At 43.3% G+C, this 144,179-nt stretch overlaps 4 protein-coding genes across 8 annotated transcripts; all 4 read right to left on the reverse strand.

Annotated features, from left to right (window-relative positions):
* Window positions 1-1,926: 1,926 nt before the first annotated feature.
* Window positions 1,927-9,611, reverse strand: LOC115191934 (integumentary mucin C.1-like). 4 transcript variants are annotated; one of them, XR_003877794.1, is made up of 8 exons: window positions 9,555-9,611; window positions 9,183-9,328; window positions 6,941-9,075; window positions 6,779-6,843; window positions 6,408-6,553; window positions 3,180-6,300; window positions 3,018-3,082; window positions 2,726-2,792 (listed from the first exon to the last, which is right to left on the reverse strand). XR_003877794.1 is itself a non-coding variant. In XM_029749980.1 (4 exons), the coding sequence occupies exons 1-4, from the start codon at window positions 3,687-3,689 to the stop codon at window positions 2,319-2,321; spliced, it is 942 nt and encodes a 313-aa protein (XP_029605840.1). In that variant the 5' UTR covers window positions 3,690-4,863; the 3' UTR covers window positions 1,927-2,318. The 4 variants fall into 4 exon arrangements, 1 of the variants encoding a protein (XP_029605840.1); XR_003877795.1 differs by lacking the exons at window positions 9,183-9,328; window positions 9,555-9,611 and having other exon boundaries at window positions 6,941-9,107; XM_029749980.1 differs by lacking the exons at window positions 6,408-6,553; window positions 6,779-6,843; window positions 6,941-9,075; window positions 9,183-9,328; window positions 9,555-9,611 and adding an exon at window positions 1,927-2,539 and having other exon boundaries at window positions 2,647-2,792; window positions 3,180-4,863.
* Window positions 9,253-19,095, reverse strand: LOC115191933 (mucin-2-like). 2 transcript variants are annotated; one of them, XM_029749978.1, is made up of 7 exons: window positions 18,734-19,095; window positions 17,757-17,820; window positions 13,155-17,671; window positions 12,993-13,057; window positions 12,622-12,767; window positions 9,717-12,514; window positions 9,253-9,619 (listed from the first exon to the last, which is right to left on the reverse strand). In XM_029749978.1, the coding sequence occupies exons 2-7, from the start codon at window positions 17,794-17,796 to the stop codon at window positions 9,551-9,553; spliced, it is 7,635 nt and encodes a 2,544-aa protein (XP_029605838.1). In that variant the 5' UTR covers window positions 17,797-17,820; window positions 18,734-19,095; the 3' UTR covers window positions 9,253-9,550. The 2 variants fall into 2 exon arrangements, with proteins under 2 accessions (XP_029605838.1, XP_029605839.1); XM_029749979.1 differs by lacking the exons at window positions 9,253-9,619; window positions 9,717-12,514 and having other exon boundaries at window positions 12,549-12,767.
* Window positions 19,096-20,351: 1,256 nt separating this feature from the next.
* LOC115191607 (cell wall protein DAN4-like) lies at window positions 20,352-65,332 on the reverse strand. The gene is made up of 3 exons (XM_029749394.1): window positions 64,785-65,332; window positions 64,439-64,619; window positions 20,352-20,699 (listed from the first exon to the last, which is right to left on the reverse strand). The coding sequence occupies exons 1-3, from the start codon at window positions 65,174-65,176 to the stop codon at window positions 20,352-20,354; spliced, it is 921 nt and encodes a 306-aa protein (XP_029605254.1). The 5' UTR covers window positions 65,177-65,332.
* Window positions 65,333-67,972: 2,640 nt separating this feature from the next.
* Window positions 67,973-80,551, reverse strand: LOC115191936 (mucin-5AC-like). The gene is made up of 3 exons (XM_029749982.1): window positions 80,436-80,551; window positions 80,000-80,085; window positions 67,973-70,193 (listed from the first exon to the last, which is right to left on the reverse strand). Exons 2-3 carry the CDS (start codon window positions 80,049-80,051, stop codon window positions 68,503-68,505), a joined length of 1,743 nt encoding a protein of 580 aa, XP_029605842.1. The 5' UTR covers window positions 80,052-80,085; window positions 80,436-80,551; the 3' UTR covers window positions 67,973-68,502.
* Window positions 80,552-144,179: the final 63,628 nt, after the last annotated feature.

Genomic DNA, 144,179 nt, shown 5'->3' on the forward strand with positions numbered 1-144,179 from the left:
GTATCAATTTACAGCTCATAAAAAGAGGATAGGCCTAAACTACATTTTTATCTATATTAATATATTGTTAATTGTGGTGGCTTAGTATCTTTTTTTTAGCTCCTAAAGTTGCTTAGTAACTATAGTCTCAAATTTCAACTCTATCGTTCAGCATACATACATCTATTTCTTAACCCAATATACGCTGAGTATACAAAACATTAAGAACTCTCTTTCCATGACACAGACTGACCAGGTGAAAGCTATGATACCTTATTGATGTTACTTGATAAATCCACTTCAATCAGTGTAGATGAAGGGGAGGAGACACGTTAAATAAGGATATTTAAGCCTTGAGACATAATGTTTGGTACACTCAGTGTATATATATATTCACACTCCATCTTTATCAGGATATGCGAGACAATCTGTTGTCACCACAATGAGAAACTAGGAACCAGCAAGAAAACATTTGGAGATAAGATACATTTTTTAATGTAGAAAAAAATAAAACAATCTATTAAACATTGCCTTGTGCGCTGTAGTTCCCTCTTACTAATGAATGAATTACATTTACCAAGTCCTGTACCAAATCAATCAAGTCTGCAAATAATTATATTTAGGCATTGTATTTTTACTGGATGAGTTGAGGTTGAAAGTCCCTTCATTGTTATTTTTCTGAGGTTGATACCTTCTACGAAGAGCCTGAAGTTAAATGACATATAAATTAACAACATACTCTCGGAACACCATTCAGTTAGCATAGCATAGCATTTTTAAAGTGTGTTGACAACAGATTTCACATCACAAACACCCAGTAACATATTACAGCCAGTCTAATATTTTAATGAATTTCGACTTTGGCGGATGAATCAGAATTAGTTGGGTAACATAGATAATTAAGATGTTTTATTAGCATAATATGCTTATGTGAGATCCTTGTCATTAGAATGTATCCTTTGGACTCTGGTGTCTTTCAGTTGCACTTTTCCCTTAGCTGGGGCTCAGTCACTTGGAGCCCAGAGAGGGGAGAGGTCAGACTTGTCTTTGACATATCTCTGTTGCTATGCAGAATATCAGACAGAGAGGAGGACAAAATGGAACATTGTCTTCATATGTGAATGTGTCTTTACCTATTCTTAAACCATGAAAAGAGATGGCGTGATTAATGGGGAACCAATTATTTGTCTCCACAATGGCTGTGCGCAAGTTACTCCCCTCAGTGAGCTTGTCCAGAAGTGGGATCAAGAGGGGGTTTACTTGAGATGGGAGTATCTAGAGTTGACAATTGATATATGCCGTTGAATGAGATGGTGTTTTTGTACTATGAAGTACCAGGAACGAGATTAGAACCTTGTCATTAGGGACCAAACTGAACGATAATTTATAGCGAATGTTATCTGGCTAAGGGATACTCCTTTCTAAAGTATATGGTCCCTTTGTGAACTGTTCCTAAGATCTGTTGTTCGTCATGTACGTTGAGAGGGGTGGATCTTGGGTATAAAAGATCTTTGTACTTTTGAGTAATCACTTTTTCAATGGTTCATTAGCGATAGCACATCATTGAAAGTCAAGTGCTTTTGCAAAAGCATCTTAATTATTAAAGATGTAGTTTTAAGTATAACTCTGACTTGTGTGTGAAGTTTGTAACTCTCCTCATTTGGTAATGCAGAAATTAGCCACCACACGACCTATGAAATATACCTTCAGATATTCATGAACTTAGAAAAACCTTTCTGCGATTACTGTCCAAACTTATCATAACCATTGTCTATGTTTTTGTTGTAAACAAATGTCCTGGTCGGCTTGAAATTGATCTTCTGATATTCATATAATCTAATTCCTATCATCGAAATAAAGTGGTATTTATGTTGTATGTGAACAAGGCATAACAGATGCAGTTGGCACACAATAATAATTATTGAAATGTAATTTAAGGGAAGTGAATGTCTTTTCAGGTAATTGATTGCATTTAATTTAATTTCTTCATTAATCCGGTACAGAAAATGAAACCAGCACTTTCTTCATTCAAAGTATGAGTAATACTGAATTACAAAACAGTATAAATACACCCTTCAGTTACAATAAATATTAGTGCAGTAGGTAGAAGGAATAACTAACAATATTCTTAGAATCTTGTTGATAATTGGTAGAACAGCTGTCTTTTTTTACATTATCCTAAAGCTGTTCAATATTCTCATGTTCTCCATAGCAATTAATCTTTACCCTGTACATGTTTGGATAATAAATAATAGTAAATACTATGCAGTTCTAATAATAAATATGATTAGATTGTCTGGTAAGTTTCCCTGTCACAGTGGTGATCAGTTATATCAGTATTAGTCAAGCAGTTGTGACAACATAACAAGACAGATGAGTAGACTTGTCTTGAAGCTTATTCCACTGGAGGCGGCAGCATTGTTTATTGTTGATTCAACAACAGATGTTGTTGAAGCAGCTGTGTTTGTTGTAAGACCAGCTGTTGTTGTGGGGGTGGCTGTGGTTGTTGTTGTGGTTGTGGTAGTTGCGGCAACTGTGGTGGCTGCGGAAGTTGTAGTTCCTGTAACCACAGAAGTTATCTCATAAAAATGTACCCAATATAGAGTGCCATGAGTCAATGTTGAGAGTGAAGACAATGACAAGGTCAGCAGTGATGGCTTAACTTACTTGCAGTAATGGAGGTTGTATCAATGTTGAGGAAGGTGTTCCCGTGAGACAGAGAGTCAGTCAATCCCTGCTCCACACTCGTTACATTGGGAACCACTGTCTGGTTCTTGAAAATAAGGGTCATGTTGACAATAATTGACCCACTCCTGTAAACAAAGAAATATATAAAGTTTTAGTTTTCATTTTGAGGTCAGATCTTAAACTGTTGTTTCTAAGAAAGTATTAAGAAAGCAAGACAATGTATAATAATTACTTGTATTTGTTTTCTTAATATATTATTCAAACTTATATCACCATCACTGTTATTTTGAGATAATTCTATTTGAATGGAGTCGTTCATAGACTTACAGTAAACAAGTATTGTTACTTACGTGAACTGAATAATCCTACACCTTACGTATGATAAAGGGTAAATTATTTTGTAACCATGATTCACCTGTAAAAAAAGAAACAAATTAGTATCAATAATTTCAACAGTGAAGTCAGTGACACAATGTTAGTGACACTATGTTGTTAAAAGATGAGCTGATTACCTCTGTGGTAACATTTTCTGCCAGTTCCTGATATGCTGTTGTGGAAGAATCAGTGTAGTCACTTTGGAATGTACGGAACATTCTGAATCCTAATCCCATTGACCCCTCATTCGCTGTCGGTGCTGCTGTTGACTTAGTTGTGGTAGCGGTGGCTGTGGTGGTTGTGGGAACAATTTTGGTTGTTGTTGGTACAGTGGTGTTTGTGGCAGCAGCTGTGGTTGTCGTCGCAGAAGCTGTGGTTGTAGTTGAAGCAGTTGTGGTATTCGTGCCAGCAGCAGTGGTGGTGGTGGCAGCTGTTGCTGTAGTAGCTCTGGCTGTTGTAGAAGCAGCTGTGTCTGTTGTGGGAGCAACTGTGGTAGTCGTGTTGCCAGCTGTGGATGTGGTGGGGGCATTTGTGGTTGTAGTTGGAGCAGCTGTTGTTGTAGGGGCAGCTGCTGTGGTTGTAGTGGAAGCAGCTGTGGTTGTAGTGGAAGCAGCTGTGGTTGTAGTTGGAGAAGCAGTTGTTGTCATGGCAGCAGCTGTGGTTGTTGTGGGAACAGCTGTGGTTGTAGTTTGAGCAGCTGTCGTTGTTGTGGCAGCAGCTGTGGTTGTGTTTGCGTCTGTTGTGGTTGTAGTTGGAGCAACTGTGGTTTTTGTGGGGGCATTTTTGGTTGTAGATAGAGCAGCTGTGGTTGTGGTGGCAGCTGCTGTGGTTGTAGGTGAAGCAGCTCTGGTTGTAGAGGAAGCAGCTGTGGTTGTTGTGGCAGAAGCTGTGGTTGTGTTTATGTCTGTTGTGGTTGTAGTTGGAGCAACTGTGGTTGTTGTGGGGGCATTTTTGGTTGTAGATGGAGCAGCTGTGGTTGTGGTGGCAACTGCTGTGGTTGTCGTGGGAGCAGGTATAGTTGTTGTGGCAGCAACTGTGATTGTAGAGGAAGCAGCTGTGGTTGTTGTGGCAGCAGCTGTGGATGTTATAGGAGCAGCTGTGATTATTGCAACGAAAACTGTGGTTGTAGTTGGAGCATCTGTAGTTTTTGTGGCAGAAGCTGTGGTTGTTGTTTTGTCTGCTGTGATTGTAGTTGGAGATGCTGTGGTTGTCGTGGCAGCAACTATGGTTGTTGTGGCAGCTGCTGTGGTTGTGTTGGCTGCTGCGTTGGTTGCAGTTGGAGCAGCTGTGGTAGTAGTGGCAGCAGGTATGGTTGTTGTGGGAACAAATGTGGTTGTAGTTGGAGAAGCTGTGGTTGTCGTGTGAGCAGGTATGGTTTTTGTGGAAGCAGTTGTGGGTGTAGAGGAACCAGTAGCGGTTGTAGTTGGTGAAGCTGTGCTTGTTGCAACGCCAGCTGTGGTTGTATTAGGAGAATCTGTATTTTTTGTCGCAGACGCTGTTGTCGTTGTGGCGATATTTATGATTATAGGTGAAGCAGCTGTGGTTGTAGTGGCAGCAGCTGTGGTTATCGTGGGAACAGCTGTGGTTGTAGTTTGAGTAGCTGTCGTTGTATTTGTAGAAGCTGTGGATGTCGTGGGAGCAGGTATGGTTATTGTTGCAGCAGTTGTGGTTGTAGTTGGATAAGTTGTTGTTGTGGCAGTAGCTGTGTTTGTAGTTAGAGAAACTGCGGTTGTTGTGGTGGCAGCTGTAGTTGTGGGGGCAGCTGTTGTGGTTGAAGTGGCAACAGCTGTGGTTGTAGAGGAAGCAGCTGTAGTTGTTAAAGCTGTGGATGTTGCAACACCAACTGTGCTTGTAGTTGGAGCATCTGTAGTTTTTGTGGCAGAAGCTGTTGTTGTTGTGCCGATAATTGTGGTTGTAGTTGATGCAGCTGTGGTTGTGGGGCAGCTGCTGTGGTTGTCGTGGGAACAGCTGTGGTTGTAGTTTGGGAAGCTGTTTTTGTCGTAGCAGCAGCTGTGGATGTCGTAGGAGCAGCTGTGGTTTTTGTAACGCCAGCTTTGGTTGTAGTTGGAGCACCTGTGTTTGTTGTTGCAGCAACTGTGGTTGTGGTGCCTGTTGTAGCAGTTGCAGGTGTCGTTGTCATGGCAGGAGCTGTGGTGTTCATCATGGACGTAGTTGAGTTTGTAGTTGGAGCAGCTGTGGTTGTTGAATGTGCAACTGTGGTAATTGTGATGCCTGCTGTGGTGACCATGCCAGCAGCTGTGGTTGTGGTGGCAGCAACTGTGGTTGTTGTGGGAACAGCTGTGGTTGTAGTTTGAGCAGCTGTCATTGTTGTAGCAGCAGCTGTGATTGTGTTTCCATCTATTGTGTTTATTGTTGGATCAACTGTGGTTGTTGTGGGGGCATTTTTGGGTGTAGATGGAGCAGCTGTTGTTGCCGGAGCAGCTTCTGTGGATGTCGTGGCAGCAGTTGTGGTTGTCATGGGAACACCTTTGGTTGTTGTTGGAGAAGCTGTGCTTGTCGTGGCAGCAGGTATAGTTGTTCTGGCAGCAGCTGATGTTGAAGAGGAAGCAAGTGTGGTTGCAGTTGGAGCAGCTGTGTTTGTTGAATGAGCAACTGTGGTAGTTGTGATACCTGCTGTGGTGACCGTGGTGGCACCTGTGGTTGTGGTGGCAGCACCTGTGGTTGTTTTGGGAGAAACTGTGGATGTTGTGACTCTATTTGTGGTTGTAGTTGGAGCACCTGTGGTTGTTGTTGCAGCAACTGTGGTTGTGTTGGCTGCTGCTGCAGTTGCAGGTGTCGTTGTCATGGCAGGAGCTGTGGTGGTCATCATGGACATTGTTGAGGTTGTAGTTGGAGCAGCTGTGGTTGTTGAATGAGCAACTGTGTTACTTGTGATGCCTGCTGTGGTGACCGTGGTGGCACCTGTGGTTGTGGTGGCAGCACCTGTGGTTGTTGTGGGAGACACTATGGTTGTTGTGACTCCATTTGTTGTTGTAGTTGGAGCATCTGTGGTTGTTGTGGCAGCAGCTCCGGTTGTTGTGGGAGAAACTGTGGATGTGCTGACTATATTTGTGGTTGTAATTGGAGAATCTGTGGTTGTCAGATTGTTTATTGTTGATTCAACAACAGATTTTGTTGAAGCAGCTGTGTTTGTTGTAGGACCAGCTGTTGTTGTTGTTGTTGTTGTGGGGGTGGCTGTGGTTGTTGTGGTGGTTGTGGTAGTTGCGGCAACTGTGGTGGCTGCGGAAGTTGTAGTTCCTGTAACCACAGAAGTTATCTCGTAAAAATGTACCCAATATAGAGTGCCATGAGTCAATGTTGAGAGTGACGACAATGACAAGGTCAGCAGTGATGGCTTAACTTACTTGCAGTAATGGAGGTTGTATCAATGTTGAGGAAGGTGTTCCCGTGAGACAGAGAGTCAGTCAATCCCTGCTCCACACTCGTTACATTGGGAACCACTGTCTGGTTCTTGAAAATAAGTGTCATGTTGACAATAATTGACCCACTCCTGTAAACAAAGAAATATATAAAGATTTAGTTTTCATTTTGAGGTCAGATCTTAAACTGTTGTTTCTAAGAAAGTATTAAGAAAGCAAGACAATGCATAATAATTACTTGTATTTGTTTTCTTAATATATTATTCAAACTTATATCACCATCACTGTTATTTTGAGATATTTCTATTTGAATGGAGACATTCATAGACTTACAGAAAACAAGTATTGTTACTTACGTGAACTGAATGATCCTACACCTTACGAATGATAAAGGGTACATTCTTTTGTAACCATGATTCACCTGTAAAAAAAGAAACAAATTTGTATCAATAATTTCAACAGTGAAGTCAGTGACACAATGTTAGTGACACAATGTTGTTAAAAGATGAGCTGATTACCTCTGTGGTAACATTTTCTGCCAGTTCCTGATATGCTGTTGTGGAAGAATCAGTGTAGTCACTTTGGAATGTACGGAACATTCTGAATCCTAATCCCATTGACCCCTCATTCGCTGTCGGTGCTGCTGTTGACTTAGTTGTGGTAGCGGTGGCTGTGGTGGTTGTGGGAACAATTTTGGTTGTTGTTGGTACAGTGGTGTTTGTGGCAGCAGCTGTGGTTGTCGTCGCAGAAGCTGTGGTTGTAGTTGAAGCAGTTGTGGTATTCGTGCCAGCAGCAGTGGTGGTGGTGGCAGCTGTTGCTGTAGTAGCTCTGGCTGTTGTAGAAGCAGCTGTGTCTGTTGTGGGAGCAACTGTGGTAGTCGTGTTGCCAGCTGTGGATGTGGTGGGGGCATTTGTGGTTGTAGTTGGAGCTGTGGTTGTTGTAGGGGCAGCTGCTGTGGTTGTAGTGGAAGCAGCTGTGGTAGTTGAATTAGCAACTGTGGTAGTTGTGATGCCTGCTGTGGTGACCGTTGCGGCACCTGTGGTTGTGGTGGCAGCACCTGTGGATGTTGTGGGAGACACTGTGGTTGTTGTGACTCCATTTGTGGTTGTAGTTGGAGCATCGGTGGTTTTTGTGGGAGAAACTTTGGCTGTTGTGACTCCATTTGTCGTTGGATCATTGGTGGTTGTCATGGCAGCAGCTGTGGTTGTAGTAGGAGCAGTAGTGGATGCGGTGGCAGCTAATGTGATTGTGGTGGTTGCTGCTGTTGTCGTAGTCGAAGCAGCTGCGGTTGTGGTTGCAACAGTAGCTGTGGTTGTAGTTGGAGCATCTGTGGTTGTTGTGGCAGCAGCTGCGGTTGTTGTGGGAGAAACTGTGGATGTTGTGACTCTATTTGTGGTTGTAGTTGGAGCACCTGTGGTTGTTGTTGCAGCAACTGTGGTTGTGGTGGCTGCTGCTGCAGTTGCAGGTGTCGTTGTCATGGCAGGAGCTGTGGTGGTCATCATGGACGTAGTTGAGGTTGTCGTTGGAGCAGCTGTGGTTGTTGAATGAGCAACTGTGGTAGTTGTGATGCCTGCTGTGGTGACCGTTGCGGCACCTGTGTTTGTGGTGGCAGCACCTGTGGTTGTTATGGGAGAAACTGTGGTTGTTGTGACTCCATTTGTGGTTGCAGTTGGAGCATCTGTGGTTGTTGTGGGAGAAACTGTGGCTGTTGTGACTCCATTTGTGGTTGGAGCATCTGTGGTTGTCATGGCAGCAGCTGTGGTTGTGGTGGCAGCACCTGTGGTTGTTGTGGGAGAAACTATGGTTGTTGTGACTCCATTTGTTGTTGTAGTTGGAGCATCTGTGGTTGTTGTGGCAGCAGTTGTGGTTGTTGTGGGAGAAACTGTGGATGTTGTGACTCTATTTGTCATTGTAATTGGAGCATCTGTGGTTGTCATGGCAGCAGCTGTGGTTGTAGTAGGATCAGCAGTGGTTGTGCTAGCAGCTGCTGTGATTGTGGTGGTTGCTGCTGTTGTTGTAGTCAATGCAGCTGTGGTTGTTGTGACCGGAATTGTGGTAGTCATCATGCCATCTGTAGTGGTCGTGGGGGCAGCTGTGGTTGTGGTTGCAGCAGTAGCTGTGGTTGTAGTTGGAGAACCTGTGGTTGTTGTTGCAGCGACTGTGGTTGTGGTGGCTGCTGCAGCAGTTGCAGGTGTCGTTGTCATGGCAGGAGCTGTGGTGGTCATCATGGACATTGTTGAGGTTGTAGTTGGAGCAGCTGTGGTTTTTGAATGAGCAACTGTGTTACTTGTGATGCCTGCTGTGGTGACCGTGGTGGCACCTGTGGTTGTGGTGGCTGCACCTGTGGTTGTTATGGGAGACACTATGGTTGTTTTGACTCCATTTGTTGTTGTAGTTGGAGCATCTGTGGTTGTTGTGGCAGCAGCTCTGGTTGTTGTGGGAGAAACTGTGGATGTGCTGACTATATTTGTGGTTGTAATTGGAGCATCTGTGGTTGTCAGATTGTTTATTGTTGATTCAACAACATATTTTGTTGAATCAGCTGTGTTTGTTGTAGGACCAGCTGTTGTTGTTGTTGTTGTGGGGGTGGCTGTGGTTGTTGTGGTGGTTGTGGTAGTTGCGGCAACTGTGGTGGCTGCGGAAGTTGTAGTTCCTGTAACCACAGAAGTTATCTCATAAAAATGTACCCAATATAGAGTGCCATGAGTCAATGTTGAGAGTGACGAAAATGACAAGGTCAGCAGTGATGGCTTAACTTACTTGCAGTAATGGAGGTTGTATCAATGTTGAGGAAGGTGTTCCCGTGAGATAGAGAGTCAGTCAATCCCTGCTCCACACTCGTTACATTGGGAACCACTGTCTGGTTCTTGAAAATAAGGGTCATGTTGACAATAATTGACCCACTCCTGTAAACAAAGAAATATATAAAGATTTAGTTTTCATTTTGAGGTCAGATCTTAAACTGTTGTTTCTAAGAAAGTATTAAGAAAGCAAGACAGTGTATAATAATTACTTGTATTTGTTTTCTTAATATATTATTTAAACTTATATCACCATCACTGTTATTTTGAGATAATTCTATTTTAAATGGAGACATTCATAGACTTACAGTAAACAAGTATTGTTACTTACGTGAACTGAATAATCCTACACCTTACGTATGATAAAGGGTAAATTATTTTGTAACCATGATTCACCTGTAAAAAAAGAAACAAATTAGTATCAATAATTTCAACAGTGAAGTCAGTGACACAATGTTAGTGACACTTTGTTGTTAAAAGATGAGCTGATTACCTCTGTGGTAACATTTTCTGCCAGTTCCTGATATGCTGTTGTGGAAGAATCAGTGTAGTCACTTTGGAATGTACGGAACATTCTGAATCCTAATCCCATTGACCCCTCATTCGCTGTCGGTGCTGCTGTTGACTTAGTTGTGGTAGCGGTGGCTGTGGTGGTTGTGGGAACAATTTTGGTTGTTGTTGGTACAGTGGTGTTTGTGGCAACAGCTGTGGTTGTCGTCGCAGAAGCTGTGGTTGTAGTTGAAGAAGTTGTGGTATTCGTGCCAGCAGCAGTGGTGGTGGTGGCAGCTGTTGCTGTAGTAGCTCTGGCTGTTGTAGAAGCAGCTGTGTCTGTTGTGGGAGCAACTGTGGTAGTCGTGTTGCCAGCTGTGGATGTGGTGGGGGCATTTGTTGTTGTAGGGGCAGCTGCTGTGGTTGTAGTGGAAGCAGCTGTGGTAGTTGAATTAGCAACTGTTGTAGTTGTGATGCCTGCTGTGGTGACCGTTGCGGCACCTGTGGTTGTGGTGGCAGCACCTGTGGATGTTGTGGGAGACACTGTGGTTGTTGTGACTCCATTTGTGGTTGTAGTTGGAGCATCGGTGGTTTTTGTGGGAGAAAGTTTGGCTGTTGTGACTCCATTTGTGGTTGGAGCATCGTTGGTTGTCATGGCAGCAGCTGTGGTTGTAGTAGGAGCAGTAGTGGTTGCGGTGGCAGCTAATGTGATTGTGGTGGTTCCTGCTGTTGTCGTAGTCGAAGCAGCTGCGGTTGTGGTTGCAACAGTAGCTGTGGTTGTAGTTGGAGCATCTGTGGTTGTTGTGGCAGCAGCTGCGGTTGTTGTGGGAGAAACTGTGGATGTTGTGACTCTATTTGTGGTTGTAGTTGGAGCACCTGTGGTTGTTGTTGCAGCAACTGTGGTTGTGGTGGCTGCTGCTGCAGTTGCAGGTGTCGTTGTCATGGCAGGAGCTGTGGTGGTCATCATGGACGTAGTTGAGGTTGTCGTTGGAGCAGCTGTGGTTGTTGAATGAGCAACTGTGGTAGTTGTGATGCCTGCTGTGGTGACCGTTGCGGCACCTGTGTTTGTGGTGGCAGCACCTGTGGTTGTTACGGGAGAAACTGTGGTTGTTGTGACTCCATTTGTGGTTGTAGTTGGAGCATCTGTGGTTGTTGTGGGAGAAACTGTGGCTGTTGTGACTCCATTTGTGGTTGGAGCATCTGTGGTTGTCATGGCAGCATCTGTGGTTGTTGTGGCAGCAGCTCCGGTTGTTGTGGGAGAAATTGTGGATGTGCTGACTATATTTGTCATTGTAATTGGAGCATCTGTGGTTGTCATGGCAGCAGCTGTGGTTGTAGTAGGATCAGCAGTGGTTGTGCCAGCAGCTGCTGTGATTGTGGTGGTTGCTGCTGTTGTCGTAGTCGAAGCAGCTGCGGTTGTGGTTGCAACAGTAGCTGTGGTTGTAGTTGGAGCATCTGTGGTTGTTGTGGCAGCAGCTGCGGTTGTTGTGGCAGCAGCTGCGGTTGTTGTGGGAGAAACTGTGGATGTTGTGACTCTATTTGTGGTTGTAGTTGGAGCACTTGTGGTTGTTGTTGCAGCAACTGTGGTTGTGGTGGCTGCTGCTGTAGTTGCAGGTGTCGTTGTCATGGCAGGAGCTGTGGTGGTCATCATGGACGTAGTTGAGGTTGTCGTTGGAGCAGCTGTGGTTGTTGAATGAGCAACTGTGGTAGTTGTGATGCCTGCTGTGGTGACCGTTGCGGCACCTGTGTTTGTGGTGGCAGCACCTGTGGTTGTTATGGGAGAAACTGTGGTTGTTGTGACTCCATTTGTGGTTGTAGTTGGAGCATCTGTGGTTGTTGTGGGAGAAACTGTGGCTGTTGTGACTCCATTTGTGGTTGGAGCATCTGTGGTTGTCATGGCAGCAGCTGTGGTTGTGGTGGCAGCACCTGTGGTTGTTGTGGGAGAAACTATGGTTGTTGTGACTCCATTTGTTGTTGTAGTTGGAGCATCTGTGGTTGTTGTGGCAGCAGTTGTGGTTGTTGTGGGAGAAACTGTGGATGTTGTGACTCTATTTGTCATTGTAATTGGAGCATCTGTGGTTGTCATGGCAGCAGCTGTGGTTGTAGTAGGATCAGCAGTGGTTGTGCTAGCGGCTGCTGTGATTGTGGTGGTTGCTGCTGTTGTTGTAGTCGATGCAGCTGTGGTTGTTGTGACTGGAATTGTGGTAGTCATCATGCCATCTGTAGTGGTCGTGGGGGCAGCTGTGGTTGTGGTTGCAGCAGTAGCTGTGGTTGTAGTTGGAGAACCTGTGGTTGTTGTTGCAGTGACTGTGGTTGTGGTGGCTGCTGCAGCAGTTGCAGGTGTCGTTGTCATGGCAGGAGCTGTGGTGGTCATCATGGACATTGTTGAGGTTGTAGTTGGAGCAGCTGTGGTTGTTGAATGAGCAACTGTGTTACTTGTGATGCCTGCTGTGTTGACCGTGGTGGCACCTGTGGTTGTGGTAGCAGCACCTGTGGTTGTTGTGGGAGACACTATGGTTGTTGTGACTCCATTTGTTGTTGTAGTTGGAGCATCTGTGGTTGTTGTGGCAGCAGCTCCGGTTGTTGTGGGAGAAACTGTGGATGTGCTGACTATATTTGTGGTTGTAATTGGAGCATCTGTGGTTGTCAGATTGTTTATTGTTGATTCAACAACAGATTTTGTTGAAGCAGCTGTGTTTGTTGTAGGACCAGCTGTTGTTGTTGTTGTTGTGGGGGTGGCTGTGGTTGTTGTGGTGGTTGTGGTAGTTGCGGCAACTGTGGTGGCTGCGGAAGTTGTAGTTCCTATAACCACAGAAGTTATCTCATAAAAATGTACCCAATATAGAGTGCCATGAGTCAATGTTGAGAGTGACGACAATGACAAGGTCAGCAGTGATGGCTTAACTTACTTGCAGTAATGGAGGTTGTATCAATGTTGAGGAAGGTGTTCCCGTGAGACAGAGAGTCAGTCAATCCCTGCTCCACACTCGTTACATTGGGAACCACTGTCTGGTTCTTGAAAATAAGGGTCATGTTGACAATAATTGACCCACTCCTGTAAACAAAGAAATATATAAAGATTTAGTTTTCATTTTGAGGTCAGATCTTAAACTGTTGTTTCTAAGAAAGTATTAAGAAAGCAAGACAATGTATAATAATTACTTGTATTTGTTTTCTTAATATATTATTCAAACTTATATCACCATCACTGTTATTTTGAGATATTTCTATTTGAATGGAGACATTCATAGACTTACAGAAAACAAGTATTGTTACTTACGTGAACTGAATAATCCTACACCTTACGAATGATAAAGGGTAAATTATTTTGTAACCATGATTCACCTGTAAAAAAAGAAACAAATTTGTATCAATAATTTCAACAGTGAAGTCAGTGACACAATGTTAGTGACACAATGTTGTTAAAAGATGAGCTGATTACCTCTGTGGTAACATTTTCTGCCAGTTCCTGATATGCTGTTGTGGAAGAGTCAGTGTAGTCACTTTGGAATGTACGGAACATTCTGAATCCTAATCCCATTGACCCCTCATTCGCTGTCGGTGCTGCTGTTGACTTAGTTGTGGTAGCGGTGGCTGTGGTGGTTGTGGGAACAATTTTGGTTGTTGTTGGTACAGTGGTGTTTGTGGCAGCAGCTGGGGTTGTCGTCGCAGAAGCTGTGGTTGTAGTTGAAGAAGTTGTGGTATTCGTGCCAGCAGCAGTGGTGGTGGTGGCAGCTGTTGCTGTAGTAGCTCTGGCTGTTGTAGAAGCAGCTGTGTCTGTTGTGGGAGCAACTGTGGTAGTCGTGTTGCCAGCTGTGGATGTGGTGGGGGCATTTGTTGTTGTAGGGGCAGCTGCTGTGGTTGTAGTGGAAGCAGCTGTGGTAGTTGAATTAGCAACTGTTGTAGTTGTGATGCCTGCTGTGGTCACCGTTGCGGCACCTGTGGTTGTGGTGGCAGCACCTGTGGATGTTGTGGGAGACACTGTGGTTGTTGTGACTCCATTTGTGGTTGTAGTTGGAGCATCGGTGGTTTTTGTGGGAGAAAGTTTAGCTGTTGTGACTCCATTTGTGGTTGGAGCATCGGTGGTTGTCATGGCAGCAGCTGTGGTTGTAGTAGGAGCAGTAGTGGTTGCGGTGGCAGCTAATGTGATTGTGGTGGTTGCTGCTGTTGTCGTAGTCGAAGCAGCTGCGGTTGTGGTTGCAACAGTAGCTGTGGTTGTAGTTGGAGCATCTGTGGTTGTTGTGGCAGCAGCTGCGGTTGTTGTGGGAGAAACTGTGGATGTTGTGACTCTATTTGTGGTTGTAGTTGGAGCACCTGTGGTTGTTGTTGCAGCAACTGTGGTTGTGGTGGCTGCTGCTGCAGTTGCAGGTGTCGTTGTCATGGCAGGAGCTGTGGTGGTCATCATGGACGTAGTTGAGGTTGTCGTTGGAGCAGCTGTGGTTGTTGAATGAGCAACTGTGGTAGTTGTGATGCCTGCTGTGGTGACCGTTGCGGCACCTGTGTTTGTGGTGGCAGCACCTGTGGTTGTTATGGGAGAAACTGTGGTTGTTGTGACTCCATTTGTGGTTGTAGTTGGAGCATCTGTGGTTGTTGTGGGAGAAACTGTGGCTGTTGTGACTCCATTTGTGGTTGGAGCATCTGTGGTTGTCATGGCAGCATCTGTGGTTGTTGTGGCAGCAGCTCCGGTTGTTGTGGGAGAAATTGTGGATGTGCTGACTATATTTGTCATTGTAATTGGAGCATCTGTGGTTGTCATGGCAGCAGCTGTGGTTGTAGTAGGATCAGCAGTGGTTGTGCCAGCAGCTGCTGTGATTGTGGTGGTTGCTGCTGTTGTTGTAGTCAATGCAGCTGTGGTTGTTGTGACCGGAATTGTGGTAGTCATCATGCCATCTGTAGTGGTCGTGGGGGCAGCTGTGGTTGTGGTTGCAGCAGTAGCAGTGGTTGTAGTTGGAGAACCTGTGGTTGTTGTTGCAGCGACTGTGGTTGTGGTGGCTGCTGCAGCAGTTGCAGGTGTCGTTGTCATGGCAGGAGCTGTGGTGGTCATCATGGACATTGTTGAGGTTGTAGTTGGAGCAGCTGTGGTTGTTGAATGAGCAACTGTGTTACTTGTGATGCCTGCTGTGGTGACCGTGGTGGCACCTGTGGTTGTGGTGGCAGCACCTGTGGTTGTTGTGGGAGACACTATGGTTGTTGTGACTCCATTTGTTGTTGTAGTTGGAGCATCTGTGGTTGTTGTGGCAGCAGCTCCGGTTGTTGTGGGAGAAACTGTGGATGTGCTGACTATATTTGTTGTTGTAATTGGAGCATCTGTGGTTGTCATGGCAGCAGCTGTGGTTGTAGTAGGATCAGCAGTGGTTGTGCTAGCGGCTGCTGTGATTGTGGTGGTTGCTGCTGTTGTTGTAGTCGAAGCATCTGTGGTTGTTGTGGCATCAGCTCCGGTTGTTGTGGGAGAAACTGTGGATGTGCTGACTATATTTGTGGTTGTAATTAGAGGACCTGTGGTTGTCATGGCAGCAGCTGTGGTTGTAGATGGAGCAGCAGAGGTTGTGCTGGCGGCTGCTGTGATTGTGGTGGTTGCTGCTGTTGTTGTAGTCGAAGCAGCTGTGGTTGTTGTGACTGGAATTGTGGTAGTCATCATGCCATCTGTAGTGGTCGTGGGGGCAGCTGTGGTTGTGGTTTCAGCGGTAGCTGTGGTTGTAGTTGGAGCACCTGTGGTTGTTGTTGCAGCGACTGTTTTTGTGGTGGCTGCTGCAGCAGTTGCAGGTGTTGTTGTCATGGCAGGAGCTGTGGTGGTCATCATGGACGTAGCTGAGGTTGTAGTTGGAGCAGCTGTGGTTGTTGAATGAGCAACTGTGCTAGTTGTGATGCCTGCTGTCGTGACCGTGGCGGCACCTGTGGTTGTGGTGGCAGCACCTGTGGTTGTTGTGGGAGAAACTATGGTTGTTGTGACTCCATTTGTTTTTGTAGTTGGAGCATCTGTGGTTGTTGTGGCAGCAGCTGTGGTTGTTGTGGGAGAAACTGTGGATGTTGTGACTCTATTTGTCGCTGTAATTGGAGCATCTGTGGTTGTCATGGCAGCAGCTGTGGTTGTAGTAGGATCAGCAGTGGTTGTGCTAGCGGCTGCTGTGATTGTGGTGGTTGCTGCTGTTGTTGTAGTCGAAGGAGCTGTGGTTGTTGTGACCAGAATTGTGGTAGTCATCATGCCATCTGTAGTGGTCATGGGGGCAGCTGTGGTTGTAGTTGCAGCAGTAGCTGGGGTTGTAGTTGGAGCACCTGTGGTTGTTGTTGCAGCGGCTGTGGTTGTGGTGGCTGCTGCAGCAGTTGCAGGTGTCGTTGTCATGGCAGGAGCTGTGGTGGTCATCATGGACGTAGTTGAGGTTGTAGTTGGAGCAGCTGTGGTTGTTGAATGAGCAACTGTGGTAGATGTGATGCCTGCTGTGGTGACCGTGGCGGCACCTGTGGTTGTGGTGGCAGCACCTGTGGTTGTTGTGGGAGAAACTATGGTTGTTGTGACTCCATTTGTTGTTGTAGTTGGAGCATCTGTGGTTGTTGTGGCAGCAGCTGTGGTTGTTGTGGGAGAAACTGTGGATGTTGTGACTCTATTTGTCGTTGTAATTGGAGCATCTGTGGTTGTCATGGCAGCAGCTGTGGTTGTAGTAGGATCAGCAGTGGTTGTGCTAGCGGCTGCTGTGATTGTGGTGGTTGCTGCTGTTGTTGTAGTCGAAGGAGCTGTGGTTGTTGTGACCGGAATTGTTTTAGTCATCATGCCATCTGTAGTGGTCATGGGGGCAGCTGTGGTTGTAGTTGCAGCAGTAGCTGGGGTTGTAGTTGGAGCACCTGTGGTTGTGGTGGCTGCTGTAGCAGTTACAGGTGTCGTTGTCATGGCAGGAGCTGTGGTGGTCATCATGGATGTAGTTGAGGTTGTAGTTGGAGCAGCTGTGGTTGTTGAATGAGCAACTGTGTTAGTTGTGATGCCTGCTGTGGTGACCGTGGCGGCACCTGTGGTTGTGGTGGCAGCACCTGTGGTTGTTGTGGGAGACACTATGGTTGTTGTGACTCCATTTGTTTTTGTAGTTGGAGCATCTGTTGTTGTTGTGTCATCAACTCCGGTTGTTGTGGGAGAAACTGTGGATGTGCTGACTATATTTGTTGTTGTAATTGGAGCATCTGTGGTTGTCATGGCAGCAGCTGTGGTTGTAGATGGAGCAGCAGTGGTTGTGCTGGCGGCTGCTGTGATTAGGATGGTTGCTGTTGTTGTAGTCGAAGCAGCTGTTGTTGTGACTGGAATTGTGGTAGTCGTCATGCCAGCTGTGGTGGTCGTGGGGGCAGCTGTGGTTGTGGTTGCAGCAGTAGTTGTGGTTGTAGTTGGAGCACCTGTAGTTGTTGTTGCAGCAACTGTGGTTGTGGTGGCTGCTGTAGCAGTTACAGGTGTCGTTGTCATGGCAGGAGCTGTGGTGGTCATCATGGACGTAGTTGAGGTTGTAGTTGGAGCAGCTGTGGTTGTTGAATGAGCAACTGTGGTAGATGTGATGCCTGCTGTGGTGACTGTGGCGGCACCTGTGGTTGTGGTGGCGGCACCTGTGGTTGTTGTGGGAGAAACTGTGGTTGTTGTGACTCCATTTGTAGTTGGAGCATCTGTGATTGTTGTGGCAGCAGCTGTGGTTGTTGTGGGAGAAACTGTGGATGTTGTGACTCCATTTGTGGTTATAGTTGGAGCATCTGTGGTTGTCATGACATCAGCTGTGGTTGTAGTAGGAGCAGTAGTGGTTTTGGAGGCGGCTGCTGTGATTGTGGTGGTTGCTGCTGTCGTACTCGAAGCAGCTGTGGTTGTTGCGACAGGAATTGTGGTTGTCGTCATGCCATCTGTGGTGGTCGTGGGGGCAGCTGTGGTTGTGGTTGCAGCAGTAGCTGTGGTTGTTGGGGGGGCATTAGTTGTTGGGCTTTGGGCATTCCCTGATGCTGTTGCAAATTAAAAAGCATAGATTTAGAATACCTTTAGATTTTCGAAATGATCTACAATTTAAAGACTAGAGAATGAACTTACCAATAATCAGAAGATGGACTATGAGAATTTTTCTGTTCATCTTTGAAACTGTTTTCTTTTTAGTCTGTAGTCACAGAGAGATGGGCACACATGATTAATGTAAAGGTAAAAGACAAATAATTATCAACAGAATGATATTGACCAATGTAATATAGACTGTAATATTGTGGAAAGAGATCACTAATGGTAAATGCAGTATTTGTGTCTGTTTTTGTACAGTAAGTCTTGTTTGTGATGGTTTTAATCAAGTGATCCACAACTTCTTTTTCTTGATATTTAATATTTTATTCATTCACATCTGTCTTTTTTACTTTTATTTATTATTTTAGCCATGATTTATTTATCCAGGAAGTCCTGTTAAGGTCAGAAGGCATATTTTATGATTTAGACCTGGCTAAGAGGTCAGCTGAATAAAAACACATAGACACGGTACAGTGCATGTGTTAGTGTATAATCCGTAAATGTATAGATTTACCACCAAATCTGTAGATTTACAAATGAGATTGGAATCCTTAGATTTAGTGTTTTTACACATTTACCGTAACACATACAAAGCTGAGCAAAAACATGAATATGACTGACTATAATTACCCACGATCAATCATAAAAGACATGTAGTCATTAAGAATTGAAACATTTGCACACCTCCTGCAGCAAGTCTGAAACTATAGCCTTGAATTCCTCTATCAGCACAAAGCACTCTAGGTTAAACAAGATTATTCTTGGACCAAGGGGTCAGGAATTCTGAACTGACCCTTGGTTACTGGAATAAGAATTTCACTAGAGATTATTTGAGATGATGAAATCCATGGCTGGACGAGGTCAAGGAACAGCGGTATAGAGGAAGTTTAGGAGTTATAGCCTTATCAGTTAACATACACAAATGTTTCTTCCAGAAGTTCACATTTAAAATGCACAGAAGTCTGATCATAATAAAAAATATGATATGTAACACAATATTTGAAAACCACACTTACCAAAAAAATGTAATTGTGATGTTGTAGCTGAAATCCTCAGTGTTCAGTAACAGTGTTCCTCCAAACTATACTAAGCTCCTGCATTGCTACAGCCTTTATAGTTTAAAGCACGACCTTGATGACATCATTATGATGAATGAGATGTAAAGGAAAATGTGTGCTTACGTTACCTTGTAGAAAAAGGTGTGCTGAGGTGAGTCTTATTCATCTTTTGAAGAAGAATAAAGAGGCCTCCCCCACATTATGACTGAATTCCTAATCTAGCAGTACATGGAGACACACATACCAGGGGTGCAATCATTTGTACAAACAGTTGCAAAATGTTCTGTTTTACAACTACAACTATTGTTTCTATTGGACAGATTCAGATAGGTCCCTCCCTGTACTCAATTCCTTGAGGCTGACAATTCCCCCGTTTTTCCGTAGCATTCATACTCACCAGACATGTCACCCATTCAGCATGTTTTGGATGCTCTGGATTGACGTGTACAACAGCATGTTCCAGTTTCCGCCAATATCCAGCAACTTCGCACAGCCATTGGAAAGGAGTGGGACAACATTCCACAGGCCACAATCAACAGCCTGATCAACTCTATGTGAAGGAGATGTGTTGCACTGCATGAGGCAAATGGTGGTCACATTCGATGCTGGCTGGTTTTCTGATCCATGCCCCTACTACTGACCAACAGATGCATATCTGTATTCCCAGTCATGTGAAATCTATTGATTAGGGCCTCATTTCAATTCATTTCAGTGGATTGATTTCCTTGAACTGTCACTCAGAAAAATCTTTGAAATTGTTGCATGTTGCGTATATATTTGTATTTATATTTTTGTTCAGTGTACATTATAAATCAATACAGAAAATAAATAGAAACTACTTAATGGATTTTCCTTAAATTATTTAAAGTACTAAAAGCATTGTTGTGTAATACTGAACTAAAGTACGTAATTCCACAAAATACAATGTTGAGTTATAATACATATAAAATAAATACATAAGTTATTGCTGTGACTATAAGGATAATCACTTATGGGTTAAGGGGACAGAGTAGCAGCAGCTGTTTTAGAAGATCCTACAGCTATTTCATGTTCTCTATAGGAATCTTTACTCTCTTCAAACTAAATATTATTTTATGATATAGTTAAGCATTAAGGCCTGAGGAGGTGTGGTATACGACCAAAGTGTACCATGGCTAAGGGCTGTTCTTAGGCACGCGGAGTCCCTGGATACAGCCCTTAGCCATGGTATATTGGCCCTTTACCACAAACCACAGAGGTGCCTTATTGCTATTATAAACTGGTTAACAATGTAATTAGACCAGTAAAATGTTTTTTTTGTTGTTGTCAGAAACATGGTATACGGTCTGATATACTACAGCTTTTAGCCAATCAGCATTCAGGGTTCGAATCAAACGGTTTATAAGAAATTATGTATAGGATTTGGTTTGTGTATGTTGAGGTATGATGTCAAGATGATGATTAGTCTACCAGTATGAGTAAAGCAAATATGACATCACAGCCAGGCAGATTGTGAGAAGACTTGTCTTCCACTGGAGGCAGCAGCTGTGGTTGTTGTTGCAGTAACAATGGATGTTGTGGTGGCATCTGGTTTTTATTAGGAGCAGCTATGGTTGTCGTAGCAGCAGCTGTGGTTGCAGTTGGAGCAGCTGTAGTTGTGGTGGTGGCTCCTGCTGTGGTTGTAGTTGGAGCAGCTGTTGTTCTCGTGGCAGCAGCTGTCGGGTTTGTAGTGGCAGCTGTGGTTGTAGTTGGAGTAGCTGTGGTTGTTGTGGCGGCTACTTTGGTTGTAGTTGAAGCTGCTTTGGTTGTGGTGGCGGCAGCTGTGGTTGTAGTTGGAACAGCTGTGGTTGTTATGGCAGCTGTAGTTGCGGTGGCAGCAGCTGTAGTTGTGGTGGCAGGAGCTGTAGTTGTGGTGGCAGCAGCTGTAGTTGTGGTGGAAGCAGCTCTGGTTGTTGTGGCAGCAGCTGTGGTTGTTGTGGCAGCAGCTGTGGTTGTTGTGGCAGCAGCTGTGGTTGTGGCTGCAGCTGTGGTTGTATTTGGTTCAGCTGTGGTTGTTGTAGCAGGGACTGTGGTTGTGGTGGCAGCAGCTGTGGTTGCTGTGGAGGCATTGGTTGTTGTGCTTTGGGAATTCCCTGATGCTGTTGTAAATTAAAGCATTGATTTTAGAGTATATTTTTGCAATTTCAAATGATTTGCAATTTAAAGAGTAGGGGATCAGTTTACAATAATAAGAAGAAGGACTGTGATAATTGTTGCATTCAACTTCAAACCATGTTCGTATTATTCTAATATCACAGAGTAAGGGTGAAGCCATTACAGTTGAAGTCGAAAAGTTAACATACACTTAGGTTGGAGTCTGTGGATGTATTTCAAGGCCTACCTTCAAACTCAGTGCCTCTTTGCTTGACATCATGGGAAAATCTAAAGAAATCAGCCAAGACATCAGAAAAATAATTGTAGACCTCCACAAGTCTGGTTCATCCTTCGGAGCAATTTCCAAACGCCTGTAGTTACCACATTCATTTGTACAACCAATAGTACACAAGTACAAACACCATGGGAACACGTCATACGCCTCAGGAAGGAGATGCGTTCTGTCTATTAGAGATTAACGTACTTTGGTGCGAAAAGTGCAAATCAATCCCAGAACAACAGCAAAGGACCTTGTGAAGATGCTGGAGGAAACAGGTACAAAAGTATCTATATCCACAGTAGAATGAGTCCTATATCGACATAACCTGAAAGGCTGCACAGCAAGGAAGAAGCCACTGCTCCAAAACCGCCATAAAAAAAGCCAGACTACAGTTCGCAACTGCACATGGGGACAAGGATCGTACTTTTTGGAGAAATGTCCTCTGGTCTGACGAAACAAAAATAAAACTGTTTGGCCATAATGACCATCGTTATGCTTGGAGGAGAAAGGGGGAAGCTTGCAAGCCAAAGAACACCATCCCAACCGTGAAACACGGGGGTGTCAGCATCATGTTGTGGGGGTGCTTTGCTGCAGGAGGGACTGGTGCACTTCACAAAATAGATGGCATCATGAGGGAGGAAAATTATGTGGGTATATTGAAGCAACATCTCAAGACATCAGTCAGGAAGTTAAAGCTTGGTCGCAAATGTGTCACGCCCTGACCTTAGACATTTATTTTCCTCGAGTTTGGTTAGGTCAGGATGTGATGTGGGGTTTTTCTATTTCTTTGTTTTGGCTGAGTGTGGTTTCCAATCAGAGGCAGCTGTCCATCGTTGTCTCTGATTGGGAACCATACTTAGGCAGCCCTTTTTCCCTCCTTGAGTTGTGGGATCTTGTTTTTGTGTAGCTGCCTTTGAGCAGCCCCAGAGCGTTACGTTTCTTTCTGTTTTACCTGTTTATTGTTTTGTTCGGTTTTTCTTCAATAAAGTATGTGGAATTACCGGCGCGCTGCGCCTTGGCTGATCTATGACAGGGAGTTTGAGGACAGTGAACGTTACAGAAGATCCCACCACAAGAAAGCCAAGCAGCGTGCGCTTACTGGGAGGACGAGCTGGACCGGGGAGAACCAACATCAAGGGAAGCACGAGAGGCATCCCCCCCCAAAAAATTGGGGGGTCACACGGGGAGTTTGGCAGAGTCAGGGTGGAGATCTGAGCCAACACCCCGTGCTTACCGTGGGGGCATGCGCCATGTTATGCGGTGATGCGCACTGTGTTGCCAATGCGCACTCACAGGCCGGTGCGATCTGTGCCTGCGCCCTGCAGTTGTCGAGCTGGGTTGAGCATCCAGCAAAGACGGGTTGTGCCAGCCATACGCTCCAGACGTCCAGTGCACCTGCACAGCCCAGTTCGTCTGCACAGCCCAGTTCGTCCTGTTCCAGCGCTCTGCCTTTGCCAGGCTAAAGTAAACATCCAGCCAGGATGGATTGTGCCAGCCCTAAGCTCCAGACCTCCAGTACGCCTCCCTGGCCCAGTACACCCTGTGCCAGCTCTGCGCACCCGGTCTCCAGTGCATCTCCCCAGTCCGGTGAGACCTGTTCCAGCTCCACGAAAGAAGCCTCCAGTGATGATCTATGGTCCGAAGCCTCCAGTGATGATCCATGGCATGAAGCCTCCAGTGATGATCCATGGCCCGGAGCCTGTAGTGATGATCCATGGCACGAAGCCTCCAGTGATAATCCATGGCACGGAGCCTCCAGTGATGATCCATGGCCCGGAGCCTGTAACGATGATCCATGGCCCGGAGCCTGTAGGGATGATCCATGGCACGAAGCCTCCAGTGATAATCCATGGCCCGGAGCCTCCAGTGATAATCCATGGCACGAAGCCTCCAGTGATGATCCATGGCCCGGAGCCTCCAGTGATGATCCATGGCATGAAGCCTCCAGCGATGATCCATGGCACGAAGCCTCCAGTGATAATCCATGGTCCGGAGCCTCCAGTAATAATCCATGGCCCAGAGCTTGTAGGGATGATCCATGGCCCGGAGCCTGTAGGGATGATCCATGGCACGAAGCCTCCAGTGATAATCCATGGCCCGGAGCCTTCAATAAAGTATGTGGAATTACCGACACGCTGCACCTTGGCTGATCTATGACAGGGAGTTTGAGGACAGTGAACGTGACAAAATGGGTCTTCCAAATGTACAATGACCCCAAGCATACTTCCAAAGTTGTGGCAAAATGGCTTAGGGGGCAGTATTTTCACGGCCGGATGAAAAACGTACCCAAATTAAACTGCCTGCTACTCGGACCCAGGAGGTAGGATATGCATATTATTAGTAGATTTGAATAGAAAACACTCTGAAGTTTCTAAAACTGTTTGAATGATGTCTGTGAGTATAACAGAACTCATATGGCAGGCAAAAACCTGAGAAAAATCCAAACAGGAAGTGGGAAATCTGAGGTTGTAGTTTTTTCAAGTAATTGCAGTATAGTGACTTAGGGTTCATTTTGCACTTCCTAAAGCTTCCACTAGATGTCAACAGTCTTTAGCACCTTGTTTGAGGATTCTATGGTGAATTTGAAGGGAATAACAGCCCAAGGAAGTAGGTGTCCCATTATAAAGCATGGGTTCAGTCACGCGCAGAGACTTGGGAGCGAGCTGAGTTCATATTCATTCCTAAAGAGAATGGATAGGTCCGGTTGTAATTTTATTGAATATATATGTTAAAAACAACATAAAGATTGATTCTATACATCATTTGACATGTTTCTACAAACCGTAGTATAACTTTTTGACTTTCGTCTGGACTTAGTAAGCACACACGTTGTGGATTTGGATAGTGAACCTAACGCTTGAACAAAATGGATGTATTTGGACATAAAGATAAACTTTATCGAACATTTATTGTGGAGCTGGGATACCTGGGAGTGCATTCTGATGAAGATAATCAAAGGTAAGTGAATATTTATAATGTAATTTCTTAGTTTTATTGACTCCAAGATGGCGGGTTTCTGTTTGCTTGTTGTTGGTGTCTTCTGGGCTGTACTCAGATTACTGCAAATTGTGCTTTCGCTGTGAACCTTTTTTGAAATCTGACAAAGCGGTTGCATTTAGGAGAAGTGTATCTATAAAGCCTTTTTGAAATTGGAAAATATGGTTAGATTAAGGAGAATCTTATCTTTAAAATGGTGTATAATACTTGTATGTGTGAGAAATTTTTATTATGAGATTTCTGCTGTTTTGAATTTGGCGTTCTGATTTTTCACTGGCTGTTGTCAAATCGATCCCGCTAACGGGATCCACCTGTTAAGGGGTCACTAAGAGGTTTAAGGACAACAAAGTCAAGGCATTGGAGTGGCCATCACAAAGCCCTGATCTCAAACCAATAGAACATTTGTGGGCAGAACTGAAAAAGCTTGTGCAAGCAAGGAGGCCTACAAATCTGACTCAGTTACACCAGCTCTGTCAGGAGGAATTCACCCAACTTATTGTGGGAAGCCTGTGGAAAGCTACCTGAAACGTTTGACCCAAGTTAAACAATTTAAAGGAAATGCTACCAAACACTAATTGAGTGTATGTAAACTTCTGACCCACTGGGAATGTGATGAAAGGAATAAAAGCTGAAATAAATAATTCTCTCTACTATTATTCTGACATTTCACATTCTTAAAATAGTGGTGATCCTAACTGCCCGAAGACAGGGAATTCTTACTAGGATTAAATGTCAGGAATTGTGAAAAACTAAGTTTAAATGTATTTGGCTAAGGTGTATGTAAACTTCCGACTTCAACTGTATATAGGACAACATGATTCATAAGGTAAAAGATAAATAATAACAAACAGAATGACCATGACAAATTAAATATAGGAGATCACTAGAGTAACTGCCCATCACTTGGTTTTTTCTAGTATTGCATAAAGTTTGGGATCTACGATTTTCACTTTTCAAACAAAGTCATCCACAACTGCTTTGTCCTGGTTAAAATATGATTTGTTACACAATAAATTAAAAACACACTTACACCCCCCACCAAAAATGGGTTACGATTGTATGATTTTCAGTTTACTCCTTAAAAGTGCTGACAGTTCAGCAATGCTCTTCAATTGAGATGCTGTAGAAGAAACCATTTTAGCAGCTGAGTACATTCTTCCAACGGTGTACCTCCACACTTCTCCTAAAATCCTGGAATGCTACAGCTTTTATAGTTTAACGAACACCCTTGATGACATCATTAATGACAAAGGCTGAGATGTAAAGGAAACGTTGGTTTTGAGTAGAGGGCGTGCTCAGGTGTGTCCTATACTCCCCATTTGCTGAAAATAGGATAACGACTCTCTCCAAATTAAGGCTGAAGTCGTTCCTTGATGCACTTTATGTATCAATTATAATTGATTGTAATGCATAATGTAATGTTATACATGACTGTGATTAATAATTGTTATTTTGTCAGATATCCCAAGGAAATTGAACCGGTTTAAGGATTATGCATGTAATTTTAAGAGTTCATTCCCCAAGAGTGCCAAGCATGCTCTCCCATAGGATGCCATAGAGGTAAGTCTACATCCGAATTCTCTCCCAGCAGTGCATCTTAAAACTTCGGAATCGCTATTATAAGCAGTAACAGTAAACAGTAACAGTGACATAAGTATGATGAAGGATGAGATGTAAAGGAAAAATAGATTTGGTCTATCTGGATGAAAACTATTAGGTGTGGACATCATACTGTTAGTCATGTGCAGGTAAAATAATGGAAACATTGAGTAAATAAGGGATACAGAGTATTTTGGAAGCAGGTGCTTCCACACAGATGTGGTTACTGAGTTAATTAAGTAATTAATATCCCATCATGCTTATTGGTCATGTATAAAAATGCGGAGCATGCCTTATTTTGTCTACCATGGCTATCCCCCCATAGGATGACAATGCCCCATCCACAGGGCATGAGTGGTCACTGAATGTTTTGATGAGCATGAAAACGATGTATGCCATGGCCGTTTCAGTCACCAGATTTCAACCCAATTGAACACTTATTGGAGACTTTGGAGCAGTGCCTAAAACAGCATTTTCCACCACCTTATCAAGAGCTGAAATTACAAACAAAACTGGTCAGAAGTATTTGTAAACATATGATTGCAACATAAATGGGCATTGTGCTGCCCCGCCTTCTGAGCTCCCTGTCACAATTGTATCTCTGCCGAACACACCTGACACACCCACATAACTGAAACAGCACATTCACTCCCAACATTAACAATGTCTAAACCCTGTGAAATCAGCAATGAACGTGAATATGCTATTATTGGGAGTTATTCGTGTGTGTCAGGTGTGTTTGAGAGATACAATTGTGAGAATTGTGACAGGGAACTCACCAGGTGGGGCAACACCAAGCCCATTTATGTGGCAATTTTATTTTATGAATACTTCTAACCAGTTTTGTTTGTCTTTTCAGCTCTTGGATAGTTGCAAAGGAATGCAGAATGATTTGATTGTACCAAAACTATTTATGGAATATTGTGCGAGTACACAGTGCAGTATTGTATGTTCAGAACTTGCTTTGAGAACAAACATGCTGTATGTCATCTAACAATATTCAAATCAAATCAAAGTTTATTGGTTGCGTACACAGTTTTTAGATGTTATATTGGGTGCAGCGAAATGCTTATTTTACTAGCTTCTAACAATGCAGTACACAAAGTACTATAAATAAATAAATGTCGTCACAAATCCAACTAACAATCCAAATAGCACTGTAGCAGTAATCCAAATGCAATCTATACGTATGTACACCGGATGAATATTCACTAGATATACACTGCTCAAAAAAATAAGGGAACACTTAAACAACACAATGTAACTCCAAGTCAATCACACTTCTGTGAAATCAAACTGTCCACTTTGGAAGCAACACTGATTGACAATACATTTCACATGCTGTTGTGCAAATGGAATAGACAACAGGTGGAAATTATAGGCAATTAGCAAGACACCCCCAATAAAGGAGTGGTTCTGCAGGTGGTGACCACAGACCACTTCTCAGTTCCTATGCTTCCTGGCTGATGTTTTGGTCACTTTTGAATGATGGCGGTGCTTTCACTCTAGTGGTAGCATGAGACGGAGTCTACAACCCACACAAGCGGCTCAGGTAGTGCAGCTCATCCAGGATGGCACATCAATGTGAGCTGTGGCAAGAAGGTTTGCTGTGTCTGTCAGCGTAGTGTCCAGAGCATGGAGGCGCTACCAGGAGACAGGCCAGTGCATCAGGCGACGTGGAGGAGGCGGTAGGAGGGCAACAACCCAGCAGCAGGACCGCTACCTCCGCCTTTGTGCAAGGAGGAGCAGGAGAAGCACTGCCAGAGCCCTGCAAAATGACCTCCAGCAGGCCACAAATGTGCATGTGTCTGCTTAAACGGTCAGAAACAGACTCCATGAGGGTGGTATGAGGGCCCGACGTCCACAGGTGGGGTTTGTGCTTACAGCCCAACACCGTGCAGGACGTTTGGCATTTGCCAGAGAACACCAAGATTGGCAAATTCACCACTGGCGCCCTGTGCTCTTCACAGATGAAAGCAGGTTCACACTGAGCACGTGACAGACGTGACAGAGTCTGGAGACGCCGTGGAGAACGTTCTGCTGCCTGCAACATCCTCCAGCATGACCGGTTTGGCGGTGGGTCAGACATGGTGTGGGGTGGCATTTCTTTGCGGGGCTGCACAGCCCTCCATGTGCTCGCCAGAAGTAGCCTGACTGCCATTAGGTACCGAGATGAGATCCTCAGACCCCTTGTGAGACCATATGCTGGTGCGGTTGGCCCTGGGTTCCTCCTAATGCAAGACAATACTAGACCTCATGTGGCTGGAGTGTGTCAGCAGTTCCTGCAAGAGGAAGGCATTGATGCTATGGACTGGCCCGCCCATTCCCCAGACCTGAATCCAATTGAGCACATCTGGGACATCATGTCTCGCTCCATCCACCAACGCCACGTTGCACCACAGACTGTCCAGGAGTTGGCGGATGCTTTAGTCCAGGTCTGGGAGGAGATCCCTCAGGAGACCATCTGCCACCTCATCAGGAGCATGCCCAGGTGTTGTAGGGAGGTCATACAGGCACGTGGAGGCCACACACACTACTGAGCCTCATTTTGACTTGTTTTAAGGACATTACATCAAAGTTGGATCAGCCTGTAGTGTGGTTTTCCACTTTAATTTTGAGTGTGACTCCAAATCCAGACCTCCATGGGTTGATAAATTGGATTTCCATTGATTATTTTTGTGTGATTTTGTTGTCAGCACATTCAACTATGTAAAGAAAAAAGTATTTAATAAGATTATTTCATTCATTCAGATCTAGGTTGCGTTATTTTAGTGTTCCCTTTATTTTTTTGAGCAGTGTAGTATGAATGATATGCAGCAGTAGATGTATTAGAGTGAGTTTTGTCAAGTCCACTATATGAATAAATATGTGATGTGTATAAACAGTGTACCTAAAATGCAATGTAGTAGTAGAAATATTAGCATGAATAATCTCAAGAATATCGTATTTACAATCCACTGTAAAAACTTCTGTATATGTATGTATATGTACAGTTGAAGTCGGACGTTTACATGCACCTTAGCCAAATACATTTAAACTCAGTGTTTCACAATTCCTGACATTTAATCCTAGTAAAAATTCTCTGTCTTAGGTCAGTTAGGATCACCACTTTATTTTAAGAAAGTGAAATGTCAGAATAATAGTAGAGAGAATTATTTATTTCAGCTTGTATTTCTTTTATCACATTCCCAGTGGTTCAGAAGTTTACATACACTCAATTAGTATTTGGTAGCATTGCCTTTAAATTGTTTAACTTCAACTTCAAACGATTCAGGTAGCCTTCCACAAGCTTCCCACAATAAGTTGGGTGAATTTTGGCCCATCCCTTTTTCAGTTCTGCCCACAAATTTTCTATAGGATTGAGGTCAGGGCTTTGTGATGGCTACTCCAATACCTTGACTTTGTTGTCCTTAAGCCATTTTGCCACAACTTTGGAAATATGCTTGGGTCATTGTCCATTTGGAAGACTCATTTGAGACCAAGTTTAAACTTCCTGACTGATGTCTTGAGATGTTTTTTCAGTGTGGGTGCAATAATTGAATAACATGGATTTCTACATTTATTTTGCGACGCTCGCACACGCGACGTGTCCGGTCTGGTCAGCATGTTAGTATGTAGGCTTTTTCCAGTCCTGCTCTTATCGACTTAAATCATTTTGGAAGATCCTAATGTGCAGCTTAGTGATATAGCCAGGTGTTGGAGCAGGGCTGAAACCAATGCTTGCACAGTAGCTCTCCAGGAGGATGGCTGGCTACCACTGAGCTCAATTTTTCTATCCTTGGCTCCATGTGACCTCTTCTCATCCTCAAAACCAACTACAGAATAATGAATTAGGAGAGGAACATTGGGTCTTATTATCAAAAGGGATTTGAGAAGAAGGCGAGGAATCAATAACAAATATTTTGAGAAAGAACCCTGGTTCACTAGGGTCTGTGTCTTTTGTGCTTTTTGCTAGATAATTGAGGGCATTCTCCAAAGCAAAGCTGGAGGGGAAGGATCATGAACGAGTATGCTCGCACAAAAAGCTTGACTGTCTGCAGCAGACGCGACATGATCAAGATATTGGTTGCAAATATGACAAAGGATCATAGGTAAACCATGACATTTTTAAAGCCTATTGCCTATCTAATAATTAGTAAGAACAAGTCTCCCCCGACATGTGAAGGAGGCATAACGCAAGAGGAATAGTTTCCTTGTTCCCGTACCTGGCCGACCCCAAAAGCAAGACTGACTATGTGAGTACGAAATAAATCTGGTCCTGATTCCCTTCCTACCACTTCCCCTTAGCCCTAACCCTTTGATGTTTGCAGATTTGAAGGGTGTGGATAGATGTAGGCATTGTTCTTTCACTCTATGGATCTGCACACATTGATATTGTTATAGGGGAGGTGGTGTACGTGGTGTAAGACTATTTATGAAATGGTTTTACTGTTTTAAAGGCACAATCTGCCGATAGTGCATCTGCATCTGCCACTGCAACATCACTAGATGTTTAAATGATAAACACAGCATTTTTCGAATCACTTTTCAAGTTGCAAAGCTGTCTAACATAGCACTGCTGTTGTTTACATGCTCCCCTTTGGTCACTTGCAATTGAAGATGACATCAATCAGGCTTTGTGTATGTGAAGGTGACTGAGGAGCATTAAACATTACACAGTCCCTGCAACTGTTAAACCTTTCTTCCAGATTCTAACATCAACCGGTGACAAAAATTTCATTCAGGTGAATAAAATGTTTGTTTATCTAGGCCCACTATTACAATGCATTCTTCTCGTCATCCATCTTCTGCCTCCCTCCGCTCAAGGCCGCAACAAGCCAGGAAAGATGTCAGCAAGACACGCAGTGGAACATCTTGTGAGGTTCATAAAGGTCAGGCTACAATTCAACAAAAATGTGTTATATACAAATTGTGTCACTTTATCCTGATCCCCCCCCACCCCCTTTCCTTTCCCCTTCACCCCTCTCTCCCTCAAGTGTACAAACACTTACCCCAGCAAAGAGCACAATCATCAACTTTACTGCTATAATTCCTATTACTAGCTAAACTACTTCAGTATAATACTGTAATAAATATTAGAATCACTACTGTCTGGCCTGGGAGACTTATGGTAGATGTTGTTAGAATTAATAGTAGTTGTTCTAATGATACATTATTGTCTTAAAGGCAGGGACCAGCATCTTGATGGCATCACCGGAGGTCAACAGCCCTATATTCTTGCCGTGGGGACCCAGAGAACGAGCATTTACACTAACTTCATGGCGACTGACAAACATGTGGTACCTTGTAAGGCATCTGGCTCACTGGGCTGTTTCGATTAGGTTTTCAAAGCTCACTTTGTCTTTGGTACCTCATGCAGTCAGGGTCTGGCAAACATGTCCACCTTTCTACAAACAACCATCTACGACATTGACGTTGATACAACTAAGATGAATCCCATGGTAGCAGAGCTGACGGACAGAATGTTGCATTAAACAAATCTGTTTGAGACACAGAAATGTTTTTTTTTGTTTGCAAATGCTGCGAGGCAAATGCCAATATCCTTGTAAAACATCTAAAGTTAATCCACAGTCTTTCTTAGGGGAAATCTCTGCATTTAAGTGTGGTCAGGTTGGTTGTTCACATGTATTTGGCACTTTTTCTGGATTTTGAAAGCATCTTAACAAGGCACATGATGAGCATAACAAAGCAGTTTCTGATAATGATGGTGGAGGCCCCTCTACCGCTGCTAACAGCTCTGTAACAAAGCTCACATTGTGATTCAGCTCTGTATAATAAGAGTATTGTGGAAAATTGTGCCGCAACAATAGCTCAACTCAAAGCAGCAGGAGTTGGTGAAACAACAGTGAACACTTTAGTCAGTTCCAATGAAGAGGCAGTTGATGATATCCACAGTCAAACAAAAAAATCTGTGAAGAAGTGTAACAATGATATTGGTGTAAAATAGATGTGTTTTGGGCAAATTGAAAATCCTTTCAGTTACTTGAATTCTGAAACCAAAAGGTTGAAGTATTTCTCAGAGAAATGGGGAACTGTAGATCCAGTTGAATATGTTCTTTTTCACAAGATTTGACATGCAACGCAATAGAACCCAAAAGGACCGGCGCCCGGAGATGAGAAGCAGATAAAGGGGAGTTGAACATTTAATGCGGAACAGACCGGTAACAAGACATGAACATCGTCAGCAGCAGGGAACAGAGCGGTGGAACTGGCAAATATACTGGAGGTAATAAACAGGTGATTGAGTCCAGGTGAGTCCAATAATTGCTGATGCGCGTGACGGAGGGAAGGCAGGTGTGCGTACTGGTGGTGGCAGGAGTCTGGCGCCTTCGAGCTCCAGGGAGCGGGAGCAGGCGTGACAGAACCAGGTTATTGTTACAGATAAATTAATGTACATACCCATTTTGCAGACGCTATTTACAAAAATGCACACATAAATGAAATTTTGCAGGCTATGGATGGTCCCACTTCATGACAGGCGTGATTGATCTTTGAAAATCATGCTCTACTCTCAAAAGAGAAGCATGCAATAAAATTTCAGCTCTACTATGATGACATTGAAACCTCTAATCCTCTTGGATAGAAGCATGGCATACACAAATTGGGTGCCATTTACTTTACTTTAAGAGATGTCTCTCAAAGTGCTGCTCAATATTCACCTGGTTTCTCTATTTCATGCTCAAGATATAAAAACCTATGAGTTTTACTCACTGCTTGACCCAATTGTATGAGATGTAATCATTTTGGAAAGGGATGGAATTAAGTTTCCCTTGTATGACCACCAAATTCATGGAACTATTGTCCAAGTAACAGGTGGTACTCGTGGTTTATTTTTATATTTTTTATATTTTAGTGCAAGATATTGCTGCCGTTTTCTGTCTTGCTGAGAAAGACGACTTTCAGACAGAGATAGTATTGAACTAAAGAGATGCATGTGGGTGTCAAAAAGTCTTGCATGTTAAATTCATGTGATAATTTTTGAGTTGGTATCATGCATGACATCTTGTAGGGTGTTGGGCAATATGAGGTGAAATTGCTACTACAATTCTTGCAAAATGAACATTTAACTTCAACAGAAATTGACATGAGAATTCAGAGCTTCAGCTATGGTTTTATGGAAGGAAACAACAGACCCCTTGCAGTGAAGTTACTTGAGGGTTCCAAAGATTTGGGCTTAAATGCCATTCATTCTTGGTGTCTACCACGCAATCTACCACTTATCTTTGGTGATTTGATGTCTTCAAATGATCAACATTGGCATTTGCTGCTTTTGTTGCTTCAAATAGTCAACATTATATTTTCTCCAGAGTTATCAGCTGGTATTACAGTCTATTTGAAGCACGTGATTGCAGAACACCACCGATTGTTTAAGCATTTGTTTCCTGGAAAAAGGTTGTTACCAAAGCATAATTTTATGGTGCATTATGCACAATGTATTTAGAAAATCAAGGCCAATTCTCCATAGCTGGTGTATGCGCTATGAATCAAAGCATGTACATTTTTTAAAAACAAGCGAAAAACTCTAAAAACATAACTAAACCATTTGCCAAGAAACATCAAAGTGAAATGGCAACTTGCAAACATTTGACCTAGATAGATTGGATATTGGTCCAGGGAAAATGGTCTCCTTGAATGTAACAGAAGGAGCTCACTAAGGTTTTGAGTGTAAAAGTACGTAATGTATGCCGTTCAGATTTGGTTGCTCTTTTGCACACCAGTATTTCTACTTGCACATCGTCAACTGCAAATCACTCCAGTGTTAATTTGCTAAATTGTAATTACCTCGCTACTATGGCCTATTTATTGCCTTACCTCCTCACGCCATTTGCACACACTGTATGTAGACTTATTATTTTTTTAAATGTTCTATTGTGTTATTGACTGTACACTTGTTTATTCCATGTGTAACTCTGTGTTGTTGTTTGTGTCGCACTGCCTTGCTTTATCTTGGCCAGGTCGCAGTTGTAAATTAGAACTTGTTCTCAACTGGCCTACCTGGTTAAATAAAGGTGAAATAAAAATTAAAAAATACACAAATTTGGTTGTTTGTCTTAAAGTTCATCGTGAGATTCCAATATTTCACAAAATCAAGTCTATTCTTGTAAAAGATGACATAATTTTTCATGTATTTAAAGTTGTACGGTTAAGAAAGGGACCCCATGTTGATGATGTTTAAGATCTTTTGTATCGCAAAGCATTCAACATGTCATATGGAGGTGATGATTCAAGTTTGTTTGTGGTCCCGTACTGCTTCATGTGATATTATTTCCATGCTTTTACACACTATAAGAACAATTATGAAATTGCCCATGTTGGGGGTGTTGTTTTCAATTCAAACTGTCCTTAATGCTTTATTTTATTTTAAAGATTGTACACCATGCAAGTACAGTTTGGGCTGTTTTTGGCATCTCATGTAATAAAAAAATCATGTTATGCAATATTTTGTGTTGACTGATTTATGCTAGTAATATACTTGTTCTGTGTTTACCCTGATTAGAGTCAATTTGTTTAGTACTATGAGTCAGAGTAAATTTACAATGACACTGGTACGAGTAAACATTACTCTCAATAATTAACTCTAGAATAATGAACAACACTGCAGAGAGTAAAAAATATGACAGTTATTTTAAATGAACACAGTATAGAGTGAAACGCAATGACGCACAGTTAAATCTCAACACTAAAATGAGCAAATACAAGTCTGAAAAAATAACTCTGATGCCAGAGTACGTTCTACTCTTTTTTTGACTGGGAATAAATGTTATCTTTGGCAGAGTTACATTTTCTTCAAATAGCGTTAAATTCACTCTGTCATTTTTACTGTGTGACTTGTTGGAAAGGTGGCATCCTACGACAGTGCCACAATGAAAGTCACTGAGTTCTTCAGTAAAGCCATTCTAATGTCAATGTTTGTCTATGGAGTGTGGCTATGGAGGAATCCTGTGTGCTCGATTTTATAAACCTGTCAGCAACGAGTATTGCTGAAATAGTAGAATCCTCTAATTTGAAGGGGTGTCCACATACTTGCGCACTGCAAAAAGGAAACAGAATCAATAAAGCATATTTTCTGGTACTGTCCATCAGTGGCTCGGGTCCATGAATTATTGTTATGTCCTAACATCACGGTTCAGATGGACCGGCAAACTGTATTGTTAGGGGATCTGAAAAAGTATATATTTTATTCTACTTTTTTTTTCTTCCAGGAAAGGCATATTGAGACCTAGGTCTCTTTTTCAAATGTGTCCTGCACAATACAACACAAATACATTATACACAAAATATACATATATATGCATATTAAAATACAAAAATACAGTCAAGGGAAGCACAAGTAAGACATCACAAATCACAAATAAAAACAGCTACATTCATCCACAAATAAGTCCCCAATCAATACTCTAAACTGCCCGAACGCCACCAGAAAACTAAGATGAAATGTATTTAGAATTTTGTTCCAGCAATACAGTGCTTTTAAACTAAAATCAGATTTACCTAGCTCGGTGGAGACCCTAGGCACCTCAAAGGTTAACTAATGCCGTGTATGTGTTAGGCAACTCAGGTCTCTATACTTCGACAGCAAAGTTAGATAAGAAAGATGTGTTTATGAAGAAGGGCATTTAAAACAAAAAGGGAGTAATGTAGAGATCTACGTTAGCAAAGTCCAACCAACATTTTGGAACAGGATGCAGTGATGAGTATCAAAACTGTCACCTGTAACGAAATGAATGGCAGTATGGTAAATGGCATCAAATGTCAAACAATAAGGGGGAGTTAGAAATGATGCAAACAATTAAATTGATAGAACCCACAATCTATCTGGAATATTAAAGCTGATCTACCCCCCCATTTTTTAGGGCCTTGAAAATATAGCTTGAAAATATGTTTAAAACTATGTGGATCTCATGGACTGTGAATTATTGCAATGAGAGTGCTCTCTGAATTTGGTTAACACCATCTGTACCAACAATTTTTTGTATAGAGAGTTATATAACCTTTAAAATTCAACCCTGTAGCCATTACCCTGTTTGCAGAAAGTAGACAAGAGAGAGGGAGTAGGAAACTAACCACATCCAGTGGTCTGCTCCTTGCTATTGCACTGCTGGTGGTTTTTGAAGCTGCAGTATTAGCTGTGAGAGTTGTTACTGCTATTGTTGTTATGACAGTCCCAGCAGTGGTAGCTGTTGAGTTGACAATGTTTGGCACAGCTGTTTAAAAAGAGACAGCATAGTAAATGTATTCATAGCAGTCAAGTCATCCAGTTTAAATATTTTACACTATGTACAGTTAATATGATGGCAACGATGTAGGCTGTGTAGCGGTTAGCGGTTATGGCATGAATGTTTGGCTTGGAGAGGTTTTTTCAACTGGTCACAGACAGTTGTTGTGTTGTGCACTGAAGTCCTCAAGCGAAGGGAAAAGGTGAGAAGAGGTGAGTGCGTAGATGTGAGAAGGAATTATGAAATGTGCAAAGTGATGATGCTGTATGTGGCTGCAATGAAAGTGAACTGACTGTGTGTGCGGGTGATCAGGGGTGTATTCATTCCACCAATTCTGTTGCAGAACATTTTTTGAATGGAAGAAAATTAACAAAATGGGGAGGGACCTACCTGAAATTGTTCAATAGTGTCATGACTGTCCTGATCAGGTCAGGGTACAGGAGACCACCACCCTACAGATTATCTCCCAAACCCCCAACAGAGGAGGAGAGATCTAGGGGTCTGAAGATGTGGGGGTTTTATGACACCTCATGCCCATAATACAGAGAAATTCCTTTGTCCTAACAATGGAGAACTGGCCTCAGAACCTTAAACATGCAATAAAGGGACTTTGGAACAATGGTTTCCGTCAGCCACAATGGTGGTTATGACGGAAAGTGGAATATTAAAATGTATGTAACTTTTGTATTTGTTTTTAAAGGTTAAGAGATGACGTTATTATGAAAACATTGTACCTTTAAGAGTTTTCCCAGTATATGCCTGATGTTTATACATTGTACGCTGTTTGGAAAATATCCAAATCAAACAGAATGTTTTGATAAAGATGAAATGTGAAGTTAGTGTCTAAAATCGGATTTTTAGCCAAATCTAAGCCTTGCCCCTTTTACTTGGTCCGCCCAGAGAATCGCCCTAAAGGCTGTTACACCCACTTCTGACCCGAGGGTATAAGACAGGAGAGTGAAGAATTAACATAGAAGACTATTGACCCCAAGCTGCAGCCAAGGTCTAACAAAGTCGACGAACCCCAAAACGAAACACAAGGTTGAAGACAAAGAAATATTTTTCTACACGAGCTACGGACGAGTAGCTGTGTCTAAGCGGGTGAATTCAAGCCGAACCACCCAGCCTCCACTCTCCATTGAATCGTGGTATCGACACCATTCGAGCCGAAGCTGTGAGCTCTGAGCTACAGAGCTGTCTGTCCTCAGAAGACCCCTTTCCGATCAAGGGTGAGGATCAGACCACTTAGCCAAGAAGGACACTGACATCGTGAGGACAACCAGAGAGTTGCGCCGGAGAACTTCGTCATTTAGAAGCCTAAACGACCCACGCGGAGCTTCCCACCTGAGAACTCCAACACGTAATTACACCATTATATTCTGACCCATAAGAGCGGCAGTTCGGGGCAAGGCTAATTTTAAATAAGCATGGCTGACAAATGATCCCAAATGTATATTTCTCTCGTGTACCTCCTTTATTTCTCTCTCTTTAAAATCCCCATTTTGGGTAACAAGCGCCATAGTGTGTTGGCCCGTTATACTAAGTCCTAATCGATAGCTAGACTGTGTTTTGTGTATGTGCATTTTTATCATCATTTTAGCTTGCTAGTAAATAAATAATCAACTAAGATTGGTGTGGTAAATTCAGTGGTAAAGCCCGGGTCCGTGCAGATTCCCGGATTATACGACTTTCAGATTATGAGACTGTAGAGGAAATTGATTAATTTAGCGACTGTTGTAATCGATATTCTGATATCCTTTGAGTTAATTTGGGAAATAGAAACTCAATCAAAACAATGTTCCCATGGTGCCCCAGGTTAATGAGTTAATAATTGCTTGATTCATTGCTTAATTCATTTAATCACGTAATTATAAACCGTTAATCATTCGATGAGCAACAGTCGTCACATTAACTAATACAACGTCACGACATATGGCGCCCCGTGTGAGGAATCTAAGATAGGACTAGGCCGCACTGTTGTGTTATTCCATATCAATTGTGTAGCAATATATATACATTCCATTAATAGCTATAGGCAGGACTAGTGCGGGAGAGAAGTGTGTGTGTGTCGTTCCATTTGACCCAGATACTGGTCGGGAGAGAACGACCCCTGTTGTATATCTGACCAAAGCCAGTGTGAAGGGGGTCTACTGAATGCTACGAGCTAGGGCATATGTACCAGCCGATGCAGGCATTCTGAGAAATAATACTAGTTGGGCCTAACGTAGTGTTATTTCTGTCGATCGCTTTCAGGAGTGATCTGACTCGGTCATAAGTAATTCCTAGAGCAGAAGACATATGAGCCAGCCATTACGGAAATTAGAGTAGATATATTCGTTTGACCGAAGCGAAGTTATTATCTCTCTACCTCTCGCGTTGGGTAACGGGGAGAGGTTAAGGGTTGAACGTGAGACGTCACCAAGTAAACCCGTTCCCTTGTTGGAGGGAACATCCCTTGTGCGGCGAGGGGGAAACCCCGCGCAAGGAAAGCTAAGCATTGCGCCAGATGCTAAGCTAACAAAGGGGAGCAGCCATTTTTGTTTTCCTCTTTGTTCATAGTGAATTCCCGCGTTAGACGGGAATCCTGTGTGTTCTCAGCTTGGGCTATCCGTAACCTCTGGCGAAGAATCGCCAGTCATTTTTCGTGAAATAAGTCAGGTTACGCTGTAGGATATCAAACCAGTCTTAACTGATTAGATATCATTGTCTTGTTCAATTTTATACATACATTAAATTGATACACTACCTCTCCAGGTTGGTTATGGGAATAATACACACACGAATGTGCCATAACCAATGAGACATGGTTAAACTGTTCCACGTTAACTTAGATATAGCAACTATTTCAGGTTAATTAAAGCTAATTCCTTTAGCCTATACGGGGTTGACTAATCATTCAAATTGATTAATAGATTAAAGCTGTTTTACCAGCTTAATGGTGTTTAGGTAGACTTTTTAACAGTTTTGTAAAATTCTATTTTCACTGATACCCTGTCGATTTTAGCTTGTGTTAACAGTGACCTCCGGTGGGGAAGAATCACCAGTAATTATTTTTAAATAATTCAGGTTATGCTGTACGATATCTAACCGGTCTCAACTGATTGGATATCATTGTCTCGTTCAATTTAATATACATTAAATTGCTACACTACCGTCCAGGTTGGTTATTGGAATAATACGCAAACTAATGTGTACTAACCAATGAGACATAGTTAAACTTTTCAACGTTAACTTAGAGATAGCAACTCTTTCAGGTGAATTAAAATTAAAATTCCCAAATAGCCGATACAGGTTAGATTTATCATTAAAATCGATTTAATCAATTAAACCTGTTTTGGCAAGTTCAGTAATAACCAACTCACATTACTGACCCAGTCTTGATGATTCATTGACGTTTACAAACTGAGTTAAATCGTGTTTGCAGCCTCCAACTAAAAACCCCAAACATTACGTAAATTGAAATAACTGACAATCATAATAATGAGCAATCCATCAGATGGGTTTCCACCCATTTCCCCTCTAATCAGTGGACCTTCACCCACGGAAAGATTGATCGCGGACCTCAGCAACGATGCAAATCCTAACTATGCCGAGGGGCTGAAAATGTTAGATTTCAATGCCATAAGCGAGAAAAATGCAGACATTGCGACAGACGCTCTTCAAAATAGACCATCAGGCGGAGGCCTTGTGAAGGTTCTCTCCAGTTTAGCCCTCAACTATGCCCACCAGCAGAGATGGACAGTGCACCAGTACCTCAGTGCCCAGCAGAGGCACGAGCAGGAAGCTGGGGAGTTCAAGGTACAGGTGGAGAGAACCAGGGAGCTGGCATCGAAAGCCGAAAAAGATAAGCTACTGCTAGCTGAGGAACTGTGTGTGAGAACAGATAAATTGGAAGATCTGTCTAACACTTATAACAAAGAACGCGAACAAACTCTTGACCAAGTCCGTATTCTAAAAGAACAACTCGGTTTAGCCAAAACTAAATACGATGAAGTCCACGCGAAACTAGATGAATCGGACGAGCTAGCTAGAAAACGGGGCGAGCAAATTGATGCCCTACAAACAGTTGTGAATGAAACCACTCAAAGCAATAATGCTCTATTCCAAAAGTTGCAGACCAAAGACGATCAGTTAATGAACACAATGACCAAGTTGGAGGACAAAACAGCAGAACTCATTGAAGTCGCTGATTTAATGAAGGATGAGAAAGACCAGGTGAGAAAGTTGGAAAATGTGACCTCTAAACAAAAGGAGGACATCGCATCACTGGATCTCTCACACCACACTCGCGACCTCTCCCTGCAAACCATGACAGACAAGTATGAGGCCGAGCGAAAAAAGGGCGACACCTACGTGTCGAAAATAAACACCCTCAACTCCCAGGTGGACTCTGCGATGCAGCATAACACCACCCTTAGGTATCATCTGGAGGAACTCCAGAACAGTCACGCGCTATCGTGGGACAACCAAACCAAGCAACCTAGCTCACATCCGGAGCTAAGAGAACGAGGGAATGTAGATGACAGGAGATTTCAGCCTCTTTCTCTTGGCCATTCGGCCCACAGTGAATTGGGGCCTCCTCGCCAACACAACCACAGCTTGACTTTTCCTCTTGGCCTCTCGGCCGACAATTCTCCACGGGAGAGTGCAGATGCTCCCCGCGCACTTGGCGGGGATCGCCTTGACAAAATCGTCAAAAACGTCCGCCTCTTCGACCCCGTTCCGGGAAAGCCAAACGACACTGAGACATTCTTAGCAGACATAGAGGACGCCTTGGATGGCTACCCAAACGCTACGAATGCAGACAGGCTCTATCTTTTGAAGCGAACGACCAACAGACACGTGACAAGGTTCATCCGTCTACAAGAGCAACACGTGCAAAACGACTATGCTAAACTTGCCACGGTTTTGAAAATAGAATTCAGTGGTTCTGCGACTCGCAAACACGATAGTTCGTTGGCTAACAATATCAGACAAGCTCGAAATGAACACCCACAAGCCTACTATCACCGGCTTCGTTCAGCTTACTTTGGCATGCTCACTGAAACAGGAATGGAAGACCTATTACCGTTCAAACAACTTTTTCTGTCAAACATGTCTCCCAACTTCATTAACTACTTGGGCCCTACTGCCCACGTCGGGTTGCCAATCTCGACGCTACGAGAGCTGGCAAGCACCGCTTTTGAAGCATCAAAAGCAAGCCGGGCTAAGAGCCCGGACACCTCGACTTTCAAGCTTAGGCGGGAACCATCACTTGAATTAGAAGGGGCTGCATCAGGGACATATGCTGTAAAAGAGGACGATCAAAGGGGGTGGCTACCAAGTAACCACCACCCCGACAACCACCGCCGTAACAATAGCTACGATGAACGTCCCCAATCTAACAGGTCCCTGATGCAGCCCCTTAGAGATCAACCTAGCCGACATGCCCCTCCGCCTAACTCTCACAAAGGGTCAGGACACAAGGGTAATAAGCGTAACAAGGGCAACAAATTGTTCAACAATGATTTAAACGCTAACCGAAATGATATAGAAGCTCTGATAAAAGATGTACTGCATCGTAAGAAATTTGAGAAAGAGGACAAGGATAAATCCTCATGACTAGGCGTAAAATCGTTGGAAACCGAGTCCGCCGAAATTCATGCAATTCAAGAGGACGCAAACATTTCCATTACCCCCGCCCCCACTCGAATCCCTGTCCAGGTACCGCCCGTTCTAGACACAAGCCCGCAGGTTTTGTCTACAGACTTGGACACGGAGGTGGAGATGCACGAGATAAGCAGCTTTGTAACAGATGATTCCTCTACCATTCCGATAGAGGACCCACTGGGTCACGTAGGTAACTTATCTGTCTTGGAAATCGACGCAGATTACAAACCGCTCCGTTCTCCCAACCCACTCCATTTTGTTGGGGATATGACGAGAAAAACCAACTCGAACAGGCCATACCTTAGAACAGTCCTGGAGGACTGTGTGACCTGTCACGCTCTGATAGATTCGGGTTCAACAATTTCCCTCATATCCGAAACCTTGCTGGATGAACTAAAAAGGGCAGTGGACCCAACAAAACGTTGGTTGAAAACGGAACATTGCGATACGAATCTTCGAGGTTTCACTCAAGCTACCTCGCCCCTAACCAAACGTCTCCTACTTAAACTCAACTTCGAAAGCGTGTCACTGATACACCCCGTGTATGTGACTAGCATCGAAATCGAACGAATGCTGATTGGGAGTGATTTAATTGACCGTTTGGTACCACTAATGGATTGGAAAACAAATCAAATCTGGTCACAAATACCTATGCCAACTCTGTGGACTTCGCCGCATTCTCCCAAGGCTACCTGCCATACATTGTGCAACGACGTGGGTCCGACGTCAGCATCTGACGCAAACCCTGTGAACTTGGCCATGAGCCCGCCATTTGTGGCAAAGGACAATGTGAGTTCGACTCGGAACTTAACCGAACATGGGGTTTTCTTGTGCGGCTTGGGTGATTCACCAGCCGACACTTACCGCCCTCCTCTGATAGGGGGCGTGTGCCTAAACGGCACTATGGCTGAGGATACCAGGCTGGCCACCTGGTCAGAAAAATCAGCAATCAGTTTGGAAATGTTCAACGAAATTTCGAAAACGGCTAACTGCCATCCCCTTGGGCCGAAAACGTTTAGATTTCCACTGGGAACGACTCCCCAGACAACACTCACCGCAATAGGGGTGTGTGCGCTATCGATCCGCATTGGAACCAAGGAATTATCCCACTACCTACTGGTTGTCGCGGACCTCCCACATACAGTCTATGTGGGAGCGGACATTTTGGTAAGATTGGGTGTTAAACTTGATACCATACACCAAGTTCTTTGGTCTTTGGCGCAGCCAAACCAACATGCCTTGTCTTTCGACCCGGTGCGAATGGCTTCCGGGCAGACTATTCCTGAAGCTTGCAAGACGATAACTGAGTCCGCCATGTTGATACCGGCAAGAACCACAGAGGTTTCTGTAAGACTGAACCTGGCGCCCGGATACCGGATGGAAGGCACCACTGCGTTCTTCCAACCCTCTCCAAAACTATTCGACTTGGGGCTAACTATCAATGGTAACCCACTGTTGGAACTAACCGCTAGATCCACTTACCTCCTGGTACAAAATCTGACTCAAGCGGATATTTCCATTCCTCGGCACACTCAGCTAGGAACATTGATCGATTACGCCTTCCATGATTTTGAACTAGTTGTTCCTGTGATTGGGCCTCTTCCGTCCTCCCTAGACCTAGATGGCGAGGGAGGTACGCTGTTTACTTGTCAGTCAAAAGCAATAGCACTAACTCCCGTATTGCCACTGGACGACACATCGGCATTCCGGCGGGATGCCGATCCTGACAGCAACCTGTTAATATACTCCATCGTCACGGAGGATGATATTGCGTCTCCTCCTGCATGCGAAGTACACTCTTGTGAGAAAACAACCGATGACTCTTCCAAAGGTGACATGCCGTCACCAGCCGATGAAGACCTGTACAATGTCGCCGAACCATATCCTGGTTTCCATGCACAGGTAATACAACTACTGTCGGAGGCTGATGCTCTTGTCAATGACACTGAACGCCATCAGTTGAGAGAATTGTTTAACAAACACAGTGAGATCTGGTCGACAGACTCGCTGGATTGCGGGGTTACGGGTATCCATGTGGTGCGTATTCCTACGCCACCCGGAGCAACTCCTACGTTCGTTAGGCAATACAAAATCCCGCTCGCAGCATACGCAGCAGTACAAGAGATTATCGATTCCTTATTAGCTAAACGGATAATCAGGGAATGTAACAGTACGTACAGCGCTCCCGTGTGGCCCGTTCTGAAACCAACGGGTAAATGGCGTCTTACCATTGACTATAGACAACTCAACAAACTGGTTCCGTTGTCTCGTTGGCCAATGACACAGCTCGACCAAGAGTTGCCAAAGGTGGCAAACGCCAAGTACTTCTCCACCGTCGACGTGGCAAATGGTTTCTGGACCATGACAGTCGACCCGCGTGACCAACACAAGTTGGCTTTCTCTTTCTCGAACAAGCTCTTCACGTTCAATCGTTGCCCATTCGGGTATGCGAACTCCCCCTCAGAGTTCAACATCTTCCTGCACAAGGCGATGCCAGACGCAGCCTCTAGGGGGACGATGATTTACGTGGACGACGTTCTCATGAGAAGTGAGACTTGGTCACATCACCTCAATGAAATGGACCACGTTCTCACCCAACTCGGGACTGCAGGGGCTAAGTTGGCCATCATGAAAGCGCAATGGTGCAGGACCAAGGTAAACTATGTTGGGCTTCTGGTGGGTGCCGAGGGCATCCTGCCACAGTCTAACCGAATCCAAGCAGTCCGCAACATCAAAACACCTACAAACCTTCACGAGGTGCGCAGCTTCTTGGGAGTATGTAATTACTCCCGTCAATTCATCGAAAACTACGCCGACTTGTCAAAACCGTTGACTCACCTTCTTCAGAAAGACACCCCATTCGTTTGGGATGTCATTCACAACGAAGCGGTGGCTTCCTTGAAAAACCTGGTTTGCGAGGCACCCTGCCTGGTATACCCCAACAAAGACAAGACATTCTTTTTGGAAGTCGGTTTCTCAGAGCACTGCCTTAGCGCTGGGTTGTACCAAAAATACGACCAAGACAAACGTGTGGTTGCTTACGCGAGCAAAACACTCAACCCCGCCGAACACAAATACTCAGACTGCGAAAAAGCGCTGCTGTCGACAGTCTGGGCGATCAAACACTTCACCAGTTATGTCGGCGGACAAAAGGTGATCATAGAAACATGTCACCAGCCTGTGACTTTTCTGAAAAGCCAACGAATCCGTGAGGGTGCTGTACACAACAGCAGGATAGCGGCTTGGCTCATGACGCTGCAGAGCCATGATGTAGTAATCAACTACGCAAAAGCAAAGAACCTGCCTTTGGGCAGTGCTTTGGCGGTGTGTCAACACTGTGGTGACGATGAAACCGACTCCGGACCACCCCCGCGTGACATCGCTCCGCCATTGCCTTCGAACCATCACTATTTCGAAGAGAACGTGTGTCTCGACATGCCGATGGCATTTGTAGATGGCTGTTCTTACCGCCATCTAGACCACTTGCAAGCTGGGGTGGGATTGGTATGGCACAACGACATTCCGTGCAAACCACTTCAATTTCAGCTTGGCAACAAGACCAGCCAGTTTGCAGAAGTGGCTGGCGTGCTGATCACCCTGCAAACAGCGGTGAAACACGGATTGGCAGAACTGGCGATCTGCACCGACTCTAACTACGCGAGACTCACCTTCTTATGCCACTTGCCGTTTTGGAAACAAAAGCACATGACTACTTCAAGTGGTAAAGAGGTGAAAAACAAAGAGCTCATTCTAGCTTGTGATGACCTCATCACCAAACACGACATACAGGTGTATTGGAAGAAAGTCAAGGGACACTCCAAATCACCTGGTCGTGACAAACTTGGCAACGACCATGCTGACAGCATGGCGAAATCTGGTGCAATTCACGGCACCCCTTGGGTGTTTGCTGCTCGAGACGAAAAACCCACTGAGGAAGCTATGGTGTCTGCAATAACGCGTAGCCATGTAGCACCACGGAAAACGTCGTCGCACAAACATAATGTGTTGCTAACGCATTCATTCATGAATGGCGACCTGGTAGCAATGCAACACCAAGATGAGTCCCTCGCCACGTTGATGGCATTCCTGTCGGATCCTGTCAACCACCCAGTGTCCGAACTGGCTTTGGCAGGTTCACACGACTTGCGTTCGCTGTACGCAACTAAACAGCACCTCACACTTGTAGATGACCTATTGGTGTATGTTTCAGAAACCGACACCGCTCGAAGGTGGGTGGTTCCTAAAACACAGAGGGGGATAATGATAGCTCATGCCCACGACGAGCCATGTGGAGGCCATAGGGGGGTCAAGGCTACATGCGAAACATTGCGACAGGTGGCCCACTGGCCTCACATGGAACAAGACGTGGCACGATACGTGAGGGGGTGTCTAGTTTGCTGCCAGTTTCAACCCACCAAGCCACTTCACAGAGCACCCCTGCAACGCAAGGGTGTGTCTTACCCCTGGAGCTCGATCCAGATCGACTGGGTCGGCCCAGTTGCCAGGTCTGCCAGAGGCAACAAGTACCTCCTCACAGTGACTTGCGTATTCACAAAGTGGGTGGAGTGCCCGCCGGCGACCAATGACACAGCGGAAACCACTGCCGTTCTTTTGCTAAACCACGTTTTCAGTCGTTTCGGCCTGCCAGGAGAAACCGTGGACAGCGACAGAGGAACCCACTTTTCGGCAGCTGTAATGACCGAACTGTGGAAGCTCCTGGGAGTCAAAGCTAAACTCCACATCGCGTGCCACCCTAGGAGCTCGGGGGGGGGTAGACCAGAGCAAACAATCAATTGTCAGAATCTTGAGGAAATATGTGGCAGCCAACCACAAAGATTGGGACCTCAAACTCCCATTGGTACTGATGGCAATCAGAGCCACACGCAACAAGTCTACGGGAATGACACCCTTTGAGATGATGACGGGCCGGCAAATTACCCTTCCCCTGCATCTCCTGTACCAACCGGGAGATGTCGCCGCAGCCACCGCCGACACGGCTCATCAATACGTGACCGACTTGCGGAACCATCTCCAGACTACCTTTGCGTACGCTCAAGGACCATTGGAAAGAAGTGCAGAAGGTGACAAGACCTATTACGACAAAAAAGCCTCACACCAGGTGTTTGAGGTCGGAGATAAGGTGTGGTACTACATATACACCAAACCCGCGGGCGTCGCAACAAAGTTCCTGCCCCACTGGACGGGGCCACACGAGATTGTGGTGAAGCTATCACCTGTAGCTTACCAGATCAAAATCAGCAAAGGTCGACAAACCGCCACATTAAAGTGGGTCCACCGGAACCAAATCAAGTTGTACACTCCCCCCATGGGAATAGAAGGGGTGCTAGCCAGCACCGAATAGATAAAAACCCTAGGAAAAAACCAGAGGTACTAAGAAAATTCTTAAGTACCCTCAGCTGATCCCTTCCAGGAGACCAGTACGTTGCACCTAATATCTTTTATTCTCTTCCCAGCTACCAGATATACATCTGTTGTCACTAGTGATATCGTCCTGCGCTGTACTGATTAAAAATAAGAAAAACAGAAAAATAGTTGTCAAAACAATTTTTGTTTACGAATACAAATAACTGAAATAATCCAACAATCTCTGATTATGCGTTTCTGTAGGATGGAGTTCCTTTGGATGATCCTGACACTCTGCGCCCTGGTCAAAACCAACCCAGCAGACGTAATCACGAACGGACCCCCTACGGGAATCGTTCTCCGCGACGATCCAGGACTCCTCATAACTAACTGCAGAGTACACACGCAGAGGGTATATGTCCGCCTAGATGCAGAGAATGTGTACCGCCAACACATTCCACCTGCGGCGCATTTGAGTTGGGCCGGGGCTGACTGGACCAGCCAGGCAATTAAGCACGCCCAGCTAGACACTGCCCATATGTTGGCCCAACTCCAAACGTTCACAGTAACCCAGTCAGAACTAGCTGAGCCCAGGCGAGAAAAACGATTTGTCGGGGCGCTACTATCGATAGGGGCAGCCGTAGGGTCACTATTTGCCCTAGGTACCACTGCCGTCAACGCAGTCAGTCTAGCCACAGTCAAGAGGAATGTTAGGGAGATTACTGAAGAGATGCCACTTATCCAGCAGCAGATGAAGGCACAGGCCCTTAGGTTGCAACATGTGGGAAAGTCTCTCCAGGACACTATTCTGGTGGTCAACACACACGCTACTCTCCTGAACAAAACTATCCTGTCTGTAGGAAAGCTAGCAGAGGTCATGAACCATGACTATGCCCATGTCCAATTGGTTCGATTGTTACTGGAGGATTTTCTCCGTGAAGTTAGCTCTTCTATGGACCACTTGGCCATGAATAGAATCCCCTCATATCTAGTGCCCCTCTCAATGGTGCACGACATATTGACCTCAGCTACTTCAACCACACTAAGGCCGTTACAATCACATTTGGCCTATAGTCTGGGGTCGGCCATCCCAATACACGTTGATGTTGATCGTAATGAAGTGGGTTTTCTACTGACGCTGCCGGTTGTTGAACTGGAGAATATCTATAGATTGAAAACGGTTCTCAATGTAGGATTTTGGCGCGACAGTACCCACGTAAAGATTGCCACGCCCCCAGTTGTAGCTTACCAGGAAAACAACCCAGATTTCTATCTCACCCCTAACCTGCTAATGTGTACTCTAACCAAAGATGTCCACTACCTTTGTCCTAGCAAACCATTTGTCAGGGATAACACTGAGCGTCTTTGTGGTATTAAAGCTATCACCAGCGAAGAACGCTGTAGAGCCAAACTAACAGCCAGGGATGGGGCCACCACCACACAAGTGGAGGTGGTAGGGAACCGATGGTTGGTCAACACACCGTTCGCGTCCGCCACTATGACTTACGAACGCCATGACTCCATCACCCAATTAAACCTCCCCAACCAGACTGTTTTTGTTACGGTACCAGAGTGGGCGATTATTCACGTAGACGACCTCGCTCTATACCACCTTCCCGACGACCGGATAGACACAGAGATTGAAATGCCGGACGCTTTTGCTAAACGTTCCCTTGAGTTACCACAAGCCATTCAATACCAAATCCAGTACGAGGGACCCATGACTGTCGATCTTAGCGTACTGGATGAGGCACTGTTAGTCGACCCGACTGACTACAGACCAAAAGATTGGTCTGTCGCCCGCTCTTGGACGGTGCCGGACAGTATCCTGACTGTTACCATGATCCTTGGTCTCATTTCCCTTGGCGCGTGCACCTACTACGTACACAGGCGCACACGTGCAATGGAAGACCTAATGAGGTCTTATACTAGGATCACCCGTGGGACGGAAGCGATCCCGATTTTTGGAAAGGTGGCAATGGATCCGGAAACCCTCTTACAGGGCCCAGTCCCAGCCTCCTCTCCCGAACTCGCTAGGTCAGCCCAGTAATGTCCCTAATGTAAGCTTGGCCTTCAGGGGCCAAGTTTTTCCAAGTGCCTTAACTACCCACCTGCAAGTAGGATCAACCTAGACATGACATTAGAGACAATGCCATGATAGAGCTATTTAGCCAAGGCCTTGGACATATATAGAACATAGTCTATATTAGATGATTAAGGTGTGGTAGACATATTTTGTATACTTTTATGTTTTTATTCCAATTTTTCGTTTCATTACCTTTGACACTTAGGAACCCTTAGAGCCAAGACACCGCTCCTTTGGGGAGGAAATGTAATGATGTATTGCCTGAGTGTTGTGCGTTATTAACGTCTGCCAAGTTACTGCCTAGGTCCACTAACCGGGATAACCGGACGACGGGCCGGAACACAGAGCCACTGCCAGACCTCCTTGATCCATTCTGGTGGTCATCCACAGCTTGCGGAAAGCCTACCAGGGGGAACCACTAAAGGGGGGGGGGGGCTGCTCTGATGATCCACAGACCAGGACATCCGATGGTCATTCTTATGGTGGGTTGCAACATGCAGAATCATTCCAGGTTGAACCTACCAGAGGGGGACTGTCATGACTGTCCTGATCAGGTCAGGGTACAGGAGACCACCACCCTACAGATTATCTCCCAAACCCCCAACAGAGGAGGAGAGATCTAGGGGTCTGAAGATGTGGGGGTTTTATGACACCTCATGCCCATAATACAGAGAAATTCCTTTGTCCTAACAATGGAGAACTGGCCTCAGAACCTTAAACATGCAATAAAGGGACTTTGGAACAATGGTTTCCGTCAGCCACAATGGTGGTTATGACGGAAAGTGGAATATTAAAATGTATGTAACTTTTGTATTTGTTTTTAAAGGTTAAGAGATGACGTTATTATGAAAACATTGTACCTTTAAGAGTTTTCCCAGTATATGCCTGATGTTTATACATTGTACGCTGTTTGGAAAATATCCAAATCAAACAAAATGTTTTGATAAAGATGAAATGTGAAGTTAGTGTCTAAAATCGGATTTTTAGCCAAATCTAAGCCTTGCCCCTTTTACTTGGTCCGCCCAGAGAATCGCCCTAAAGGCTGTTACACCCACTTCTGACCCGAGGGTATAAGACAGGAGAGTGAAGAATTAACATAGAAGACTATTGACCCCAAGCTGCAGCCAAGGTCTAACAAAGTCGACGAACCCCAAAACGAAACACAAGGTTGAAGACAAAGAAATATTTTTCTACACGAGCTACGGACGAGTAGCTGTGTCTAAGCGGGTGAATTCAAGCCGAACCACCCAGCCTCCACTCTCCATTGAATCGTGGTATCGACACCATTCGAGCCGAAGCTGTGAGCTCTGAGCTACAGAGCTGTCTGTCCTCAGAAGACCCCTTTCCGATCAAGGGTGAGGATCAGACCACTTAGCCAAGAAGGACACTGACATCGTGAGGACAACCAGAGAGTTGCGCCGGAGAACTTCGTCATTTAGAAGCCTAAACGACCCGCGCGGAGCTTCCCACCTGAGAACTCCAACACGTAATTACACCATTATATTCTGACCCATAAGAGCGGCAGTTCGGGGCAAGGCTAATTTTAAATAAGCATGGCTGACAAATGAACCCAAATGTATATTTCTCTCGTGTACTTCCTTTATTTCTCTCTCTTTAAAATCCCCATTTTGGGTAACAAGCGCCATAGTGTGTTGGCCCGTTATACTAAGTCCTAATCGATAGCTAGACTGTGTTTTGTGTATGTGCATTTTTAATCATCATTTTAGCTTGCTAGTAAATAAATAATCAACTAAGATTGGTGTGGTAAATTCAGTGGTAAAGCCCGGGTCCGTGCAGATTCCCGGATTATACGACTTTCAGATTATGAGACTGTAGAGGAAATTGATTAATTTAGCGACTGCTGTAATCGATATTCTGATATCCTTTGAGTTAATTTGGGAAATAGAAACTCAATCAAAACAATGTTCCCATGGTGCCCCAGGTTAATGAGTTAATAATTGCTTGATTCATTGCTTAATTCATTTAATCACGTAATTATAAACCGTTAATCATTCGATGAGCAACAGTCGTCACATTAACTAATACAACGTCACGACAATAGAAACTCGTTTCTGTTTGGACTAATGATTACACCCCAGATCAGCTGGATGCATGCAATAGTGTTGTAACGGTCGTCGTATGTAATGGACCAAGGTGCAGTGGAAAAACGTATACTCATCTTCTTATTTATTATAAAAGAAGGAAAAAACAAAAAGAAACACGTATACAAAAACGACCGACCTACCGACCGACCGACCGACCGACCGACCGACCGACCGACGGACCGACCGACCGACCGACCGACACTAAACAGTCCCGTCAGGTGCTACATACACTAAACAAGAAATAACTACCCACAATTCCCATTACCAAAACACCCCTATACATAGGACCTTCAATCAGAGGCAACGAGGAACAGCTGCCTACAATTGAATGCCAAATCAATAAACTAAACATAGAACTAGAAAGACTAGAACATAGAAATATACTAACATAGAACATTAACCAAAACCCCAGAACACTCTAAACAAACACCCCTCTACATAAACATATAGCACAACAAACCCCGAACCACATAAAACAAACACCCCCTGCCACGTCCTCACCAAACTACAATAACAAATAACCCCTTTACTGGTCAGGACGTGACAAGTGTACAAGGTGGTATTGAATGTGTCACTAACTGTCACCTTAATTACTCACATTTGCGTCTCGACCTGTGCACCTACATTTTAAAGGTTAATTTGTAGTCTAGGTTTTAGTAACCTCATGATGGGTATAGGGCAAATTCGAGTATCATGTAGTAGCCTAAACCTACTACACCTTCAGGAAGTATTCATACACCTTGACTTATTCCACATTTTGTTGTTACAGTCTGAATTCAAATTTGATTACATTTTTTTCTCTCAAACATCTATACACAATACCCCATAATGACAAAGTGAAAACATGGTTTTAGACATGTAATTAAATACAGACTCAATACAGACTCAATACAGACTCAATACAGACTCAATACATGTTAGAATCACCTTTGGCATTGATTACTGCTGTGAGACTTTCTGGGTAAGTCTCCAAGAGTTTTGCACATCAGGAGTGTACAATACTTGCCCATTATTATTTTCATAAATCTTCAGGCTCTGTCAAATTGGTTGTTGATCATTGCTAGACAACTATTTTTCAAGTCTTGCCATAGATTTTCAAAATCGGCCACTCAGGAACCTTAACAGTATATTTGGCCTTTTGTTTTAGGTTATTGTCCGACTGAAAGGTGAATTCATCGCCCAGTATCTGGTGGAAAGCAGATAGGACTTTGCCTGTGCTTAGCTCCATTCTGTTTCTTTTATCCTGAAAACTCCCAAGCCCTTAACAATTACATAAATACCCATAACATGATGCAGCCACCACCATGCTTTAAAACATGGAGTGGTACTCAGTGATGTGCTGTTTTGCATTTGCCACAAACATAACACGTTGTATTCTGGACAAAATTGTAATTGCTTTGCCACATTTTTTGCAGTATTACTTTATTGCCTTGTGGCAAACAGGATGCATATTTTGGAATATTTTTATTCAGTACATGCTTCCTTCTTTTCACTCTGTCAATTAGGTTAGTATCGTGGAGTAAATACAATGTTTTGATCCATTGTCAGTTTTCTCCTATCACAGTCATTAAACAGCCATCACTAACATTGAGTAGCTGCTGCCAACATACTGACTCATCTCTAGCCACTTTAATAATGGGAAAATTGATGTAATCAATTTATCACTTGCCACTTTATATTTTTTATATTAGATAATGTTTACATAACCTACATTATTCATCTCATATGTATATACTGTACGCTATACCATCTACTGCATCTTGCCATCTTGATGTATTACATGTATCACTAGCCACTTAAACAATGCCACTTTATATAATGTTTTCATAACCTACATTACTCATCTCATATGTATATATTGTACTCTATGCCATCCTGATGTAATGTATCACTAGCCACTTAAACAATGCCGCTTTATATGTTTTCATACCCTACAATACTCATCTCATATCTAAGTACTGTACTCCATACCATCTATTACATCTTGCCTACGCCATTCGGCCATCACTCATTTATATATTTTTATGTACATATTCGTATTCATTCCTTTACACTTGTGTGTACAAGGTAGTTGTTGTGGAATTGGTAGATCACTTGTTAGATATTACTGCATGGTCGGAACTAGAAGCACAAGCATTTCGCTACACTCACATTAACATCTGCTAACCATGTGTATGTGACAAATAAAATTTTATTTTATTTGATTTGGAATCGGCCCCTTTTTTCAATTTTTGCATAAAATGACATACCCAAATCTAACTGCCTGTAGCTCAGGCCCTGAAGCAAGGATATGCATATTCTTGGTACCATTTGAAAGGAAACCCTTTGAAGTTTGTGGAAATGTGAAATCAATGTAGGAGTATATAACATATTAGATATGGTAAAAGATAATACAAAGAAAAAACCAAACGCTTTTTTGGTATTTTTTTGTACTATGTTCTTTGAAATGCAAGAGAAAGGCCATAATGTATTATTCCAGCCCAGGTGCAATTTACATTTTAACAGGAATTTAAGCTTTCTGCCAAAATCAGATATGTCTATGTCCTGGGAAATGTGCTTGTTTCTTACAACCTCATGTTAATCGCATTAGCCTACGTTAGCTCAACCTTCCCACAGGGGACCCACCAATCCTGAAGAAGATTTATAGCCTAATGTTAGCTAGCTAAACTAACATTGAACCTTGTTGTTTATCTTTGGCTACCTGCAGATTCATTCATGGCTAGCTATTGCAATCCATTTGTACTGTAGCTTTGGGTTGGGAATATGGTTCTTTGTTTTGCTAGCTAGCTAGCTAGATGTGGCTGGGCGATGATTATATCATTTCTTTCACATGACCCATCAATTAGACAAGTGCCTGGGTAAGCATCATCTAATAATTAGAAAATATTTATACAATATTTTTATCTGGACACTTTCAAAGTCAGATTAGGATATAAGCCAAGGACTAGATGAAGTATATTTGAACCTCAACTTTTTTCTTATTGTAGACTACTACTCATCTTGAAATCTTTGGTTGTTTACTACACTACCTTACTCACTCTGTTTAGCACATGGGAATCCTTAAAGAGATGGGTGGGGCTGAGAGTTAAGAGGGTGTGAACGATGCTGCATAGGTATAGACCTAGAAGAGCTCTCCAGTAGGTTTACCAAAAAATTCAAGGGCATTTTCTCAAATGTGGGGTTACAAGTTTATCAACTTTCAAAGCAGAATTACTTTCCCATTGTTCCTCAACTGCAGTGTATGATATACCATTTTCTAGCTCTGAGTCTCTACTTTTATCCCACGTAAGAAACTGAATTTCTATTTTTGCTACATAAGACCGAATCGAGGCGGTGGGTCACATTGGTCAATTAAAAACTCGGTGGCCTTGTGGTGTCCGCCCTGAGATTGGAAGGTTGTGAGTTCAATCCCTGGCCAAGTTATACCAGGGATTGAACTCATACCAAGACTGTAAAAATGGGACCAGATGCACCTCCGCTTGGCACTCAGCATTAAGGCAATAGATTGGGGATAATGCCCTGCGATAGACTGGCATAATGTCCAGGGGGTGTACTTGTATATCAAGCTCCCTCACGCTACAGAAACAGGAGATAGGGTCCTTCCCTATGAGACGTTCTGGCTTGTTCAAGGCTACTTGCTACTTACCTGGTGATGTTGCCATGGGGTCTAAAAACCCCACCCATGCAAACAAGCTGAAATTACAAGTGGTCTTTTCAAACAGCTGGTACACTATAAGGGCATTATCCTAAATTTCATAGTATTATTCCAACCTCATAGTGTGAAAATATATATAAAACACAGATAAATCTAGTTTTTGACTGCACTGGCCCTTTAAATTGGAATTCACCCCAACCCTGTTGCTAACTGATATGATTTAACGTTGTCACATGAAAGAATGCAACACATTGCCATTTCCTGGATAGTGGTGGTTTGTTTTATGTCATACCTTAGGTCCTTTTAAAATACTTATGGTGCAATTCCATAAGAAGGGATACATTCCTTTTCACTACTGTTAAGTTCACTGATTCTACAGTGGTTTACGTTTCAGTGGATGCATGTGGAAAAATGATAGGGCTTCAGCCAGGAGCCAGTGCCCCCCATGCAACTTGCTATTCACCCCAGTTCATGTGCACACTCTGCTGTTTGTCTTTGGTACTGCACTCATTTGATTTGTGTGCGCAGTGACTCTGGTGCAGTTGCATTTCTGGGCTATCAGTTCGAGATAGAAGTGAATTATGGTTTTGGGACATGTCAAAATATTTGTGGCTTATCAAAATACACCTGTTACTAAAGCCTCATAAAGCCCGGGCTTGAGCTCATAAACCCTCTCTCAACACATTGTCAACTAGGTCCTACACCCATGTTTTAATGATTTGAAAATCGACATATTTTTCTGCTGGACATATTCTCACATGAAGATCAGGAACTCATTCATCTCACAGAAGTTTAATGCAATGCTAAAGCCAAGTGTAGCTGCCTTCTAAACCGCCCTCTAAACCATGGAACTAAACCCCAAAGTTGTCTAGCATGTTCGGCTCTCATTTCTTACCTGTTAGACATAGCAGTATAGCTCTCCATTTCATCTTGATTTTGGCCATATCTCCACCACCTAAGAGAGAAGGATGACATCAGGTTTACTATAAGTGTTGGAACTCATTTGACATGATGTAACATGCACATTATATGTAACATTTTGGATGTGGATCTGTTTACACACTTAGCCCAGTGGTTGAGATACCTCATTTTTTGTTCCATATCTTCCATATTTAGAAACTGTATAGGCGTATCATGTTATGGTGTGTGTGTTTTAAGTGAGATTTAAAGGGAAAACATACATTTATTATACCACATACGCTCAATCATCATGTTCCATAATTGCTAGTGGACACCATGGATGAATTGTCCATGCCATGACTCATTTAGATCCTTACTTTTGGAGGTTTCTGTTGTTGGAAATGGTGTTAATTTGACTTCAATCCAATTTAGGCTGATCGTTGTTGCAGATATAGGTAAGCCCTTATTCATCGTACAATCCTTGACTATGTCGGTCATCTGTTAAAAAAAACATTCGGTAGGGCAACATTTTCGTTGTCTATAATATGAACTAAAGAAAGTATTTGACATTTAAAATTCCCTTGAGAATGAAATGAGTGTGAAGGTGTGTGCTGCTCTTTGTCTGCGTTCTCTGGAGACATAACTTCAGGGTGTGTCTGAGTCTGTCAGACATATCCATCATATGCTTAGAGAAGAGACCAGAGGAGTTGATTATTGTTTGACCATTTCTGTGCATGATTGATAAAGCATGATTTTGATAGGAGTCAATATTATTCTCAGAAGGGTGTTTTTAGGGTGTTTTTTTGTCAAGCAGTTGAGTCGTTTCTTTTTGTGTTTTTTAATATCAAGCATTCAATTGTTAATTAATGGCCACACCCTTCTCAACACAATTTATTGTATGTTTGCATTGCTCTGGATAGTTACCCATCAGCAATATACTGTATAGAAATAGGGTATGCTCCCCAAATCCTAAAGTTATCTTTGATAGGGGGTAAAATGCAAGACTGACCATAACAGTAGCCTTAGCTTCCAGAGCCAACCTCATTCTGATGATTACTCAGCATGAAAGTCCCAGACTGACGGTACAGGTGTTGTCAATTAACTTCCTCACCCTTCAAAGAACAATGTATCAAGATTCAAGGTGATGGAAGATGTTGTTTCTTTTGCTTATGATTTGTTGTCAGACATATCACCTTGCATCCCTCTCCCGGCTTTCAGCTAAAGCTAAGCAAGGTTGGGCCTGGTCGGTACCTGAATCGATAACTCCCGAGGATAATAAGGTTGCCCCTAAATAGGTTGCTGCTACGTTCCTCTCTGATCTTAAGTTACCCCAATGTCTCTGCCCAGCAAAGGTATTAGTCCCTACACCCTTTGCACTTCCAGACATCTGAGATAATGATAGGTCTAACAAATATGACAAAAAAATGTGATCGCAAAATAGAGCTATTACCACATTGCTTACTAAGTACACTTATCTTATCCTCTCAGACCGCCACAAGTTCTTATAGGGCTTCTGTGGCCCCAAACCAACAATGTAGTGACTATCTTTGTCATGCCAAGCTTCAAATTGTCACAAATAGTTCATCTCTTCACTGTGATAGCAAATTTGTGGCTAGCATTCTGGCCCAAAAGGGTTACCTTAGCATCATCATGAGGAGCAGTAGAAATCGCTTTAGTGAGAAAAGTGCAATGTTTATCTTAGTGATATGTCAGGCTAAGCATTTCAACTTCTTAACCACTGAGATGGGAAGTATTTGATGATTGAATATTAACCTTGAAGCTGTTGTTTTTGTTTCTAGTTGTGAGTCGTGGGGTCGTGCTTTATTATGATGAAACATGAGGTGATGGCTGCTGATGAATGGTACGACAATGGGCCTCAGGATCTCGTGAAGGTATCTCCGCATTTAAATTGGCATAAATAAAATGCAAATGTGTCCGTTGTCTGTAGCTGATGCCTGCCCATACCATAACCCCAATGCCATCATGGGGCACTCAGTCCACAATGTTGACATCAGCAAACCGCTCACCCAAACGACGCCATCTGCCTGACGCCACCGTACCAGTGGCCATCGAAGGTGAGCATTTGCCAACTGAAGTCGGTTACGATGCTAAACTGCAGTCAGGTCAAAACCCTGGTGAAGACAACGAGTACGCAGACAAGCTTCCCTGAGAAGGTTTCTGACAGTTTTTGCAGAAATTCTTCAGTTGTGCAAACCCACAGTTTCATCAGCTGTCCGGGTGGTTGTCTCAGATGATTCCCCAGCTGAAGAAGCCGGATGTGGAGGTCCTGGGCTGGAGGACGTACTTCCAAATTCTCTAAATAAACGTTGGAGGTGGCTTATAGTAGAGCAAGAAACATTATTATCTGTCATAAGCTCCGGTGGACATTCCTGCAGTCAGCATGCCAATTGCATTCTCCCTCAATACTTGAGAAATCTGAGGCATTGTGTTGTGTGACAAAAGTGTACATTTTTGAGTGGCCTTTTATTGTCTCCAGCATAAAGTGCACCTGACTAATGATCATGCTGTTGAATTAACTTCTTGAAATGCCACACTTGTCAGGTGGATGGATTATCTTGGCCATGGAGAATACTGACTAACAGCGATGTAAACAAAATTTGAGCTAAATAAGCTTTGCGTGCTTATGGAAACTTTCTGGGATCTTTAATTTCATCTCATGAAACATGGGACCAACACGTTACATGTTGCATTTATATCTTTTTTCAGTGTATACTGTGCACATAGCCTATCACATAGACAATGTATGGTATCCAGAGGGTAAACAGTGTATATACAATGTGTGTTTCTTTTCGGACATTTTCTTGGAGTTTTACAGGTTTTCAAGGGAACCTTTTTGAGTTTGATTATATGCACTTCACGGAAGGATTTAAGTAATAATAAGGACATTCATGTTATATTGGCTATGATTGAAGCGATGGTATGTCAAACAACCCCAACATAACCTTGATGATCGCTACACAATTGGCATACTGTAATGAGCTGGAAACCATTATGGTTGACTTCAGGTGAAAAGTAATGCTCATATCAACAGTTGATTCAACTTGTTTCGTGGGACTATGCATTCATAGATGATTATTCGTGACATCTCGTAGCTGCATGTTTATTAAGATCCTATGGGTGACATTTTCGTTGTGCAAAATAATTGTAAACAATCCTCCTGTGTGATTTAATTTTAAACTTTTATTCAACAATGTGATTATTTAACTTGAGTTTAGTAAACTGAGCAATACATAAATAGTTGCCTCTTTATATCCACATTTCTTGAGTAAAATATTCAAAATAAATCACTCTCAATACTGCCAGATTATAATTATGTTTATTGTAATTTTTTTTGCACTTTGAACAATTCTTTTGGACTACGGAAATGTTTCCTTGTGTCTTTTAAACTCTGAGTACATACATACTTGCAAACAAAATTAACTTGAATGTGCATTTTGTAAAAGTTTGTTCTCTTTTTTGTTAACATCAGTCTTGATTGATTCATATATTTTACTGGCAAAACAACATTCTACCAGGCCAAGAGAATGTTGACGTTCTGTTGCCGATTGAAATAATTTACAGCTGTTCAATATATCAAACGTAAAATACTTTTTTGGAGTCCAATGTTCATCCCATTGTCCAAAAACTGGGTTTCCATCAAAGGTTGTGGGTTTTCCAGCAGGACAACGACCCCAAACATGCATCAAAAAGCACCCAGGAATGGTTCAAGAAAAAGGCTGATGTAGAGTGGCCAGCTTTAAATCCATTTCTGAATCCCTCTAACTTAAAAATGTAAACTTAAAGGGATAGTGCGAGATTTTTGCCATTCTGTGTACATACATTTTATTAAGTCATACACCTTACCACCAAGCCCACTTTGGAGAATTTTGGAGAATAGCCCTTCATGCCAAATAGAATGAAATGCTTTTTTAAAGTCAATAAAGCAAGCAAAGATTTTGCCCTCTTTTTTTGGTGGATGTGTTTATTAATTAGTGTGTGTAAAGTGTATATATGGTCAGTAGTGCGATGTTAGGGAGAACACCAATTTGACATTTACTTATTACTTTTTTTTTTTGAAGAAAGGTTTGAATTCTTGAATTCAAAATGCTACAGAAAACCTTTCCCAAGTTGCTGTTTACGCAAATTCCCCTGTAATTATTGGGGTCTGATTTGTCTCCAATTTTGTGGATAGGGGAGATGAGCCCATGGTTCCAGACATCAGGGAAGCAGCCAGAAGTTAAAACCATGTTGAACAATTTAAGCACAGCATTTTGCAACTCAGGTGTGCTGTTTTTCAGCAATTCATTTCTGATGTTATCTAGACCACAAGCCTTCTTTGATTTTATAGATTTTAGCTTTTCATTTAGTTCTTGTTGGGTTATTGGGTAATCTAATGGATTTTGGTTGTTTTTAATGACTGATTCAAGCATGTTAAATGTTTCTTTAATTTCTAATTGATTCTGTTGTAAGTCTTTTTGTGGAATGTTTTTGTATAGATTATCAAAATAAGTTTTCCAAATTCCTTCATCTTGTATGGCTAATTCTTGTGGCTTTGTCATGCTTAAATTGTTCCACATGTCCCAGAACTGATTTTGGTCAATTGCGTTTTCAATTTCATCAAGTGTCTCGTTGGTATAATTCAATTTCTTGCATTTCAGTGTATGTTTAAACTGTTTCAGAGTTTCAAAGTATTCATAGCGTAGCTCTGGGCTGTTTTGCTGCTTATGTTTTTCATTTGACATTTGTCTTAGGTGTTTTCTAATTGTTTTACATTCGTTATCAAACGATTTTTCAGAAACATTTTGGATTTTGTTTCTGATGTTGTATTTCTTTGGTTTTCTCAAATTTGCTTTCGATACTGGTTTTTGGAATATGCAATTTATGTTTTGAGTAGCCAAATTGACACCTTCTTTATTGTTTTGGTATTGTGAGTTATTGAAAAACTGTATAGAGTTCATCATTTAATTTGAGTTCAATGTTTCAATGAATCTCTCTGCACTGTTTGGAGCCCATCTGTACGATTGGTATATGTTGTAGAGTTTATTGGGCTGTTTTTTTTAATGTGATCTGATGCACTAATGGAGGAGGGGTCAATGTCAGTGATGGCATAATTGACTACACTTGTCCCAAGAGCTGAGCAGTAAGTAAACTGACCTAAAGAGTCCCCTCTGATTCTACCATTAAGCATGTACAGGCCTAAGGCTCGACAGAGATGCACTAACTCCTTCCCATTTTTGTTCAGTATTTGGTCAGGACTGTTTCTATTATTTATAATAGGGCTACTGTACAAGGAGGGGTGTCCAAATATGTGGTGGTTACCTCCCACATCAGTGTAGTCAGGCTCAGAACCTGTTCTTGCATTGAAATCTCCACAAGAAGCACTTTACCCTCTGCCTGAAATTGAATGATTTCTGTATGGAGATTGTCAAAAAACTGATCATCATAATATGATGAATCTGAAGGAGCAGCATAAGCTGCACATATGTATACATCATTGTCACAATAGATTGTAACTTTTGTTAAGTTTTAGCCAAATGTTCCACCTGAGTCTCGGCCCCGTTTAACATTTTTATGTTTGATTGATGGTAATAAACTTTCTCTATAGCCTGAGGGACACTGAGTATCTATGTCTCCATGACACCATGTTTCCAGTAGGATTATGATGTTCTGTCACTTGATGTTTTTAATCAATTCTGGATATGTTGTTTTATAACCCTGGATTTTCCAAGAGCTGATAGTTAATAATGATCTAATTTATAATAAGTGATATTCACTGGTTTGAGTAAAGTACATTGAAAAATAATAATAAATAAATATATATATATATATATATATATATATATATATATATATACACACACACATATACATACATATACATATACATACACACATACATATATATACACACACACACGCACGCACACGCACACACACACACACACACACACACACACACACACACACACACACACACACACACACACACACACACACACACACACACACACACACACCAGTCTCTGTCTGTCTCTCAGTCTCTGTCTGTCTCTGTCTCTCTCTGTCTCACAGTCTCTCTCAGTCTCTCTCTGTCTCTCTCTCAGCATCTCTCTGTCTCTCTCTCTGTCTCTCTCTCTGTCTCTCTCTCTCTCTCTCTGTCTTTCTCTCAGTCTCAGTCTCTCTCAGTCTGTTGTGGAAACAGCTATGGTTGCTGTTGGGCCGGCTGTGGTGGTTGTAGAGGATTCTGTTGTGGACATTGTAGACACTGTAGTTGTTGTCGGCGAAGATGTGGTTGTTGTGTATGCATCTGTGGTTGTTGCGGGGATGGAGGTGGGTGTTGTAATGGAATCTGTTCAGGTTGTGGGAGCTGCTGTAGTTGTTGTCTGAGAAAATGTGGTTGTTGTGGGAACAGCTGTGGTTGTTGTTGGGCTGGCTGTGGTGATTGTAGAGGAAGCTGTTGTGGATGCTGTAGATGCTGTATTTATCTGTTGTAGTTGTTGTGGTTGTTGTGAGTACAGCTGTGATTGATGTTGCAGCAGCTGTTGTTGTGGGAGCAGCTGTGGCTTTTGTTGGGACGGATGTCGTTGTTGTAGCCACAGCTGTGGTTGTTGTGGGAGCAGCTGTGGTTGTTGTGGGATCAGCTTTTTTGTTGTTGTAGAAGCTGTCATTGTTGTAGAGGAAGTTGTTGTTGTCGTTGGAGATGCTGTAGCTGTTGTCTGAGAAGATGTGGTTGTTGTGGGAGCAGCTGCTGCAGTTGTGGGGATGGATGTTGTTGTCGGAGCTGTGGCTGTGGTTGTTGTTGGTGCAGATGTGGTTATGTCAGAATAAGCTGTGGTTGTTGTGAGCAAGACTGTTGTTTTTGTAGCCGCTGCTGTTTTTATCATAGCAGCAGCTGTTGTTTTTGTTGTAGGGGATGCTGTGTTTGTTGTGGGAGCAGCTGTTGTTGTTGTGGGGACAGCTGTAGTTGTCGTAGCAGCAGCAGCAGCAGCAGCTGTGGTTGTTATGGGTACAGCTGAGATTGTTGTAGTGGAAACTGTTGAGGTTGTGGGAGCTGCTGTAGTTGTTGTCTGTTGTCTTGTTGTGATTGCAACGTTGGTTGTTGTGGGGCTGACTGTGGTTCTTGTAAAGGAAGCTGTTGTCAACATTGTAGATGCTATAGTTGTTGTTGGAGAAGATGTGGTTGTTGTGTGTGCATCTGTGGTTGTTGTGGGTGCAGCTGTTGGTGTTGGTGTTACGACAGCTGTGGTTGTCAGAGATGAGGCTGTGGTTGTTGTTGGTACAGATGTGGTTGTGTCGGTAGCAGTTGTGGTTGTTGTTGCAGCTGTTGTTGTTTTGAGAGCAGCTGTGATTGTTATGGGGATGGTTGTGGTTGATGTAGACTCAGCTGTTGTTATCATTGCAGCAGCAGTGGGTGTTGTAGAGGAAACTGTTGTTGTTGTTGGAGGAGACGTGGTTGTTGTTGGTGCAGATGTGGTTGTGTTAGTAGCAGCTGTGGTTGTTGGTGCAGATGTGGTTGTGTTAGTAGCAGTTGTGGTTGTTGTTGTGCGGAAGGATGTTGTTGTAGCCGCAGCTGTTGTTATCATAGCAACAGCTGTTTTTGTAGGAGAATCTGTATTTGTTGTGGGAGCAGATGTTGTTGTTTTGCAGACAGCGTTTGTTTTTGTAGCCCCAGCTGTAGTTGTCGTAGCAGCTGCAGCTGTGATTGTTGTTGGTAGAGCTGTCATTGTTGTAGGGGAAGCTGTTGAGGTATTGGGAGTTGCTGTAGTTGTTGTGTGAGAAAATGTGGCTGTTGTGGGTGCAGCTGCGGTTGTTGTTGGTGCAGATGTGGTTGTGTCAGTAAAAGCTGCGGTTGTTGTCACAGCAGCTGCTGCTGTGGGCTCAACTGTGGTTGTTGTGAGGAGGACTCTTGTTTTTGTAGTCACTGTTGTTTTTATCATAGCAGCAGCTATTGTTGTTGTGGGGACAGCTGTAGTTGTTGTAGCAGCAGCAGCTGTGGTTGTTATGGGGAAAGCTGTTGAGGTTATGGGAGTTGCTGTAGTTGTTGTCAGAGAAAATGTGTTTGGGGTGGGTGCAGCTGTGGTTGTTGTGGGAGAAGCTTTGGTTGTTGTGGGGATGACTGTTGTTTTCGGAGCTGCTATAGTTGTTGTCGGTGAAGATGTGGTTGTTGTGGAAGAAGCTGTTGTTGTTGTGGGGATGGCTATGGTTGTCAGAGCTTCTACTGTAGTTGTTGTTGGTGCAGATGTGGTCGTGCTGGTAGCAGCTGTGGTTGTTGTGGGGACAGCTGTTGTTTTTGTAGCAGCAGCTGTTGTGGTAGCAGTAGCTGTGGTTGTTGTGGGAGCAGCTGTGGTTGTTGAGGCTATGGTTGTTGTTGATGTAGACACAGCTGTTGTTATCATATCATCAGCTGTGGGTGTTGTACAGGAAGATGTTGTGGTCATAGAAGCTGCTGTTGTTGTGGGGACAGCTGTTGTTTTTGTAGCAGCAGCTGTTGTGGTAGCAGTAGCTGTGGTTGTTGTGGGAACAGCTGTGATTGTTGATTTAGAAGCTGCCGTTGTTGTAGAGGAATCTGTTGTGGTCATTGGGTCTGCTGTAGCTGTTGTCAGAGAAGATGTGGCTATTTTGGGTGTTGTGGGAGCAGCTGTAGTCGTCGTTGCTGCTGCAGTGGATGTTGTGGGATAAATGTTGGTTGTTGTTGGTACTGTTGTGATTGTTATAGGGGAAGCTGTTGAGGTTGTGGGAGCTGCTGTAGTTGTTGTCGGATAAGATGTGGTTGTTGTGTGTGCATCTGTGGTTGTTGTGGGAGCAGCTGTGGTTTTTGTGGTGACGGCTGTGGTGGTTGAAGAGGACAATGGTGTGGACGTTGTAGATGCTGTAGTTGTTGTTGGAGAATATTTAGTTGTTGTGTATTCATCTGTTGTGGTTGGGGGAGCAGCTGTGGTTGTTGTGAGAACAGCTGTGATTGTTATTGCGGGAGCAGCTGTGGTTTTTGTTGGGACGGCTGTAGGTGTTGTAGCCACAGCTGTAGTTGTCATAGCAGCCACATATGTGGTTGTTGTGGTAGACGCTGTGGTTGTTGTTGGGGCAGCTGTGGCCATCGTAGCACCGGCTGTGGTTGTTGTGGGAGCAACTGGAGATGTGGGATCAGCTTCGGTTTTTGTTGTAGAAGCTGTGTTTGTTGTTGTGGTCGTTGGAGATGCTGTAGCTGTTGTCAGAGAAGATGTGGTTGTTGTGGGTGCATCTGCGGTAGTTGTGGGAGCAGCTGTGGCTGTTGTGGGGATGGATGTGGCTGTTGGAGCTGCGGTTGTTGTTGATGCAGATGTGGTTGTGTCAGTAAAAGCTGTGGTTGTTGTGAGAAGGACTCTTGTTTTTGTAGTCGCTGCTGTTTTTATCATAGCAGCAGCTGTTGTTGTTGTTGTGGGGACAGCTGTAGTTGTCATAGCAGCAGCAACTGTGGTTGTTATGGGTACAGCTGAGATTGTTGTAGGGGAAGCTGTTGAGGTTATGGGAGTTGCTGCTATAGTTGTTGTCGGTGAAGATGTGGTTGTTGTGGGAGCAGCTGTTGTTTCTGCAGCTGTTGTTATTGTGGGAGCAGCTATGGTTGTTGTTGATGTAGACACAGCTGTTGTTATCATATCATCAGCTGTGGGTGTTGTAGAGGAAGCTGTTGTGGTCGTAAGAGCTGCTGTAGTTGTTTGTTGGAGGAGACGTGGTTGTTGTGGGTGCATCTGTGGTTGTTGTGGGTGCATCTGTGGTTGTTGTCGGAGCATCTGTGGTTGTTGTGGGAGCAGCTGTGGTTTTTGTAGGGACTGATGTGGCTGTCTGATCTGCAGCTGTGGTTGTTGTTGGTGCAGATGTGGTTGTATCAGTAGCAGATGTGGTTGTTGTCACAGCAGATGTCGTTGTTGTGGTAGCAGCTGTTGTTGTGAGGAATGCTGTTGTTGTTGTAGACACAGCTGTTGTTATCTTGGCAGCAGCTGTTTTTTTAGGGGAAGCTGTATTTGTTGTGGGAGCAGCTGTTGTTGTTGTGGAGACAGCTATTGTTTTTGAAGCCACAGCTGTAGTTGTCGTAGCAGCAGCAGCTTTGATTATTGTGGGTAGAGCTGTCATTGTTATAGGGCAGGGGTCGGCAACCCAAAATGTTGAAAGAGCCATATTGGACCAAAAAAACAAAAAACAAATCTGTCTGGAGCCGCAAAAAAATTAAAAGCCTTATATAAGCCTTATAATGAAGGCAACACATGCTGTAAGTGTCTATATTAGCTATATTAGCCTACTATCAAAATGATAAGTAGGCTACAAATACATAATGAGCATTCATGATTAAACGTTTATTTTACCTGCAGCGCATCCTGGAGAGAATGACGCACCACGTGACTACTACGATGGTGCTTTAAGTTTAACTTCCATTATAATATTAATGTATTATGTTTCGTTGCATTGATGAAATTATAGAAATACAATACAGCAATCAGATTTTTGATGTCATTTTTATTTTAGGATTCGAAAAAACAACAACAGAATGTGCAACGTGCATAATAGGCCTCCTGTAATTTCAGACCTCCCCATGGAAATAAAATGCAGTCCTTTTCAATCCTCAATAATACGATACAATCCTCTTCTCTTTTCCCCCTTATCTGGGCAACAGACAGAGTGCAATAAAACAGCAGCCTTTTGAAAAGGTAAATTATATAAAATTAAAATAATACGGTTTAAGTTCGATTTCTGTGCATTATCCTCTTCTCTTTAGTTTTCTGCAAATGTGCAGCAGCTCCCTCTTCTCTTTTGACACGCACAATACAATACATCCTCGGACCTGAGCAACAAAACACAATAATATCCCTATGTGTCATTCCAAATATATACTGACAAAAATCACTTTATAAAAACAGCCACTTTGTTACTAAATATGTGCCTATGACAGGATTGTGTTCCTACCCGTTTAATGTGACTTCTGTTTTCGGACACTGGGCAGCTTCTCAACATCGGGCATGTAAGATGTAACTTTAATCTTCACGCAGGACTGCAAGCTCTCATCTGTGAGGCGGGTGCGGTATTTGGATTTTATGTAGTTCATGTTTGAGATTATCTGCTCGCACAGGTATGTTGATCCAAAGATGGATAATACTCCAAATGCATATTTCTTCATGTTCCTATAACTGTCAGGAAGAATGGAAATGTCTTTCCAAGTTACTTTTTTTGTTATTTGACAACTTCTCATTACAAAGCAAACATGTGTAACAGTATAGGTTCCGTCCCTCTCTTCGCTCCAACCTGGGCTCGAACCAGGGACCCTTGCACACATCAACAACTGACACTCACGAAGCATCGTTACCCATCGTGCCACAAAAGCCGCGGCCCTTGCAACGCAAGGGGAAACCCTACTTCAAGTCTCAGAGCGAGTGACGTCACTGATTGAAATGCTATTAGCACGTACCACCGCTAACTAACTGGACATTTTACATCGGTTACACATGCAGGCAATCCTTCCGCATTGGCAATGAAAGCAAATGATTCGGTCCAAGAACTGTGGAATCCTCTGTTCTCCTCAGCTATCTTTCTCTTTTTCCCTTTGGGATCCATGGCCCATGACACACCCGCCGGTTTGTTTGCAACAGCCACCTGTCTGGCACTACGCCGAGCTGAAAGAAACGTGTGTCGCAGGCTATGACGTAAATCTTCGTTGACAGAAATGTTGAAATTAAATATTTATTATACACATTTTTACAGCATTGGATAATAAATTATAATAAAACAAAAAATATATTCACACCATCTTTTTCCATTTTCATATTTTTGAAAAGCTCCAGGGAGCCACTAGGGCGGCGCTAAAGAGCCGCATGCGGCTCTAGAACCGCGGGTTGCCGACCCCCATTATAGGGGAAGCTGTTGAGGTATTGGGAGACGCTGTAGTTGTTGTGTGAGAAAATATGGTTGTTGTGGTTGTATCTGTGGTTGTTGTGGGAACAGCTGTGGTTGTTGTCAGGCTGGCTATGGTTGTTGTACAGGAAACTGTTGTGGATGTTGTAGATGCTGTAGTTGTTGTCGGAGAATATGTGGTTGTTGTGGCTGTACAGTGCCTTGCAAAATAATTCATCCCCCTTGGCTTTTGTCCTATTTAGTTGCATTACAACCTGTAATTTAAATGGATTTTTGTTTGGAATTCATGTAATGGACACACACAAAATAGTCCAAATTGGTGAAGTGAAATGAAAAAAATTACTTGTTTCAAAAAATTTGTATGGCATTATTTATTCAAGAGTTTTCAAAGTTATTTCCAAAGATTTCAATGTATGCCAAGAGTTGGGTTACATTAAGGAAGAAAATATATATATTACTGAATAGACCTTTAGGTTTCCAAGATAATTTTCTAATTTAATTCGTTAATTTCATATGATTCAAATGTATTCAAATTATATTATTCATAAGCTATTGCGATATACTAAAACAAAAATAAATATTAATTAGCAAAACATAATGAAAGTAAATGTGTTCAAACAATAATCCAGTTTCTGGCATTAGCAGAATTAGCTTCATCACATTACCAGCATTATTTAGTGATTTATTTTCTATTGAGGTTAATTTTGTACAAAACAAAATAGACTAACAGTTTTATACATAACCATAATGACAAGCAATTACTTTAAATAAGCTAGTATTAGCCATTTCTTAACATCTCTTAATCTTAATAGCTGAAGTTACATATGCCTTTATTGTGGAATATCTTATACTTAATGGGTTTAATTGAGTCCTAGAGTTATTCTGTTCAGAAGAAATAGATCAGCATTAAAGCAAGTAGTAAAGTGACCATTTCTTGAAGTCTGTTTCTTCCCATAGCGCTGCAGCAGGAATTTGAAGCTGCCACTGTTGTTGTAGGATCTACTGTATTTGTAACAGGAGCTGGAGTTGATGTTGCTGTGGTTGTTGTGGGAGAAGCTGTTGTTGCTGTAGGTGCAGCTGTGGTTGTCGAAGGTGAAGCTGAGGTCATTGTGGAAGTGGCTGTTGTCGCTGCAGGTGGAGCTGTGGTTGTCGTTGGTGCAGCTGTGGTTGTTGTGGTGGCAGCTGGGCTTGTAGTGTTGGCAGCTGTGGTTGTGTGGACAAATGCGGATGTAGTTTTAGCAGCTGTGGTTGTGATGTTGTCAGCTGTGGCTGTTGTGGGGACAGCTGTGGTTGTTGTGGGGGCAGCTGTGGTTGTAGTGTTGGCAGCTGGGGTTGTAGTGTTGGCAGCTGGGGTTGTTGTGGTGGCAGCTGGGGTTGTGGTGTTGGCAGCTTTGGTTGTATCGTTGGCAGCTGTGGTTGTTGTGTGGACAGCTGAGGTTGTAATGTTGGCAGCTGTGGTTGTAGTGTGGACAGCTGTGTTTGTGGTTTTGGCAGCTGTGGTTGTAGTGTTGGCAGCTGTGGCTGTTGTTGGGACAGCTGTTGTTGTGGTGTTGGCAGCTATGGATGTGATGTTGTCAGCTGTGGTTGTTGTTGGTGCGCCTGTGGTTGTAGTGTTGGCAGCTGTGGTTGTAGTGTTGGCAGCTGTGGCTGTTGTTGGGACAGCTGTTGTGGTGTTGGCAGCTATGGTTGTGATGTTGTCAGCTGCGGTTGTTGTTGGTGCGCCTGTGGTTGTAGCATTGGCAGCTGTGGTTGTAGCGTTGGCAGCTGTGGTAATAGTGTTGGCATCTGTGTTTGTGGTTTTGGCAGCTGTGGTTGTAGTGTTGGCAGCTGTGGCTGTTGTTGGGACAGCTGTTGTTGTGGTGTTGGCATCTATGGTTGTGATGTTGTCAGCTGCGGTTGTTGTTGGTGCGCCTGTGGTTGTAGTGTTGGCATCTGTGTTTGTGGTTTTGGCAGCTGTGGTTGTAGTGTTGGCAGCTGTGGCTGTTGTTGGGACAGCTGTTGTTGTGGTGTTGGCAGCTATGGTTGTGATGTTGTCAGCTGCGGTTGTTGTTGGTGCGCCTGTGGTTGTAGTGTTTGCAGCTGTGGTTGTAGTGTTGGCAGATGTGGTAATAGTGTTGGCATCTGTGTTTGTGGTTTTGGCAGCTGTGTTTGTAGTGTTGGCAGCTGTGGCTGTTGTTGGGACAGCTGTTGTGGTGTTGGCAGCTATGGTTGTGATGTTGTCAGCTGCGGTTGTTGTTGGTGCGCCTGTGGTTGTAGCATTGGCAGCTGTGGTTGTAGCGTTGGCAGCTGTGGTAATAGTGTTGGCATCTGTGTTTGTGGTTTTGGCAGCTGTGGTTGTAGTGTTGGCAGCTGTGGCTGTTGTTGGGACAGCTGTTGTTGTGGTGTTGGCATCTATGGTTGTGATGTTGTCAGCTGCGGTTGTTGTTGGTGCGCCTGTGGTTGTAGTGTTGGCAGCTGTGGTTGTAGTGTTGGCAGCTGTGATTGTGGTGTTGGCAGCTGTGGTTGTAGTGTTGGCATCTGTGGTTGTTGATAGGGCATCACTAGTTGTGATGGGAGCTGCTGTTGTTGACACTCTGACTGAGAAAGAAGGAATACATTTATATAATGAATCTGTATTAAATGTTAATTTCCACCATCCTGTGCTAAGTATTTTCTCTGTAGAATACAGACTAGCAGAAAAAAGAAAACGTTCATCATTTGTAGTATCTCAAAATTCATAATTGATCAAATTCCTCTGTAGCAAGAATTTTAAACATTTTTTAGCATAGGCCTTTTTATTTCTGAAACAACACACCCCCATCATCACAAATTTTAAACAAGCTAGTTACAGTGCCTCCTAATGCCATGATTTACATCGGGAAAAAGTGGGTGGGATATCAGCTTGATGTAAATCTGCAAGTTAGCTAGCTCCATTTATTTTACTGATTATGATTTACCTCTCTATGTCTTTCTGTCTCTCTCTGTTACAGGTGTCAGCCAACCAGACTGAATATTGATGATGATGTAGGGTGTTACCAAGACTGATCAAATGTTATGCTGCTGTGGCAGTACTGTTGATATCTAAACTAGGTCACTAGCTACACACACTCAGCCGGTGATCACCTCTCAAGCCATGCATGTTTGGATACAAGGCAGCAATCTCTGTACAGGGTAGACCGTGAAAAATTTGCACACATGAGCTCCGTACAGGGCAGATCAACAGGCGCAACAAACGGACAGGGTGGTGGGGTAGCAAACTTGACAATGACTTGCTCGCGGTTAGGGTTGAGCCAAGATGTGGACATCAAGCTAGCGTTAGGGTTAGGGTTGAGCCCTAGACATACTGTAACTCCAATCCAATTAACAATTAGTTAATTCTGCCCAAACCCCTATACTTGGCAGAAAGGTAGGCCTCACCTGAAACCTGACCTACAGTAATTGTGGGTTAGGGTCACTGGTGTATTGCAGTTTCTCAGAACCCCCGCAAGGTCGAAGTATAGGCTACCAATCGCTGTGCTCCTATAGCTTTGCTTTGGCTAACTGATAAACGTTTAATGGTAGGCCTATTTGGTTGTAATTTTCTCATGTTAAGCCTAACACTTCACGAAGCTATGTCACAATGCTGCCATTTAGACTGCTGGCTGGCAGCTATAATGTAATTACTTGTTCAGTAATTAAAGTTGGAAATTGAAACGTTGCAAATTAATCAACAATCATGAAAATGTTTTAAATATACAACTGTCCTGAATAGGTTACCTGAGCCTGCATGACATGAGCCTTCATTGCGGTGACCCCGAAAGGTGGCGTTACATGTTGCCAGTGTCAGTGTTACGTCTGTTATTCTCGTCAGGACCTCTGTCTAAAAGTTCACCTGTTTTTCAAGATCGGAGGCTACCAGTTTGTCAATTGTTTGGTCATTTTTCCAGGTGTCATAAGCTACGCATTGTTGGATTCGGGCTAAACTTTGAACATTGAGATATTAAAGACATGATAGATCAGACGCATAGTATATAAAGGAGTGAGATCTGTAGAAAGACAGAGTGGCTGTGGAATGTGCTGGGTGGATGGGAGAGAGTCACGGAAGTGCAATAGGTGATACGAGAGGACATCTGTGGATTAGGCAAAGGAGGGGTTGAGGTCAGGAGGTCAAGAGGTCAGGTCAGATGGTTATATTATCCTGTTACCCTCTTCCTGTCGAACCATAAGATGTAAGGACTGGAGAGAAATAGGGGTGTCTAAAGTGGAGTATATATACTTGTGATGGTGAGAAATGTTTTATTGTCTGAATACAGCTGGGTTGACCCTTTGGGAAGAATTCAACTTGGTTAAGCTTCTCTAGTGTCCGTGAGTTATTTACTCTGAAAAATAAGAACCTAACAGCATGCAGCCTAATGAGAAACACTGTGTTCATGATCTATGATCTTCTTTGAGAGGTAATTAATGCCAGTAATTAATTACCACAGTCCATGCCAATTGGTGTGACTGACACATTCTGTCGCCAAAGAGCCAACATGGCTCATCGTATACCCCGTCCATTTTTGGTGAATAACACAACCATCTACGGGGAATTATACACGAATCATTGTAGAACCCATTTGAAAAGCACCTGCCCTTTTTGTCTCTAGGAAATTGTCCCTTGGTTTACACACACCTGTATGAATGATATAATGCTGCCATTTTACGTGCTCCTAACCAACTGTGCTATTTTGTATTTTTTTTACTTTGTTTTTAACCTCTCTGGGCCAGTGGGGCGCTTGCGTCCCACCTAATCAACAGCCAGTGGAATCCCGTGGCGCGTTATTCAAATACCTTAGAAATGCTATTACTTCAATTTCTCAAACATATGACTATTTTACAGCATTTTAAAGACTCTCGTTAATCTAACCACACTGTCCGATTTCAAAAAGGCTTTACAACGAAAGCAAAACATTAGATTATGTCAGCAGAGTACCCAGCCAGAAATAATCAGACACCCATTTTTCAAGCTAGCATATAATGTCACAAAAACCCAAACCACAGCTAAATGCAGCACTAACCTTTGATGATCTTCATCAGATGACAATCCTAGGACATTATGTTATACAATACATGCATGTTTTGTTCAATCAAGTTCATATTTATATCAAAAACCAGCTTTTTACATTAGCATGTGACTAGCATTCCCACCGAACACTTCCGGTGAATTTACTAAATTACTCACGATAAACGTTCACAAAAAACATAACAATTATTTTAAGAATTATAGGTACAGAACTCCTTTATGCGCTTGCTATGTCCGATTTTAAAATAGCTTTTCGGTGAAAGCACATTTTGCAATATTCTGAGTACATAGCCCAGCCATCACAGGCTAGCTATTTTGACACCCACCAAGTGTGGTACTCACCAAACTCCGATTTACTATTAGAAAAGTTTGATTACCTTTGGTGTTCTTCGTCAGAATGCACTCCCAGGACTTCTACTTCAATAACAAATGTTGGTTTGGTCCCAAATAATCCATAGTTATATCCAAATAGCGGCGTTTTGTTCATGCGTTCAAGACACTATCCGAAGGGTAAATAAGGGTAAATAAGGGACCGACGCGTTTCGTGACAAAAAAAATCTAAATATTCCATTACCGTACTTCGAAGCATGTCAACCGCTGTTTAAAATCAATTTTTTTGCAATTTTTCTCGTAAAAAAGCGATAATATTCTGACCGGGAGTGGTTGTTTTCATTCAAAGAGAGAGAAAGTAAACATGGTGTCAGCTCGGGCACACGCCTCCAGTCTCATTGTCCTCAGATTGACCACTTACAAAATGCGCTAATGTTTTTCAGCCATGGCCTGCAAAGCCACCATTCAGTTTTCTGGCGCCTTCTGAGAGCCTATGGGAGCGTTAGAAAATGTCACGTCATGCCAGAGATCCCCTGTTTTGGTTAGAGATGATCAAGAAGGCCATGAAATGGTCAGAGAGAGCGCTTCCTGTTTGGAATCTTCTCAGGTTTTGGCCTGCCAAATGAGTTCTGTTATACTCACAGACACCATTCAAACAGTTTTAGAAACTTTAGGGTGTTTTTTATCCAAATCAAACAATTATATGCATATTCTAGTTACTGGGCAGGAGTAGTAACCAGATTAAATCGGGTACGTTTTTTATCCGGCCGTGCAAATACTGCCCCCTATCCCCAACAGGTTAACAGCTTCTACCCCCAATCCCTAAGACTGCTGAACAATTAATCAAATGGCCACCCGGGCTATTTATATTGACACTGATTTGATGTCGTCATAATTTACATCAAAGGGGAAATTGACCCTGTCAGTACGTAACTCACTCGTAGCAGGCCTACCAGTGTTCAGAGAAGGACGATCGCACTCATTAGCATCGCAGAGTCTCTGGTCATCAGCTTGGTTTTCTGGGAGAGGAGGAGGAGGAGAAGGAGAACCAGTGCTCTCACTAGATGAACTGTGACTATTCTCGAGGAGAGGAAGAGGAGCAAGGTCACTGTCATTGCTGTCATTGATGGCAGTGAGGTATCTGTCGGGATTGGGGGGCTGCTAGCGAAAGCTGCAGCAGAAGTACTAGCTTCTTCCACATGCAATGGTGTTGCATCAGTCGAGGACGAGGTGACTTCGCTGACTGGTCTGAATAATCTTTGATAGTTTGGTACAATCTTAATCAGATAATGCTTTTTCTTGGCATTTTTGTGCACCACTTGGTCTTGCCTTTTGTTTATCCATCTCACTCTCCGTATCCGAGTCCGACCTGCTGATCCAATTCACTTTTTTTTAACTTGATAGCCAATTAAGTGAGGAGGCCGGGGCTGAGCAAGAGGCCAATTAGATGCATGACAATGATAGGCCTATTGTCTCTGATGCACCTACTACCCATGTAGATTATTGAAAAACACTTAACTTCCTACGTGTAAATTAAAAATATTTATTAATTATTTTTTGTAGGATTACTGTCAATATTATTTACAGCAGAACGGCAGAGTTGTGTCTTAATTGTAAAACTATTAATTACTCAATATCCCTGCTTTCTGGGGATGCTATGAAGTCCAAAAAGTATGGGCGGAGCTAGAAGGTTGGCTATCAGAAGTATTACATTGTAAACTTACTTTTAATCTGTTTGTCTGCATATTTCAAGACATGGCATATGGGGATGTAGTGAAATACCCAATGGGCTGGACGATTCTCTTCTCATCACTCATTTCAAGAAAACGTAGACTACAAACTTGGAAATCAATCAATCCGCCATCATTTACACAATGGAAAATCAAATGATTAGTATTAAAATATTGAAAAAGCATGGTCAACCGAGAAAAACAAATCGGTGCAATTTAAGGCCATGTGGCAAACAATAATGCAGGCACTAGGGATAGGGGTGTGAGCATGCGCGTCTGGGCAGATGAAATGTAGTCATTGTTTGTGTGCTTTTTCGTAAGTTGTTTTTCGTATGTATACACTTGTATCTTGAGTGAAAAAAGCTATATAAAACAAAATGTATATATATTTCTAAAAGAAAATAGACATAGATGACATATCCTTGAATTTGTTCTGGATTTGGGGACTATGAAAAGACCCCTGGTGGCATGTCTGGTGGGTTAAGTGTGTGTGTCAGAGCTGTGTGTAAGTTGACTATGCAAACAATTTGGGATTTTCAACATATTAATGTTTCTTATAAAAAGAAGAAGTGATGCAGTCAGTCTCTCCTCAACTCTTAGCCTAGAGAGACTGGCATGCATAGTACTTATACCAGCCCTCTGATTACAATTAAAAGCAACACTAGAGCCTGCATAACTTGCTTTTTAGAGTGTGGTGTCAAAAAAGCAGAGAATATCTTTATTAAGGCCATCTTTACAACCATTGCATCTATAGTTGAAGTCGGAAGTTTACATACACTTAGGTTGGAGTCATTAAAACTCATTTTTCAACCACTCCACAAATTTCTTGTTACCAACTAAAGTTTTGGCAAGTCGGTAAGGACATCTACTTTGTGCATGACACAAGTAATTTTTCCAACAATTGTTTACAGACAGATTATTTCACTTATAATTCAAAGTATCACAATTCCAGTGGGTGAGAAGTTTACATGCACAAAGTTGACTGTGCCTTTAAACAGCTTGGAAAATACCAGAATTATTTAATGGCTTTAGAGGTTTCTTATAGGCTAATTGACATAATTTGAGTCAATTGGAAGTGTACCTGTGGATGTATTTCAAGGCCTACCTTCAAACTCAGTGCCTCTTTGCTTGACATCATGGGAAAATCAAAAGAAATCAGCCAAGACCTCAGAAAAATAATTGTAGACTGTTACGTGTTACGTTTTTCTTGTTCCCCATTTTCCCCTGTTAGTGTGTTTGTGTCCTGGGCATTACAGGTGTACCGAGTTGCGGCTAACGATGGTGGGCGTGGATGTAGCTGATTACAGAGAGGATATCTGTTTGCCGTGTGAGAAGAGAAGAAGAGAGGGGGGAGAGACTGAGGACTTGTTTTTTGTTTGATTATTTGTGTTAATTTCTTTGTTTGTGTTTCAGCCTGTCCTCCTGAGGCGCTCCACCCTACCTAGGTCCTGGAGAAGGGAAAAGGTAGATCTGCCCATTGGGTGTACATTCTCACGTAGATAACCCATTGTTTTATACACTAGGTTAGCCGGGCGGGTGTCACCCTTGTATTTTTCTTGGAACCAGGCTAGGACAGTGGGTTAGGGTTTAGAATGTGTTAGGAAGGATTAGGTGTGTAGAAGAGGGACCTTTTGTTTATTTTCATTACTTGGACCCCGATCCCAAACATTCCCTTCTCTTACCTTCCCTTGTTGTGGTTGTTTTGTTTCTTACTGATTATTCATGGATGTGTTATATTGTTTATTTAACTAATTCACTAAACATCCCCTGAGGGTTAAAATTGAGTTCTGGTTGTGGTCTGATTTATTTATCGCTCATTGCACCCCACATTTCTTCCCATTTTCATCCGTGTTACCTGGTGTGTTTAGGCCCAGGCATTTACGTCTCCTCCTCAGACGAGCTACACCCGAGGGGAGAACGTAAGATAGACCTCCACAATTCTGGTTCATCCTTGGAAGCAGCTTCCAGACACCTGAAGGTAACACGTTCATCTGTACAAACAATAGTACTGTAATGCCCTGGCCATAGAGAGGGGTTTTTGTTCTTTATTTTGGTTAGGCCAGGGTGTTACATTGGGTGGGCGTTCTATGTGCATTTTTCTATGTTGGTTTGTTTCGTTGATTTTGGCCGTGTGGCTTCCAGTCAGGCACAGCTGTAGAGTGTTGTTGCTGATTGGGAGTCACACATAAGTGCCTGTTTTTCCGTTGGGGTTTTGTGGGTAATTGTTTCTGTTAGATTATTTCCTAACAGGACTGTTTTGCTGTCGTGTTTTTGATGAACACTAACTCCGCTGCGCCTTGGTCTACTCTCTCTCCCGACAGCCGTTACAGAATTACCCACCAAAAACGGACCAAGCAGCGGAGGAAGGAGCGGCACCAGGAGAAGGAAAGTAAGATGGACTCATGGACTTTGGAGAAGATGGAGAGGAACGTTCAGGATTCCTGGAGATGGGAAGAATTAATGGACGGAAAAGGACCATGGGCTCAAGCTGGGGATTATCGCTGCCGCAGTGGGAGATCGAGGCAGCGATAGCTGAGAGGCGCTGGTATGAGGAGAGGGAGCGCAACAGGCACGAGAGGCAGACCCCCCACAAAAATGGGGGGGGCACACGGGGAGTGTAGCGTAACCAGGAAGGAATTCTGGGCCAACTCCCCATGCTTACGGCAGGCAGCGCAGTACTCGTCAGGCACCGTGTTGTGCGGTAAAGCGCACGGTGTCTCCAGTGCGCGTGCATAGCCCGGTGCGCTATAGGCCAGCCCCCCGCAAGTGCCATGCGAGTGCAGGCATCGAGCCAGGGCGGATGGTGCCAGATGGTGCCAGGGCGTCTGGTCTCCAGTGCGCCTCCTCGGTCCAGGTTATCCTGCACCGGCGCTGCGCACTGCGTCTCCAGAGCGCTGGGAGGGCCCAGTTCGCCCAATGCCTGCGCTCCTCCCGTGCCAGGCCAAAGTGGGCATTCAGCCTGGAGTGTGGGTAAAGAGCGTCCATACTAGAACTCCAGTGCTCCCCACAGCCCGGTTTATCCTGTGCATCCTCCTAGGACCAGGCCTCCAGTGGGTCCCCCCATCCTGGTCTGTCCTATGCCTCCTCCTCGGACCAGGCCTCCAGTGGATCTCTCCAGCCTGGTCCGTCCTGTGCCACCTCCCAGGACTAGGCCTCCAGTGGATCTCCCCATCCTGGTCCGTCCTGTGCTACCTCCCGGGACTAGGCGGCCAGTGGGTCTCCCCATCCTGGTCCGTCCTGTGCCGCCTCCTAGGACTAGGCATCCAGTGGGTCTCGCCAGTCCAGAGCCGCCAGAGCTGCCCGCCAGTCTGGAGCCACCGGAGCCGCCCGCCAGTCCGGAGCCGCCGGAGCCGCCCGCCAGTCCGGAGCCGCCGGAGCCGCCCGCCTGTCCGGAGCCGCCCGCCTGTCCGGAGCCGCCGGAGCCGCCCACCTGTCCGGAGCAGCCGGGCGCAGTCATCGCCGCCCGCCAGCCGGGCGCAGCCATCACCGCCCGCCAGCCGGGCGCAGCCATCACCGCCCGCCAGCCGGGCGCAGCCATCACCGCCCGCCAGCCGGGCGCAACCAGGGTCGCCCGCCAGCCGGGCGCAGCCATCACCGCCTGCCAGCCGGGCGCAGCTATCACCGCCTGCCAGCCGGGCGCAGTCAGGGTCGCCCACCAGACCTTCGGCGCGGCCAGGTGCGCCACCTAAGAGGGCGACGCCGAGGGTGGAGCAGAGGCCACGTCCCGCACCTGAACCGACGCCGTAAGAAGGCCCACCCGGACCCTCCCCTTCAGAGTCAGGTTTTGCGGTTGGAGTCCGCACCTTGGGGGGAGGGAGGGGGGGGGGGGTACTGTAACGCCCTGGCCATAGAGGGGTTTTTGTTCTTTATTTTGGTTAGGCCAGGGTGTTATTGGGTGGGCGTTCTATGTGCATTTTTCTATGTTGGTTTGTTTTGTTGATTTTGGCCGTGTGGCTTCCAATCAGGCACAGCTGTAGAGTGTTGTTGCTGATTGGGAGTCACACCTAAGTGCCTGTTTTTCCGTTGGAGTTTTGTACGTAATTGTTTCTGTTAGATTATTTCCTAACAGGACTGTTTTGCTGTCGTGTTATTGTTCAGTTTTGTATAGTGTTCTTACGTTAATTATAATCATGATGAACACTTACTCCGCTGCGCCTTGGTCTACTCTCTCTCCCGACAGCCGTTACAAGTACACAAGTATAAACACCATGGGACCACACAACTGTCATACCACTCAGGAAGTAGATGCGTTCTGTCTCCTAGAGATGAACACACTTTGTTTGAAAAGTGAAAATCAATCCTAGAACAACAGCAACGAACCTTGTGAACATGCTGGAGGAAACAGGTACAAAAGTATCTATATCCACAGTAAAATGAGTCCTATATCGACATAACCTGAAAGGCCACTCAGCAAGGAAGATGCCACTGCTCCAAAACCGGCATAAAAAAAGCCAGACTACGGTTTGCAACTGCACATGGGGACAAAGATAGTACTATTTGGAGAAATGTCCTCTGGTCTGATGAAACAAAAATAGAACTGTTTGGCCATAATGACCATCGTTATGTTTGGTGGAAAAAGGGGGATGCTTGCAAGCCGAAGAACACCATCCCAACCGTGAAGCACGGGGGTGGCAGCATCATGTTGGGGGGTTGCTTTGCTGCAGGAGGGACTGGTGCACTTCACAAAATAGATGGCATCATTATGTGGATATATTGAAACAACATATCAACAGGAAGTTAAAGCTTGGTCGCAAATGGGTCTTCCAAATGGACAATGACCCCAAGCATACTTCCAAAGTTGTGGCAAAATGGCTTAAGGACAACAAAGTTAAGGTATATGAGTGGCCATCACAAAGCCCTGACCTCAATCCCATAGAACATTTGTGGGCAGAACTGAAAAAGTGTGTGCGAGCAAGGAGGCCTACAAACCTGACTCAGTTACACTGGGAGACTGGGAGATTAATCAGGATCGAGGGAAAGATGAACGGAGCAAAGTGCATAGAGATACATGTTGAAAACCTACTCTAGAGCTCTCAGGACCTCAGAGTGGGGCGATGGTTCACCTTCCAACAGGACTGTGATATTTCAGTTTTTATTTTGAACAAAATCGCAAGAAAATATGCAGTAATTCACCAGTAACAACTATTTAATTGACATTGATAGGGATTGGCAATAACAATATTGATGACACAGTAACTTTCAACACCATCAACTTGTTTTGACGTCATTGCCGTCACCCGGGAGACAGAAGAGATGCATTACATGGCTCCTCAAGAGAGGAGTAAATAACAGGAGAAACTTACCAGGAACAACTGCATAGAAGCACAGAACTGCTGTCAAAATCTTCCAATACATGTCACCTTTTAATGCTACCGCTACCTGGAAATACCTACAAATGAGTAGAGAACAAATTGAAGAGTTTGAAGCAAATGATCAAATAAAATATTATAGGATCAGACAATTAAAGGGAAGATTTGTGGAATTTGATCAATGAAATAACCAGCCAATATTGTATTTAAATGTATTTAAAAAATGTTTATCCATGTTGGTTAATTTAACAATCTAGGTGATTTGAAAGTGTAAAATCAATCAACACATGCAACGGTAGTCAGAAGTGTTCATATACTTGACTGTGTATAGTCAAACCAAAGAGCAGACCAACTCTCATGCATTCAGGTGCGTGAGAAGAGACTATTAATGTTCAAACAAAGAACAGATATCATAACATCCATCACTCACCTTTAGAAATAGAACTATGTTTACTACGAAGAGGAGTCCTGTTACTTTCTTTCCACAATAGAATGATAATGAATTGACTGATTTCCAGATGTAGAACTATCTGCCTCGCAGCCAAATAACAACTACCTTGGGAGTGTAGATGTGGGAGCATTTAAGGAGAGGAAGTAATTAGGTGATGACATAAGCACTTCCATCACTTCATCATTCCTAAAACATTTTTATGCAAAGTTTCTCAACAAACTGGCAAAACAACGCGGAAACCCTGTAACAATACGTCCTGGTAAATTACAAGAAAGGACATGTCATTTGATTGATTAAAGCTCTAGACATCTGTGTGACATACGACTCCAGAAAGAGTAGATGATTATCAGAAGCATTCCCTAACACATTTCCCCGCCAGTGTTTCGGTAAAACATTTAGGGATGGGGCTGGAGAAATGTAACCAGTCTGAAATTCCTAAACAGAGCAGGATCCCATCCATGAAATCAACATTTGTGTTTTAACCATGTTCTGAGGCTATACATTGTTAACATTTACTTTGTTTACAAACATTGGAGTAAAACAAGCTTATATTTTGTGTTCTGATTGAGTACGACAGTGGAAGAACGCTCATGAGGCATTTATATGTTATATTCTTCAAGAATCAATGGGAATACAGTGCATTCGGAAAGTATTCAAACCCTTAGACCCTTTACACATTTTGTTATGTCACAGCCTAATTCTAAAATGAATTACATTTGAAAAAATGAAATATCACATTTACATAAGTATTCAGACACTTTACTCAGTACTTTGTTGAAGAACCTTTGGCGGAGATTACAGCTTTGAGACATCTTGGGTATGACGCTACAAGCCTGGCACACCTGTATTTGGGGAGGTTCTCCCATTCTTCTTTGCAGATCATCTCAAGCTCTGTCAGGTTGGTTGGGGAGTGTCACTGCACAGATATTTTCAGGTCTATCCAGAGATAGGTTCAAGTCTGGGCTCTGGCTGAGCCACTCAAGGACATTCAGAGACTTGTCCCAAAGCCACTCCTGCATTGTCTTGGCTGTGTGCTTAAGCTTGTTGTCCTTTTGGAAGGTGAACCTTCGCCCCAGTGTGAGGTCCTGAGTGCTCTTGAGCAGGTTCTCATCAATAATCTCTCTGTACTTTGCTAAGTTAATCTTTCCCTCAGTTCTGACTAGTCTCCCAGTCCCTGCCCATGAAAAACATCCCCACAGCATGATTCTGCCACCACCATGCTTCACCGTAGGGATGGTGCCAGGTTTCCTCCAGACGTGACGCTTGGTATTCAGGACACAGAGTTCAATCTTGGATTCATCAGATCAAAGAACTTTGTTTCTCATGGTCTGAGATACCTTTAAGTGCCTTTTTGCAAACTCCAAGCAGGATGTCATGTGCTTTTTAATGAGGAGAAGCTAGCTTCTGGCCACTCTACCATAAAGGCCTGATTGGTGGAGGGCTGCAGAGACGGTTGTACTTAAGGAAGTTCTCCCATCTCCACAGAAGAACTCTGGAACCCTGTTGGAGTGACCATCGGGTTCTTGGTCACCTCCCTGACCAAGACCCTTCTCCCTTCGATTGCTCAGTTTGGCCCGATGGCAAGGTCTAGGAAGAGTCTTGGTGGTTCCAAACTTCTTCCATTTAAGAATGATGGAGGCCACTGTGTTCTTGGTGACCTTCAATGCTGCAGACATATTTGTACCATTTACCAGATCTGTGCCTTCCTGTCTCTGAGCTGTATTGACTGTTCCTTGCCTTGGTTTTTGCTCTGACATGCACTGTCAACTTATAGATGAAGCCGGAAATTCACATACACCCAGGTTGGAATCATTAAAAGTAGTTTCTCAACCAATCCACAAATTTCTTGTTAACAAACCATGGCTTTGGCAAGTCGGTTAGGACATCTACTTTGTGCATGACACAAGTCCTTTTTTCAAAAATTGATTACAGACAGATTATTTCACTAAAAATTAACTGTATCACAAATCCAGTGGGTCAGAAGTTTATGAACACTAAGTTGACTGTGCCTTTAAAATGCTTGTAAAATTTCAGAAAATGATGTTATGGCTTTAGAAGCTTTTGATAGGCTAATTGACATAATTTGAGTCAATTGGAAGTGTAGCTGTGGATGTATTTCAAGGCCTACCTTCAAACTCAGTGCCTCTTTGCTTGACATCATGGGAAAATCAAAGGAAATCAGCCAAGACCTCAGAAGGAAAATTGTAGACCTCCACAAGTCTGGTTCATCCATGGGAGCAATTTCCAAATGCCTTAAGGTACCACAATCATCTGTACAAACAATAGTACACAAGAATAAACACCATGGGACCACGCAGCCGTTATACCGCTCAGGAAGGAGATGCGTTCTGTCTCCTAGAGATGAACGTACTTTGATGTGAAAAGTGCAAATCAATCCAAGAACAACAGCAAAGGACCTTGTGAAGATGCTGGAGAAAACAGATACAAAAGTATCTATATCCACAGTAAAACAAGTCCTGTATCGATATAACCTGAAAGGCCGCTCAGCAAGGAAGATGCCACAACTCCAAACCCGCCATAAAAAAGCCAGATGATGGTTTGCAACTGCACATGGGGACAAAGATTGTACTTTAGGAGAAATGTCCTCTGGTCTGATGAAACAAAAATGGAACTGTTTGGCCATAATGACCATCGTTATGTTTGGTGGAAAAAGGGGGATGCTTGCAAGCCAAAGAACACCATCCCAACCGTGAAGCACGGGGGTGGCAGCATCATGTTGGGGGGTTGCTTTGCTGCAGGAGGGACTGGTGCACTTCACAAAATAGATGGCATCATTATGTGGATATATTGAAACAACATATGAACAGGAAGTTAAAGCTTGGTCGCAAATGGGTCTTCCAAATGGACAATGACCCAAAGCATACTTCCAAAGTTGTGGCAAAATGGCTCAAGGACAACAAAGTTAAGGTATATGAGTGGCCATCACAAAGCCCTGACCTCAATCTCATAGAACATTTGTGGGCAGAACTGAAAAAGTGTGTGCGAGCAAGGAGGCCTACAAACCTGACTCAGTTACACCAGCTCTGTCAGGAGAAATTGGCCAAATTCACCCAACTTAATGTGGGAAGCTTGTGGAAGGCTACCTGAAACATTTGACCCAAGTTAAATAATTTGAAGGCAATGCTACCAAATACTAATTGAGTGTATGTAAACTTCTGACCCACTGGGAATGTAATGAAAGAAATAAAAGCTGAAAGAAATCATTCTCTCTACTATTATTCTGACATTTCACATTCTTAAAATAAAGTGGTGATCCTTACTGATCTAACACGGGGAATTTTACTTGGATTAAATGTCAGGAATTGTGAAAAACTGAGTTTAAATGTATTTGGCTAAGGTGTATGTAAACTTCCAACTCATATATTATTGGATAGGCTGTCTTTTACATATTCACAGCTAAAGAATTGCAGTATTCCCCCAAAAAATAAACAAAAAGAGAGAACAGTTGAAGAAAAAATAAATGGGAAACATTAGTGCTCTAGCGTCAGAGAGTGCCTGCTCCTGGTGAAGGCATCCTTCTGTCAGCCAAGCTGGATGGTAGAGCCAGGATAGATGATGGTGATGGTTGTGGTGATTACAGAGTTCCATGCCAGTTTTACTTTAGTACATATATCAAGTACAGTACTGGTGTTCACCTCCATGACTTGCAGAAAAGCTACAGGAAATATGTATCTCATGACCACTGCTTTCTTATCGACTGAAACAGATACTTTCCTCATTCCTATGGGCCCGGAGTTGTTTTCATGTAGTTGTTTTCACTGTCTGTAAGTCTCACAGGAAACAATAAGCACTTGTCTTGGAATATACAGTACCAGTATGGTGGCAAAATTGCAAGATTTTGTTATAATACTTTTATTGCATCAAATGGTTGTTTTATTTCAACAGAATAGAGTATTCTTAACTTGTTTGTGTGTCCTACTGAGGATGGGCCTCTGGGAGATAGCACTGGCAGGAGTTTAACGATGTATTTTGGGTGATTAAGCCTGAAGAGCATTCCAGAGCATGAGTTAATGTTTCTGTTCTATAGCATACCAGGGAGAGATGGTTCCAGTTTGGAGTCGGAGGGCCAGACACTGGTCTCTATACAATGAAAACTGTTGACACAGCAGATACTGTCTGCTATGTATTATAGGTATCTTTCATACAAATCCTAACCTTGTGACCCATTCTATATATCTGTCGTTTGTCATGTAGGTTGAAAGGGGTGTATCTTGGCTATAAAAGACCTTTGTACTTTTGTCTCGGCACTCTCAACGGATCATCAGAGATGGTGATTCGTCAACCAGCCTTCGCTATTGCAAAGCTCTCCTTATTAAAGATTTATTTTAAGTATAACTCTGACTTGTGTGATAAGTTTGTCTCTCCTCATTTGATAGTAAAGAAATGAACCACCACACCAGTCAACAGTTTGGAAACACCTACTCATTCAGGGGTTTTTCTTTATTTTTTACTATTTTCTACATTCTAGAATAATAGTGAAGACATCAAAACAATGAAATAACACATATGGAATCATGTAGTAACCAAAAAAGTGTTAAACAAATCAAAATACATTTTATATTTGAGATTCTTCAAAGTAGCCACCCTTTGCCTTGATGAGAGCATTGCACACTCTTGGCATTCTCTCAACCAGCTTCATGAGGTAGTCACTTGGAATGCTTGAAGGAGTTCCCACATATGCTGAGCACTTGTTGGCTGTTTTCCTTCACTCTGTGGACCAACATATCCCAAACCATCTCAATTGGGTTGAGGTCAGGTGATTATGGAGGCCAAGTCATCTGATGCAGCACTACATCACTCTCTTTCTTGGTCAAGTAGCCCTTACACAGCCGGGAGGTGTGTTTTGTGTCATTGTCCTGTTGAAAAACAAATGATGATCCCACTAAATGCAAACCAGATGGGATGGCATATCACTGCACAATGCTGTAGTAGCCATGCTGGTTAAGTATGCCTTGAATTCTAACTAAATCACTGACAGTGTCACCAGCAAAGCACCCCCATACCATCACACCTCCTCCTCCATGCTTCACAGTAGAAACCACACATGCGGAGATCATCTGTTCACCTTCTTTGCATCTCACAGATGGTGGTTGGAACCAAAAATCAGAAATTTGGACTCATCAGACCAAAGGACATACTTCCACCAGTCTAATATCCATTGCTCGTGTTTCTTGGCCTAAGAAAGTATTTTCTTCTTATTTGTGTCCTTTAGTAGTGGTTTCATGAAAGCCTGATTCACACAGTGTCCTCTGAACAGTTGATGTTGAGATCTGTCTGTGAATTGAACTCTGTGAAACATTTATTTAGGATGCAATCTGAGGTGCAGTTAACTCTAATGAACTTATCCTCTGCAGGAGAGGTAACTCTAGGTCTTCCTTATTTTTGGCGGTCCTCATGAGAGCCAGTTTCATCATAGTGCTTGATGGTATTTGCCACTGCACTTGAAGGAACTTTCAAAGTTCTTGAAATTTTCCAAATTGACTGACCTTCATGTCTTAAAGTAATGATGGACTTTTGTTTCTCTTTGCTTATTTGAGCTTTTCTTTCCATAATATGGACTTGGACTTTTATCAAACAGCGCTATCTTCTGTATACCAACCCCACCTTGTCACAACACAACTGATTGGCTTAAACGTATTAAGAAAAGAGCTTCCACAAATGAACTTTTAACAAGGCACACCTGTTAATTGAAATGCATTCCAAATGACTAATTAATGAAGCTGGTTGAGAGAATGCTAAGAGTATGCTGTCACGGATCCCTCCAGAACTTTCATCACACACACCTGCCCCCTATTCCCAGTGATAAGCAATTGTACAAGTGTGCCCTGTGTTCACCATTGTGCTGTCGATTATTGTTACTATGTCCGTTGGTGGGTGTGAGTATCTGTGCTGTGTTTTTGGGCTTTTCGTTTCCTTGTGGATTGCGCAGATGATTACGGGTCTCGTCCTGTGGGATAATCATTATGTGCGTATATGTTACGGGTCTCACCCCAGTGTATGTATTCGAGGTACTCCTTGCTCTTTTGTTTGGGTTTCAACCCTGTGTTTTGTATATATGTTTGTTTGATCTTCGTTCCCGTGCCTACTTGGCACACTGTAATTTGGGAAAGAAAAACCCCTATTACGCATTCCTGCACCTGTTTCCCAAATCCCTTCATACCAGCGTGACATGTGCAGAACTGCAATCAAGGCAAATGGTGGCTACTTTGAAGAATCTGAAATATAAAATATATTTTGATTTTTTGAAAAAAAAAATTGGTTACTACATGATTCCATGTGTGTTATGTTATAGTTTAGATGTCTTCACTATTATTCTACAATGTAGAAAATAGTCAAAATAAAGAAAAACCCTTGAATGAGTAGGTGTGTCCAATCTTTTCACTGGTACTGTAGGTCTGAACACTCTGAATATAGGTCTGAACACTCTGGATAGGCCTAATGAACATTGATAATAAATGGGTCAGGTCCATGTAGGATTGGTTTAAGCTTAGTTTTGCAGGTCTATACAGTCAAACATGTATTTTGACTGTATGGCGAAACCATAGGATTCATTAGGCTTATGGAGTATATTAAGAATAGCCTAGTTTGATTTGGTAATTCACAATAATAATTAATAATTGATTAATAGTGGCAAAATATATTTGTTCTGTTTTTAAGGGTCTGTTCAATGAGTGTACAAAACATTAGGAATACCTTCCTAATATTGAGCACCCTTTCTTGACACCCACTACCAAACCCAATTCAATGGCACTTAAATATTTTGTCTTGTCCATTCACCCTCTGAATGGCACACATACAGTGCATTCGGAAAGTATTCTGACCCCTTTACTTTTTTCCCATATTGTTATGTTACAGACTTATTCTAAAAAATAAAAAAAAGATTATCGCATCAATCTACACACAATACTCCATAATGACAAAGCAAAAGCAGATTAAAAATAAATGTTTGGCAGCGATTATAGCCTTGAGTCTTCTTGGGGAGTTTCTCCCATTCTTCTCTGCAGATCCTCTCATGCTCTGTCAGGTTGGATGGGGAGCGTTGCGGAATAGCTATTTTCAGGTCTATCCAGAGATCTTATATCGGGTTCACGTCGGCTCTGGCTGGGCCACTCAAAGACATTCAGAGACTTGTCCTGAAGCCACTCCTGCTTTGTCTTAGCTGTGTTCAGGTCTGAGGTCCTGAGTGATCTGGAACAGGTTTTCATCAAGGATCTCTCTGTACTTTGCTACATTCATCTTTGCCTCAATCCTGACTAATCCTGACTAATCTTTTGCTCTGCATCTGAAAAACATCCCCACAGCATGACACTGCCAGGTGCCAGGTTTCATCAGACCAGAGAATCTTGTTTTTTATGGTCTGAGAGTCTTTAGGTGCCTTTTGGAAAACTACAAGTTGGCTGTCATGTGTCTTTTACTGAGGAGTGACAACCATCTGTGCAGCACTCCACCAATCAGGTCTTTATGGTAGAGTGGCCAGATGGAAGCCACTCCTCACTAAAAGGCACAAGACAGCCCGCTTGGAGTTTGCCAAAAGGCACCTAAAGAACTCTCAGACCATGAAAAACAAGATTCTCTGGTCTGATGAAACCAGGATTTAACTCTTCGGCCTGAATGTCAAGCATCCCATGAAGCATGGCGATGACAGCATCATGCTGTGGGGCTGTTTTTCAGCGTCAGGGACTGGGAGACTAGTTAGGAGCGAGGGAAAGCTGAACAGAGCAAAGTGCAGAGAGATCATTGATGAAAACCTGCTCCAGAGCGCCCTTATTCCCGTTCCAACAGGACAACAACCCTAAGCACAAAGCCAAAACAACGCAGATGTCCTTGAGTTGCCCAGGCAGACCTGGACTTGAACCCTATGGAACATCTCTGGAGAGACCTGAAAATAGCTGTGCTTTTTTTTAATAAATTCACCAAAAAATTGAAAAACCTGTTTTTTCTTTGTCATTGTGGGTTATTGTGTGTAGATGATGAGGGGGGAACCTATTCCATCCATTTTAGAATAATGTTGTAGGGTAACACAATGTGGAAAAATTAAAGGGGTTTGAATACTTTACGAATGCATTGTCGTTATATAAAAATAGAGACAGAGCTACTAAATGTTACATCATACAATGCAGTTGAGGAACAATGGGAAAGGCCTTCTGCTTTGAAAGTTGATAAACTTGTAAGCCCACTTTTAAATTGCCCATGAATGTTTTGGTACACATACTGGAGAGCTCCTCTTCTATACCTATTCAGCATTATTCACACCCTCTTAAGCTTTTGCCCCTCCCATCTCTTTTTCACGTCCTGACCAGTAAAAGGGGTTATTTGTCATTGTAGTTTGGTCAGGGCGTGGCAGGGGGTGTTTGTTTTGTGTGTGTTTCGGTGTTTTTGGTTTATGTTCTATATTTTCTATTTCTATGTGTATATCTAGTTTTCTATTTCTGTGTTGGGTTTTTGGCAATGACCTCCAATTAGAGGCAGCTGGTTGTCGTTGTCTCTAATTGGAGGCCATATTTAGTTGGGTTTGTTTTCACCTGTGTTCTGTGGGTGGTTATTTCTGTATAGCCTGTGTGCCTTATGGAACTGTTTCGTCGTTTTGTCATTTTTGTTTAAGTGTTCATGTTGCTTTAAATAAATTAAGAAGATGAGCACTTTACCCGCTGCGCCTTGGTCCAATCCTTACGACGCCTATGACACTCTTTAAGGATTCACATGTGTGGCTATGTGTTAAACAGAGCGAGTAAGGTAGTGTAGTAAAAAAAACAAAGATTTCAAGACTAAAAGTGGTGAAAGTAGTAGCCTACAATAAGGAACAACTACAGGAAAAAATACACTTTATCTTGTCCGTGGCCTATATCCTAATCTGACATTGGTGCAGGTCAAGTTGTTATTCACATTATCTTCTCTGCTAAGCACACACTATATAATATAATCGTGTGTTTTAATTGTCACATGCACAGGATACAGAAGGTGTGAAATGGTTTAGTAGCAATATGAAAACTCGAAAGTGTCAAAAGTGTATTTAATAAAATTATTATTATTATTAGATGATGCTTACTCATTGGATCATGTGAAATAAATGCTATAACCAACCAAGCCACATCTACAGTTGAAGTCGTAAATTAACATACAATTAGGTTGGGGTCATTAAAACTAGTTTTTCAACCACTCCTAAAATTTCTTGTTAACAAACTTTAGTTTTGGCAAGTCGGTTAGGACATCTACTTTGCGCTTGACACAAGTCATTTTTCCAACAATTAGTTACAGACAGATTATTTCACATAATTCACTGTATCACAAATCCAGTGGGTCAGAAGTTTACATACACAAAGTTGACTGTGCCTTTAAACAGCTTGGAAAATTCCAGAAATGATGTCATGGCTTTAGAAGCTTCTGATAGGCTAATTGACATAATTTGAGTCAATTGGAGGTGTACCTGTGGATGTATTTCAAGGTCTACCTTCAAACTCAGTGCCTCTTTGCTTGACATCTCGGGAAAATCAAAAGATATCAGCCAAGACCCCAGAAAAATAATTGTAAACCTCCACAAGTCTGGTTCATCCTTGGGAGCATGTGCGAGCAAGGAGGCCTACAAACCTGACTCAGTTACACCAGCTCTGTCAGGAGGAATGGGCCAAAATTTACCCAACTTATTGTGGGAAGCCTGTGGAAAGCTACCTGAAACGTTTGACCCAAGTTAAACAATTTGAAGGCAATGCTACCAAATACTAATTGAGTGTATGTAGACTTCTGACCCACTGGGAATGTGATGAAAGAAATAAAAGCTGAAATAAATCATTCTCTCTACTATTATTCTGACACTTCACATTCTTAAAATAAAGTGGTGATCCTAACTGACCTAAGACAGATAATTTGTAGTAGGATTAAATGTCAGGAATTGTAAAAAACTGAGTTTAAATGTATTTTAAGTGTATGTAAACTTCCGACTTCAACTGTATGTTAGCATGTATACACAGCCTTTTCGGAGTTAGCGATGTAAATAAAAAATGGACTCTGAAGTTTTTTCAGTTGTAGAGTTGTGTTTGGTTGTTTATGGTTTCAATCATACAGTGCATTCGGAAAGTATTCAGACCCTTTGACTTTTTCCACATTTTGTTATGTTACAGCCTTTTTTTTTCGCATAAATCTATTCACAATACCACATAATGACAAATAAAAACACTTTTTTGGTTTGTTTTTGCGGAGCTTCTCTCATTCTTCTCTGCAGATCTTCTCATACTCTGTCAGGTTGGATGAGGAGCGTCGCTGCACAGCTATTTTCAGGTCTCTCCAGAGATGTTTGATCAGGTTCAAGTTCGGGCTCTGGCTGGGCCACTCTAGGACATTCAGAGACTTGACCCAAAGCTGCACTATCTTGGCTGTGTGCTAAGGTCGTTGTCCTGTTGGAATGTGTACCATCGCCCCAGTCTGAGGTCCTGAGCACTCTGGAGTAGGTTATCATCAAGCATCTTTCTGTATTTTGCTCTGTTCATCGTTCTCTTGATCCTGACTAGTCTCCCAGTCCCCGTAGGTGAAAAACATCCCCACAGCATGATGCTGCCACCACCTTGCTTCACTTTTGGGATGGTGCCAGGTTTCCACCAGACGTGACACTTGGCTTCATCAGAACAGAGAATCTTGTTTCTCATGGTCTAAGAGTCCTTTAGGAGTCTATTGGCAAATTCCAAGCGGGCTGTCATGTGCCTTTTCCTGAGGAGTGACTTCCATCTGACCACTATACCATAAAGGCCTGAATGGTGGAGTTCTGCAGAGATGGTTGTCTTCCTGGAAGGTTCCCCCATCTCCAGAGGAACTCTAGAACTCTCTCAGAGTGACCAGCGTGTTCTTGGTCACCTCCCTGACCCCAGGCCCTTCAACCCCATTTACTCAGTTTGGCCAGGCAGCCAGCTCTATAAAGATCTTGATGGTTCCAAACTTCTTCCATCTAAGAATGATGGAGGCCACTGTGTTGCATTTACACATTAGTCATTTAGCAGACACTCTTATTACATTTTAAATACTGGTCCCCCGTGGGAATCAAACCCACAACCCTGGCGTTGCAAGCACCATGCTCTACCAACTGAGCTACAGTGCTCTTGGGGACCTTCAATGCTGCAGACATTTTATGATACTCTTCCTCAGATCTGTGCCTCAACACAATCCTGTCTCGGAGCAAAACTGACAATTCCTTCGACCTCATGGCTTGGTTTTTTCTCTGACATGCACTGTCAACTGTGGGACCTTATATAGACAGGTGTGTGCCTTTCCAAATCAAATCAAATCCATTTTTATTGGTCACATACATATGGTTAGCAGATGTTAATGCGAGTGTAGCGAAATGCTTGTGCTTCTTGTTCTGACTGTGCAGTAATATCTAACAAGTAATCTAACAATTTCACAACAACTACTTTATACATGCAAGTGTAAAGGAATAAAATAAGAAAATGTACATATAAATATATTGATGGAGCAATGGTCGTGCGGCATAGGCAAGATGCAGCAGATGGTATAGAGTACAGTATATGAATATCAGATGTGTAATGTAGGGTATGTAAACATTATATAAAGTGACATTGTTTAAAGTGACTAGTGATACATTTATTATATCCAATTAGTAATTATTAAAGTTGCTAGAGATTTGAGTCAGTATGTTGGCAGCAGCCACTCAATGTTAGTGATGGCTGTTTAACAGTCTGAGATAGAAGCTGTTTCAAATCAAATCAAATCAAATTTACTTGTCACATACACATGGTTAGCAGATGTAATATGAGTGTAGCGAAATGCTTGTGCTTCTAGTTCCGACCATGCAGTAATATCTAACAAGTAATCTACCAATTCCACAACAACTACCTTGTACACACAAGTGTAAAGGAATGAATACAAATATGTACATAAAAATATATAAATGAGTGATGGCCGAATGGCGTAGGCAAGATGTAATAGATGGTATGGAGTACAGTACATACATATGAGATGAGTATTGTAGGGTATGAAAACATATAAAGCCGCATTGTTTAAGGTGGCTAGTGATACATTACATCAGGATGGCATAGAGTACAATATATACATATGAGATGAGTAATGTAGGTTATGAAAACATTATATAAAGTGGCATTGTTTAAGTGGCTAGTGATACATGTAATACATCAAGATGGCAAGATGCAGTAGATGGTATAGCGTACAGTATATACATATGAGATGAATAATGTAGGTTATGTAAACATTATCTAATATAAATAATATAAAGTGGCAAGTGATAAATTGATTACATCAATTTTTCCATTATTAAAGTGGCTTGAGTTGAGTCAGTATGTTGGCAGCAGCCACTCAATGTTAGTGATGGCTGTTTAACAGTCTGATGGCCTTGAGATAGAAGCTGTTTTTCAGTCTCTCGGTTCCAGCTTTGATGCACCTGTACTGACCTCGCCTTCTGGATGTTAGCGGTGTGAACAGGCAGTGGCTCGGGTGGTTGCTGTCCTTGATGATCTTTTGGCCTTCCTGTGACATCGGGTGGTGTAGGTGTCCTGGAGGGCAGGTAGTTTGCACCTGGTGATGCGTTGTGCAGACCTCACTACCCTCTGGAGAGCCTTCCGGTTACTGGCGGAGCAGCTGCCGTACCATGCGGTGATACAGCCCGACAGGATGCTCTCGATTGTGCATCTGTAAAACTTTGTGAGTGTTTTTGGTGACAAGCCGAATTTCTTCAGCCTCCTGAGCTTGAAGAGGCGCTGCTGCACCTTCTTCACCATGCTGTCTGTGTGGGTGGACAATTTCAGTTTGTCCGTGATGTGGAACTTAAAACTCTCCAACCCTCTCCACTACTGTCCCATCAATGTAGATAGGGGGCTGCTCCCTCTGCTGTTTCCTGAAGTCCACGATCATCTCTTTTGTTTTGTTGAGATTGAGTGTGAGGTTATTTTCCTGACACCACACTCCGAGGGCCCTCACCTCCTCCCTGTAGGCCGTCTCATCGTTGTTGATAATCAAGCCTACCACTGTAGTGTCATCTGCAAACTTGATGATTGAGTTGGATGCGTGCATGGCCACGCAGACGTGGGTGAACCGGGAGTACAGGAGAGGGCTGAGAACGCACCCTTGTGGGGACCCAGTGTTGAGGATCAGCGGGGTGGAGATGTTGTTACCTACCCTCGCCACCTGGGGGCGGCCCCTCAGGAAGTCCAGGACCCAGTTGCACAGGGCGGGGTCGAGACCCAGGGTCTTGAGGTTAATGACGAGTTTGGAGGGTACTATGGTGTTAAATGCTGAGCTGTAATCGATGAACAGCATTCTTAAATAGGTATTCCTCTTGTCCAGATGGGTTAGGGCAGTGTGCAGTGTGATGGCAATTGCGTCGTCTGTGGACCTATTGGGTCGGTAAGCAAATTGGAGTGGGTCTAGGGTGTCAGGTAGGGTGGAGGTGATATGATCCTTGACTAGTCTCTCAAAGCACATCATGATGACAGAAGTGAGTGCTACAGGGCGGTAGACATTTAGCTCAGTTACCTTAGCTTTCTTGGGAACAGGAACAATGGTGGCCCTCTTGAAGCATGTGAGGACAACAGACTGGGATAAGGATTGATTGAATATGTCTGTAAACACACCAGCCAGCTGGTCTGCGCATGCTCTGAGGACGCGGCCGGGGATGCCGTCTGGGCCTGCAGCCTTGAGAGGGTTAACGCGTTTAAATGTTTTACTCACGTTGGCTGCAGTGAAGGAGAGCCTGCAGGTTTTGGTAGCGGGCCGTGTTAGCGGCACTGTATTGTCCTCAAAGCGAGCAAAAAAGTTGTTTAGTCTGTCTGGGAGCAAGGCATCGTGATCCGCGACGGGGCTGATTTTTCTTTTGTAGTCCGTGACTGACTGTAGACCCTGCCACATACCTCTCGTGTCTGAGCCGTTGAATTGCAACGCCACTTTGTCTCTGTACTGACGCTTAGCTTGTTTGATTGCCTTGCGGAGGGAATAGCTACACTGTTGGTATTCGGTCATGTTTCCGGTCACTTTGCCCTGATTAAAAGCAGTGGTTCGCGAGTTCACTTTTACGCGAATGCATAAAAAAGCAAAATACTGCATAGTTTCCTAGGAATGCGAAGCGAGGCGGCCATCTTTGTTTTTCAGTCTCTCGGTCCCAGCTTTGGTGCACCTGTACTGACCTCACCTTCTGGATGATAACGGGGTGAACAGGCAGTGGCTCGGGTGATTGTTGTCCTTGATGACCTTTTGGCCTTCCTGTGACATCGGGTGGTGTAGGTGTCCTGGAGGGCAGGTAGTTTGCCCCCGGTGATGCGTTGTGCAGACCTCACTACCCTCTGGAGAGCCTTACAGTTGTGGGCGGAGCAGTTGCCGTACCAGGCGGTGATACAGCCTGACAGGACTCTCTCGATTGTGCATCTGTAAAAGTGTGTGAGGGTTTTTAGGTGACAAGCCAAATTTCTTCAGCCTCCTGAGGTTGAAGAGGCGCTGTTTCGCCTTCTTCACCACGCTGTCTGTGTGGGTGGACCATTTGAGTTTGTCCGTGATGTGTACGCCGAGGAACTTAAAACTTTCCACCTTCTCCACTACTGTCCCGTCGATGTGGATAAGGGGGTATTCCCTCTGCTGTTTCCTGAAGTCCACAATCATCTTCTTTGTTTTGTTGACGTTGAGTGTGAGGTTATTTTCCTGACACCACACTCCCGAGGGCCCTCACCTCCTCCCTGTAGGCCGTCTCGTCGTTATTGGTAATCAAGCCTACCACTGTAGTATCGTCTAGCTAAATCATGTCCAATCATTTGAATATACAACAGGTGGACTCCCATCAAGTTGTAGAAACATCTCATAGGATGATCAATGGAAACGGGATGCACCTGACCTCAATTTCAAGTCTCATAGCAAAAGGTCGAAATACTTATGTAAATAAGGTATTTCAGTTTTTTTTTTTTATTAAATTATTTAACGTGTCTACAAACCTGTTTTCACTTTGTCATTAGGGGGTATTGTGTGTCTTTTTTTATTTTAGAATAAGGCTATAACGTAACAAAATGTGGAAAAAGTCAAGGTGTTTGACTACTTTCCGAGTGCACTGTATGTCATTTTCTTAATTAATCTAGTGACTAACCCATTTATGACAGCATAGGTTTGAATTATCATGCTAGCTAGTCTTGGGTGCTACCCTGACAGAAGTTACAGAAGAGACAGATGGGATGAAAGTAACACAATGTAAACTGATGATCTAGAATAAAATAATGTTTAAGCACAGGCCATTGTCTTCTCTATGTTAGGAAAATATCAACAAGTGACTGAATGTTGGAAAATTATATACATGACATCATTAGACTTATGCCTTAATAGACACTTTTTTAATTTAACCTTTTTTTAACTTGGCAAGTCAGTTAAGAACAAATTCTTATTTACAATGACTGCCTACCCCGGCCAAACCCTAACCCAGACGACGTTGGGCCAATTGTGCGCCACCCTATGGGACTCACAATCACAGCCGGTTGTGATACAGCCTGGAATTGGCCAAGGGTCTGTAGGGACACCTCTAGCACTGAGATGCAGTGCTTTAGACCGCTGTGCCACTCGGAAGCCCTTCTCACATAAGCTTTCATCAACAGGTTATTGGTTAAAAATGTATATCTTTATGATTAAGGGGGTCAATAACCTTATCTCAAGCCAAGGAAATGTGAAAAGCATGATGAGTTTTTTGTTTGTGAAGAGAATAAAGCAGTTTATTCTATCAAGACTTGAGGAGTGTACATGACAAGGATAGCTGGAGCGCACCTAATTGGTAGGGCTAAGCATGAATAGTCATTGAAAATGGTGAAAAACATATCCTACTACATTCCCATTAAGGTGAGAAAAGAATGGTTAATATATCTAATATGTCATCCATAATTGCACAACATTGCATGTTGACGCATGGTTAATTCCAATAATATTCAAACTCATAGCACAAATTATTAAAATCAACGCAAACATGACATTATGGCTGATTTGTTCAATGTAACGAGCATTACAAACCAATGCTTCTACACCACACTTCTACACATGCATTGCTTGCTGTTTGGGGTTTTAGGCTGGGTTTCTGTACAGCACGTTGAGGTATCAGCTGATGTAAGAAGGGCTATATAAATAAATTTGATTTGAAATTTGATTTGAAACCAGAAACATGGAGATTAGACAGATATTGTGCATTTCTCTGCAGCTGTTACTTCCGTCCAAGGATATGTTACTCCCGCCCCGCTGACATGTGCAAAAGTAACATTGCAGTAAATATGTTCATTGTAAATTTAATTTCAACTAATTTACCCCAAAAATGAAATTACAGTTGCTAATGGTAGAGGACATACAGTGTATAAATTGTTTGTCATCAAATAAGGTGTCTCTAGCTTTATCAATTTAGGAAAAAGATAAGTGTTACTTTCGTCGCGGTTCTTCCCTATCCTAGTTCCATATATGAAACAATTATGCTGTAATTTACCTTAAGTGGTGGTAGTGATACTGTATGTTGTGAGTTGGAGCATTTTGTGTGACAGGAGAACGCACCTAAATATAGATATGGGTGTGAGCGTTCATCACTACTGGCGGTATGTGCTGAGATCAAGACTTCAGACAAGTAGACTGACTGTTTATTAACCGCTCTTACGCAATTCGGACAACAATTGTTTCATTCATTTTAACCTCTTGGGAAACTATGAGCTGATATCAATACAATACTTTCTGTTTAGGCAAATATTTTTTCAGTGAGGGTTGAGTAAGGGGTTTTACATTCACTTCTAAGTTAATATAATATTCATATAGGCCTACTTATATTAACTTATGTGTAAGTAAGTGAATATAAAAAGCCCTCACTAAATATTAGGTTACAGTACACCTGGATGCACAGCCTTACTGGCTGTCACCTGGATGAACTGACTGTCTGCTCTAAATAGTTCTCTGCTGCCCTCTGTTAGAGCAGACATGCCAATGCAAAATCCATGAGGCAAGTTGTGAAACCTCAGGGGACTTGATTATTTATGGTTTTATTAATGTTAAAAACATGTCTCACAATAGTCCAGCTTTGTCGTTGTTTAATTTAGACTGTGGAATTCAGATCAGATTTCCAAATGATTTTGATTAGGCTACTTACATTCTATGAATACAATAATTTCATGACATACACTACTGGTCAAAAGTTTTAAAACATCTGAATTTTTACTATTTTCTACATTGTAGAATAATAGTGAAAATATCAAAACTATGAAAAAACAAATATGGAATCATGTATTAACCAAAAAAGTGTTAAACAAATCAATAGCCACCTTTTGCTTTGATGACAGCTTTGCACACTCTTGGCATTCTCTCAACCAGCTTCATGAGATAGTCACCTGGGATGCATTTCAATAAACAAGTGTGCCTTTCTAAAAGTTATTTTGTGGTATTTCTTTCCTTCTTAATTCATTTGAGCCAGTCAGTTGTGTTGTGACAAGGTAGGGGGGTATACAGAAGATAGCCCTATTTGGTAAAAGACTAAGTCCATATTATGGAAAGAACAGCTCAAATAAGCAAAGAGAAATGATAGTCCAGAATGTGCAAAGCTGTCATCAAGGCAAAGGGTGGCTATTTGAAGAATCTCAAATCTCAAATATATTTTGATTTGTTTAACACTTGTTTGGTTACTACATGTTTCCATATATGTTATTTCATAGTTTTGTTGTCTTCACTATTATTCTACAATGTAGAAAATATTTAACATTTAAAAAAAAACCTTGAATGAGTAGGTGTGTCTTAACTTAATTTGTACTGTATATTTTTACAAATGTTAGAATTTTTCTTCCACTTCAACATTACAGAATATTTTATTTGGATTGCTGACAAAAAAATTACAATTAAATGTATTTTAATCCCACCTTGTAACATAACAAAATGTGGAAAAAGTCAAGGGGTGTGAATACTTTCTGAAGGCACTGTATGTTGCAATATCATAGCCTGAGTAGCTACTTAAAATGCCTATGCCTGTATCATGCTTATGTTTGTAATAGCCTACTGGTACAACAGACAAAGACGTGTGTTGTTCAACATGTAGATCATGGATTTTGTACAACATGTCAACGTTTATAGGATAAACCAGACAAAGACTCGCGGTGGCGAGAAAGAAAATGTGCGCAGAATCGCTGGTTGTTTAGCTATTGGGAAGAGTCCAGCATTAAATGCCAATCTGCATTTGAATTTATTTACTAGAGACATATCTTTACGCTTGGCCTGAGCCTGCCAAACCTATCCATCATATGCTTTCAGAATGGCACTCGCTTTATTTATATTCTGTTTCTCTGGGACAGAGGGCCCTGACTGAAACTATCTGACATTGTTCTATTAAGCTAATTGTTTTAAGATGATCATACCAAGGATAATTTAGTTATTGGATTTTGAATTATACGACCCCTTTAGGTATACAAAAATATTTCTTTTTTATGAAACATTGAATTTGGCCTTACCGCTATTAGCCCGTAGAAATGCATTGAATAACAGATTCATAAATGGAAAAACTGTTAGTCCCCAAAAAATTCTAAAAGAAGTTTGTTATGAAGTGTCTGTCCTATATCTGAGAGATACTGTATAAGAAATATCAGGAAACAATGTTTTTTTTTATACACATATTTATCAGCCTTTATAGGCACTGAACTACTTCCATATATACTTTCATAAATGTTTTTAACTGGTACCAGGCTACCTTCAGCCGAGTCTTGTGAGGCTTGTAGGTGTCCTAAAACAACTGACATGTGTTCATGAGAGACTCACCTTTCCATAGAGGGGTCACATCATTGTGTAGGCCAAATCGTTCAGACACTACATCCGTTTTTGTGAGAAGACAGATTTTCGGGATGTCTGATGGTCTGATAAACACCTCTGCCACCTTTCACCGCAGATGTGGAAGGCCGATATCGCCAGATGCAGTGGGTTGAGAGGCAGCCCATGCAGATATCTCAATATTAAAAATATGGATTTTTATGGGATTCTTTTTATGATGCTAATTCAATTTTCAAGCAGAAATTGACTCAAGAGTGTTTAAGGTGTGAGGCAGGAGTTTGCTTATTGTTTGTTCATTTCTGTGCAAGATGATATTCTCACAATCAAGTTTTATTTTTTCAAGGTGTTTTTTGACAAGCAGTTGAGTAATTCTTGAGTAGTTAGCATTTTTGAGATACAGCATTCATTTGTGAATTACCATCCCCTTTTCCCCCTTTCAGTTGCAGTAGATAGTATATCTGTTAGAGCGTTGGACCAATAACCGAACAGTTGCTGCTTCGTATGCGCCGACAAGATTAAAAATCTAACGATATTCCCTTGAGCAAGGCGCTTAACTCTAATTTGCATCAGGGGCACTGTACTACTATGGCTGACCCTGTAAAACAACACATTTCCCTGCAACAATCTTGTGTATGTGACAATAAAACATGTATTGTTTTACACTATTTACAGTATTGTAGGTATGTTTGCTTTGCCCTGAATAGTTACTCATCAGCCAGATCTAGGATCAGCATATACTCCCAAACAGTGGTGTAAAGTACTTAAGTAAAAATACTTTTAAGTGCAACTTAAGTTGTTTTTTGGGGTATCTGTACTCAAATTTACTATTGATATTTTCTGCAAATTTTAATTTTACTTCACTACATTCCTAATGAAATAATGTTCTTTTTACCGCTTACATTTTCCCTGACAGCCAAAAGTACTGGTTATTTTTTTTCATGCTAATCAGGACAGGAAAATGGCCCAAATCCCGTACTAAATAATATCCCTGGTCATCCTACTGCCTCTGATCTGGTGGACTCACAGACTCACAAAACACAAATGCTTTGTTTATAAATTATGTTAGAGTGTTGGAGTGTGCCCCTGGCTATCAGAAATAAAAAAAAACATTTGCTTAAAATAAGGAATATGAAACAATTTACACTTTTACTTTTTATGCTTAAGTACACAGTGCATTCGTAAAGTTTTCAGAACCCTTGACTTTTTGTTACGTTACAGTTATTCTAAAATGGATTAAAAAAAATATTCCTCATCAATCTACATACAATACCCCATAATGACAAAGTGAAAAGCATTTTTTTTATGTTTGCAAATTAAAATTAGAATAAAAACAGAAATGCCTTCTTTACGTAAGTATACAGACCCTTTGATATGAGACTCGAAATTGAGCTCAGGTGCATCCTGTTTCCATTGATAATCCTTGAGATGTTTCTAAAACTAGATTGGAAACCACCTGTAGTAAATTCAATTGATTGGACATGATTTGAAAGTCAAATAACTGTCTATATAAGGTCCCACAGTTGTCAGAGCAAGAACCAAGCCATGAGGTTGAAGGAATTGTCTGTAGAGCTCCGAGACAGTATTGTATTGAAGCACAGATCTGGGGAAGGGTACCAAAACATGTCTGCAGCATTGAAGTTCCCCAAGAACACAGTGGCCTCCATCATTCTTAAATGGAAGAAGTTGGGAACCACCAAGACTCTTCCAAGAGCTGGCTTCCCGTCCAAACTGAGCAATCGAGGGAGAAGGGCCTTGGTAAGGAAGGTGACCAAGAACCCAATGGTCACTCTGAGAGAACTCCAGAGTTCCTCTGTGGAGATGGGAGAATCTTCAAGAATGACAACCATCTCTGAAGCACTCCACCAATCAAGCCCGCTTGGAGTTTACAAAAAAGGCACCTACAGGACTCTCAGACCATTAGAAACAAGATTTTCTGGTCTGATGAAACCAAGATTGAACACTTTGGCATGAATGCCAAGCGTCACATCTGGAGGTAACCTGGCACCATCACTATGGTGAATGATGGTGGTGGCAGCATCACGCTTTGGGGATGTTTTTCAGCGGCAGGGAATGGGAGACTAGTCAGAATTGACGGAAAGATGAACGGAGCAAAGTACAGAGAGATCCTTGATAAAAACATACTCCACAGTGCTCAGGACCTCAGACTGGGGTGAAGGTTCACCTTCAAACAGGAAAACGACCCTAAGCACACAGCCAAGACAACGCAGGAGTGGCTTCGGATCAAGTCTCTGAATATCCTTGAGTGGCCCAGCCAGAGCCCAGACTTGAACCCTATCGAACATCTCTGGAAAGACCTGGAAATAGCTATGCAGCGATGCTCTTCATCCAATTTGACCGAGCTTAAGAGGATCTGCAGAAAAGACTGGGATAAACTCCCCAAATACGCCGCCAAAGGTGCTTCAACAAAGTACTGAGTCTAGGGTCTGAAAACGTATGTAAATGTAAAAAAAAAAAAAAAATTCATCCTTTTCAGAATAAGGCTGTAACGTAACAACATTTTGAAAAAGTCAAGGGGTCTTCCGAATGTACTGTAATTTAGCAATTACATTTGCTTTTGATACTTAAGTATATTTAAAACTAATTTGTTTTAGGCTTTTACTCATGCAGTATTTTACTGTGTGACTTTCAATTTTACTTGAGTTATTTTCTATTAATGTATTTTTACTTTTTGTCAAGTATGACAATTGGGTACTTTTTCCATCACTGCTCCCCAAATCCTAAAGTTATGTTTAATAGGGGGTAAAATGCAAGACTGACCAATACAGTAGCCTTTGCTTCCAGAGTAAACCTCATTCTACTGATTACTCAGCATGAAAGTTCCAGACTGATGGTACAGGTGTTGTCGATTTAACCACCTCACCTTTTAAGATCAATAAAGACATTTATCAAGATTCAAGGTGGAGGTTCTTGTTTCTTATCATTTGCCATCCAACATATCACCTTGGATTCCTCTCCTGGCTTTCAGCTAAAAGCCAGGACAGGGCGGCAGGTAACCTAGTGGTTAAAGTGTTGGGCCAATAACCGAAAGGTTGCTGTATTAAATCCCAGAGCTGACAAGGCACAAATCTGTTGTTCTGCCCCTGAACGAGGCAGTTAGCCTACCGTGGAACAGTGGGTTGTCATTGTGAATAAGAATTTGTTCTTAACTGACTTGCCTAGTTAAATAAAAATCGAATAATAATTAAAGCTAAGCAGGGTTGGGCCTGGTCATATACCTGGAACAGGGACTCCTAGGATAATACAGTTGCTGTACATGGAAGTTGTGTTGGAGGGCCAGTAGAGGACACTCTTCTCTCTAAACTAAGGTTACCTCAATGGCACTGACATGCAAAAAGCATTAGTCCTTATAACCTTGGCACTTCCAGACATATGGTATATGCTATATAGATAGGTCTAAGCAATATGACAACAAATTCATATTGAAACCCGGAGCTATTACCATATTGCTTATGAATTACACTTTCTGGAGTCCCAAACAACATTGCAATGGCTATTTTTGTCATCCCCACCTTCACATTGGCACAAATGCTGTAAATCGCTTTATTGAGAAAAGTGCGATGTTTATCTTAAACTTCCCTACCACTGAGAGAGGAAGTATTTGATGACTGACTACAAATCTTGATGCTGTTGTAGTTAAAACATCTCACAGAATGGTTGAATTCAGTTTTCTTTTTTTTGTAAAAAAGAAACATTCTCTGCAAGAGTGATAATGAACAGATTAATATAATTTCTATGTTGGCTATGATTGAATTGATGCTATGTTGAACAACCACAATAACCTTGATTGATCGCTAACATCATTTAATGAGCTGAAAAACATTATGGTTGACATCATGGTTTGACCAGCTACACGGTCAAACAAAGTCAACAACGCAGCCACTGCTAGCTAGCCTACTCCACCAGCCAGCAGTACTGTATCATTTTCGTCATTTCAGTCAATAGATTTTCTGCAACGTAAGCTTAACTTTCTGAACATTCGAGACGTGTAGTCCACTTGTCATTCCAATCTCCTTTGCATTAGCGTAGCCTCTTCTGTAGCTTGTCAACTATGTGTCTGTCGATCCCGGTTCTCTCCACTCTGCACAGGCCATACAAACGCTTCACACCGCGTGGCCGCTGCCACTCTAACCTGGTGGTCCCAGCGCGCACGACCCACGTGGAGTTCCAGGTCTCCGGCAGCCTCTGGAACTGCCGGTCTGCGGCCAACAAGGCTGAGTTCATCTCAGCCTATGCTACCCTCCAGTCCCTAGACTTCCTGGCGCTGACGGAAACATGGATCACCACAGATAACACTGCTACTCCTACTGCTCTCTCCTCGTCTGGCCACGTGTTCTCGCATACCCCTAGAGCATCGAGCCAGCGGGGTGGTGGAACTGGAATCCTCATCTCTCCCAAGTGGACATTCTCTCTTTCTACCCTGACCCATCTGTCTATCTCCTCATTTGAATTCCATGCTGTCACAGTTACCAGCCCTTTCAAGCTTAACATCCTCATCATTTATCGCCCTCCAGGTTCCCTTGGAGAGTTCATCAATGAGCTTGACGCCTTTATAAGTTCCTTCCCTGAGGATGGCTCACCTCTCACAGTTCTGGGTGACTTTAACCTCCCCACGTCTACCTTCGACTCATTCCTCTCTGCCTCCTTCTTTCCACTCCTCTCCTCTTTTGACCTCACCCTCTCACCTTCCCCCCCTACTCACAAGGCAGGCAATACGCTTGACCTCATCTTTACTAGATGCTGTTCTTCCACTAATCTCATTGCAACTCCTCTCCAAGTCTCCGACCACTACCTTGTATCCTTTTCCCTCTCGCTCTCATCAAAAACTTCTCACTCTGCCCCTACTCGGATGGTATTGCGCCGTCCCAACCTTCGCTCTCTCTCTCCTGCTACTCTCTCCTCTTCCATCCTATCATCTCTTCCCTCTGCTCAAACCTTCTCCAACCTATCTCCTGATTTTGCCTCCTCAACCCTCCTCTCCTCCCTCTCTGCATCCTTCGATTTTCTCTGTCCCCTATCCTCCAGGCCGGCTCGGTCCTCCCCTCCTGCTCCGTGGCTCGACGACTCACTGCGAGCTCACAGAACAGGGCTCCGGGCAGCCGAGCGGAAATGGAGGAAAACTCGCCTCCCTGCGGACCTCGCATCCTTTCACTCCCTCCTCTCTACATTTTCCTCTTCTGTCTCTGCTGCTAAAGCCACTTTCTACCACTCTAAATTCCAAGCATCTGCCTCTAACCCTAGGAAGCTTTTTGCTACCTTCTCCTCCCTCCTGAATCCTCCTCCCCCTCCCCCCCCCTCCTCCCTCACTGCGGATGACTTCGTCAACCATTTTGAAAAGAAGGTTGACGACATCCGATCCTCGTTTGCTAAGTCAAGCGACACCGCTGGTCCTGCTCACACTGCCCTACCCTGTGCTTTGACCTCTCTCCCCTCTCTCTCCAGATGAAATCTCGCGTCTTGTGACGGCCGGCCGCCCAACAACCTGCCCACTTGACCCTATCCCCTCCTCTCTTCTCCAGACCATTTCCGGAGACCTTCTCCCCTACCTCACCTCGCTCATCAACTCATCCTTGACCGCTGGCTACGTCCCTTCCGTCTTCAAGAGAGCGAGAGTTGCACCCCTTCTGAAAAAACCTACACTCGATCCCTCCGATGTCAACAACTACAGACCAGTATCCCTTCTTTCTTTTCTCTCCAAAACTCTTGAACGTGCCGTCCTTGGCCAGCTCTCCTGCTATCTCTCTCAGAACGACCTTCTTGATCCTAATCAGTCAGGTTTCAAGACTGGGCATTCAACTGAGACTGCTCTTCTCTGTGTCACGGAGGCTCTCCGCACTGCTAAAGCTAACTCTCTCTCCTCTGCTCTCATCCTTCTAGACCTATCTGCTGCCTTTGATACTGTGAACCATCAGATCCTCCTCTCCACCCTCTCCGAGCTGGGCATCTCCGGCGCGGCCCACGCTTGGATTGCGTCCTACCTGACAGGTCGCTCCTACCAGGTGGCGTGGCGAGAAGCTGTCTCCGCACCACGTGCTCTCACCACTGGTGTCCCCCAGGGCTCTGTTCTAGGCCCTCTCCTATTCTCGCTATACACCAAGTCACTTGGCTCTGTCATATCCTCACACGGTCTCTCCTATCATTGCTATGCAGACGACACACAATTAATCTTCTCCTTTCCCCCTTCTGACAACCGGGTGGCGAATCGCATCTCTGCATGTCTGGCAGACATATCAGTGTGGATGACGGATCACCACCTCAAGCTGAACCTCGGCAAGACGGAGCTGCTCTTCCTCCCGGGGAAGGACTGCCCGTTCCATGATCTCGCCATCACGGTTGACAACTCCCTTGTGTCCTCCTCCCAGAGTGCTAAGAACCTTGGCGTGATCCTGGACAACACCCTGTCGTTCTCCACTAACATCAAGGCGGTGACCCGATCCTGTAGGTTCATGCTCTACAACATTCGCAGAGTACGACCCTGCCTCACACAGGAAGCGGCGCAGGTCCTAATCCAGGCACTTGTCATCTCCCGTCTGGATTACTGCAACTCGCTGTTGGCTGGGCTCCCTGCCTGTGCCATCAAACCCCTACAACTCATCCAGAATGCCGCAGCCCGTCTGGTGTTCAACCTTCCCAAGTTCTCTCACGTCACCCCGCTCCTCCGCTCTCTCCACTGGCTTCCAGTTGAAGCTCGCATCCGCTACAAGACCATGGTGCTTGCCTACGAAGCTGTGAGGGGAACGGCACCTCCGTACCTTCAGGCTCTGATCAGGCCCTACACCCAAACAAGGGCACTGCGTTCATCCACCTCTGGCCTGCTCGCCTCCCTACCTCTGAGGAAGCACAGTTCCCGCTCAGCCCAGTCAAAACTGTTCGCCGCTCTGGCACCCCAATGGTGGAACAATCTCCCTCACGATGCCAGGACAGCGGAGTCAATCACCACCTTCCGGAGACACCTGAAACCCCACCTCTTTAAGGAATACCTGGGATAGGATAAAGTAATCCTTCTAACCCCCCCCCCCTTTAAAGGATTTAGATGCACTATTGTAAAGTGTTTGTTCTACTGGATATTATAGGTGAATGCACCAATTTGTAAGTCGCTCTGGATAAGAGCGTCTGCTAAATGACTTAAATGTAAAATGTAAAATGTAAATGCATTGCTCATATTCAATCAATGTTTGATTCAACTTGTTTGTGTCACTATGCATTGATCAGACAATTATTAGTGACTTCTCGTATCTGCATGTTTAAGATCCTATTGGTGACATTTTTGTAGTGGAAAAGAATTGGCCAAAGTGCCCAAAAAATACTGTAAACCTTATTAGAATCTCCAAGGGTGATTTAATTAGAAACTTTTTTTTTATCAACAATGCATTATAAGGATGCAATTATTTAACAAAAGTTTAGTAAACTGAGCAATACATGAATAGCATCTTTATAGCACACGTTTCTTGAGGAAAATATTCAGATTAAGTAAGGACTGACGCTGAAGTAGAGAAGCAGGTACGGGGAGTCAAACATTTAATTGGAACAGACATGGAAACAAGACAGGAACAGCGTCAGCACACGAGTTTACAAGGACATATGACAAATCAATGCTGAAGCGGGGAACAGAGTGGGGGAACAGACAGATTTAGGGGAGGTAATGACAGAGGTGATTGAGTCCAGGTGAGTCCAATAATCGCTGATGTGTGTGACGGGGGAAGGCAGTTATGCATAGGGCCCTTGAGCGCCAGGGGGCGCCAGGTGTAACAGATTAAATCATGGTGCCAGATTATAATTATGTTCATAGTAATTTTGGAGACTTTGTACAATTCTTTTGCACCACAAAAATGTTTCCTAATGTCTTTTAAACTCTGAGTACATACATTGCATCAGAAATTAAGCTAACTTGTGGGGTAAGTTGAGCCAAAGGGGTAAATTGAGCCACCCTTGTTTCTAGGAAACCATACACAAAATGAATCATTTGCCCAAATATTAGGAAGAGGTCACCATTTCATGGATTCTATGAAGGAAGAAACCACATGGAAAAAGTGGTAAGCAAGTTACATCCAAAAAACTGATTTTCAATAAATGAAATACATTTATTGTGTTAGAGGTTTCATGATGCTTGTATCTAAACCAAAGTAGATAATTTTAAGATTGGTCTATACATCAGCTTCAATATGAGGTCCTAAACCTAGCATTAAAGAGCATCCTTGTAGCTGTGTCTGCTAATTTAGTCAAAAATGTTTGCCATGGGATAAATTGAGCCAATGGCCATGAGGTGGCAGGTAGCCTAGTGGTTAGAGCAACTGAAGACTAGTAACCGAAAGATTACAAGATCAAATCCCCAAGCTGACAAGGTAAACTTCTGTTGTTTTGCCCCAAAATAAGGCAGTTAACCCACTGTTCCTAGGCCATCACTGAAAATAAGAATTTGTTCTTAACTGACTTGGGAAGGTAATTTTTTGTAATCAGGTATGTCAGTGGCTAGTTGAGTGAATTGTGTTTTCTTCCCAGGCGTAATGCAAGGCATTTTCTCTGGGATTGACGTAACAAAAAGGGCCTATATTAAAAGTGTTAAAAATAAATTACAAGGTGTTAAAATATGGTTAAAATGATTAGCCTGTGTTAAAAGACAAAAAAGCTATTGTTATTGAGTTGAATTGTGTTGTAAGGATACATATGGTTTAAAAATGGTAATATTTAATTGTTCTAGGCCTGTGGTTACCAAAACTTTTTATTGTCCCCCGTACCCTTTCAAACATTCAAACTCCAGCTGCGTACCCCCTCCAGCAGCAGGGTCAGCGCACTCTCAAATTTTGTTTTTTGCCTACCAACACACACTATCTGATACATTTATTAAACATAAGAATGAGTGTGAGTTTTTGTCACATCCCGGCTCGTGGAAAGGGACAAAGAGCTCTATAGGGCCAGGGCACAAATAATAATAATCAATAATTTTGCTCTTTATTTAACCATCATACATAGAAAACCTTATTTGTCCATCGGAAAATGTGAACTAACTCATCACAGGTTAATGAGAAGGGTATGCTTGAAAGGACGCACATAACTCTGCCATGTTGGGTTGTATTGGAGAGAGTCTCAGGCTTAAATCATTTTCCACACGCCTGTATTTTGTTTTCATGCTATTGAGGGCCGAGAATACACTCTTAAATAGCTCATCCTTGTAGCCGTGTCTGCTAATTTAGTCAAAAATGTTTAAGTGGTTGCACAGGGCATCAGTGTCTTAACAGCATGATTTGCCAAGGCCATACTCTGAGAGCAGCCCAATCCAGAAATCTGGCAGTGGGTTCTGATTAAATTCTATTTTCACAGAACCGCGTGTTGCAATTTCGATGAGGCTGTCTTGTTCAGATATCAGTAAGTGGGCTGGAGGCAGGGCATGAAAGGTATAACGAATCCAGTTGTTTGTGTCATCCGTTTGGGGAAAGTACCTGCGGGTGGAGTTATATCCTGCCTGTTTGGCCCTGTCAGGCGGTATCATCGGACGGGGCCACAGTGTCTCCTGACCCCTCCTGTCTTAGCCTCCAGTATTTGTGCGTCATTAGTTTATGTGTCAGGGGGCTAGGGTCAGTCTGTTATATCTGGAGTATTTCTCCTGTCTTATCCGGTGTCCTGTGTGAATTTAAGTATGCTCTCTCTAATTCTCTCTTTGTTTATTTCTTTCTCTCTCTCAGAGGACCTGAGCCCTAGGACCATGCCTCAGGACTGACTACCTGGCCTGATGACTCCTTGCTGTCCCCAGTCCTCCTGGCCATGCTGCTGCTCCAGTTTCAACTGTTCTGCCTGCGGCTATGGAACCCTCACCTGTTCACTGAACATGCTACCTGTCCCAGACCTGCTGTTTTCAACACTCTAGAGACAGCAGGAGCGGTAGAGATATTCTGAATGATCGGCTATGAAAAGCCAACTGACTTTTACACCTGAGGTGCTGACTTGTTGCACCCTCAACAACCACTGTGATTATTATTATTATTTGACCCTGCTGGTCATCTATGAACATTTGAACATCTTGACCATGTTCTGTTATAATCTCCACCTGGCACAGCCAGAAGAGGACAGGCCACCCGTCATAACCTGGTTCCACTCTAGGTTTCTTCCTAGGTTCTGACCTTTCTAGGGAGTTTTTCCTAGCCACCGTGCTTCTACACCTGCATTGCCTGCTGTTTTGGGTTTTAGGCTGGGTTTCTGTACAGCACTTTGTGACATCAGCTGATGTAAGAAGGGCTTTATAAATAAATTTAATTGATTGATATTTGCGCACCCAACTCACTCAGGTGCTTCGCTATATCACATTTGGCATTGCCTTAAGCTTGAGTTCATTTGCACACAAAAAAAACATACAATGATGGAATAACCTGTGTGTTGTCCTTGTTAATGCAGACAGAGAAGAGCTCCAACTTCTTAATCATAGCCTCAGTTTTGACCCGCAGATTGAACATAGTTGCGGAGTGCCTGTAATGCTAGATTCAGATCATTCAGGCGAGAAAAGAAATCACCCAGATAGGCCAGTCGTGTGAAAAACTCGTCATCATGCAAGCGGTCAGACAAATGAAAATGGTCAGTAAAGAACTTTAAGCTCGTCTCTCAATTTAAAAAAACATGTCAGTACTTTGCCCATTGATAACCTGCGCACTTCTGTATGTTGTAAAAGCGTTACATGGTCGCTGCCCATATCATTGCATAGTGCAGAAAATACACAAGAGTTCAGGGGCCTTGCATTAACAAAGTTAACCATTTTCACTGTTGTGTCCAGAATGTCTTTCAAGCTGTCAGGCATTCTGTTGACAGCAAGAATCTATCGGTGGATGCTGCAGTGTACCCATGTGGCATCAGGAGCAACTGCTTGCACGCATGTTACCCCTCCACTATGTCTTCCTGTCATGGAATTTGCGCCATCAATACAGATACCAACATGAGCAGCAGCTAGGTTTCGCTACGTACGGACCGTTAATGGAATTCTTGCGAGAGAGTAACGGTTAATGTGATTGGATGTTAATTATTTGACTAGGCTACTTCTATTTGACATTGTGTTGTTATTTCGCTGAACACTAGATGGTTACATTTTATTTTTGGCAGTGAAACGAGGCTGCTTAGGTGAGAAAAGAACATTGGAAAAACAACAAAAATGTAATATTTTATTTTAAATTTTTAAATGTGAATCACATTTTTATTTGGCGTACCCCTGGGGTACGTGCAATGGAAATACCTGTTCTAGGCAAACTTGCTCAAGCTCAGTCAAGTTGATTGGGAATCACTGATGGAGAGCAATATTCAAGTCTTGTCTCTGATTTTTTAAGACTAGCCCACTACGAAACACAACTTTGTGGAAACCCATTCTGGTGTGTATTTGGCAATTTGAGTAATTGAAGCCTTGAAAAACACAACTACTTTTGATCCTGACTAACTCTCCAGTCCCAGCCGGTGACAAGCATACCCATGTCTTTGATTTTCAAGCAGATTTAAGTCTGGACTTAGACTAGCGCCCTCAGAAACACTCAACACCATGTGGAAAATCATTTAGTAATTTAGCAGACACTATTATTCAGAGTGACCTTTACAGTTAGTGAATTCAGGTACGAGAACCACAACTAACAGTCATAGTAGTAAACCTTTTACCTTTCTCAGTCTTGTGAAGACATTCACACCAGTGTATGGATGCAACCCATTTGTTCATTCTAGATGTTCCATTGCCATACTGGCTGGCAACGTTCTTATCCCTTGCCAACTACGGCTAACGTACAGTCATGTCAAAAAGTGCAGCCAAAATAACAGCAAAGTATTGGCATTTGCATTTGTTTAAGCTGTTTTCCTAGTGACCTTTACTGAAGAGCTCAGTGACTTTCAACATGACAATGTCATAGGTTGCCACCTTTCCAGCCCCAGTCAACTGTAAGTGCTGTTATTGTGAAGTGGAAACGTCTCAGAGCAAGAACGGCTCAGCTGCAATGTGGTAGGCCATACAACCTCACAGAACGGGACTGCCGAGTGCTAAAGTGCACAGCTTGTAAAAATCATCTGTCATCGGTTGCAACACTCTCTAGAGTTCAAAACTGTGTTTGGAAGCAACGTCAGCACATTAACCGTTCGTCGGGAGCTTCATGAAATGGGTTTCCATAGCCGAGCAGCCGCACAGAAGCCTAAGATCCCCATGTGCAAAATGCCTGGTGTCGGCTGGTGTGGTGTAAAGCTCGCCACCATTGGACTCTGGAGCAGTGGAAACGAGTTTCTCTGGAGTGATGAGTCACACTTCACCATCTGGCGGTCCGAATGACGAATCTTGGTTTGGCGGAGGCCAGGAGAACACTACCTGCCCGAATGCACAGTGCCAACTGTAAACTTTGGTGAAAGAGGAATAATGGTCTGGGGCTGTTTTTCATGGTTTGGTCTAAGCCTCTTAGTTAAAGTGAAGGAAAATATTAAATATTAATGCTACAGCATACAATGACATTCTAGACGATTGTGTGCTTCCAACTTTGTGGCAACAGTTTGGGGAAGGCCCTTTCCTGTTTCAGCATGACAATGCCCCCATGCACAAAGCGAAGTCCATACAGACATGATTTGTTGAGATCGGTGTGGAAGAACTTGACTGGTATGCACAGAACCCTGACCTCAACCCCATTGAACACCTTTGGGATGAATTGGAATGCCAACTGCGAGCCAGTCCTAATTGTACAACATCAGTGCCCGACCTCACTAATGCTCTTGTGGCTGAATGGAATCAAATCCCCGCAGCGATGTTCCAACAACTGGTGGAAAGCCTTCCCAGAAGAATGGAGGCTGTTATAGCAGCAAAGGGGGGACCAACTCCACATTAATGTCCATGATTTTGGAATGAGATGTTTGACGAGCAGGTGTCCACATACTTTTGGTTGTGTTGTGTAATATGACATTTAGCAGATGCTTTTATCCAAAGCAACTTACAGTCATCCATACTGTACATACACTTTACCTATTAGTTATCATAACCCATATGGGTGCTGTAATTACATGTTCATAACCACGACAAGTTTCCAAGATCTGTTTTTTTAGCATTACCTAGTTGCTTAATTTTCCTTTTAAGTAGTCACAGCATTAGATAACTTGTGTGTTTCAAAATTGAAATGGTGTCACTAGGAATGGATTTCCTGGGCATCAGCCCCGAACCTTTGATGGTACAATAAAAAAGAATATGGTATATTTAATTATTTCAGTCTGATGAGTTTCCATAACCACGCATCACTTGTGTTTTACTGACACATTTTATGACAAAAAATACATGCTGCGCTAGGCAGTAGCAGGCACTGCAAGAAGCACCTGGAGTGATGCGGTGCCTACTGTGATTGGTCGAGATTTCACAACGCACTGGACATGTCAATGTCCCTTGGCCCCTCCCCCACTCCTACAGCGCCAGTTAGATGTCAATGTCACCACTCAACAAAACACCTGTACTCAGTCAGAGCCTGTAGCATAACACAGACCAAATATGGATATTCAGAACATCTTCCTAAAGAGAGCAGGTTGAGCAGGTTGAGCAGGTTGAGCAGGTTGAGCAGGTTGAGCATTAGCAAGCAGCAGTGAATGAGGTGGAGAGGGCAGAACAGACAGAACGTCTAACTGCAGCAGCAGAGGAGTAGGCCACAGGATTTAACCCTTGTGTGGTGTTCATGTTTTTGTTATTGACCCAATGTTCGCAGGTTGGATGGACCCACAACATTTTGGGGTTTTTAAAACAATACAGCCATAACAATTTACAGAAAAATACTTAATACTAAGATGGTGGCTTATATCAGTTACAAGCAGAAGACAGAATACATGGTTAATATTTGCCATTTACCTCTGCTAGATCACATTTATCAATAAAAGCACTATTAGATTTGTTTATACAAAAATCTATTATAATCAAGACATGGGTGTAATAAATCATGTTTATCTTGAATAAACTTAAATGAAATAAGCATTTCATCAGTATTGATGTTTATTGCTTTGAACTGAACAAATTGGAAGGACACAGTTTACATACAGTTATTTATGGAAATGATAAATGAGCACCATTGAACACAAATTAAGGTCAGTCTACACACCACATGAGGGACAGAGTTTTACTGTGTGTGTGTTGCACATGTATTTCCTGCACTTGATGCATGTGTACTGTGTCTTCCTGTCCTTCTTGGTGCCACACACATCGCAACGCTTCTTCTTGTTGCTACCTGCTGCAATCTAGAATGATTAAAACACTTAAAACACAATTTTACTAACAGCTCACTCACAAAAATGCAGTTGAAGTTGGAAGTTTACGTACACCTTAGTCAAATACATGTAAACTCAGTGTTAGACAATTCCTGACATTTAATCCTAGTAAAAATTCCCTGTTTTAGGTCAGTTAGGATCACCACTTCATTTTAAGAATGTGAAATGTCAGAATAATAGTAGAGAGAATGATTTATTTCAGCTTTTATTTCTTTCATCACATTCCCAGTGGGTCAGAAGTTTACATACACTCAATTAGTATTTGGTAGCATTGCCTTTAAATTGTTTAACTTGGGTCAAACATTTTGGGTAGTCTTCCACAAGCTTCCCACATTAAGTTGGGTGAATTTTGGCCCATTCCTCCTGACAGAGCTGGTGTAACTGAGTCAGGTTTGTAGGTCTCCTTGCTCGCACACACCATTTTGCCACACCATTGGAAGTATGCTTGGGGTCATTGTCCATTTGGAAGACCCATTTACGACCAAGCTTTAACTTCCTGACCGATGTCTTGAGATGTTGCTTCAATATATCCACATAATTTTCCTGCCTCATGATGCCCTCTATTTTGTGAAGTGCACCAGTCCCTCGTGTAGCAAAGTACCTCCAAAACATGATGCTTCCACCCCCGTGCTTCATGGTTAGGATGGTGTTCTTCAGCTTGTAAGCGTCCTCATTTTTCCTCCAAACATAACAATTGTCATTATGGCCAAACAGTTTTATTTTTGTTTCATCAGACCAGAGGACATTTCTCCAAAAAGTACGATCTTTGTCCCCTTTTGCAGTTGCAAACCGTAGTCTGGCTTTTTTATGGCGGTTTTGGAGCAGTGGCTTATTCCTTGCTGAGCGGCCTTTCAGATTTGGTCAATATTGGACTCATTTTACTGTGGATATAGATAATTTTGTACCTGTTTCCTCCAGCATCTTCACAAGGTCCTTTGCGGTTGTTCTGGGATTGATTTCCATTTTTCACACCAAATTACGTTCATTTCTAGGAGACAGAACGCGTCTCCTTCCTGAGCGGTATGACGTTTGCTTGGTCCAATGGTGTTTATACTTGTGTACTATTGTTTGTAGAGATGAACGCACTACCTTTCTGAGGTCTTGGCTGATTTCTTTAGATTTTCCCATGATGTCAAGCAAAGAGGCACTGAGTTTGAAAGTAGGCCTTGAAATACATCCACAGGTACACCTCCAATTGACTCAAATTATGTCAAATAGACTATCAGAAGCTTCTAAAGCCATGAGATCATTTTCTGGAATTTTCCAAACTGTTTAAAGGCACAGTCAACTTAGTGTATGTAAACTTCTGACCCACTGGAATTGTGGTACTGTGAATTATAAGTGAAATAATCAGTCTGTAAACAATTGTTGGAAAAATTAGTTGTGTCATGCACAAAGTAGATGTCCAATTCGCCATGCCAAAACTATAGTTTTTTAACCAAAAATGTGTGGAGTGGTTGAAAAACGAGTTTTAATGACTCCAACCTAAGTATGTAAATTTACGACTTCAACTGTATATGTCAAAAAGACACATCTGGATTCAGAATTTGTCAGGATATAGTCCATATCCACTAAACTCAAAATATGCATTGGAAATGGTCCGCATTCTGAAAAACGTGTCAAAAACGTGCCATGTAAAGATATCCCCTTATATGGACTCTTTTTGCTGACTAGCTGTGGGTTGACCCACTTACCTACCTATTACCTACTAGATAACACCACATACTGTACTATTCAAACCCCTGGGCAGGATATCAATAGCTCCCCCGGAACGTGGTCGATCAGTTCTCTGCAGATCTCCAAAAGTCAACAACTCAATATCTGCAGAAAACTTTTGAAAATAAAAATTACGGATTTGCGGTTACTCAAAAAGTTGTTACATGCATGGTATAGCATATTTGGTTTGACGTGTTGAAAGGACATTAAAACTCTTTACATGGAATAGTTAATTCATTAGAAGTGTGCTGCCTGTCTGTCTGTCATGCCATCAGAGGAGTAGACCTGTGAATAATGAAAAGTGTATAAATTATTGCCACACTTTCATATAGAGGCCTAGTTCGAACCACAAAATTGTCAACACACAAATAGGCAAACAAAAAAGGTGAATAGTAGCAGATAAATAGTTGGTTAAATAAAAGACTGCTCTTCGAATTTTGAGACTGTTGTTTTGAGGGAAATAGGGACATATCTGGCTATTTCGCCAAATATCTCATGTGTATATTTAAATTCAAATTGGTCACCATTTTAATCAGGAGAATCTCATCTTTGTAATGATGTAAGGCTGGGCAGCGAGCTCTGTTTTCAAATGCTAGCCCCAAAATACTTTTTGCCCTTGTCAATGTCGGCAAATATCTCAAAATGTATGTTGATGTTAAATTCTACACCGTTTTAATCAGTACAATCCAATACTAAAGATGTCAGATTACTATACAATTTTAATCAGGAGAATCTCCTCTTTTTAAAGATGTAAGGCTGGGCAGCGAGTTCTGCTTCCCTCAAATGCTAACCTTTAACATTTCAGAAATTACACAATTATGTTGGAACTCTGAGGCGGCCCCATTGTTTTCCTATGGTGAGACATGCCGGTATATTTTGCCAAATATCTCAATGTGTATATATTTAGATTTTTTTCTCAAGTCGGACAACATTTTAATCAGTATTGATCGCTAGACCAGATAAAGTTTCAATTTCACCAACATCTTTTTATCTGTTGTAACGTGTATTCTGGGAGTTGGAAAGCAAGCACAGTGAGTGCAAATTTTATAAAAAATAAAACATAGTACAAAACAAGAAACACAAAAAGCATACAGACATGAAACAGAGTCAATCATGCCTGGGGAAAGAACCAAAGGTAGTGACAGTTAGAGGTGGTAATCATGAAGGTGATGGAGTCCAGGTGAGTGTCATGAGGCGCAGTTGAACGTAATGATGGTGGCAGGTATGCGTGATGAGGCAACTGGCGACAACGAGCGGGAGTAGACGTGACAGTACCCCCTCCATGACTCACGGCTCTAGCCACAGGATGCCGACCAGAGGGATGGTCACGAGGACCAGGCCAATTGCTTCTGCTGAGGCGCGGGAACCTGTTTTGTACAAATCCTAGTACAAAACACGAACCGCTTACAAACAGAGTCAATAACTCCTGTGGAAAGAACCAAAGGGATTGCAAGTTATAGGGGAGGTAATCATGAAGGTGATGGAGTCCTGGTGAGTGTCATGAGGCGCAGGTGCGCATAATGATGGTGGCAGGTGTGCGTAATAATGAGACAACTGGCGACAACGAGTGCCAGAGAGGAGGAGCGGGAGTAGACGTGACATCTGTTCATCAACACATATTTATGTTAAGCTCACACATGTTGCAACAAATGCCTACAGACAGTTCCATGGAAATTGGGTGAAAAAGCAGATTACTCCATCATGCACTGGACGTCGAAGACCAAGGCAGAGAGGAAAACAATGACATGATGTTTTGGTGCCTCTAGGACAATTCAAAAAGCGGTTTGAGGACCTTCTTACTGATGAATGTGTTTGTTTTCAATGACCGTGTTTTTCTTTCTGCTTGCATTTTGTATTTATGTTTTGATGTGTGTATTTACTGTAATTCTGTAATTCAGGGCTCAACTGTAAAAGAGACCTTGGTCTCAATATGAGCCTCTGATAAAATGAAGGTTGAATAAAAATAAATAAATAAAATAATCGCATGTAATGTGGAAGTGTCCTCAAATGTATTGTTTTGTGGAAAAGATCAGTGTCTCTATCCAAAATACAGAGATGATCTGCCTTGCACTCCTGTTCTGTTGCTGTTAAATGATAATACATCAATATCAATGAGATTACAACAAAAGATAGTGTGGCTAGCTGGCCTAACACTTCCAAAAAATGCTTGCCTTAAAGGGATACTTTGGGATTTTGACAATGAGGCACTTTATCTACTTCCCCAGAGTCAGATGAACTAGTGCAAGGTTTCTCAAAGTCAGTCCCTGGCCCCCTCATAAATCTACACACAATACCCCATTATAACACATTTTAGATTTTTTGGCACATTTATAAAAATAAAAAAAAGGGAAATACCACATTTACTTAATATATTTTAATAAGTTTGCAAAAATGTCTAAAAACCTGTTTTCACTTTGTCATTATGGGGTATTGTATGTAGATTGATGAGGAAATACATTCATTTTATCAATTTTAGAGGTGTAACATAACAAAATGTGGAAAAAGTACTTTTTGAATACTTTACGAATGCACTATATGGAGACACTGGTTTGACGCTGGAGATAATGAATAGGAAGCTGAAAAGTGGTGGAATTGCCCTTTAAGATGGAAGCCTCCACATACTCTGACATGGCTGTAATGGGTTCTCTCTTTTTTGGATATTGTTCTTTTGGAATTGTCTACTGCTGGCTCGCATGGCACTAATGAAAGAATTTTTGATAATTGATAATCATGTTTTATGTTGGACGTGTGCTGACAATCTAATTGTTATTTGCCTATAGCTTGAACATATAATAAAACAATTGATCTAAAAATAAAGACACATGCCTGACAGCAGCACTTTTGACTGAACTTGGAAGCTGGATTCCATTAAATTGGCACACGCCTAAAAATAATATTCGGTCAAAAATGACATAACTACACATTAATTGTACATTATAAACCCAGAAACAATTCAAATAGTTTTAAGTGGTCTATCTATATCTCCATTTAATCACAGTATTAGTTGTCACACCATTTGCATAGTCATAATAGGCTATAGGCTACACTACGATAAGATACATAGAGCCATAAAGATACATGTATAATTATCCATCAAATTGGCACTTACCCAAGCTTGTATAACGATTTTCTGTCAGTAACATCATTAGAACTGCATATTAAATGTGCATCGTAAAACCAGAAACATTTAGATTAGTTTGAAATAATGTGTAGCGAATCCGTTAATATAAAACTATTATTGTGACGCTAAATTATAAGGCCAAATAATCAAATGTCTTAGACTTAAATTAACTGCTTGTGAAAGATAATTGTGGTATTGAATTATAAGGCCCATAATGATCTAATGACTTAATAGTTTTTTGAAAGAACTATCATGTGGCAAATATGATATCCCCTAGTGTATATTTAGATGTTGGCTATGTTACTATGGGCAGGCTATGTCACAAATGCACAGATGACTCAGGAGTGTATAATGTTCTGAATATGAATGACACTAACTCACCCCTTAAATTATAATGAAGGAACATGCTTGACAGCAGCACTTGTGACAACTTGACATGCCGGATTCCAATAAATTGACCTAAGCCCAAAAGCATATTATTCTGTCAAAAACAACATTACAGCTGCACAATAATTGTAAATTAAATCAAATATTTCCACATTTTGTTACATTACAGCCTTATTCTAAAATGTATTAAATCGTTTTTTACCCTCATCAATCTACACACAATACCCCATAATGACAAAGCAAAAACAGGTTTTTAGAAATGTTTGCACGTATTCAAAATAAAAAACTGAAATATCACATTTACATAAGTATTGCATATTGCTCGGTACTTTATTGAAGCACATTTGGCAGTGATTACAGCCTCAAGTCTTCTTGGGTATGACGCTACAAGCTTGGCACACCAGTATTTAGGGAGTTTCTCACATTTTCTGCAGATCCTCTCAATCTCTGTCAGGTTGGATGGGGAGAGTCGCTGCACAGCTGTTTTCAGTTCTCTCCGGAGTGTTCAAGTCCGGGCTCTGGCTGGGCCACTCAAGGACATTCAGAGACTTGTTCCGAAGCCACTCCTGTGTTGTATTGGCTGTTTGCTTTGGGTTGTTGTCCTGTTGGAAGGTGAACCTTCGTGGTCCTTTGTGATCCAGAGCGCTCTGGAGCAGGTTTTCATCACGGATCTCTACTTTGCTCCGTTCATTTTTCCCTCAATCCTGACTAGCCTCCCAATCCCTGCCACTGAAAAAAATCCCCACCGCATGATGCTGCCACCACCGTGCTTCACCGTACGGATGGTGCTAGGTTTCCTCCAGACGTGATGCTTGGCAATCAGTTCAAACAGTTTAATATTGGTTTCTTCAGACCAGAGTATCTTGTTTCTCATGGTCTGAGAGTCCTTTAGGTGCATTTTGGCAAACTCCAAGCAGGCTGTCATGTGCCTTTTACTGAGGAGTGACTTCCGTCGGGCCACTCTACCATAAAGGCCTGATTGGTGGAGTGCTGCAGAGATGGTTTTCCTTCTGTAATGTTCTCCCATCTCCACAGATGAACTCTGGAGCTCTGTCAGAGTTACCATTGGGTTCTTCGTCAACTCCCTGACCAAGGGCATTCTCCCCCAATTGCAGAGTTTGGCTGAGCGGCCAACTCTAGGAAGAGTCCTGTTGGATCTAAACTTCTTCCATTTAAGAATGATGGAGGCCACTGGGTTATTGGCGACCTTCAATGCTGCATACATGTTTTGGTACCCTTCCCCAGATCTGTACTTCGACAAAATTCTGTCTCGGAGATCTAAGGACAATTCCTTCGAGCTCATGGCTTAGTTTTTGCTCTGACATGCACTGGTAACTATGGGACCTTATATAGACAGGTTTGTGGATTTCCAAATCATGTCCAATCATTTGAATTTCCCATACGTGGACTCCAATCAAGTTGTTGAAACAAGTATTGTCAATGGAAACAGGATGCACATTAGTTTTAAATTTTTTAATAAATATGCAAACATTTATAAAACCTGATTTTCGCTTTGTCATAATGGGGTATTTTGTGTAGATTGATGAGGAACATGTTTAATTTCATTAATTTTAGTATAAGGCTGTAAAGTAACAAAATGTGAAAAAAGTCAAGGGGTCTGAATACTTTCCGAATGCACTGTATATCTCCATAACCTCACAGTAGGCTACATAGTGCACCCTATGTACAATGAATCCTTCAAATTGGCAAATGCCCAAGCTTGTAAAATGAGATTCTGCCAAAAAACGACAGTCAAACTGTACATTAATTGTCCCTTATAAAAAGACAAACATGCAGAAAATCTGTAAACTGTCTTGCTATATCGCCATTTTATGACAATATTAATTGTCATGTTTCATTGGCAAGTACAGTATAGGCTTTAGATAGGCTACTATTCATGCACATAGCCCCTGAAAAACCAAATGAGCCACGCACAATTTTCAAGCCTAATTGAATAGGTTAATATTAATTTGATCTTCTGACTTTTTCCCCTGTCAAATAGCCTTTTTGTTGTTGATCTTTTTATTTATTTTATTTAACCTTTATTTAACTAGGCAAGTCAGTTAAGAACACAGTCTTATTTACATTGACGGCTTACCCCGGCCAAACCTGAACGACGCTGGGCCAATTGTGCTCCGCCCTATTGGACTCCCAATCACGGCCGGATGTGATACAGCCTGATCTAACAGCAAGGCTGAGTACCTGGCCCTGTGCCATGATAAACACAAGTAGTACACATAGCAACTAGGATGTCATGAGAAGGTAATGAGTTGCTCACTCACTCACTCACTCACTCACTCACTCACTCACTCACTCACTCACTCACTCACTCACTCACTCATCCATTGTTCTTCCTTTCTTGTTTTTATTTTGTGTTGATTTGCCAATGCACACTATAGCCAATTAAAAGATTGCAGCCAAACAGGCTGACTTCCATGCCTTCAGGTGCAGGCAGCAATCGGTTGAAGAGCATGCATTGAGTTTTACTTGCATTTAAGAGCAGTTGGAGGCCACGCAAGGAAAGTTGTATGGCATTGAAGCTCGTCTGGAGGTTAGTTAACACAGTGTCCAAAGAAGCCAGAAGTATACAAAATGGTGTTGTCTGTGTAGAGTTAGAGGTGGATCAGAGAATCACCAGCAGCGACAAGAGTGACATCATTGATGTATACAGAGAAGAGAGTCGGCCCAAGAATTGAACCTTGTGGCACCCCATAGAGACTGCCAGAGGTCCGGACAACAGGCCCTCTGATTTGACGCACTGAACTCTATCTGAGAACCAGGAGAAGCAGTCATACCAAGGCTGTTTAATCTGCCAATAAGAATGTGGTGATTGACAGAGTCGAAAGCCTTGGCCAGGTCGATGAATACACCTGCACAGTATTGTCTCTTATCGATGGCGGTTATGATATCGTTTAGGATCTTGAGCGTGGCTGAGGTGCACCCAAGACCAGCTCGGAAACCAGATTGCATAGCGGAGAAGGTACGGTGGGATTCGAAATGGTAGGTGATCTGTTAGTTAACTTGGCTTTCGAAGACCTTTGAAAGGCAGGGTAGGATAGATATAGGTCTGTAGCAGTTTGCGTCTGGAGTGTCTGCTCCTTTGAAGATGGGGATGACTGCGGCAGCTTTCTTTGGGGATCTTTGGGGATCTCAGATGATATGAAAGAGAGGTTGAACAGGCTAGTAATAGGGGTTGCAACAATTTTGGCAGATCATTTTAGAAAGAGAGGGTCCAGATTGTCTAGCCCGGGGTAGAGGTAGCCAGGTGGAAAGCATGGCCAGCTGTAGAAAAATGCTTATTGAAATTCTCAATTATCGTGGATTTATCGGTGGTGACAGTGTTTTCTAGTCTTAGTGCAGTGGGCAGCTGGGAGGAGGTGCTCTTATTCTCCATGGACTTTACAGTGTCACAGAACTTTTTGAGTTTGTGCTACAGGATGCAAATTTCTGTTTGAAAAAGCTAGCCTTTGCTTTCCTAACTGCCTGTGTATATTGGTTCCTAACTTCCCTGAAAAGTTGCATATCACAGGGGCTATTCGATGCTAATCCAGTACGCCACAGGATGTTTTTGTGCTGGTCAAGGGCAGTCAGGTCTGGAGTGAACCAAGGGCTATATCTGTTCTACATTTTTTGGTTCTACATTTTTTGAATGGGGCATGCTTATTTAAGATGGTGAGGAAAGCACTTCTCAAGAATAACCAGGCATCCTCTACTGACGGGATGAGGTCAATATCCTTCCAGGATACCAGGGCCAGGTCGATTAGAAAGGCCTGCTCGCTGAAGTATTTTAGGGAGTGTTTGACAGTGGTGAGGGGTGGTCGCATGACATCAGACCCATTACGGACGCAGGCAATGAGGCATTGATCGCTGAGATCTTGGTTGAAGACAGCAGAGGTGTATTTAGAGGGCAAGTTGGTTAGGATGATATCTATGAGGGTGCCCATGTTTACGGATTTAGGGTTGTACCTGGTAGGTTCATTGATAGTTTGTGTGAGATTGAGGGCATCAAGCTTAGATTGTAGGATGGCCGGGGTGTTAAGCATATCCCAGTTTAGGTAACCTAACAGCACAAGCTCTTAAATTAGATGGGGGCAATCATTTCACATATGGTGTCCAGGGCACAGCTGGGGGCAGAAGGTGGTCTATAGCAAGCGGCAACGGTGAGGGACTTGTTTCTGGGAAGGTGGATTTTTAAAAGTAGAAGTTAAAATTGTTTGGGCACAGACCTCTATAGTAAGACAGAACTCTGCAGGCTATCTCTGCAGTAGATTGCAACTCTGTCCCCTTTGGCAGTTTTATCTTGTTGGAAATTTCAGGGTTTTCGGTGGTCTTCCTATGCCAGGATTCAGACACGGCTAGGACATCCGGGTTGGCAGAGTGTGCTAAAGCAGTGAATAAAACAAACTTAGGGAGGAGGCTTCTAATGTATGAAACCAAGGCTTTTACGGTTACATAAGTTAACAAATGAGAGCACCTGGGGAATGGGAGTGGAGCTAGGCATTGCAGGGCCTGGATTAACCTCTACATCACCAGAGGAACAGAGGAGGAGTAGGATAAAGGAACGGCTAAAGGCTATACGAACTGGTCGTCTAGTACGTTCGGAACAGAGAGTAAAAGGAGCAGGTTTCTGGGCGCGATAGAATAGATTCAAGGCATAATGTACAGACAAAGGTATGTTAGGATGTGAATACAGCGGAGGTAAACCTAGGCATTGAGTGATGATGAGAGAGATATTGTCTCTTGAAACATCATTTGAACCAGGTAAGGTCACCGCATGTGTGGGAGGTGGAACTAAAGGGTTAGCTAAGGCATATTAAGCAGGGCTAGATGCTCTACAGTGAAATAAGACAATAATCACAAACCACAATAGCAATGGACAAGGCATACTGACATTAGGGAGAGGCATGCGTAACCAAGTGATCATAGGGGTCCAGTGAGTAGTTAGGCTGGTTGGAGACACAGCGTTCAGACAGCTAGCGGGCCGGGGCTAGCAAGCTAGCAGAAGGGCCTAAGAGGAACGTCGTGACGGAAGAAGTCTGTTGTAGCCTCCTCGTTCGGTTATGTCGGCAGACCAGTCGTGATGGATTAGCAGGGCTCCGTGTAGTAAAGGGGTCCAGGCCAATTGGCAAAATAGGTATAGTGGCCCAAGAAATTGGCCGATGGACCTCTTCAGCTAACAGTCTGATATGCTCTAGACAGCTAGCATGCCGCATTCAAGTGACGTCGCGATGGAGGAGCCTGTTGAAAAAACACCTCGGACAGATTACATTGGTAGTCCAGTCGTGATGGATCGGCGGGGCTCCGTATCTGCAGTAAAAGAGGTCCAGGCCAATTGGCAAAATAGGTATTGTAGCCCAAGGAGTGGTTGATGGACCTCTTCAGCTAGCCAGAAGATGGGCCTAGCGTGGGCTAGCTCCAGGCTAATTGGTGCTTGCTTCGGGACAGAGACGTTAGCCAGTAGTAGCCACTCGGATAGCAGCTAGCTAGCTGCGATGAACCAGGTGAAAAGGTTTAGAGCTTGCGGTAGGAATCCGGGGATATGGAGAAAAATAAGTCCGGTATGCTCTGGTTTGAATTGCGTTGTGCAGACTGGCAAGAGTTGTCCGGGCTAAAGATTAGCTGATGACCGCTAGCAGTGGCTAGCTGACTACTAGCTAGTAGCTAGTTAGCTGGCTAGCTTCTGTTGGGGGTCCCGGTTCTAAAGCAAAGAAAAATAGCAGATCCATACCACATTAGGTGTGGTGGGTTGCAGGAGAGTATTTTGAAGTTAAGGTTAAGAAAAATCCCCCAAAATATATGCGAAGAAAAAATATAAAAAAAGATATATAAGCGGGACACGACAAGATGAAGACAAAGACGTCTGACTGCGCCCTTTGCCTGTAACCATGTTGCGCTAGTATTTTTTATTTGAACTGACATTGGGGAGTGTTTGTGAGACAAGAGGGGGGCTTTTTAAGAGCATCCATCTGAACACTGTCTCTTCTCCTATTTGGACTGTACTCTGTGACCAGCAACTTGGGCCCAGGGTGCAAGTGCCTGGGAACTTGCACCCTGGAACAGGCTCAGGGTTGGAGGTGGAGATAGAACACCACTTGGGGGAGACTGCTCTCACCTATCTGGCGATCGGGACATCGTTAGGCCATTCGCTTCTTCCTCCATACCCCCTGGGTTGGGTTAGGAGCAGGATGGCCCCTGAGTGGAAAAAGGGGCTTCTTAGACCAGGGGCCCTTAGGGTCCAAAGTTCTCTGCTGCCCTTGGTTTGCAGCCTGGGCTCTGGGATCTTAAAGGTTGATGGTGGTCAGCCTGTTGCAGCCTGGCGAAGGTGCGGCGAGGCACAGCAGAGGCACTGGGTTGTGTCTTTCTGGGCAGACAAAGCTGGAGGGCTTCACCCTCACTCTTTTTCTACTCGCACATTGTTCTGTATCATCTCAAAGGCGGGACAGAAAAGGCCTTCAGGGTCTACTGGAGCATCCAGGATGTTCAGCTTCTCACTATCAGACACCGGGGATAGGTTTAGCCATCAAGCTCTCTCCTTGGATATCATGAGTCCCATGGCTCTCCCTGACGCCTGGAAAGCGGCTTTGAGCAGACGCAGGTTAAGGTCTGTGGTAATACAGATCTCATCCCATAGACCAGGCTCTGGTGTGACCACTAGCTCCTCCTATAGCTCAGCTTGGTATGACGAGAGCATGGAGGCAGTACTGAGAGCCCTCACCGCTGTGGCGACCGACCTGTAGACCTTCTCCGTCGCAGAGGACTGGAAGCGCTCATACTTGGTTGGTAAGGTGGGGCCAGTCAAGGACATGGAGGACTTCTGGCTGGGGTGTAGATGAGAAGCCACCAGGGGTTCTATTGGTGAAATATGGGCCAGCCCACATCCAAAATGTCACCACCACACAATCCTGAGAATAGTGCCCGGCGAGCGAGTTGTAAGCTCACATCTGTGGACAGTTTAGCTATTTCAGGAAAATGCAGTCGTGTCGAGGTAAGCTTTATGATGAAAAGCGAGAAGAGGTGTTTGAATGACTTATAGAAGCTGCGTTTGTCTCCTCTCATTGTTCTGGCGGCTATCCACCTTTTATTTTCCCTTTGTTTTGTCTTGTTTTCCCGCACTTCTGGTTTACATTCCCTCATTTCTTGACATGCATATAACCCTCTGTTCCCCCCATGTCTGTGTGTGGAATTGTTTGTTGTAAAGTGTATGTGCACTTCAGACTGGTTTGCGACGGGTTATTTCAACCCGTATTTTGTTGTTCTGAGTGCAGTTTGTTTTGCCTCATTAAAGTGCTCCGGTTGTTATCCACTTCTGCTCTCCTACGCCTGACTTCCCTGCAGCCAGTTACGCACCTTACAGAATTCCACACCCGAATATGGAGTCAGCAGGAGCAGGTGCCCCTGGTATAGGGGTTGATGAGCGCGTCCGGGAGCACGCGGCGATGCTCCACCATCTCGGCGCCGCCATGGACCGCGTCGTCTAAACCATGGACCGCTGGGAGAGACATGGAGTTCCTCCAGCGCCTCCAACAGCACAACAGGGGTCTCCACTACTCACCGCCCCCTGCACCCGGTCCCAGTGGGATTCGTCTCGCCCTTCCCAGCGAGTACGATGGGATGGCTGCCCGCTGCCAGGGTTTCCTGGTGCAGCTGGATCTATACCTGGCAACCATGCACCTGGCTCCTTCGGGCCGTGAGAGAGTGTCCTCCCTCGTCTCGTGCCTCTCGGGGGAAAGCCCTGGAGTGGGACAACGCTGTGTAGGGAGAAGGAGATACGGCGCTGGACCACTTCGAGGATTTCACCCGTCGCTTCCGGGCAGTCTTCGACCACCTGCCAGAGGGTAGAGCGGCGGGTGAACTTCTCTCCATCTGAGGCAGGGGACGGGGAGCGCCCAGGAGTTTGCGATGAACTTTCGGACCCTGGCCACGGGCACGGGATGGAACAACAGGGCCCTGATCAACCACTATCGCTGCAGTTTGCGCGAGGACGTCTGTCGGGAGTTGGCCTGCAGGGACACTACCCTCACCTTTGACCAGCTAGTGAACCTGTCCATTCAGCTGGATAACCTGCTGGCAACCCCCGGATGTCCAGAGCGGGATCTGTTGGTTCCATCCTACAGCACCAACGCTCCGATACCTATGGAGCTGGGAGGTGCTGCACTTAGGGAGTTCGGAGGAGGGACCTTCGCAGTGCACCATCTGTGGCCACAGAGGTCATACTGCCGGCCGGTGTTAAGTTGGTTTCTCTGGGGGTCGAGGCAGCAGGCAGGGCACTCTAGCGTCACCTCAGGTGAGCCGGCACCATTTTCACCCAGAGCCCTCCGTTGCACACCTGGTTTTGCATGTCATTTTTCCTGAGTTTTGCCCGCATTCCCAGCATAAGGCGCTCGTCGATTCAAGTGCGGCTGGGAATTTTATTGACAGAGCATTCGCTCATAGTTTAGGGATCCCCATTGTTCCAGTGGCTGTGCCCTTCCCAGTTCATGCTCTAGATAGCCGACCCTTAGGGTCTGGGTTTATTAGGGAGGCCAGTGCTCCTCTGGGCATGGGGACGCAGGGGGGTCACAGTCTCTTCCTCATTGACTCTCCTGCGTTTCCCGTGGTGCTAGGCCTTCCCTGGTTAGCCTGTCATGACCCCACTGTCTCGTGGCAGCGGAGGGCTCTCACGGGGTGCTCGTGAGAGTGCTCGGGGAGGTGTTTAGGGGTTTTCGTTGGTGCTACTATGGTGGAAATTCCAGACCAGGTCTCCACCGTGCACATTCCCCCTGAATATTCTACTTTGGCTCTCACCTTCTCCCAGAAGAAGGTGACTCAATTACCACCCCATCGTAGGGGGGATTGTGCGATAAACCTCCAGGTAGACGCCGCACTTCCCAGGAGTCACGTGTATCCCCTGTCACAGGCGGAGACGGCGGATATGGAGACATATGTTTCCGAATCCTTGCGTCACGGGTACATTTGGTCCTCTACTTCACCCGCCTCCTCGAGTTTATTTTTTGTGAAGAAAGAGGGAGGTCTGCACCCATGTATTGACTATCGAACCCTAAACCAGATCCCTGTGAAGTACAGATACCCGCTACCTCTCATAGCCACAGTGATTGAGTCAATACACGGGGTGTGCTTCTTCACAAAACTAGATCTCAGGAGCGCTTACAACCTGATGCGTATCCGGGAGGGAGACAAGTGGAAGACGGCATTCAGTACTACCTCAGGGCATTATGAGTGCCTCCTCATGCTGTATGGGTTGATGAATGCCCCATTAGTCTTCCAAGCCTTTGTGGACGAGATTTTCAGTGACCTGCATGGGCAGGGTATAGTGGTGTATATTGATGACATTCTGATATACTCCACCGCACGCGCCGAGCATGTGTCCTTGGTGCGCAGGGTGCTTGGTCGACTGTTGGAGCATGACCTGTATGTCAAGGCTGAGAAATGCCTGTTCTTCCAGCAGTCCGTCTCCTTCCTAGGATACCGCATTTCCAACTCAGGGGTGGAGATGGAGAGAGACCGCATTTCAGCTGTGCGTAATTGGCCGACTCCCACCACGGTAAATGAGGTGTAGCGTTTTCTAGGGTTTGCCAATTACTACCAGAGGTTTATCTGGGGTTTTGGTCAGATAGCGGCTCCCATTACATCACTGCTGAAGGGGGGCCCGGTACGTTTGCAGTGGTCAGCTGAGGCGGACAGTGCTTTTGGTCACCTAAGGGCTCTGTTTACCTCGGCTCCCGTGCTGGCACATCCGGATCCCTCTTTGGCGTTCACGGTGGAGGTGGATGCATCCGAAGCTGGGATAGGAGCCGTGCTCTCTCAGCGCTCGGGCACGCCACCGAAGCTCCGCCTTTGTGCCTTCTTCTTGAAGAAGCTCAGCCCAGCGGAGCGAAACTATGATGTGGGGGACCGGGAGCTGTTGGCTGTTGCCAAGGTGCTGAACGTGTGGAGACATTGGCTTGAGGGGGCTAAACACCCTTTTCTCATCTGGACTGACAACAGCAACCTGGAGTACATCCGGGCAGCGAGGAGACTGAACCCTCGCCAGGCAAGGTGGGCATGTTTTTCACCCGTTTTGTTTTCACCCTTTCTTACAGACCAGGTTCCCAGAATGTGAAGGCAGACGCACTGTCCCGGCTGTATGACACAGAGGAGCGGCCCATGGATCCCACCCCCATGCTCCCGGCCTCCTGCCTGGTGGCACCGGTAGTGTGGGAGCTGGATGCGGACATTGAGCAAGCGTTACATGCAGATTCCGCTCCCCTCCAGTGTCCCGCTGGGCGTATGTACATTCCGTCTGTTGTTTGTGACCGGCTGATTTATTGGGACCACACGTCACCCTCCTCTGGTCATCCCGGAATCGGTCGGATGGTGCACTGTCTGAGTGGGAAGTACTGGTGGCCCACCTTGGCCAAGGACGTGAGGGTTTATGTTTCCTCCTGCTCGGTGTGCGCCCAGTGTAAGGCTCCTAGACCTTCTCCAGAGGCTCCTAGACCTTACACAACGGACATGGTCGCACCTGTTGATCGATTTCGTTACCGATCTCCCCCATCACAGGGTAACACCACGATCCTGGTTATTGTGGATCGTTTCTCTAAGTCCTGCCGTCTCCTCCCTCTGCCCGGTCTCCCTACGGCCCTACAGACTGCGGAGGCCTTGTTTACGCACGTCTTCCGGCACTACGGGGTTTCTAAGGATATAGTGTCTGATTGGGGTTCCCAGTTCACTTCGAGGGTCTGGAGGGTGTTCATGGAACATCTGGGGGTCTCGATCAGCCTTACCTCGTATTTTCACCCCAATAGTAATGGACAGGTGGAGAGAGTAAACCAGGATGTGGGTAGGTTTCTGCGGTCTTATTGCCAGGACCGGCCGGGGGAGTGTGCGGCGTTCGTGCCCTGGGACGAGATGGCTCAGAACTCGCTTCACCACTCCTCCACTAACCTCTCCCCCTTCCAGTGCATACTGGGGTATCAGCCGGTTCTGGTGCCTTGGCATCAGAGTCAGACTGAGGCTCCTGCGGTGGACAACTGGTTCAGGGGCGCGGAGGAGACATGGGACACTGCCCATGTTCACCACTAGCAGGCCGTGCTGCACCAGAAAGCCAGCACAGACCATCACCGCAGTGAGGACCGGGTCTGGCTCTCGACCCGAAACCTGCCCCTCCGCATGCCCTGCCGGAAGCTGGGGCCGCAGTTTGTGGGGCCATTTAAAGTTCTGAGGAGACTAAACGAGGTGAGTTACAGATTACAGCTTCCCCCTATTACCGTATTAACCTCGTTCCATGTGTCTCTCTTCAGGCCGTTGGTGGCTGGCCCACTCCAGAGTCTGAGGTGCAGGATGTTCCTCCACCCCCCTCCCGGCATACTCCGTTCGCTCCATACTAGATTTGAGGCGTCGAGCGAGTGGCCTTCAGTACCTCGTGGACTGGGAGGGGTACAGTCCGGAGGAGAGATGCTGAGTCACGGTGGAGTTCCACCATCTCCATCCGGATCGCCCTGCACCTCGCCCTCCGTGTCGTCCCCGAGGCCGGTGTCGGCGCACTGCTGGAGCCACGCGTCAAGGGGGGGTAATGTCACGACTTCCGCCGTAGTCGGTCCCTCTCCTTTTTCGGGCGGCGTTTGGCGGTCGATGTCACCGGTCTTCTAGCCATCGCCACTCCACCTTTCATTTTCCATTTGTTTTGTCTTGGTTTCCTGCACACCTGGTTTATGTCTCCTCATGATTTCTATGTGTATTTAGCCCTCTGTTCCTTCCATGTCTGTGTGGGGTATTGTTTATTGTCGAGGTTGGCACGCTTCCGGCTGGTTTGCGCCGGGTTTTATTTGTACCTGATATTTGTTGCAGCCGGTACTTTGTACTTGGTTATTGTACTTTGTGCTGCCTCACTTGTTTTTTGGGCATTTGTTTTTGTGACGCGGTTGCGTAGTGTTCTAACATTGCCTCAGTAAAGTGCTTCTTGTTCACTCATCTCTGCTCTAATGCGCCTGACTTCCATGCACCAGCTACACCCACCAGTGACAGTGTCAGAATCCTTGCGGCACTCATTTGGATGAGCTGTAGTTTATTAATTTAATTTACAGGCAGGTGCCCAAGTACTGTGTTCCCATAATCAATTCTGGATAAAATGAATATGTGGATTAGCTTTTCTGCGTCAGATTTGGTAAGAGAGGATCTTAGCTGGTAGATGTTGTTCAGGTGAAAGAATTATGTTTTACAGACCGGACTAATGTGACCATTGAAGGAGAGATACGGAGTGGGGCTAAAGTTGGAAGATACAGTGTTCTGTCGGATGGTGTTGACTTTTAACCTTTCAAACTTGGCAAATCTGTAGGGTGGAGGAGGTGACTGATAGTGAAAAAAGTAAGGTCCTGGGATTTCCTCGGGTCCCATTATGCCTGGCGAAAACCAAACACTGCATTCCACAGTAAGAACCTTATACCAACGGTCAAGCATCGTGGTGGAAGTGGGATGGTTTGGGGATGCTTCACTGCCTCAGGACCTGGACGACATGCCTTAATAGAAGGAACCATGAATTCTGCTCTGTATCAGAGTATTCTACAGGAGAATGTCAGGCCATCCGTCTGTGAGCTGAAGAGCAGCTCGGTCATGCAGCAAGACAATGATCCAAGACAAACAATCAAGTCTACATGAAAAGGTTTAAAAAGCAACACATTTGAAGTTTTGGAATGGCCTAATCAAAGTCCAGACCTAATCCCAATTGAGATGTTGTGGCAGGACTTGAAACGAGCAGTTCATGCTTGAAAACCCACAAATGTCGCTGAGTTACAACAGTTCTGCACAGAAGAGTGGGCCAAAATTTCTCCACAGTGATGTGAGAGACTGATCAACAACTATAGGAATCATTTGGTTAGACTCATTGTAGCTAAAGGTGCCACAACCAGTTATTGAGTGTAAGGGGGCAATTACTTTTTAACTTAGCACAGGGCCATTGGGTGTTGCATAACTTAGTTTTTGAAAAAAAATGAAATAAGTATGTAATTGTTGTGTTATTTGTTCACTCAGGTTCCCTTTTTCTAATATTAGGTTGTGGTTGAAGATCTGATAACATTCAGTATCAAAAATGTGAAATTGGACAAATACATTTTCACAGCACTGTATAAATAGAGATAAAGTGACTAGGCAACAGGATAGATAATAAACAGTAACAGCAGTGTATGTGAAAAGTAAAAAGAGTTAGTACAAAAGAGGTAAATGCAAATAGTCCAGGTAGCTATTTGGTTAACGTTTTAACTAACTATTTAGCAGTCTTATGGCTTGGGGGTAGAAGCTGTTCAGGGTCTTGTTAATTCTAGACTTGGTGCATCAGTACCCCTTGCCATGCGGTAGCAGAGAAAACAATCCATGAATTGGGTGGCTGGAGTCTTTGACAATATTTAGGGCATTCGACACTGCCTGGTATAGACGTCATGGATGGCAGGGAGCTCCGCCTCAGTGATGTGCTGAGCCGTACACACCACCCTCTGTAGAGCCCTGCAATCAGAGGCCAGTCAGTTGCCATACCAAGCGGTGATGCAGCAAGTCAAAATGCTCTCAATGGTGCAGCTGGAGAACTTTTTGATAATCTGAAGGTCGATGCCAAATTTTTCCAGCCTCCTGGTGGGAAAGAGGCATTGTCATGCCTTCTTCACAACTGTGTTGGTGTGTGTAATGTGGACATCGAGGAACTTGAAGCTCTTGACTGTCTCCACTACAGCCCCTTCGATGTTGATGGGGGCCTGCTCTGCCCTCTGTGTCCTTTAGTCCACAATCAGCTCTTTGTCTTGCTGACGTTGAGGGAAAGGTTGTTGTCCATGACCTCCTCCTTATAGGTTATCTCATCGTCATTTGTGATCAGGCCAACCACCATGATGTCGTCAGCAAAATTAATAATGGTGTTGGAGTCGTGCGGCCACACAGTCGTGGGTGAATAGGGATTACTGGAGGGGATGGTTAGTGTGGCCGTGTTGATGGTCACCGTGGCGGAGGTGATGTTGCCTACCCTGACCACATGGGGTCAGCCCGTCAGGAAGTCCCGGATAAAGTTGCAGAGGTACGGGTTCAGTCCCAGATCAGCAGATCAGATCAGGTTGTAGCGACTTCTTGTACTTGTTCCTGTCCTCAGCCACAGCCTCAGGGTTATCTGCAATAGCCTGGTGTGTGGTAGCCCTGTCCTTTAGCTTTGTTCAAACCTCTGTGTTAATTCAAGGCTTTTGATTGGTGAAGAAGTAGACCTTCACTGTGGGTACAACGTCGCCGATGCATTTCTTTTTGAAACTAGTGATGGAGGTGGTTAGCTCGTCGATGTAATTGGCGAAGCATGTGAACATATTTCAAAAAGCGCTGTCAAAGGAGTCTTGTAGCATAATCTCCTATTCTGATGACCATTTCTCAATGGCTCAAGTCACTTCCTGTTTGAGATTCTGCTTGTAAACAGGAAGCAGCAGTACGGAGTCATGAATGGCGGACGAGGAAGGGCCTTGTATGCCTGCTTGTGGGTAGAGTAACAGTGGTCAAGGACGTTATCGCGCCCAGTGATGAAGGAGACGTGTTGATGGAATTTGGGCATCACGTGTCTCAATGATGCAGAATTACAATCACCGGCGACAAGAAAGGCAGCCTCTGGATATAGGTTTTCCTGCTTGTTTATAGCTTCGTACAGTTCGTTAAGTTATGTTTGTTATATTTCTTGTCGTGACATGGAATGTACACAGCAGTCACAATAACAGCTGAAAACTCCCTTGGGAGGTATAATGGTCATCATTTGACCATCAGGTATTCCAAAATGGGTGAACAATGGGTTGAGACTACCACTGCACACTATTTGTTGTTGATGAAGAGGCAAACCCCTCCCTCTCTCACTTTCTCTGACTCTACTGTCCTGTCAGCTCGATAAATGGAGAATCAATCGAGCTGGATAGCTATGGGCGGTATCTTGTCCGAAAGCCATGTTTCAGAAAAGCAGTTAATATTGTACTTATAGGGTCTTGTTGGTAGCAAATCTACATTCGGAGTTCATCCATCAGGACTTCCCCTCTTCTGCCTCTGTGACGCCGTTGTGTCCTGTTGCATAACCAGAAAATTGGGTTGAAATTACAGAAAGAGCCCAGGGCAGGTGAGACAAAGTCGAAGTTGAAGATGGATTTGGGGTATGTAACTGCCGATCTGATGTTCAAAAGATCTTGTTGGTTATAATAAATTATAGCAGATACATTTTGTGAAATTAAAGTAAAGATAAATGTGAAAAGAATCACAAAAAAGGAAAGTTGGGTCGGAGCTACAAAACGGCGGCAATCCAGTACGGTGCCATCTTAGATGTTCTTCTTGTGCAGGTTGTAGAGGGCAGTGTGGAGTGCAATAGAGAGTGTGTCAACAATGGATCTGTTGAGGAGGTATGTGAATTGGTGTGGGTCCAGGGTGTTTCGGATGATGTTGTTGATGTGAGCCATAACCAGCCTATCAAAGCATTTCATGGCTACCGATGTGAGTGTTAATAAGGGGCAATAGAAATTTAGACAGGTTACCTTGGCGTTCTTGGACACAGGGACTATGATGGTCTAATGAAACTTGTAGGTATTACAGACTGGGTCAGGCAGAGTTTGAAAATGTCAGTGAAGACACTTGCCCGCTGGTCAGTGCATGCTCTGAGTACGTGTCCTGGTAATCCGTCTGGCCCTGCAGCCTAGTGAATGTTAAGCTGTTTAAAGTTCTTACTCACATTGGCTACATAAAGCGAGATCACACATTGTCCATAACAGCTGGTATGAGATCATTCAGAACAGCTGGTGCTCTCATGCATGGTTCAGTGTCGCTTGCCTCGAAGCGAGCATAGAAGGCATTTAGCTTGTCTGCTAGGCTTGCGTAAGTGGGCAGCTCATGACTGGGTTTCCCTTTGTAACCCGTGACAGTTTGCAAGCCCTGCCACATCCGACAAGCATCCTGACACATCCGACAGAGCTGGAGCAGTAGGATTCGATCTTAGTCCTTCCTGTATTAAAGCTTTGCCTGTTTGATGGCTGGTCGTATCTGGATTTTTTATAAGCTTCCTGATAAGGTTGAGCGGGCTGCTTTTAGTGCTTGGAAATAGCAAGCCTGGTGGTCTTTATATGCCAGTAGGAGGACAGTTAGGCCAGTACTTCTCCATAATGCTCTAAATTGTGGCCATGGGTATTCATGACGCACAGCCCCTCTATGAACCATGGGGAGGAGTGTTGGAAGGATACCTAAAGTGTTTTTTTTTACAGGGGCAAGGCTGTTTAAAGTGTTACTTAGACTGCTATTATACAGGTCAACCATCTCATCAGGTGTGGACTCAAGCCAGTCAGCTTGTAGGGTAGGGTGAACGGACTCCTGAAAGAGGGCTGTTTCAAGGGACTTGACGTTTCTGCATTTAATAGTGTGCTTGGGGTGTAGCTGAAGTGCAGGAGTAATCACAGACATTGTCACGGCCCGATGGTCAAGTACACCAAGCTCATGTATATCCAGGTCGGAGGTAGTGAATTATCCAGTGATGATGAGGTCTAATGTATGCTCCCGATTGTTTGTGGGGACATTGACATGCTGTTCCAGGTTGAGACAGTCAAGTATGTTCAGGAAGTCAGTAGCAGAGGAACATTTTGTTGACATTGGAGAGAGTAGGACACAGAGAGGTGATCAGTTCATAAATCTCTGTAGTAAAAGAGACTTTGTTTGTTTTAGGGGTGTGAGATGAATATCACAGTGAGAGGATTGCACAGGCCTTTTCCAGATATGTATAACCAGAAGTAGATGTTTACAATGATTTTTACTTCAACAATATTGTGTTTTGTATTTCTATTTCATTTTTCGGATGCTTTATTTGACCTCATTTCTATTTGTTTGACCAGAAATCAAAGCCATTGCTTTTTCCTAATATTTAAGATAGAAAATTGTAAAACATGTATAAACGTCGATGTCACTATGAAATCTACTTAGCATAGTACATGTTTTTTTGAGTAGACAATATTGATAAACATAATACATACAGTACCAGTCAAAAGTTTGGACACACCTACTCATTCAAGGGTTTTCATTATTTTTTCTATTTTCTACATTGTAGAATAAGAGCGAAGGCATCAAAACTCTGGAGCAGGTTTTCATCAAGGATCTCTCTGTACTTTGCTCTGTTCATCTTTCCCTCGATGGAGCAAGGTTTCTTCCTGGCATTCAGGCCAAAGAGTTCAATCTTGGTTTCATCAGACAAGAGAATCTTGTTTCTCGTGGTCTGAGAGTCCTTTAGGTGCCTTTTGGCAAACTCCAAGTGGGCTGTCATGTGCCTTTTACTGAGGAGTGGTTTCCATTTGTCCCCTCTACCATAAAGACCTGATTGGTGGAGTGCTGCAGAGATGGTTGTCCTTCTGGAAGGTTCTCCCATCTCCACAGAGGAACTCTGGAGCTCTGTTAGTGTGACCATTGAGATCTTGGGCACCTTCCTGACCAAGGCCCTTCTCCCCCGATTGCTCAGTTTGTCCGGGCGGCCAGCTCTAGAAAGAGTCTTGGTGGTTCCAAACTTGAGGCCACTGTGTTTTTGGGGACCTTTAATGCTGCAGAACTGTTTTGGTAACCTTCCACAGATCTGTGCCTCGACTCTAACCTATCTCAGAGCTCTACGGACAATTCCTTCGACCTCATGGCTTGGTTTTTGCTCTGACATGCACTGTCAACTGTGGGACCTTACAGTATATAGACAAGTGTGTACCTTTCCAAAACTCATCCAGTCAGTTGTATTTACCACAGGTGGACTCCAATGAAGTTGTAGAAACATCTCAAGGATGACAAATGGAAACAGGATGCACCTGAGCTCAATTTTGAGTCTCATAGAAAAGGGTCTGATTACTTATGCAAATACATTTGCAAAAATGTCTAAAAAACTGTTTTTGCTTTGTCATTGTGGAGTATTGTGTGTAGGTTGATGAGAAGAATCTGTTTTTTAAATCCATTTTAGAATAAGGCGATAACGTAATGTGCAAAAACGGTCTGAATACTATCCTAATGCACAGTAGTTGAGCCTATTAGATGGACTATTATAATTTCAAGTTTTTGCTCTGTTCATCCCGAAAGGGAGCACGGTTTATAACATACAGTAGAATTTACAGGTGAACTGACAGGTTATCTTCTTTCATTGAAATGTGTAGGTTACCACTAGGCCTAGTCATAGCCGCGGGAAGTCGCCGTGCTGAGGGTGCTGCATCATCACGGCATTTTTTTTTTCATGGTTCTTAAAAAAAAACCACATTGTTTTCCTTTTTGCACAAAAGTCGTGTACTTTGCCTTTACTAGTCCTGTATTAGCTGACCGATATAGCCGCCTGTAGTGCAGATATGTTATAAATGAGGCCCAGGGCCCTCTTTTGACACCCGATTTGACATGATCCTATGAACGTCACGTTGCTGCTCATGGGTCCTTTACGTGGAAATCCCTTTGTTATCCTGACATTTTTGCATTTTGGAAGGGAAGTAAAGGGCCATAGGCCTACTACTCATATTTTTGTCCATTTACAAGTTGTGACAAATTACAGGCTGAGGCTACAGTCTGAAACATAGGCAAATGTTATTCCAGAAGCTAAAAAATAAGTACAAGGCTGGGAAAAGAAAGTTGATAAATTATTTTGCTGACTTTTTGTCCTGTCAAATAGCCTATCCGATGTAAATCTAACAGCAAGGCTGAGCCCCCATGTCATGAGACACAGGAGCAGTACGCATTGTGACTGGGATGTTATGAGATAGTAATTGCTCACTCATTCCATCCAATCAATCAATCAATCAAATGTATTTATAAAGCCCTTCTTACATCAGCTGATGTCATAAAGTGCTGTACAGAAATCCAGCCTAAAACCCCAAACAGCAAGCAATGCAGGTGTAGAAGCACGATGGCTTGGAAAAGCTCCCTAGAAAGGCCAGAACCTAGGAAGAAACCTAAAGAGGAACCAGGGTATGAGGGGTGGCCAGTCCTCTTCTGGCTGTGCCGGGTGGAGATTATAAAAGAACATGGCCAAAATGTTCAAATGTTCACAGGTCAGATAATAATCACAGTGGTTGTAGAGGGTGCAACAGGTCAGCACCTCAGGAGTAAATGTCAGTTGGCATTTTCATAGCCGATCATTCAGTGTCTCTATCCATTGTGTCTTTCTTTCTTGTTTCTATTTTTATTTTGTGTTAATTACAAAGCACTCTGTAGCCGATGAGAAGATTGCCGCCAAACAGATTGGCTTCTGTGCCTCAATGCCGCTGTCACGGAGCCTTTTTGTGTTCACAATGAAAAAGGGCTTTCATTGGCTAATGACGCATTTGAAGCAGGGAAAATAGATATCATACACGCCTGCTATTGACGTTGCAGATACAGGCTATACAATCAAATGTTATTGCAACCATGCACTTAACAGACATAACGCTTTTGAAACTATGGTAAAACAATTTGCATAAAATGTGTTACTTACAACAAAGTTGATTGCGCTGAAACAATAATATATTATACTAAAATCTGGGTAAATAATATTTCCATTGTAGCTAGGTGTTGTTACCATGTTACATGTAATTTAGTATTACCATGTAGTTACCACTTTGACCCATACTGTAATGTAAAGTGTTACCTCTTTTGGTCTTCATCAATAGGCTAATGTTTAAATGTGGAATTGAGGGGAACTGTTTACATAGAGCTCTGAAGTGAACAATGAGCATAAGTAACACATTAGAATAGCTATCATCAGGGTAGATCCCTGTGATTTCAATGACTTTCTGACTGCACCCTTTTGATTTGAACAAAACCTTCCAACCATAGTAGAAGAGGTCAGAAAGTGACTTTTTGGACCTGAATGCCAAAACATATAAGAGCGACGGAACGCACCGATTCCTCATGTGTTTCTCTGTTGCTCATTAAGAAAAACAAGAGATCAGTCTTTGTGTGGTTTGATGTGGCAGTTAGTGATGTTTGTCCCCCATGAGACACCGTAGGATCAGCCATTATCACTTTCAACAAATAATCAGAATGAATCAAAGGTAACTCAAGATATCTGTAACTAATTTGAATGTTTTAGGTTTTAGTCGCACAATTTTACATCTAGCTAAGGTGTTTGGTGCTGTATTTCTCAAGCAAAAAAATGCTCAAAGTGTTGTCTTACGTAAACAAAGTCTGATCAGCTGTGCAGCTGTGTCACTGCCAGTGTGTTCTGCCCATACCATAACCTTACAACCACCATGGGTCACTCTGTTCACAATGTTGACATCAGCAAACCGCACGCCCACAGGACACCATACACGCTGTCTGCCATCTGCCCGGTACAGTTGAAACCGGGATTCATTAGGTGAAGAGTACACTTCTCAGCGTGCCAGTGGCCATTGGAGGTGAGCATTTGCCCACTGAAGTCGGTTACGATGCCGAACTGCAGTCAGGTTAAGACCCTGGTGAAGATGATGAGCACGCAGAAGAGCTTCCCTGAGACGGTTTCTGACAGTTTGTGTAGAAATTCTTCGGTTGTGCAAACCCACAGTTCCATCAGCTGTATATTCGACGATCTCGCTGGTGAAGAAGCCAAATGTGGAGGTCCTGGGCTGGCATGGTTACACGTGGTTGTGAGGCTGGTTGGATGTACTGCCAAATTCTAGAGAGAAATTCAAATTCTATTCTCTGTCAACAGCTCTGTTGGACATTGCTGCTCAAATTGTGTGCACAAATGTGTTTACATCCCTGTTAGTGAGCATTTCTCTTTTGCCAAGATAATCTATGCACCTGACAGGTGTGACATATCAATAAGATGATTAAACAGCATGATTATTACACAGGTACACCTTGTGCTGGGGACAATAAAATGCCACTTTAAAATGTGCAGTTTTGTCACACAACACAGTCTCAAGTATTAAGGGAGTGTGCAGTTGGAATGCTGACTGCAGGAATGTCCACCAGAGCTGTTGCCAGATCATTTCATATGAATTTCTCTACCATAAGCCGCCTCCAACATTGTTGTAGAGAATTTGTCATTACGTCCAACCAGCCTCACAACCACAGACATTGGCTTTGTGTGGGTGAGCGGTTTGCTAATGTCAACGTTTTGAATAGAGTGCCCCATCGTGGTGTTGGGGTTATGGTATGGGCATGCATAAATTACGGACAATTAACACGATTGCATTTTATTAATGGCAATTTGAATGCACAGACATACCATGACGAGATCCTGAGGCCCATTGTCATGCCATTCATCCGTCGCCATCACCTCATGTTTCGGCATGATAATGCACAGCTCATTATGTAAGGATCTGTACACAATTCCTGGAAGCTGAAAATGTTCCAGTTCTTCCATGGTCTGCATACTCACCAGACATGTCACTCATTGAGCTTGTTTGGGATGCTCTGATCCAAGGCCCTAACTTTTTTTAAGGTATCTGTGATCAACAGATGCCTAGCTGTATTCCCAGTCATTTGAAAACCATAGATTATAGCCTAATGCATTTATTTCAATTAACTGATTTCTGTAACTCATAAAAATCTTTGAAATTGTTGCATGTTGCGTTTATCTTTTTGTTCAGTATAACTAACTAACTAAATTAATGAATACAAAACATATGAATAACTATAATAATAAATACAGATGCATACTGTAGGCCTTACTCAGATTTGGTTACAAAGGATTTTACGTGTTTTCATATTACAATGCGGGATTATAATATCAGAGATTGTACCTTTTTAAATGCAGATTAAACACACCTTAGTTCACAGATATTTGAAGTAATTTCAGTGAAACTGAATCATCTTAAGTTTTGATTGAAAGTCAATTAATTTTCCATGAACAGGGTTAATCTGGTTGGGTGAGACCAGCCCAGCCTTGAGTGATCACCTTCAACCAGTTTGGCTCATTGGGCAGGTCAGAGTTTATGTTTGAAGTTGTTGAGTGGTAAGGAGGTTTTTGGCAATACACTGTAGATGTTTATGTTCTAGAGTAGACAGTCGAGAGTGTTCCAGAGTAGAGAGACCCACAGTAGCTACTGTAATTGAGCACTATCAGTGTTGGCTGTTGCAGGGGGGAAGGTGCAAATTACAGGACACATATGTAATCTCTCTATGTTCTAATGTCTTAATGTTTATCTCAAAGTTCACCAAATTCATGCATTTATCTGTTGAAATTCTTTTAATACTAATCTTCACCCGAAATACCACATCATTGCAGACGTCTACACAAATATCTTCCTTCTCATTTTTGAGAATGCATACCTTTCAGTCATGTCAACCATCCATCGAAATCAAATAATTATATGTTTCCACTTGGCTTTTGTCTTCACAAGCATTCACTCACGTAACCTATTATGGGGTAATCTATTCCAGTTTCTAGACGGCGATACAGCTGCCATCCATACAGTGACCACTTTGCCCTGATGATCGTCCCTTATGATACCACGTCGTAGCAGCCTTGAATACAATTATTTTCCTTCTCATTTTTGAGAATGCATACCTTTCCGTCATGTCAACCATCCATCAAAGTGGTCACTGTATGGTTTTATGAAAATTAAAGCGATGTAAACCATATGCCATTGCCGTCTCAGTCACCAGATCTCAAAACAATTGACATACTTTGTATCCCTAATTCATTAAAGTTTCCTTTATTTTGGAAGCTGTATAGCCATCTAAACTGGGCTAGATGGCATCATGAGGCAGGAAAATTATGTGTATATATTGAAGCAACATCTCAAGAAATCAGTCAGGAAGTTGAAGCTTGGTCGCAAATGGGTCTTCCAAATGGACAATGACTCCAAGCATACTTACAAAGTTGTGGCAAAATGGCTTAAGTAAAATAACAAAGTCAAGGTATTGGAGTGGCCATCACAAAGCCCTGCCCACAATCCTACAGAAAATTTGTGGGCAGAACTGAAAACGCGTGTGCGCTGCAAGGAGGCTTACAAACCTGACTCAGTTACACCAGCTCTGTCAGGAGGAATGTGCCAAAACTCACCCAACTTATTGTGGGAAGCTTGTGGAATGCTACCCGAAACGTTTCACCGAAGTTAAACAATTTAAAGGCAATGCTACCAAATACTAATTGAATGCATTTAAACTTCTGACCCACTGGGAATGTGATGAAAGAAATAAAAGCTGAAATAAATAATTCTCTCTACTATTATTCTGACATTTCACATTCTTAAAATAAAGTTTTTATTCCACTTAGTAGATTTTTTTTCTGTGAGCTCAATGTGCAGTTTCTCTAGAGATAAATCAGATCAAGCCCGAACTGTGCAATGTAGTAGGGAGTTTTAGTTTCCAACAGGCTAATATTCAATAGAGTTTAGCTCAGAAAACGTGGTAAATAACTACAATGACCATAATCCATTGTGTTGCGTACTTGTACTGTCAGCATTGGCAGACATCTGTGTATAATGACGAGATGCTCATGACTCCGCCATAAAAATGGGAGGCGTTGTCCGAAAGGTGGGAAGGCAGGCGACAAGCTTAGGTCCAAAATAAGCCCATTGAAACACATTGGGCTTATTTTGGACAGATTTTGTTGAGAGTCAAACCTCTCGCTTCGCCTCTTCCTCTCTGGTGTGGGGCAGACATGGAGAGGGAGAGAGAGAGAAGAGACGGAAGAGAGCACATCGGAAAGGAAGGGCAGCAGTTGCTTCGTGAGGTATCTCCACCTAAAAATACATGATCTAACGTAAGTGATTGCTAGTTGGTATTCAGCAGTTATAAAAGTATGCCTTATTTACTTTGAAGAACTAGTAAAAGATTGATTTTGTCAGACAGCGTAGTCAGCAGTTCTATAGAGATAAGATGATGACTTGTAATTAAATATTAAAGTATAAATAAATAAAACACATGCAATATATACAACTGAAATATTTTATTAACCTGTTAGGGACAGACGTTTCGCTAGCGGAATGCCTCAACAATATCCAATGGTATCGCACGGCGCAAAATACAAATACCTAAAAAATGCTATAACTTCAATTTTTCAAACATATGATTATTTTACACCATTTTAAAGATAAGACTCTCGTTAATCGAACCACACTGTCCAATTTCAAAAAGGCTTTACAGCGAAAGCAAAACATTAGATTATGTCAGGAGAGCACCCTCCCAAAAATAATCACACAGCCATTTTCAAAGCAAGCATATATGTCACAAAAACCAAAACCACAGCTAAATGCAGCACTAACCTTTGATGATCTTCATCAGATGACACTCCTAGGACATTCTGTTATACAATACATGCATGTTTTGTTCAATCAAGTTCATATTTCTATCAAAAAACAGCTTTTTGCATTAGCATGTGATGTTCAGAACTAGCATACCCACCGCAAACTTCCGGTGAATTTACTAAATTACTCACGATTAACGTTCACAGAATACATAACAATTATTTTAAGAATTATAGATACAGAACTCCTTTATGCAATCGCGGTGTCAGATTTTAAAATAGCTTTTCGGCGAAAGCACATTTTGCAATATTCTGAGTAGATAGCCCGGCCATCACGGCTAGCTAATTTAACACCCACCAAGTTTGGCCCTCACCAAACTCAGATTTACTATAAGAAAAATTGGATTACCTTTGCTGTTCTTCGTCAGAATGCACTCCCAGGACTTCTACTTCAACAACAAATGTTGTTTTGGTTCCATAGATATATTCAAATAGCTCCGTTTTGTTCGTGCGTTGAGGTCACTATCCGAAGGGTGACGCGCGGGCGCATTTCGTGACAAAAAAATTCAAAATATTCCATTACCGTACTTTGAAGCATGTCAAACGCTGTTTAAAATACATTTTTATGCAATTTTTCTCGTAAAATAGCGAAAATATTCCAACTGGGCGACGTTGTGTTCATTCAAACACTGAAAGAAAAAAATGGAGTCGTCTCGTGCACGCGCGCCTCAGTGTCATTGTTCTCAGCAGGACCACTCACAAAAATCCCTGCTGTTTTTCGCCCAGAGACTGGAGAGCTCTCATTCCACTTTCTGGCGCCTTCCTAGAGCCAATGGAAGCCTTAGAAAATGTCACGTTACAGCAGAGATGCTATATTTTTGATAGAGATGCCCTAGAAGGAGAACAAATTGTCAGACAGGGCACTTCCTGTATGGAATCTTCTCAGGTTTTGGCCTGCCATATGAGTTCTGTTATACTCACAGACACCATTCAAACAGTTTTAGAAACTTTAGAGTGTTTTCTATCTGAATCTACTAATTATATGCATATTCTAGTTTCTGGGCAGGAGTAGTAACCAGATTAAATCGGGTACGTTTTTTATCCGCCGTGAAAATACTGCCCCCTAACCCAGGGAAAGTAATGTGAATAAATCAGTAATGGGCTGTAACTACCGTGATGGGACTTATATTAATTGCTTTATTCTGTGGTGTTACAGCATTCAATCCACATAATGCATATTGCGTATTTATTTTATTTTATTATATTATCAAAACCAAAATCGAAAAACGTTATTCTTTTTAAAAATCTAACCAAAGCCGAACTGACTAATCACTAATCGCTCAGCAACAGTTCCCTT

Source organism: Salmo trutta, chromosome 4, assembly GCF_901001165.1.
Source record: "Salmo trutta chromosome 4, fSalTru1.1, whole genome shotgun sequence".
In the NCBI taxonomy this organism is placed as follows: Eukaryota; Metazoa; Chordata; class Actinopteri; order Salmoniformes; family Salmonidae; genus Salmo; species Salmo trutta.

What these genes read in the sequence shown, in the direction of transcription:
- LOC115191934 (XM_029749980.1), bottom strand. Translation starts at nt 3,689, where the DNA reads ATGACAACAACTGCTTCTCCAACTACAACCACAGCTGCTTCCACTACA. An exon ending in CAGAAAATGTTACCACAGAG is followed by an intron (nt 3,083 to 3,179) that starts GTAATCAGCTCA and finishes CTTTTTTTACAG; the next exon opens with GTGAATCATGGTTACAAAAT. An exon ending in TACAACCTCCATTACTGCAA is followed by an intron (nt 2,540 to 2,646) that starts GTAAGTTAAGCC and finishes CTGTGGTTACAG; the next exon opens with GAACTACAACTTCCGCAGCC.
- LOC115191607 (XM_029749394.1), bottom strand. Translation starts at nt 65,176, where the DNA reads ATGACAACTACAGCTGTCCCCACAACAACAACAACAGCTGCTGCTATG. An exon ending in GCGTCTACCACAACAACCAC is followed by an intron (nt 64,620 to 64,784) that starts ATATGTGGCTGC and finishes ATATTCTCCAAC; the next exon opens with AACAACTACAGCATCTACAA. An exon ending in CCCCTATAACAATCACAACA is followed by an intron (nt 20,700 to 64,438) that starts GTACCAACAACA and finishes CACAACAACCAG; the next exon opens with AGCTGCTTCCACCACAACTA.
- LOC115191933 (XM_029749978.1), bottom strand. Translation starts at nt 17,796, where the DNA reads ATGAACAGAAAAATTCTCATAGTCCATCTTCTGATTATTG. An exon ending in TGTAGGATTATTCAGTTCAC is followed by an intron (nt 12,768 to 12,992) that starts GTAAGTAACAAT and finishes CTTTGTTTACAG; the next exon opens with GAGTGGGTCAATTATTGTCA. An exon ending in TACAACCTCCATTACTGCAA is followed by an intron (nt 12,515 to 12,621) that starts GTAAGTTAAGCC and finishes CTGTGGTTATAG; the next exon opens with GAACTACAACTTCCGCAGCC.
- LOC115191936 (XM_029749982.1), bottom strand. Translation starts at nt 80,051, where the DNA reads ATGTATTGGAAGATTTTGACAGCAGTTCTGTGCTTCTATGCAGTTGTT. An exon ending in CTTCTATGCAGTTGTTCCTG is followed by an intron (nt 70,194 to 79,999) that starts GTAAGTTTCTCC and finishes CTTCTTTCTCAG; the next exon opens with TCAGAGTGTCAACAACAGCA.